The sequence below is a fragment of the Gambusia affinis genome, linkage group LG03 (assembly GCF_019740435.1).
Source record: "Gambusia affinis linkage group LG03, SWU_Gaff_1.0, whole genome shotgun sequence".
Classification (NCBI taxonomy): domain Eukaryota; kingdom Metazoa; phylum Chordata; class Actinopteri; order Cyprinodontiformes; family Poeciliidae; genus Gambusia; species Gambusia affinis.
In genome coordinates this window covers 14703250-14846460 of record NC_057870.1, presented here as the reverse complement: position 1 = coordinate 14846460, position 143211 = coordinate 14703250, and the positions used below count along the sequence as shown (strand labels likewise).

Here is a 143211-nt window from a genome sequence, read left to right as displayed (position 1 = left end):
TGTTTTCTATGGGCTGCTCCTTTCCATTAGCCCTCTGCATCTCATCCTGTGTGACAAGTAGCTGATGTCCTGAGCAGGTAAATCCTGGATGATCTACAGACTAATGACGCTCTCTGTGAAGTGCCTGTACCAATTTTGAGTACGACAGCAAAGAAAGTGAATGGAGTAAGTTAGTTCAATCCCTATTCACATTTTTATTTAGTAAGTTGTAATACTTTCAGTGATGCATTCAAACAGGATTACTTCTAAAAGTATTCACAGTGCCAAACCATTCACTTGTGTACTTCAATATAAATGTTTATTTTACTGATATATATATATATATATATATATATATATATATATATATATATATATATATATATATATATATATACTAATGCCCCTGGATTATTTTCACATTTTGTCATTTTACTATCCCAGATTTTGTAATATTAAGACAATGTAGCAACACAATGTAGTCCATAAAATAATATATGGCTTTCAGAAATGTTTACATATCAAAAAATGTGGTGAACGTTCACAGACAACCGCTTTCAATATAATACCTGCACATGAAAGACAGTGCTACCAATTGCCTTCTGAAACTGCTTGTGTTGTTATCAGGGTCAACCTTAATGCCTCATAAACACAGCATAAAGCAGCTGTTCTGTGAAGACCACAGAGGTTTATTAGAGAATATTAGTAAACAGATAGCATCATGAATTAAAAACAAAAGTTAATTTAATAACTTCCAACGCCATCTCAGAGTTATGTTCAATACATAATCTGAAAATTCAGTAAAATGGTGCATTGGACATCAGCTAAACCATGAATAGGTCTGGCAAGGAGAGGGTTAACCAGACAAAAAGTTACTCTGGAGGACCTGCAGGGATTCACAGCTCAAGCAGTAGCATCTGTTGAATGATATACGGAGTAAGTGTGTCAAAATAAAGCCACAACAAATCCCGTTTTTGCAGTTTGCCAAAAGCCATATAAAGGACACAGCAAAGATAAAGATGAGATAAAGATCCGGGATTGTAAAAATGTAGTTTTGTCTAGTCAAAATGCATTTTTAGACATCTAGAATGTAAATACGGAAAGTCAGACGAAACCGAATTTATGTTAAAATGGCTTTCCAAAGGGCCGTCTGCTGTCTACAGGACGGTCCGCCCACCGGATGTGACGTCACAGGTCCCGTGAAGAACTTATGCATCGTCCCAAGAAGTCCCACGTACCGGATGTGACGTCACATGTTGCTAACGGAATAGCTTTTGTTGTCACCAGAAGTCCCGCCCACCGAATGTGACGTCACAGGTCCCGTGAAGAATTTATGCATCCATCCCTTCCCAAGAAGTCCCACCTACCGGATGTGACGTTACACGTATGCTAACGAATAGCTTTTGTTTTCTCCAGAAGTCCCGCCTACCTGAGGTGACGTCACATGGCTGTTCTTTTTATTATTATTTAAATGTAAATTTGTTAAACCTGGAAATGAAAACAGAAATAAACAATAATCTGTCTCAATAATGCTTCATTTTAAAAACTAAACATTTTTTCTATGCTGGGTCGCATGATTTTTTTGCTTTATGTTTTTTTGGATTGAAAATTGTAGGATATACAAAAACACTGGTTGTTAACTAGCAAACAGCAGATTTTCAGACAAACAAAGCACCAGGGGTGACTTAAAACATACATAGAGGTTACCGAGTAGAAGGGTCATGAATTTCAAACTTGTCAAAAATATTCTTATAAACAGATTTCTTGTTGGGGATTTTGGATTCCACGACTGATAACAGGTATGTGGCAAATTTCTAGGAGATTATCATTTTTGAGGGAAATAAGACAGACTTGCTAAAATTCATTTTCAAACCTGATGAAAATTCTTGGATACAAGAAACTACTTTATCTTTTTCATTTTCATTGGAAATAAACATTGCTGTGTTGTGAGCCAGTTGTGATCATTTAAATTCTCTTCCCTATTGTTTGATTTACTGGTATTGACATTTTTAGATATGACCTAACATGATCTGAGAGACAAGTAGGAATAAAAACAGGCTTAAAGACAACATTGTCTAATTCTACCACTGATATCAAATCTCTGTGAAGTACAGGTCAGTTTATCTGAACTATAGCTGCCATTGAGTAGCCATCGCTTTTGTAAAAAACGCTCCAAATCCAAAATATTTTAAACATAAATTTAGGACTAATAGTGTCAAATACTTTATAGAAATCAACAAAAAGTATAAACTATAAAACCACACCAAATATTCCTACTGCCATGAAACCAGGTTGTTCCTCATAAATAATATTATTTAGCTCTGCTTTCAATCTTTTAGCAAAGATGAGTATAAAAATCTTAACATCGTTGTTTAATAGACTAACGGGTCTATATTTTCTATATTAAATATGTCTTTTTTTGGTTTTTAAATTTATTTAATCAAGCCTTGGTGAATAGTAAGGAGAACCTCTTCCTTTATTATTGCTTCCTCAAACATTACTTTCATAAATGGGGCAAATGAATCAGTGAAACACGTCTTGAATTCGCTTGTTAAACCATCATTCCCAAGAAATATATTTTGCTTCATACCACAAATAGCTTCTTTGATTTCTTTTAGGCTAATTTCTTGATCACAAAATGTCTTAAAGGAATGGTCAAACCCATGGGGATCCTCATTTTGGTCCTTAAGAAATAAAGTCAAGCTTGCATTATTTTCTGCTGAAAACTCCTTATTTATTTGGAAGGACAGAGTTTGAATCGTTCTTGGTTGACCCCATCCCTGAAGCCATCTTTAACATTAGAGACCATTAGGTCTCTAATGTCTAGATAAAATAAAAATAATAATAGAAAGCCATCAGGATCACTGGAGTACTCAAACCCCTCCACCACGTTAAGGTGACGATTCTCCGGAGGGGTCCTCGGCGAACCCCATCAAACTGATCATAAACCAATTTGATGACATCCCCCATCCTGAGCAAGCACATGGCGACAGTGGAGAGGAAACCTCAGTTTGATCTGAGAGAAACCTCCAGCAGAACCAGACTCAGGACGGGCAGCCGTCTGCCTCGACTGGCCGAAGATAGAAAAGAGACACAAACACAATGCTGGGACCTGCGGAAACACAAAACACAAAGTTAGCAACAACATTGATACATGATACCCGTGTAAGTGACAAGATACAAAATTAAACAGAAACTCAACTGTGCATGACAAGGATGTAGAGCAGCACATCGTGGAGGCAAGGAGGCGTAGAGAGAGGGATGGCGAAGCTCCAGAACCACAGCACTGTAACCTGTAGATAGAGAATGGAAAAAACACAAACACAGGACAACAAACAACAAACATAATCCAGGCAATATCCTGGATTGTTGTAAGAGGTACAATGAATGTACCTCTTACAACCATTGTTCTCTAAAGCTAACCCTTGTTTTTGTGGAAAACTAGATCACCTGGAGAAAACATTGAATCCAAAACATTCCAATTATATGAAAATATTAACATTCTGTTACGAATGTTCAATTTAGTTGTATCCATCCATCCATCAATCCATTTTCTTTTGCCTATCCGGGTTTGTTCACTGGGGTAGCAGCCTAAGTAAGGAGGTGCAGACTTCTCTCTCCCCAGCCACTTGGGCTAGCTCACCCAGGGAACCCCAATGTATTCCCAGGCCAGCCAAGCAATATAGTCTCTCCAACGTGTCCTGAGTCTTCCTCCGGGACTCCTCCCGGTGAGATATGCTCAGAACAGTTCACTTGGGAGGCTTGTAGGAAGCCTGACCAAATGCCCACACCTCCTCAATTGGCTCCTCTAGACATGGAGAAGTACAGCTCTACTCTGAGTCCCTCCCGGATGACTGACCTTCTTGCCCTGAGTATAAGGCACAGCCCAGAGAACCTGCGGAGAAAACTCATTTCGGCCGCTTGACCCAAACCTCATGAATACAGCTGAGAGTAGGAACACAGATCAACCAGTAAATCTAGAGCTTTACCTTTTACCTCAGCTCTATCTTCACGATGACAGACCGGTACAGTGCCTTCTCTACAGCAGACACTGCACCAATCTGCCTATCGATCACCTGCTCCAAATTTCCCTCAGTTTTGAACAAAATCCCACAAAACTTAAACTTCTCTGACACCGGTCACCTAACAGGTCATCCTAGCTGCTTCACATTCGGCTGCGAACTGCTTCAGCGAAAGCTGTAGGTCACGCCTTGATGAAGACAATAGGACCACATCATCTGCAAAAAGCAGAGACACAATCCTAAGGCCACCAAAACGGACACTCTCAACTCCACAGAAGGACCAGGGGATTCTGTCCATAAAAGTTATAAACAGAATCAGGTCAACCTTTGTGGAGGCCAGCTCTCACCAGAAGCAAGCCCGACTTACTGCCGGCAATGAAGACCACGCACAGACAGCGATCATACAGTGATCTAACAGGTGACCGATCCTCATCCTAGTTACTTCATACTCGGCTGCGAACTGCTCCAGTGAAGGCCGTAGGTCATTCTGATGAAGACAATAGGACTACATCATCTGCGAAAAGCAGAGACACAATCCTAAGGCCACCAAAACGGACACTCTCAACTCCACAGAAGGACCAGGGGATTCTGTCCATAAAAGTTATAGACAGAATCAGGTCAACCTTTGTGGAGGCCAGCTCTCACCAGAAGCAAGCCCGACTTACTGCCGGCAATGCAGACCAAGCTCAGACACCCACTGGGAGGGCCTAGCGTACCTCCCACAGGGTTCCCAGTGGGACACAGTCGGCCGCCTCTTCCAAGTCCACAAAGCAGATGTAGACTGGCTGAGTGAACTTCCATGCACCCTCCAAGAGCCTGCTGTGGGTGTAGAGCTGGTCCAGTATTCCATGACCAAGGTGAAGATCTCAATCCGAAGTTCCCTCCTGCTGAGATGCCAGAATCGTCTTGAAGCCATAGGGAAGTTGTTCTCCATGAAATCTTCAAACTCATCCATGCCCGGGTTTCTGCCCCAGCGACCACCTGAGCCGCATGCCTACATAACTACAATTTAGTTGTAGTTATAATAAAATGCAGGCACAAGTAGCGCAGATAGGCAAAATATGTATAAATGAAATGGATGTTTACACGTTTGAAATTTGAAAGCCCTGTTTTGTACCCTAATGTTTTCTCCTGCTCCTAATTTTTACCCATTAACAAATGATTGTTTGTTAATGGGTTGTTTTCTACCCACAAAGGTGTTTGTGGGTAGAAACAAACAAGTGATCAAGAAATTAGCCTAAAAGAAATCAAAGAAGCTTTAGAAAAACTTAAAGTTAGAAATCTTACCTGAGTCCATACTTACCTTCAATCCATCCTGATTAAGCGATCTCTCCATGGATTCGGACGTTGTAGAGGCAGGTGTACTCTGGATGTCCCCAGTTGTTATTTATCTGAAGCTTTATGGAGCTAAAGGCCACTTTTTCGTGGCTCTGCAATGATAAAATTATGTATTAGTTTAATATAATACAGTAGAGCTTAAAGGGAGTTTATTAGAGGCAAAATATTTTGAGATTGCAAAGCCTTGCAAGAGCACCACCAACATTGCTTTAACGTTTTCCCATTTTGTCATACAGCCACAAATGTTCATGTTTTAATTGGTATTTTACATGATAGACCAACACAAAGAAGCACATAATTGTGAAGTGGAAGGTGATGAGGGTGGTTGGTCTTCATTAGTAGATGGAAATAGCTATGAATATAGATCGGTCCTGGAAGAAAACCTGCAGAAGACTTAAAGTGAAACTCACCCCCAAATCAATTTTATTTTGCCGACAAACTGTCTAAATATGTTATTTGGCATTCTATCTAAATAGATAGAATGTTTTGTGCAAAAGGACATTTTTTGTGCAAATCTTTCAGCTAGGCATTAATTTTACTAAAATCATCTCACTACTGGTGCCATGGTCATTGGTCAATCGGTTCTTAGGGAAGTTAATTTTTCTGTTGGTTGTAGCAATTGGGCTTGGTACAATTTTCTCATTAAGGTAACCAAAGCACAGTGCCAACTAAAACCGGTGGCACTCAGGAACTGTTGCGAGCGTTGCCATGGCGATTGGTAAGCAATAATCAATAGCATTATTCAATTTTTTAAATGTGTGATTTGTTTGCAATGTGAACACAGAATGGGATGGGTCTCCTCTGCTGTGAGTGTTGGTGAGGGTTTGGTGTTGAGGATGACTGTGTGAGACCAGCTGAGGAAGCGGGAGAATCTTATGGCAGCTAATGGCTAATGGCTTTAGCATTAGCCGCTAATGCTAATTAGCATTAGCAATTAGCCGCTAATGCTAATTAGCATTAGCAATTAGCCGCTAATGCTAATGCTAACTAGCATTAGCCATTAGCTGCTAATGCTAATGCTAATTCGCATTAGCCATAAGCGGCTAATGCTATCCGAGCAGACAAGCTGCATCTGAGCAACAGAGAGTTATCGCCATTAAAGTCTCCAACAACAGACAAAAAGACTCTCTAGATTTACCACTAATTACTTTGACAAAACATCTCTAGACAAGCCTGAAGAATCTATAAATATAGTGACAAAGTGGATACGTTTTCCACAGCGCTTTTTTCATCAGATTACAGTCCCACTCCCTCCCTCCACTCAGCACTCATCCCCACACTCAGTGTCTCTTGGCCCCGCCCACTTTGATTCAATTTTTCAAAATTTGCCAGGGGTGAAAGGGTATGTTACACTTTAAAAACTGGGTCAGAGGTTTACCTTGCACCCTAAACACAGATCCAACAATATAATGGGAAGGTTTAGATCAAGCATCTCATACTCAAAGTCCAGACCTAAATACAAAACGGAATCTAGCAAAGTTTTAAAAATGACATTTTTAGATGCTCCATATTCAAACTGGCTGAGTGTGAGCTTTTTTTTTCTTCATGTATAATTTTCTTTTGTGTTCACAAATATGAGCTTCTTTCTGTTAACATGGTTTACCGATCAAGTCCCAATAGAATTCGATGATGTTTACAGTTTTAACATGAAAACACTGAAAAGTTCAATGGCTATAAATATGTTGCAAAGCAATTAAGGAAAGTAGCTTTAAAAAGCAACTGGATAAACATACCGGTAGCTCAAAGGTCTGAAGAGGATCTCCATCCTCCTCATAGATAAAAGTTCCCAGGTGAGTCCATTCCTGTTCAGGCTCCCTCATTCCCTGTAAACCAAAATTAGACAAATATTCTTAGAAATATGTCTGACAGTTAGACTGTGTGTTTCTGTTTAATATTCAGATACTTGTGGCTTACATAAACAGAAAACTCCTTGGGAGCACTCCAGATGTTACCAGTTGGAGACACCATTTTAGGAATGTGACCCAAGGTGACTTGACTAATGACAGCTCTGTGGGACAGGGCGATGACTAAATGTCCCTGGGAACCTTCAAATCCCCAGCACTCTCCTGGGTGTAGGCGAGTCCTCCCCTGAAGAGAAAGAGTTCAAAGTTTGAGTGGGATGTCAAAATAATAAACAAAAGTCTTCTAAATATTACATCATATAGAAATACCATTCTGCTTCATATTCATGTTACATTATGATTGCAGTTCAGTTCATACCTGAATAACAATGTCTGGGTGGATCGATGGCTGTTCTGGGGCAAAGCCAAACCCACTGCATCTCTGTATTTGGCCAGGATGTACGGCCGATGGCATCCATTGTAAAACCTTTGCGCCTGTTTTCAAACACACACAGAAAGTGAATTAAAACCATCTAAGCTTAAAACATTCAGTCAGATTTATGATAGTAATGACTTACCTTGTGATTTCAGTGCAAAGTTTGGTAATAAATCTGCAGATGGAAGAAGGTAGTCCATCTTATGCTGCAGGTCAGCCAGAATATCCTTCATTTCCTGTTTCTGTCTTTCCTGATCTTCAGTTCCTGGGACCAAAAACTAAACACAATTGCAGTTAGATGTTTGGTCATATCACTAAAGAGGACATTCAAATATGGGTGTTGATTAACAGAAAGCTTACTGTGTTTATGGTGGGGCGTGAAGAAACCGGAGGTTTCATCAAAGGAACAAGAATGCTGGTAAATCCTGACAAATGAGGAGAAATGAGATTAGTGACACTGCTTTCACACTAAAAACTCTCTACAAAACTTAGAAATATTGGTGCTTGGCTGTTTGTAGAAGAAAGTCATTTACCGTAAAACAGGGCAAGAAATATGACGCTGATAAAACAATGTTTCAGCGTGAGCATCAATAGGTCCCTATTGATGCAGCTGCTGCTGCTGCAGCTGATGTGGTTTCCTGAAGAGGTCTCTTCTTTTGATGTGTGGTAATACCGACGGTATGTCCACTTCCTGTTTAGCCAAGGTAGAAAAAATACAAATATGTAAACAGATAAATAGATCCTAAGATTATCGGGTTAAATATGCAGACTTTTTTGCAAAAGTATTCATTTCCCTTGAACTTTTTCACATCTTGTTTTTAATTACCCAGGAAGTCACCATTGAGAATAAGAAACTATTATTCAAGGGAGACGTGGGTCATTATTCAACGTTATCACATTATAAACACAAACTTTGCAAAATTTTTTGAACAGCCATTTGGCATAAGTTAGTTTGACTTTATATTCATACTAAGGTCCTTCAGGTGCATATGTAAAGTGCATATAAAAAATACTCACTCCCCCTGTATGCTTTATCATTATACAAATTTTTCATCAAAATATAAACTAACCTATATAAAAATAATGGCCACAAACAAAAAATATTTTACCCAAAATAAGAGGCTGCATAAATATTCACACATTTTAAAAGTAACCGACTGAATTCAACACAGGTCCAGCCAACAGTGAAGGTTTTTGTTGGTAATTTGTTTTTTGTCATACAAGCCAAATTTTGTTGTACAATTTATTTTAAAAGTAACAAAACAGTAAAACATTCAAGGGGATAAATACTTTTTATAGACACTGAACACTTGAGTTTCTCTACTGTTTCTTTTCCTAACTGATTCCTAGTTAAGTGACATCAGAAGGCATTGTGATGTATGTATGGAACAAACATCACAATCACAATTTAGAGGCCGTAGAATTCGAAGGCTGAAAAATATACTGCTACAGAAACTAGTCAAAAAAATAAAAATTTCTTTTTTTTAAATTTCTAAATAGTACACATAAGTTTGTGTTTTTTACATGAAAAAAAGTCAAAAGTTCAAAGGGGAAGAAATATTTTTGCCATGTCTTGAATTTAATACTTCTTTTGATTCGGCTTACCTGATCCTGGTCTCTTTATAGGAGATCGTTGGTTTTCCATCCGCTCCATAATATCTATTTAACACAAGTCGAACACTTCTTCTCACGATTTCTAAACCAAAACAGAGGCATGGAAAGTTGGTCAGTGACTTTGTCACAAAGCATATCAAATACAAGACAAAATCGCATAACTTTTTATCAGTTTCAGTGTCCTAAAAGCATTCATGAAATTTAAAACTGTCATTTATTTTAACTTTATTCCCATGCAAGTCAAAGCATTATTTCTGAAAATTATCACAGTCATTGATCTTCAAATAAAATAACTTTAAACAGCTTTTACATTTTTCCAGATTTGATTCTTGTCACCATTATCAAACGTGCAAAGAAAAAAAAATTATATACATATATATTTCCTATCTTTGAATACGACTGAAAACAAACTGTTCCGTCTTAAATTTAAATTGAACTTTAAACAACTTTTAAATCTACAGTTGGAGAAAAATTTTCAAGATTTGAACCATCTAACTCTGTTTTTCAATTTAAAATCAGTGATCTTCACATTTTCACATGAAATCACTTTGAAGAAAAACGCTTTAAGTCAACAGTTGGGGCCAATTTTTCCAGATTTCTTCCTTCTCATCATTATCAAACATGCAAAAAAAACTAAAAAACAACAGTCCTGATATCTTCAATCTTTACATAAAATAAGAAGCTAAACTATTCCATCTTAAACTGAAAAAACTTTTTTCTAGCCAACAATCTTCAGTAACAAATTACAAATAATTCTGTCAAACCAATTTTTATATCCTTCCAAAATTGTAATCTAGTTATTCCTGATAAATATTCAAAGAAAAACTTACGTTTCATCCTTGTATTTTTACTATATTTCAGTTGAAATTAAGTAAAACTCTCTTGAACTCTTGAACGTCTCTCTTCTCCGAAGTCCGCAAGCACAAATGAGAAAATTCAGTAAAACATTTCTCCTTTAATGACAAAATTCCAAGACGCTTGTGATGTAAGTTTCAAACATTCACAAGCTCCATAGGTGTGATGTCAGCTTCAGCAAACACAATGGAATTTCAGTGTTGATTTAACATAATGCAGCTTTAAATACATAAAATGACTAAAATCCTGTTTAGTTAATGAGTTTATTAATTTGTATGTGCAAACATATGTGGCAACTAGTAAATATTAAAATAACAGTAGTACTTTATATTTAGTGCAGTTCAAGTAGTACCCTGAACTTCTAATTATTAAAACGTAGGTCCAAAGATACTGTAACAAATAAGCATAATCTGACATTTACCTGTTGATGACAGAATAATTGTTTACAAGACATTATGGGGGGGAAGGATACCACAGGAATGATTGAATACTGTGGGGTGCCCAAAACTCTTCATAATGCGCCCTTTGTTATGTTCCAGATTGACAAAACAACAACTATTCACTACATATTAAAACATTTCTAAAGCAAGAACAATTATTGGACAATAAACACATGCAAACATATGTGGCAACTGGTAAATATTTAAATTACAGTAGTACTTTATATTTAGTGCAGTTCAAGTAGTACCCTGAACTTCTAATTATTAAAACGTAGGTCCAAAGATACTGTAACAGAGTAGACTAGACTCAGGAGGGGGTGAATATAAATGCAAACCACCCTATTCTGTTGTCATTATCGTTTAATTAATGTTGGACAAATCTGAGAAATCTTTATAAAAAGACATTGAAGTTTGTTATTGAAATGTGACAACATGTGAAAAGGTTTAATAGTGGTTAGCAGTTTTGCGAAGCACTAGGAGATCAAATCATTGAACCAGTTGCAAGTTTAATCAGTGCTATTTGCAGTTTACCTCTCTAGTATTAACAAACATAATGCAACTTGTTCACAATAAAGCCTCAAGGTGAATGTGCAAACCTCATGCAGATAAACCACAGGCAGGGATTTGAACCCCAGACCTTCTTGCTGCAAGGCAACAACAGAGCTACCAGCTGCGCCACTAGGCAGCCTGTTTAACATGCATGTCCACATCTAGTACAAGCTATACACAAAAGTCCATGTCCTTTTTTTTACTAATTGCAGGGCGTACAATGCCTGTATCTTCATTTGATCCAGATGAACTATCCTCTCTGCTGCAGAGGATCCAGCAGTATTCACTGTTAATGTTGTTTGATTTCAGCAATGATTTTTCTGATCCTGACTTTCTGATATAAAGCAGCAGAAAGTATAGAGTTACAGTGTGCAATGCTACTGATCCTTGCTGATGACTTGGAGTCAACAAATGACCAATACTCCACCCCTGGAGGGAAGATTTCACCCAGCATGATCACAAAGACCTTCCAAGTATAAGGAGAGCATCGCTTTCAGGCACTGAATGCAGTTTAATGAAAACAGTCTGGATTGAAACTGATTGTGAACCACGACAGATAAAATCCCAATTATGAATCCTGTTCTACTGTAGATGAGTCTGTAAATGTTGCAGCTTCTTGCCCGTAGTTGACAGTGGCAGCATGTGGGCTCTTCTGCTGCTGTAGTTCGTCTGCGTTATTGTTTGACATGTTGTGAGTTCACAGAAGTTGTTTCATTGACTGTAACGATGGGATATTTGAGCAACTTCTGCCTTTCTGTCATCAAAACTAATAGGCCTATCCTTCAGTGAATAGTCAAGAATATTTTAATCCCTACTTTTCCTGTTCATTTTTGGTTATTCGGAGCATTCTCTGTGTTAAATTCCCTGTAGATCAGCAGTTTCTGAAATACCATGCCACGTTCAAAGTCATGTAATTCTAATTTCTTCCTCATTCTGATGCTTGTTTGGACTTCATCAAGTTTCTACATTCCTCCGGCATTTAGGTGTTTCCTTGTGGTTGATTAATTCAATAATTCATGTTAAGAAACAATTGAATTGCTGTGCCTTAGCGGCCAGGAAGCCACACCAAAGTCGTTCTATGTCGGAATAAAGAAAACCAACAATACCATGGTTCCTTTAGTTTTGTTAATATCGAGTTAAAGAAAAACTGTTTTCAGCTGAGATTTAGTATTTAAAATGCTTTATTAAATTGGTAATACTAAATGTTCCTCTATCAAAAGTATTTTTCACTTTGTCAATGCTGCACAATTCTCACATTGTCCAATATTTCAGCTATTTTTAACCTCAGAACGTAAAGGGAATACATTTCCTTTAAAACAGACTCACCAGAAAATATATATTTCTACCTCATTCCCGTGGTCAACGACTCGACTCCATTAACCTCAACCCAACCTGTGTACGATTAGCTACCGAAACAAATCTCTTTACTGCGTCTGCGAACACGGCTGTCCTGAAGGAAGTTTCCAACACAATCAATCTCTCTGAAAACGCCACTGGGAACAAAACGGTGGATAAACAAGACGACATCCAAATCCAGGTTTCATAGTGCTGTGCTTAACTACAACATCACTGTGGTCTCCATCTGGCTACATATTTATGAAAGGTCTGCTGCACATGCATACCCACACATGCTCACTGTACGGTACACGCGTTAATAAAACACACACACACACATAGACTCGGGGCACGTCCGCCAATATATACTCCTCAAATAAGCCCCAAACTGACAGAGCAACATTATGTATAATTACAATCCACCATATGGCCACGAGGACACTTGGCCATGCCAACAGGGTTCAGCTCTGAGGAGAAAACAGGCTCACTCCTACTGCCACGCTACAGAATAAACATTCGATAATGTTGCTGCGGATTCATTTTCCCTTTCATTGATTCATATTTCTGAGCACTGCCGCAGGGCTTCCTATTAAAAACCAGCACCCAGGTCAGTGTGGCTAGACAATATGGACTTCATTAATGATGATCAGGAAAAAAAATCGCGCCTGCGAACAGCAGGAGGTAAACAGCATTGTGATACAAAACCGCTGGGAATTACTCATTGATTTTATTTCCTGTTTTTCGGGGATGTTGCTGGAAACAGTGAAACCGTTCAAATGTCTGTGTTGGACAAAAGTCGTGAGGAGCAGATGATGATGATGCCGCGTTAGCTTTCAAAACATACATTTAAAAACCAGCTCTAGTTGAGAGTTATAGAGACAAAGTCAAAAAACTGGCAGGTGTTTAAAAATACACGAGAACAGGAGTAATGGAACCATGTTTTGAAAAGAAGACTTGAAAAGTATCACAAGAACTCGTGTCACTAAAAGATATATAAAAAAAACCAAGGTGTCGTAATCTACCGAAGTTCAAGAGCAAATGAGAAACAGTGCGATCAAAAATGGCCTCCATGATGAAGACTTTTTGTTCACATTTGGAACAAAAAAACATTGATCGACAATTTCGAGCGTTAAGTCACCTCTGAACGACAAAAAGGCAGAAACTCATGAATGCAGATTAACAGTTCTGTAGAAAAATGTGGACCAAAACTCCTCACATCGATGTAAAAAAGTACTAATTTCCAGCTTCAATAATTGCTTCAAGTCATGGGGTCTCAGGGCAGTTACTTCTTCACATAGAGCCAGGTTGGTATGGGTCACTTTTTTCCCCACAAGAAAACAAAATGATATTGTGAAAAGAGCATCTTCTTCACACTGCCCCTGTTTTCTTCAAGATGTCGGTTCGAGTTTTGAGAAACGATGCATCATCCTGCTGGAAGCTGCCAACAGAACACTGTGCTACATAAAATGATGAACGTGATCAGCAACACTGCTAAGGTAAGCTCTGGTGTTTGTGTTATGTTCAATTGGTGGTTAGGGGACACAAAGTACCAGATATCATTACACCCCAAACATGAACCAGCAGGATTTTTTTTTTACTTTTTAACATCAAATTCTGACCCTACAACCTAAATTTTGCTGCTCAAATTGAATTATTGGAGCAGGCAAATCTTTGGCAAATTTGGCATTGTCCAAATTTGGTGACTGACTGATGAACTGGTGTGAACAAGCAGGTGTAAAGATGTGTACCTTGTTATACAAGAATAATGTAATTGTTATTAAAGTATACTCCGTTAAATAACACTTAATGGAGCTTTGGTTTAGGTACCAAAAAGAATGACCATCCAATGTTTTCAGCATTTTGACCTGTGTCTTTGTGTTTACGCTATTATGTTTTTGTTTAATTACTCCAAGTCCATTGAATGCACCACCACTGGGGTTCATGTCAATTCAACTTACTTTAGTTAAACCACTTTAATCCTGTTTGATTCTGTTGATCTAATCGTCTTACCATTAGGTACCTGTATATCTAAATTACAGATTATCTTAATTGGAGAATCTCAATCAGAATATTTACACACCTCCATCCTATGAAGACATATTCAAAGTTGTGTTTGCTTTCAAAAACTTAAAAGAAATTCTAAAAAAAAAAAAATGAATAAATTACCAACTTGGACGTTCAGCAGATCCCATCCAACAGAAAGGACAGGGTGTGATTATTGGAAAGAATGAGAGTTTCCATCTGTGTAACATAATGAAAAGGAAATATTCATATTAGGGGAAAACAAACTATTGAAAAGCTGCTCATTAAACCTCATAAATAAATGCAAACCATCTTAATTAGTTTGAGGACCTTGGGTGCCTCTGAGCTCCTCTCTCTATCTTTTCACTGGGTTTTTTTCCCCTGCTGTTTGTTTGTTTTGGGGTTTTTTGTGTTTTTTTTGCTGCTGCTGCTGTTGTTGTTTTTTTGAAGTCCGTTTTCCTTTTCTGTCTCCTCCTACTGTCCGCCGCTGCCATTTGCCTCTCTCCTCTTCCATCCCCTCTGGTTTGGCTGTTTTCTCTCATGCTTCTTTCATCCCCGCACAGTCGACCTGACCCTCGCCTCTCTGGATGCTCCATTCAGAGGAGGGCGAGTGGGAGGATCAGATGGACGGGTAGAGGTGGGACCCTGCTGCCAAGTTTTGGCATTTTTTTCTCTTTTTTTGGGGGAGGAGGGGGGGGGAATCTGAGCTTTTGTCAATACTGGAGAAAAACACAGAACTTTTTGACAATTTTGCGCAATACGTTAGTTTCTACTTTTTTAAATTTTCTTAACACTTTCCGATATCGTGTCATTGAATGAGAGCTTCCTACAGCTCTCATTAAAAGACATTGTTCAGTATATTTTTATTCATGATGCATTTCTTATTTTATTGCCTACAAACGTGCAGAAACTGAGCACGTTTCAGTCAGTCGTGTGTAGCAAGTTTCTTAAGTGCAGCTGTGTGTGCTTGGGCCTGGGGGCTTTGTTAGGCACAACATGACACATGCTGCTGTGAGATGTAGATTGGATACCCATGTTGTCACTTGGTCTACCTGTTATTAGTTTAGGGACGCCTAATTGGTCTCCGGTCTACCTGTGATATCTTTATGGACCTCTAATGGGGCCTTTTGCTTAGAGAGGAGGATGAGAGGAAAGATAATTGGTCCTGAGGTGCTCCACAGACACACAGTCTCTCCTATGCTCAATATGCAATTTAGCCAGCTATCTTGCACCTACACGCTTTAACAAGGTGCTGCAAATCATGGCACTGTGTGCACAGCAAGGAGAATGTTGGCATTTGATTTTTTAAATTTGTGGGGTTTTTTTCCAACTTACAGCGACAAGAGGGGGAAATAAACACCAAGACAAAGGCCAGTAATGGGATTAAGCAAACAGAGAGGAGATGAGGGAGTGCTGAAAGCAGACCGTGAATTAACATTTTTTGTTGTAATTATTCTTAATATTGTAAAATTCTTAAACTGGACAAAACAGGAGCAAGAGGATTCAAGTGTGTTTTTTATGCTTGGTGAATGTGGTCAAAGATTTGAAAAGAATTAACATGGCATAGGTCTTCCAAGATGGCTTCTCCAACTGAGAGTTCATTTCTGCAAAAACAATCTTTTGGTGTTTTTTGCCATTATTGCTCTTTTTCTGATCTGCTCACGAAATGTTTTGGATGCACTAAGTTGAAATATTCATACCTGGTAGTTGCCAGTCCTAACCAAGCTCTGCCCTGGTGGCAACACAAAGTTCCTGCAGTGAAGAAACACTCGTTGGACAGTTTCGCACTTCTTGTTTGCAAACTGGCAGAGAAAGTGTGTTTTTGCTAAAAATGTTTTGTTATTAAGTCATTTGTACTCCATGTGATAATATAAAAACATTGTGATCAGACGCCATAAAAGTTGAAATCCCAAGGTTTGTAAACCAAAGAAGGTGTAACTGGAATTTGAATTTCTGGTTCAAATTCAAATGTCTGGTTTTGGTATTACTACTTAGGATGAGTAATTTTACTGACCGGAACAAGAGAAGCTTGAAGTTTGCTCTGATTTAACTTCAGATGCAGTGAGACAAAAAAGTGTCTTTTTATTAGGTGGATGTAAACTTATGGTTTTAATTGTCTAATAAAAGAAATAACAGCAAACTTAGAAGAATACTACAAAGTATTTTAATTCTATAATACAACAACATATATGCTGTGATGATTTGCTTGCAGTTAGAAGACATCATCATTCACCATTGATTTATTTTCTAATTTATACTTATTTTGTAAATTCCCGACTGATGTGCTTTATTACTTCAAAAATTGCACACATTTGACTGCGTTTTAAACAGCCAGTGCAGGCAAAGCTTACAGATAAAGGAACAGCTACAGTGTCTGCTGTGAAGGTTTAAGTTGTTAGGTATTTTCAACAACCTTAATTAAATAGACACCAGTTCTGTTTGTGGTCACAGATCAGCTGTATCAGCTTCCTTAGAGCAGCTATGATTATTTTAATGTTACAAAACACCCAGCGGAGGCCTAATTAGATTAAATGACCAATGAGTCCCATTAACGAAGAGCCGTGTTCCTCCGTGCTCCGTATCTACAGACCTTTTTTTTCCACACTGGCACCAAATGCTTGTGATTTCTAATGTTGTTATTCCCCCTGCAATAAATTATTCAATATTTGTTTGAATAAATGAACATGAAAAATAATCTCCAATGGCTACAGAAAGTAATAGTTAATTGGAATTAAAGAAAAAAAAGTTTGAGCTTTCTTTTCTGTTTTTGTGCCTCTTTCTTTTTGCACTCTTGCCTTTTATACTTTCTTGCATTGTACCAGTGGACTTTTTTTTCCCTTTCATGTAAGTTCATTACGTTTAATTTATTAATGTCCAATATTTAATGTGCCAAAAATGTCAGATTCAAACAGATGAAAATGGGGCATTTTCTTCTGGTACGGGGGTTGCACAAGCTGTTTGCTGCTTCTTGTTGTGACTCTGGGGGCCGAGCGAGGGATGGGAGGGGAACAAACAGACAGAGAAAGACAGAGGGAGGAGAAAAAGAGCGAGAAAGAGTGAACTCTTCAGTCAGACCTGAAGTTTTTCTTTAACCAAGCTCCGAGCTCCCAAACCACAATGCTGCTTGGTGCCAAAAGGCACAACTTTACAGAAACTAACCTCAAAACAGGGCTGGAGACGCAGCGCAAACAAACAAACCCTGGAACCTTACAGTAACTCTGAAAAACAGCAACTTTATGGGCTAAAACTTCATCCTGCTTTAAAGCACAAAACATCTCGCAATGCATTGAAACTCATATTTGATGAAGTCGTGTGTTGTTCAGCGGCGGCTGAAGTAAGAAATGTTTTCCTCGGTGGCAGAGAAGCAGAGCTAGCTTCAAGCACATGCTTATTGATATACTGGCAGTTCATCCTTGACGTCTGTCCCACTGTCACGGCGATCAATGTCTCATTCAATAGCAGTGGAGAGGGAACAGGGGGCTCCAGAGATAGACATGCAAACCCAAACATACACATGGACACCTACTATGCATCAGAGGTGAAAGGTTACATGACGATTCAAGTGCTGTTACCTTTCCTCTTGAACACATTTGCTAGTTGATATCGGGGAGAATTGATGTACTCAGTGGTTTTCCGGGGGAAAAAAACTGCTCTGTGTTTTCCAGACCTGACTCTGTCCTGAAGTGATGGCATTTTGCCTTTTAACATATTTTGAAAGACGACTGAGTCACGGAGCGGAGGATGATGCTGCAGTTATTCAGTTGAAAAGACATTGTTTGTGTGTGGTCCCGCAGGACCCCAAAGATAATCGCATGTGACTTTTAATTTGGACGTCGGACATCACACACACAAACACACACACACACACAGTGGACACAAATTTAGAGTTTCTATAGCAACCAAGGACGAGCACACAATGTTCAAGAGGCGGTTTCTTGAACCATTTACCAATTTGGTTAATTATGTCTTTGTGCCTGTGAAAGGGCCTCGAGTTTCCCCCAAACCCCGCTTTGTCATCCCCACTGTCCATCGAGCCTGTCCCAGCCCAGGCCTGAGCACAGCCAGCTGACAACACACACACACACACCTACATGCACACACACGTATTGTTTGGGGGGGCTGGGTCCAGCAAACTGGGAGTGAGCGAATGGAGTTAGGAACATAGAACAGCAGCTCTAATGAGCTATTGGCTGTCAGGAATGGTTAGTCTGCTGCACAGGGCTAGAGTGACGGGGCCTTTACACACACACACACGCACACCCACACACACACACACACACACACACACGCACGCTCACGCCTGCACGCACGCTCAGAGAGACGCACACGCACTTGGATAAATACGCTGAGAGTTTTACAGAGTCTCAGGATATCTTCGGATTTTATTCCCTTGTGAACTTTTTCTGTCCTGTCTGTACATAATGCTGCTTTGTGCTATAATTAAACGTCTTCAGTGTGCTGTGGAAGTATTTATATCCCTGAAACTGTTTCAAATTATTAAGTGCATTATCTGGGAATTTTATGCGATAGACCAAGACAAAGTAGCACATAAATAAAATGGCACATGGTTTACAAATAAGCTGGCAGGCCATGCAAGGAGAGCAATAGTCAGTGAAGCAGCCTGGAGGCCCATTTTACCTCTGGATGAGCTGGAGAGATTCACAGCTCAGGTAGAAGAACCTGTTAACAGCTTTTAATTATCCACCACAAAAATCTGGTGTTTACGTGGAACAGTGGCGATAGAAGCGGCTAAAGTCTGCATTGGGCCATGAGCAAATTTCTACGCAAGTCACCACCTCAACACCACTGAGCGCACTTCTGTGTTTTCTCTGTTTTATCACTTTTGCATGAAACTACATTAAAACAACTCGATTTAGTTACCTAGTGAGCCAAACATAAAACACACTGACTATGTGATCAGGACTTGCTTCACATGCTCATCAATAAATTAATTTCATTTGCAAAAAACCCTCCAAAACGACAAGTCACTGAATTTGTATCAGAAGACTTAAAGCTAGCTATAAACCTTTCTACAAGGAAGTTAGCACTGGGTAAACATTACCAGAAAGTACAGAATTACTAGCTGGTTCAAATAGTTACAGTTTAGCAGAAATTACTAAATTAGGTCTCAATTTGGACTATTCCAAAGTAACTTTTAAGCTACAAGTTTTCTCTGGTGTGTTTGCAGCTGGAGCCTTTGTTAGCCTGTCCCGTGTGAATTCAAGCTCGGTTTGGAGCCCTGAGGTCGGCAAGAAAACCTAAGCAGTTGGATAAAGTGAGAGCAATTTTTAAGAGAGGTTCATAAGAAGTCAAATTTGAAGTTTGCTACAAACAACGTGGGACGCAGCCAATGAATGCACTTAAATTAGGTTAATTTTGAACTTTTAGGATTGGATGCAAAATGCCATGAAAGTTAGAAAGCTAACACTGTACACCTCAAAATGCCTCAAGGAGAAACATGATGGGGTTTCCATGTTGTGGAAATGGTTCCCCAAAGTTGAAATTGATTAAAAGATGTATGGACATTATTACAGAGCAATCCTGCAGACCCTGCAAATATGCAGCCAGAGGCAGAATGGAACGGTTTACATCTAAGAATGGTCTAGTCAAAGTCCAGACATAAATCCAGGTGAGAATCAGGAGAAATATTTGAAAACTGAGATAATGACCCTTGCCATATTATCACATAAAAGCCCAGTGAATGAAAAAGGTGTTAAGTGTTTGTCAATTTGTCTTGTAAATTGGGGAGTGAAAGGCAATTTTCCTCCCTGGTGGGTAGTGAAATGTATGCAATTACATCTGATTGAGTTTCAACAATTTAATAGACAAAGCAAACAAAAAAAAATCTGTGTCCAGATGTGTGACACTAGTATGAGACATCTTTTAAAGACTTTTAGACCTAAAACCTACATGTATGCCGGCAGCTGTCCTGAAACTGATTAGGAAAGATCACCGAATGTCTGTCAGAAAAAAAAATAAAAAATCCATACCATGAAAAGGAAACTACGCCACTGTGTCTTGGTACACAAGTCATTTAAATGCCTTACACATCACTGATGCTGACACAACATGCGTGTAATTGATGGAGTGACGGAGTGTCGGCCGTTCTGAATGTGCTTCCTTTAGTTCCACTCAGCGAGTCCTGCTGTCTTTTGCATATGTTTGCTGTGCTTTTCTGCTTCTATTACACGAATGTGCGAACCGGCTCTCATACAGCGACAAGCCATCTGTCAGTACACACACACACACACACACCCACACACGCCAACTCACGCATGCACACGCAAACATTATAGCGAGCTCCGCCTCCAAACAGCATTAAAAGCTCTATCTGTAAAGTTCTGGAAGGGGGTAAAAAATCAACAGAGGGACTGCAGAACTTTTTTTACTTTGTTCCCACATTTTGTTTAGACGTCAAAGCAGAAGCTGATGAGCTGCTCGTCTCCACAGCAGTTTAGATGAGAGCGATGGAGAACGGGCTGAGGTAAAATTTACGGAAAGCCACACCAGAGACTGGGGAGCTTGATTATCGATTTCCTCCAGGGGCTGCTGTACGCCGTGCTGTGTGAAACTCAAGTCTGATTTGGAAGTCTTTAAACTCCAAAAGCTCATGCAGAAAATGACTGAGTGGCAGTTTTCATTTAGAAAACACAGCTTATAGGTGTTCCCCTTGAACACGCTGCTGCTGCTGCGTTTCATGATAAGTAAGTGGAATGTGGATAATTTTTGCCCATAGCAGGAAAGACTTGCCCTGCACTAAAATAAAGATGCAGATGTTATCAATTATCAAGAGCCTTGGAGTCATTTACTGCTGTGTTGATGCTTGCCTGACCTTTTTTTATATATAATTATCATTTAGTATAAAGCTGACAGATTGGATTCCCTTTAATTGGTCACCCAGATCTGCTAAAGTAACAGTTCCATGTCTTGGTGATTTAGCGCTGAGAGTAAGAGAAGAATTTATGTTTTGGCATGTTTATGTGCTCCTGTTAAGTTTAACAACTGGCTGGGAATCAGCAGCGATTTCTGACTGAATCATGATCTGAGTGAATTATCAAATACAAAATTTCAGAAATCTCTAACTGTGTTAGAGAATTAGTCAGTTTAGGTTAAATCAATGTTAAATATTTTAAATTTTAAATTAAAGAGGATTTGATCCAGTCCACATTTCTCAAAAACAATGAATTACCCGTTAGCTTAGCACTGATTTGAAAGCAATGAATCAGAATTTCAGTGCAACGTTTTTGAAGACGCCGCATTAGGGGCAGCTGAAAAGTATGTCTTTGACTTTTTGCTGTCTGAGTTGATGCCTCATATTGCTATGGAAACCAACAGCTGAAGTCAACGTCATAACTTATTTTTTTTTTTTAAACTTAATCTTCAATGTTTTAAGAATAAAGCATAAAACAGAATATTGCAATTGGGTGCAATAAAACCATAACAACTATAAAGATAATAATGCACCTTTAAAAATGTAAAGATACTTTGCCCAAGTGTTGACTTCTATCTACAAAACTCCTTGGACTTGTTTGGTTTTATTAAAGTAGCAAGATGAGGAACAGGAGCCGCTGCAGTGGACGACATGAGATCCTATGAATGTTAACGCTGATACTTCCTGGTACAGCAGAAACGGTGCCACATCTCCAGTTTTGAACTTAATCCGGCAACCAATATCATTTGGTTGCAGGATTAAGTGGACAGTCAGGGTTGAGACAAAGACCAGGGGGACAGATAAGATGTTGGACCGCGTGGACGGCCGGAGGAAGTTGAGTGGAGAAGAGAGAGCTGTCACTGAGACTCTGTTAATGATGTACAGATGGCCTGGGAGCCTCCCCTCCCCACACCAGTAATCTAATGAGGAGACGTGGATTACCGTTGACTCAGATTAATTTTTAACATGGTGGAGGAGACAGTGATGACAGCCATGATTCTCATCATTACCATAATCATTTCCAGTTTGTCTGCTCCCCGTGCGTGTGCACGTGTTCTGCATGAGATGCGCTTGTGTGTCGTCACATGAAAAATACTGTATACACGAGCTTAAAAGAGTTTTTTTTTTTATCAATCTTGGTCATTTGCATGGAGTCTAGACATGGCATCACGTCATCATCCTTTTGTTTTTCATAAACAATATGTGTTGACCCTGAGTCTGGCGGTGCAACATCTCTACATGTAAGAACCCCAGGAAACACGGCGCCGAATAATGGCCCTTTTGTTTTAGGATGGGTGAGAGAGGACAGGAAGCAGGAATCACAAACCTCAAATCCAAGCTCGCCTTTGGAAAAAGAAAAAGTTTAATGAAGAGTTTCAGGAAGTTAAGAATCCACAAGAACGAGAGGATAAGGAGGGAGAACATGGGAAGGGAAAACTTAAATGTGCATGGAGAAATTGGTAAAGAGCCGAAGATTTTCTGTTTTAAAGTAACACAGGTGCATATTGATTACCTAATTAACTTAAATAATTTATCTAGTGAACAGATTCACCGCCCGCACATTCATCTTTTTCTTATTTTTATGTTCATTTAGGTTATCATGACTTATGGCTGATAAAACAAACTGAAAAAAAAGAAAATTACCTAAGAGCAAGAAGTAAGTTTTTTGTTTTGTTTTGGGGGTTTTTAACTACAAAATGGTATGATCAGCAATCATAGGGAAGATTGCTGACTTAATAGTCAGATAGACACAGAGTCAGTGAGAGGAGCAGAAACTGGCTGTGGACAGAATTCATGTCTTAAAATACATTAATGAAAAGTTATGTGGAAATAAAAAGTGTGGTACAAAATGCTGGAGCCTTTAGAGGATTGTGAAGCAAATCCCATTCAAGAGTTTAAAGGAGATTCACAAGTTTTGCATTAAAGTAAAGTTTGCATTTAATTTTGAAATCTAGTTTCCAGGATCTGGAAGAAGAAAGGAGAGAAACAGAATCCACTTTGCTGGGAGTTCAGTGGAAAAGACGATAAGAGATACCAGCCCCCAAAAATTTGCTTCTTGATGACCTTCAAATTTACAAAGATGCATTTGTATGTCATATTTAAGAAATGATAACATGTGCACATTTTTCCACATTACATCAGAACTTTGCTTTCTCTAGATCACTTTCACTGCAAGAACTTATTGAAAACATTTTTAAAAAATGTCCACCAGGAAATTTTCCCCAATTTGAGCAAATTTTGCCATAAGTTTTGAAAAAACCTGTTCCAAAAGTGTGTGTGTGTGTGTGTGTGTGGGGGGGGGGGGTGCGTGTGCGTGGGTGTGTGCAACTGGGGTAGATTCAGACAATACTTGATCCACACACACAAACACACACACACACACCCACGCATACAGTCGTGTTTTATCACTTGTGGGGACTTCACATTGATTTCCATTGATTTCCATTCCTTTCTGCAGCCTAACCCTTACCGTAATCCTAACCCTAACCATCACATACCTAATCTTTACCTTAATCTTTACCCTAAACTTACCCATCACAGACCTAACCACTAAACCAAGAAAATGTCCCCACAAGAACCAATGGTCCCCATAACCCCACATTGTAGACAGAAATAGGTTCCCATAAGAATATAAAACCTGGTACACACATGCACACCCACCCCCACACACCTTCCCTTTCTAACAGTATTGCACAAAGACCCAGGATAAAACAATCCCAGTCATTGTTGCCTCAAACAATGAAATAAACTGTTTGTTCTTGTAAACCCAGATCATACACAGCCTGCTCAGTAAATATAGTACAGTCCACAGAGCCGTGTGTATTCATGGTACCAAACAAATGTTTAATTTTCACTTTGGATCCACAATACAATGAAAATATATATATTTAAGAACAATAAAAAATGCAGTTTCGCAAAGATCTCCTGGAGCAAACTATTTCCAATAACCGCCTCACCTTTTACCCCCTTACACCCCGAGGCGAAGTCTCTGTATCACTGGCACGTTTAAATATTGTTAAACATCATTAGTGTTACACAGTTGTCACAGCGCTCACACACATCCACGACCGTGCATCCCCCTGCTGATTCGGGGTCTGTGAACGTAGGAATGTGGGCGAAGGCCGAGGATGTGAAACGGAGCTGTCACTTTGCCTGTCTGTCCGTCTTTGGTGAAGCGCACGCGTTTGTGTGAGGGGGTTTCTCCTAATAAGCAGGTCCCTAAAAGCACGCCGATTACCCCAATTAAACGGTGTTCCCATCACAGTCTGTGGGTCCCCGGGCCCCGAGAGCCTGCTAGCCTGTCTGAAAGAGTTTACAGCAGAGCAGGGTGACACGGCCAGTCATCTGTGGAGTGCACAATCGCATTGTTCACTGGAGGATTTCTTTCTATCTATACTAATGTAATCACTGACAACTGACCATGTTTGAGATCCAAAATGTCCAACCCAGAGTCCAGCTTTCTTTCTTTTTCTTAAGGGGCGTCTTACTTCCACCTTTCTGTCACATTTTAACAGGAACCCCCTAAATTTTTTCATACCCCTACCTAATTTAACTAGTGCCAACCATATGATTACGTGCGTTTATATGACATTGAATTAGGAACATCAGTAATTTTAGATTCTAATTGTGGTATTAAATGTTCCCGCTCCAGGGTGGACTGATTGTACAACTTAAAAACCAAGAAAATGGAGCAGAACAGTTTTCTCTAACTCACAACAGCTCAATATTAAACAGCTAAATCTGTTAAAACAACGTTATAAGCGCATATCGTATATTTCAACAAATATTTTGATAAAAATGACTCAGAAAGATGCTTTTTCAGGTTTGTTTTTTGGCATAATTCTACCTGAATCTTTTCTAGAAATGAAAAAATATATTGACTTGAAATAATTATATAAGATGAGAATCATATGATTAACTTTGATGATTTTTGTTCCATGGGCTTGATATGGTTCGTCACTGTTGGATCAGGTTTGGGCGTGACCGTTGCAGAAGATTAATATTAGCCTGCTTTAACATTTTCAAAACTAGTTCTGGGATTACTGTAGTGGAACATCCAGCTGTTTATCTGAGATAAAGTTGAAGTATTTGGAAACAGTTTCTGGGCTTACAGTGGATTCTGTCTACCTAGATTTGAAAGCTTCTCCTTAAGCTCAACACACATTCTCTCTTTTTCTGTCTCATCTGACCATAATGCATTTCTCTTGTCCATAAAATTTTGTCAAACCTAAAACTATCAACTTTCAGGAAAAGGCTTCTTTTGCAGTTTTTCCCCTTTTTCCACATTGACACCAAGCTTCCTTTAATGTCAACAGTGATGTTCCCACGTTTTCCAGCACAAAAGCCTCATTTGTTCTTGGGTTGTTCCTCTGCATGCTAACCAAATTCCTTCACTCGTCACTCATCTTTGGGTCGGATGGCTCAAACTTTGACACAAACAGGAGTTCAGGTAAGACAATGATGCCAAATCGGCATTAAAACTAATTTTGGAATGGATAAAACAAACTAACACCTAGCTCCTATAATCATTGTGACCTTGACCCTATTTAACATTCATTAATTGTGATTAGAAGATTGGTCTTTACCAGAGAACCAGTCAATTTTAGAATAATTCTACCATATCTGATAAGAAGAGTGGTCAGATATTAAGGCAGACGTACACCAGGACCTAACTGACGTCTGAAAAAAGTGTAGGATTTAAGGATCATTCAGGCCCTGCGGCATGGGCGGGCATTGGGGGGCATTGCCCGCCCACAGAGTCAGCCTTGCTCCCCACCCCCAGACTGGAAGCTGTTTGTTGTTTTTACCTTAAAGTGGCCAGCTCTCTGTTATTCCTATATCGATTTGACATATTAGGGGCTTCCGCACTTCCCATATCTGTGTCCTCTGTCACTGTTTTCAGCAGTTAAAATTGTTTAATCCGTTGACAGGACGTAACCTGTTTTTCCGAGCCGCCTTTAAACGCAACATGAGCGCCACGACGCTCGCGCTGGATTTACACCAGTGCGGCGGCGAAGGAGACCTGCTGCTGCTGCTGTGCAGAGCTGCTCAGGTGTGTTAAAATCATGCACCAACCCAGCAAAACGCGAAGAACTTGGTACAGTTTCCCCCAAAACTAACAGAGTGAGTTGAGTAAAGCTGTTGGATGCAGGTAATGATCGCTAAAAGATGACTAGCTAATAACAATACAGCACCTTAAACTCGTTAACAAGTAGCCTGTAGACTGCTGATGTTGTCTACGTTCAGCTAGATAGATTAATTTTGCCCCCCCAAAATAAATCGACGTTAAATCCTGTTAAACTCGTCTGGAGCCGTGGCTGGGATCATTTAACCAATCTGTATCTATAAAAGTGCATATATGTACAATTTAAAGCCATTAAAACCACCAGATAAGATGGCATGTATTTATTCATGATCCGTGTGTGGTCTTCTCTGTCTGACTCTGTATGCCAGAACATGTTCACAAGAAGTTCTCTTTGTCTATATTTTTGTTTGTTGACTTTTTCTTTATAAAATGAAATGGTGAAATGAGACCCGGTTTTATGTTTTGTATCAGGACCAGATCTATATATTGGCGAGACGTTTCTGTCTGCCTATGTTTGTCACTGTTCCTCTTTCTCATAAACAAGTAGTCAAATACACTCGCATACACACACGCATGCTTGTCATCTGGCTGTCACCACCCCAGCGTCGGGCCTGCTGTTTGGACAAAAAGCCTGCGCTGGGCAGATCCTATTTAGACAGATTAAAGAGTCCACGTCCAGCTGTCTACATCAGTCCCTCTGCTGTCTCTCTGATGGTCCCACCAGATACACCCCCACCACCACCACTGTATCCATGCATCTTTCTCTTTCTCTCTCTGTGCCCCCCTCCATCCCGTCTGATCAGGATGAACCGCACTCGCTCTCCGCTCATTCCTCGCCTCATCTTTATTTTCCCCGTAAGATCCATAATTTGGTGCTCGAAGCAAGAAGCCGCTGTCACAGAGGTTTTAGCTGTTGAATCAGATTAAGCAGAGCACAACAAATGCTGGTGGGGATGAGTTGGCTTTTCTCAGCAGCGTGTCACTGTAAGCCTTTTTTCCCGTACTGCAGGGACGCACCGCTGGTGTTGCTTTCAAGGTACTTGGAGAAGTGGGAGGGGGTGGGGGGGGCGGTCGTATGTTTTTCTTTCCCCCTCTATGACACGCCGCATATCGGCGCTTACATAAATGGTTGTACAAGATTAGCGTCCCGTGAAGCAACAGGAAAATGGGATGTATAGAACGCTGCTGTGTGAGCAAACGATTTAACCGTTTTATATTCAATTTCAAATGGAAATGTTCAAAAAGGCAGCACAGATTCATATTTATTTAAAACCAGGCCTAGAAACGGTTAAATGACTGGACTGAGTGCATTCACAAACACCTATGGCCTTGTTGCATGTTCAGGATGGAGTCGATGGAGAGCCTCCAGTCTCAGGATGAATCCCTGAAGATGTAAAACTGTGTAACATTCCTGTTCATCACTCATCTGTCCTTTTGTCCTCACATCATCTCTCCTCCCGTTTTCATAATCACGTCATGTTTGTTTTCCTCCACTTTAGCTCATTGTTACATGTAAACACTACATGTAGACTTTAAAGTTATTCTAATCTCTACTTTAAATATTTACATAAGGGCAAAACTGCAATATGCTCAAAATATGGCAAATTGTTGTAGAAGTGTCCATAGATGCTTGAATTATTGTAGTGGGGGAAATATAGTTCAACTGGAGATGATTTGATTGTTTCTGACACATGAGCTGCTCCTGTCAGTAAAATATTACAAAACTTAATTTTTATTTTTTTTTAAGAATGATGTGATCCAATAGGTTGTGTGTTCGTTTCACAATTTCACAAACTTGTGCAGCAAGAAACATTTGTTTGTGAACACCACCTGAACCTACAGATGTTCTGATTTGGGATTGAGAAATGTGAGCTCAGTGACTGCGCAAAGGGAGTTGGTTTTCTGACAAACTTTGTGCAAGAACAATTTTCCCAAGAAATACTGAACATAACAAAGGGCTGGAATCTGATCTGATCGAGTCTGCCAGCAACACCTGCTCCTCAATAGGAAGCTTAAACACCTCTTCCCTCCTTTTAGAGATAGAAACATAGATAAATAGGGTGACATGCAATTGTGATGTACTGATCAATGTTCTCTTATCATTATTTACCAAAAAAAAAAAAACTGAAAATGGTGCGATGCGTTTGCATTTAATGCCCCTACGTCGATGCTTTGTAGGGCCCATTTCACTGCACATGTAGAAACTAAAAGTAAGCTAAAGCTCAGTCAGAATGGATGAAAAGTTTTTGTGAACATCAGATTTTAACTGTGGCCACAGATTCTCAACTTTATTCAGATCTGGAACCTTATAGCACAATCATCTTCCTGCTAGCTCTGACTAGCTTCTCTTTCTTGGCTGAAGAAAAGCACCCCACAGCATGATGCTGCCTGTGTTTTCATGGTGTGCACTGTGTGTTCAGAGCTGGTTCTTTTCCACACATAGTGTTCTGCCTGTAGGCCGTTTATGCACCACTTTTGTTTTGGTCTATCACATAACATCCAAATGAAATGCACTGACGACTGTGGTTGTAACGTGACAAAATAGGGAAAGGTCGAAAGGCTGAGAATAATTCTGCAAGGTACGACAGACAGAGACAAGAAAAAAAGATCAGAGAAGAAGAAAAAGAAGAGTTGGGGCGGGTGGATAAGAACAGGGCTTCTCCTGTCTTGGCCCTAATGGCTCAAATGAGACCTGGGAACAGTGTGTGTGTGTGTGTGTGTGTCTGCGTGCGCGCGCGCGTGGGTGTGTTTGTGTTGCAGCAGAGATCGAGGGACAGGCAGTGGGGAATGCCACAGGGCTCCGCTGAAGGGCTCCCAGCCTGCAGACAGAGGGAGACCAGAGCTGTGTGAGTCAGGCTCGACACCATATGAGGTGGCAGCCTGTCACATCCCAGCCCGTCAACTGAGCGAATGAACAGCAGAGCCGGTTTCGCCACACAGCGGCTCCGGGGTGACTTCAAACGGTTGCGCATGTGGTCGGGACGATTTATCACTTTCGCGGAAATTTCCATAAAGTTAAAGTCGGACCAGAAATCAAAAATCAAAAAGAAATGCTTTTTCGCAGTGGGACCACTTGTTAGTGGAAGTATGACTGGGTCAGCCTTTCATCTCAGTCATCTCGGATTTGGAGAACAGGGAGCAAAATAAAATAAAAAAAAAGAGGTTTCAGGACCAACGAAGGATGACGGAAGCGAGTTAAGTGCGTTTCTAAAACAAAGTTAGGATGCTGCCCTCTAAAAACCAGCTCATTTCTTGACTTTATAACAGTAACACCTTTTGGCTTTTCTACTGTTGTTACTTTAGATTTTTTTCATCCTATGCAAGATGAAACCTACAGAAAGCTCACGTACGCAGTTCAAAATGTTTTGTATACCAATATGTATTGGATGGAAAGAAATGGAACATAAGTCAAAGAGAGTTTGCCAAGCAACATGACTCATACTCTTTGCATCTTTTTGTGCATTTTCCTCCTAGTAATCACTGGCATTGCACAAGACAATAAAAACAATCTCTTATTTATTACATTTTTCATCCCACCAAAAAAAAAAAAAAAAAAAGAAAAAAAATGAGCATTCTTAAATTTGAGAGAAATGCCTTTTATTTCCACTTTTGAGCAGCTTTACAAAGATTTTCTTTAAAATGTACACATTTGTCCAGTATTATCTTTTTCAAGCTGATCAAAGTTTCTATAAACTTCAAACTAGGATTCAACGAGTTTCTGTTTTCACTGGAGATCCAGGTTTTTTTTTTTTTGGCCACCGGCTAAAAGAAATGTAGCAAATTTATTTTACCACACACTGTAAGGAGGATGATAAGAGGAGGATGATAAGAGAAGAAAGAAAAAAGCAGCAACACTAATTGCAGGGTGGAAGATTTTGGGTTTTTTCCACACGCGTCCCCAGCAACAACATACTGCTGGACCACACAGGACGCTCCGTCCTTCATGCTCATTCCTCCGACTGATTAAACATGCTTCAATTTAAGGCTGGATTTCTCTAAATATTCCAGTGTGTGATTATGCAATAGAAGACTCATTTATTTTAAGTCTTTGCAACTCTCAACAGTTCAAACACTGCAAAAATATGGCAGTCCGAAGCTGAAGCTCCAGTCTTTAAAAAATGAAACTTTTATAATGAACCCACAGACAGTGTGTGTCTGTGCATGGACATGTTTATTTTACCAGCATTGAATATGTACATCAGCGTTGCACATCCTACGGCTCTTTTTGTCTGTAAATCCCACAATGTTTACGCTGCCATCTACAACGCGCGCCTCTCCGTCTCTCATTGGAATATTCATGCCAATTAAAACCCAGGGCCTATAAATAGACATCTATGATTATGTTGGCAGGGAGGAGAAATCCTGTATGAAAATTAGCTGTGTAGTATTAATGAAACGAATGCAGAACATGCAATATAGTCTTACATTAACTTATTCAGTGGGGGTTTTGGCTTGTTGCCCTCGGATGCATCGTTTGAGGAAAACTCGCAGGATTTTTCAGAGAACTAATAGAAAATTCTACCGACGAAAAGGATGTTTCTAAATTCAGGATGAGGGATTATGGCTGGGTGTTTTTTTCCTATGAACTATAATAATAATAATAATAATAATAATAATAATAATAATAATAATAATAATAATAATAATAATAATAATAATAATAAAATGCATATCATTTTTAAAAAGTATTTTAAGACGCAGGATAATTAGGCTCCATGCTGCTAAACGGTGTTCAGGATGTAATTTGGTAATGTTGCCAAACTCCCAAACAGCATTTTTGCCCCAAAAGAATTTCAAAACCTACAATGCCAAGGGATGTTTGAGCTCAACACAAACTTTTACATAGCTAAATGAAAACCTCATAACTTTATTCCTAAAATTTAAAGAGCCAGAAAGATAGTTTTAAAGGTAAATACTTACTATATTGTTGATAGCCTCCATTGTCACTATTGTCAAAGTTGCTTCAGTCTCTATCTGTGTAAAACGTTACATTTAATCAGCTTTGTTATTTTACCTTTATGCTACAAGAACAAGAACAACAATAAAAAAAATAATAAAAGTATCACAATGCTGTTCTTTACAGCAGTGGAATATTTCTCTGGCATGTTTTCTGTACACTTTGTATGGATGCTATTAATCACGTCGTTATTGTTCATTTCACTCATTTCAAATGACAGAAAGAAAATCTAGGTGAAGTTAAAGCAAAAATAATTAGGATTTTACTCTTACATTCTGAATTTCTGTTTTCCATACAGAAATTCACAACTCTTTGAAATTCAACTTTCCAGGCTTCTCTGTCTCAAACGTTTAATCAAGACAGGTAGGGAAAAAAGGCAAATGCAGCACAAGGAGAGAAGGCAAGAAGAAAGGAAACAAGGTAGGGAGGGAGGACACAAGGAAAGAAAGATAAACACACGGAAGGAAGGAGGACACAGGAAGAGATAGACGAAGGAACCCAACTCAGGGAGGGAAGTGGTGCACAAGTAAAGAAATGAAGGACACAAGGAAGGGAGACACAACAGCAACAGTAGGAAGCACACCAGGAAGGACACATGGAGGGAAGGTAGGACACAAAGATGGAAGTACAGAACCAAGGAAAAGAAAGACAAAGGGAAATATGCAAAGCTGTGAAAGAGGGAGGAATTAGCAAAGGAAGAAAAGAAAGCAAAGAAAGAAGGAAAGGAGCTGAAGGAAGGAAGGAATGAAGGAAACAAAAAGACAACTTATAAGTTTTGAAGTCTGGAAAAACTAATATTATATATATTCATGGGTTCTCAGATAAGACCAATCTTGAAGTCAATTCTATACTTTTCCAGACCTTACTTTAGAAAACCTGTCAGGGTTTTCTTGGCTTGCTTTGAGTTTTGATCAACCAGAAGAATCTCAGAATCTCTGACATGAACAAAACCTGCGAACGTTCCTGTCAGCGTGCAATGAAGTTAGCCGAAGTACCGAGGATGGAGAACAAAGCGATGGAAAGAACAGGAAGAAATGGCCACAGTACAGTAGAGAGAGAGAGTGGTGTCCATGACTCTTGTCCTGCAAACAAACAAAAAGTAAACACCAGCGAAGGAAACACCGCGATACCTGATGCTGCTGATTGCTCCTCCACCTGCCCACTCGGGTTTCCCAGGAGACCATTCTGTTAGCCACCAGACAAAAGCAGCGCAAAAAGCCAACACCTCTCTTCTCCCGAGGCACTCGGACACAAAAGAGGGGGGGAGAAAAAGCGATACAACACCTTTGTTTGCTGAGATTAAAACATGTTGCATTCTCTTCCTCCTTCCCATCCTCTTTCCTTTAGAGGTAACTCTGCACTGTACCTGTCAATGAACTCTCTTCCCATTCTCGGATGCTCATAAAATCTGCTTTATTATTTCTGCTTCCCATTGTCTGGACGTCTTTGTGGCGTTTCTAGTGATGCTGTGTGTAGCCGATCAGACTTGGCACACGGTGAATGCGCAGGGCTATCTTATGCTGTGCCTCCCCTGTGATATGGGTATAAAGTTGGTGATGTGACTAGAGTTGTTGCGCGCCCTGAAGAAATAAAACAGCTTCTGGAAAACCATATCCAGTCACTTGTGGGAAATCTGAGTCTGGAGATTACAGCTCAGGAATTTGTGTGCACTGCCTTCTCAATGAGATGCCAAAATTGTTGTCTAATCTTTCGTGGCGTAACAGTTTTGTTTGCACGTCAACACCAGACAAATCGAGCCCTCTTTCCAAACTCCTGGGCAGTTTTTTTCCCCGACAAGGACGACAAAGGTAAAGGCTGACTTGTGCAACAGGACGCACACCAAATCACTTCAGAGGTGGCGGGGCGTTTAGCCCCAAGACACACAACATCTCCACAGGGGGGGTTTCTGCCAATCTGGCAACCGCAGCAGGGGGGCCTCACTCTCATCAAGCGCAGTGGGATCCAGACCACTTACCTACCTTTTAATGTCCACACAGGCTTCAAAGTGGGACTGACAAGTTATGTAGCAGCAGTTATCCCATTACGCATAGCTCCAACGAATAAGACAGACTCAGCAGAAGCAGTTCGCTTTGAGTTAGGAGGATTAAAAAACATAAGGTTTGGTTTGGTAACCTGCTCCTTCCTTCTAAAATTCACTCCTTTTGTATTGGAGGTAACGCTGAAGCTTCCTGATGGTAAATTCATATAAAGTTTCCTAATTGTTTCATTCTTTCCTGGCAGAGGTATACGGTTTCATTATTGTCTTCCCTGGAGGAAGAATTGTTGGCAGCGCTGAAAGAAATGAGGGTGACTTCCATAAGACGTCGATTAATGGTATGAAAATAAAACATTTTCACGTGACGAACCCAAGACTGAGAGTCAAAGATGCAACAAAGTTAAAACCACAGCAGGCGGCTACAGTAGAGTAAACATAAAGTTGTCAAATATGCATTATGTTGTTTTAGTGTGCTTTTGATGTCCCGTGTTGGTAAAAAGCATCTGCTAATGTTCGTTACAGTAGTGCAATTAAGGTGCCATGAATAAAACACGTAGTAGCTGAAAAGTGAGACTTTAAGCTGCTTCCATTCACTGTTGCTCTGGTACACTTGCTTTAAGTTTACAGAATTACAGGGTTTTATCACAAGTGGTCATTTGGTAGTCAAACTAGAGGGAGACAGGGATCACCACAGAGCGCTTATGAAACAAATGCTTGAATAAATATTTACCGTATGAACTGACATTAGAGCAGGATGTGCAAGGATAGGCCTTGGCTTCAGCCTATGTCCTTTTCTGTGTGTAATGTTGATAATTTACCAAAATAAAGTGAAAATGAACTGAAACTGAACACTACTATCCCTGGTTTCACATTGTGTAGCCCATGTGTTACACTGGTTTATCTCTCTGTTAGTCTTGGACTGGTTTCCTGTGTTCTCGTTTGTATCCGTTTTTGTTTTGTTTTTTACCTATATCTCGACTTCAGACATGGGAATCAATAAAACTGTTATGAGCCAAATCCCAGAATAAAAAAAATGTGAACATTATGATAAAACATATAAATAAATGAAGGAACTCCTGAGTAATTAGAGCACCGTATCCTAAGGTGTGTTTGTGGTTTTAAGCAACTTTTCAAATAGAAATCTAATCAAACAGACACATTGTTCTTGGCGAATGTTCTTTTCAGAAAAGGAGGAGCGAATAAAAGCTTCTCCTCAAACCCTCCCCTCTCAATCCCACTATACCAAAAAGATAAAAAAAAAAAAAAGGAAAGCTAAGATAATGAGGCCGGGTGGGAACATGTGAAGTGGAGGTGTATTGACGGGCCGTGTAAGCCGGCCTAATCCTCCTTCACAGCATTTGTTGTGTCATTAGAGCTGTTTACGTTGCGGGTGCTGTGACATGGGGCCTATTCACTTCCGTAGCCGTCAGCCACAACCTCTGCAGAGATCCAGTGTTGTAAGTCGGGCCGCTGGCAGCCACAATGGACTTTTTAAAAGTTGAAGAACCACAAACAGACCTTCAGAGAGGATACAAGAAAACTTTGACATGATCCAGAGAAGGGGAGAGGTAAATAAAACACGCACAAAAAAAACACTTTAGAAATGTCCCCAGCAGCTTTATTTTTGTGCAAATTTCAAAGGTTTTCTTTGCCGCTCATGTTTCACAAATGGCTACATAATTAGATACATAATGTCATTGTCTTTTTCACATGATGTGAAAGAAATCAAGTGGCCAATGTTTCCTTTAGCAAAGCCTACTTGCAGGATTTCACTGTATTCTCACAGAACCTGCTGGGATGAACCTGTTTAAGACTTGAGGGAACAATTTATGCTATACAGCAGCAAGAGAAGCTATTAGTAGTTATTGTGCATTAAACATGTTTAAAAGTGTAAATTAAAAGAAACTAAAACAGTGCAATATTGGAACGTTAACTTCCAAGTAAGTCTAGTCATTCAAGTTTCTTCTGAAAGCTGACTTTCTTATTGAGTCTGGTCAAATAAATAAGACTAGATGGCACCATGCAGTGTGTAAGGCAGATGTTTCCCACAAGTGTGAGTTGTACTCTGACACTTGAGGGAATTTACAACATAAGGGTTGGCGATGTATGGTTTACGACCCACTGAAAAAGCCCTTAGCTTTAGAGCTAAATTACACTTTTATTCTCTTTCTGAAGACAAACTACAATAATGTTTTCTTTTAGCTAACACACTATGCACCATGCAGTGTGCAGATGACAAGTGTGAGTTGTACTCTGACACTTGAGGGAATTTACAACATAAGGGTTGGCGATGTATGGTTTACGACCCATGGAAAAGCCCTTAGCTTTAGAGCTAAATTACACTATATATTCTATATATATGATATATATATATATATATATATGTATATATCTTTTAGCTAACACATATGGGATGTCTATATATATATATATATATATATATATATATATATATATATATATATATGTCTATATATATATATATATATATATATATATATCGGTGTATATATATATATATATATATATATATATAACGGTGTATATATATATATATATATATATTTATATATATATTTATATATATATATATAGTATAAGAAAATAAACTAGCACTATTGCTTTTGGCTGCAGCTCTTATTGCTGACGTATAACAATATGAAACTGGCTCAGATGATAATAAGCTTTGATTATATTTCCCTTTAATTTAAGCTACTATGAAACTTTCAGTATATTTTATGTCTCTAACAAACCATCTTTCGTCAAGCGATGAATACTACCATCATATTTAAGATGTACACTGTATCCCGAAGGTTCACCACCTACCTACGCTTTTTAAGACTATTTGAGATATGTTCAGAGCAAAAATAAATAAAACATAAGGCCATCTCTGCTTGTGAAATATGACAAAAGAGCAGTCTGTCACAGAGTGATTAAAGGAAAGCGATTTTTTTTTCTCCATTAAAGAATGGCTGACACTTATTTAAGACTGTTGATATATGGAATAACTTTGCTGATCTTGATTTACGACTCTACAAAGTTTGTTTCCTTAATATTCGTAGTCGAGCTCCAATGGTCCATTATGAATGTACCTGGACTTGCCCTAAATGTAAACGTTTAAGACGGATCTCATTTGGGCTGCTCTTTGAGCTGATTCTCCCTGAGAGCGCCGGTGAAGGTGGCCGTCCACACGTGTAGGGCCGTTCCAGCCGACAGGGTGAGGAAGAAGAGGAAGGCCACTTGGAAACCACACCAGTCCACCACTCCTCCGGCCAAAGCGCTGAACATCAGCTTCCCCAGAACCTCCAGAGTCGCCAGGAAACTGTAGTGGGTGGCCTAGAAGGAGAGTGACAAGCAAAGCTACAGGTGAGCGACAAACACGGGCAGGAGATTACATTTTCTACTTAATGCGTCTACTTTAACATTCTGCGGGAGGAGAGCATTTAACATTAACTACTAAAAATCAGTATGCTTCTTTGTAAAAAATAAACAATTACTGCAGACGTGACAAAAAGGTGAATCTGAAACATTCAGGGGAAAAAAAAAAATCCCACCAAAAGATGAAAAGAAGAGACTTAAAAATCCAGGAAAAAAAAGAAACACTCACAATTTTCATCCCGTTATTTTGCGTTGTCACTCAACAGGAGAACATTTTAGAGCTCTTTCAATTGGTGAAACAAGAAAGTGTTAGGTTTTGGTGTGGACGTGTGTATTTACTTCTTCACCACACATTCAACCTCATATCATCAATCAGGGTGGAAATGTGTTTGTTTTCTTCAGACCGTCACATCTGTGTTTATTTGGGATGGCTCCAAGCAAACATCCTGCACCGTCTTCCCAAATCCAGTACTAATCAACTTGAGGCAGATTTTACTTTCTATGCTCCTCGGCAATGGAAGAAACTCCCTGAAAACTTGCGGAGCACAGAAACTGACTGAAAACATTATTGTTCACACCAGTTTAATATAAAGGTCAAAAATCTGGATTTTTTTCCAAGTCTTGGCATTTAATGTGTTTCAAATTTACATTTCAACCTTTCTGTTTGTGTCATGTTTAATATATTTGACCTTTTTTGGTTCAAATGTGATTCTCTTATGTAATTTTCAAGCAAAGCACTTTGGATGACTTTTTGTATAAATTGCACTATACAAATAAATCACTTTCATTCAATCATTTACAGTCTGTGGCTTCCTCTCTGATCCAAGCCTCCTTGTTAAGATGTGAATTTTGAATTACATGAGGCTTTTCTCTACATTGATACAGATTTCTTACAGTTTACTCACAAAAATTCACTCTGGATTGATGCCTTCAGTCAGAGGCTTCTTCAGATTCGTTGCAAGACTGACTGCTGCCAGAGATTCTGGAGATATTTGAATAATACGAGTTCCTCTTTTAGACTGTATGCAAAAGTTAAAACTGATAAACACATCAACAATCACCTCATCGAAACAAAAGATTTACTGTGAAGAAGCCCTCACTGTCATAAATATAATTCAAAAATATTTTAACGAGCTAAATTGTTTTGCAGTTCGAAAACTTGGAAAGTAGAGATATAACATTTGATCTTTTTCCAAACACTCAACACACCTTGCATTGTGACACTGTCTATAGAACAATGCTTGGAAATAAGCCAAAGATAACCTGAATAACTACAAAGAGCAATTTGTGATTTGTGATTTTGTTTATTAAAGAAAAAGAAAATCATGACTGGATGTTTTGAGCTACACCAGGTCTGGTTATTGACCTGCAGATTCAAAAAATAACTTAGAAAGAGCCTGCTTACCAAGCTGGAGTAGGCCACGGCTTTGTTTACGCAAAAAAAAAAAAAAAGCTGACTGGAAGGTGCCGGTATTTTCAAATGTTGACTGGCAAAAAGTTTCACGTTTAGACGGCACTGTGTCAATGTGTAGACGAGACTGCCAGAACGCCTCACCCTGCAGCTGCGCTTTCACACCTGTGACTTCAAACCTCCGTGGGAGACGTTCCCAAAGGTTCCTCTCTAGGAGACTCCAATCTCTGTTGATGTGTAAATGAGCGGCTGGATCGCAACAAATACGTTACGGTTTCTCTGAGAACAGCGCCCAAAATACCTTAAAAAGCAACACATCGTGCCCCTGTCTAAAGACGTGAAATTATTAGAATCACAGTCACTGACGTCTGTCGGCTTGGAAAAGATCACAGAGAATCGCAGTTAGTCAATGTCCACAAAACAGAAAAGAGTGGCGAACCAGCTAACCAAAATGACTCACAGAGAGCATCAGTGACTCATCCAGAATATCAAGCAAGTATTTTTTCATCTCACTGTACATTAGGACGTTTATATCTGATGAAACAAGGTAGCTGAAGGACTTGTATAATAATTAAACTAAACAGAGTCAAAATGTTAATGTTGGAACAACTGGTATTTTACTTGAATTACTAAGCAATGTTCTTGTTGCTTCCAAATGTGAGAATCTACGGTTTTGTCGGCCAGGCTGAGAAGCACGGCGCTCAGGGCGACTTTTTGCCGGCAGACTGTGGCAGCGCTCCGACGCACAGATCTCTGAGAGCCTGTGTGACCAAAGCTAAGTGGAGTGTCTTTATTCTGAGCAACTTGTTTAACAGATTAGGTTTCTTTCTCTTGGGTATCCTTAGCAAGCACTCACACTATCAGCTTTCTGTTACTGGATAGCACTGCTTTCAATAACACGCTCATGCTACACACATCGAGCTCAGACAAGCTAATGCGTTCCTGTCCTGGCCACGGAGATCCACAAACTGAATCAGGAAAAAGCAAAGCTGTCTCCCCCCACGCCCTTCAAACCAAACTGCAGCTCCGATCAGCACATTGTTGTCTTCGTTTACTGCCGTTTATCGGGATTTGTTTTACGACACCTGCTCCACAGGTGCATCTTCTTTTATTCTCGTTTCACACGCGAGGAGCCACAGCAATGCGAGTTATAATTTGTCACCCTCAGAGATTGACTGACTGACGGTTGCTTGAACGGCGATCGCCTTCAGGCGGTGATGGCCCAGTTACGGCGGGGACAAAAGGAGTAACAGCAAAGTGGAGAAATCAAGAAAGGAGAGCAAGAGGCTGGGAGTCAGGAAAAAAAAAAGAGCATTTAGTCCAAAATGAAGAAAAGAAAACTTAGTCGGGTAGCTGGAGGCATCCAATCCGCCAGAAGAAGGAAGCAATAAACAGAAATTGGGTTTGGGATTCATTTTGAGATTTCACAGGTAGAAACCGCTGGTGAGAAGAGGCAGGTAGAGCTGGGAATAGGTGTGGCACAGTCCTTTTCTTACAACCCCGAAAGGAAATTACTTCACATTACAAAACAGCACATAAAGCCAAGTCAGATGAGAAAAAAAAAAAACAAGAACACAACCTTTATTTCTAGCACATAAAAAGATTTGTTAAGCCACAGGATGTGATCTAACGCTGCCGAATGACACGATAACAACCAGAAACAAAACGAGAGAGGAAAACAGAGTGAATGAAGTCTTTGTTACCTGTATGCTTTCCTCGGCCCTCTGAGTGCAATGCATCATGGTAGTGAAGGTGAGCGTGGTGATGAGACCACCCAGGAAGTGTTGAACGCTCATGCTCAGGACCGCCATTCCTGCAGGAGCAAACACACCAGGCAAAGTGGATCGTAATCAGCCACAAATCATCTGCATCCAGAAAAAAAAAAAAGATGCTTTTCCTGACGGGAAAAAGGCTGAATTACTGTGTTTTCTTCATCTTTACACCTCATACTTATTCTACGTAGATGTTAAAGTGAAGAAATAAAGCACCAAGAAAAAGGTAAGCAGCTGAGGAGTAAAGTCTACCCCCCAACTCACACACACACACACACACGCACACGCACACATCTCCAAAACACATGTAGTGTTATCCTCTGAGGGGAAGTGGCAGAGCAGTGTTGGTGGGGAAACACAGAGGAACCACAGAGCCTATCTGTCTCTGCTCCCACGAACACTGAATTATTCACTCAAGACGCCGGAGTTTTTGCCGAATAAGACTCTTCAGTCAGCGATGCAAGTGTGCTGGAGTCGCACAGATACTCCGCCTGATCAGACTGGAAGAGTGGGAAGCGGAGTGTTATCATGTAATATTGAAAATCTGAAACAGAATGTTTTTCTGTTTTCTTTCTCTTTCTTTTCCCTCTCCCCTTTAACTTTTCTGAAATCTTTGTCGGGTTTCGGAACGGAGGCGGGATGGCGGGCCTCGACTTTCTGTGCGAGAGCCTTGATAGGGAAGACGAAGTCTTTGGCAAAGATAAATGGCAGAGAAGTGAATGCTAAACACTACTAGACTGGCAGCACAATGAAATCAAATGTGTCATCTGTGTCAACGTCCACAATATAATACACATTCATATTTGAACATCAGCACTGATTTGTTTAGGCCACACAATATGACAGTGTGGCCATTGACGGTCTCTGTTGTTTTTATTTACTTTCACCAAGTTTTGTAAAAGTCTTTGCATCCTTACAAATGTCTTTTTTTTATTTTTTTATTTCATCTGATACACTTAAATGTATCAGATCATCAAAGTATTTGTTTTTTATTTAGGCCAAGATAATTAAGTAAATACGATTCTCAGTTTTCAAATGATTAGTTCATTTATGGAAAAAAAGTATCTAAACCAACCTGGTCTTAAGTGAAAAAGTAAACATTCCCATTATTAAATTAACTCAAGTCTTAACATGATCTTTTGATATAACATATACAATATTTTGTGTTTTTCACATAATCATGTGATATTTTTTGGTATATTGTGCTTTGCTGTTTTTACTTGTTTGTATTTTTGCTTCATTGGGAGGTTCCTATCTCTGATCTATGTTTTTAATTTGAAGCACTTAAACCATTCTGAATATGAATTGGACTATCCAAAAGAACCTCGTCTTGCCCAATTCATTTTTGAGATGTGGTTAAAATAATTTTAAATGAACAGAAAGATGTTAAACTAACTTAATTAACACAAACACTGGAGCAGTTTTCTTTCCCCTTTGATCGTGTAAAAATCATAAGAGGAAGGGTTCGGAGGGCCTTGGCAACAGTAATAGTTTTCTGCCTGTTTTTCCTCCCAGGGATCTTCTGGATGAGCCATGAAAACTTTTGAAACCACATCTTGTTTGGAAATATAGTCTGTTTTGATTTACATCCAGTTTCTCACCTTTCATGAGCGGCGATGGTTCCAGGACAGTGAGCAAAGAACTCTGGAAGACCATGCTGATGGTACGCAACACAAACACCCGTCGCATCATCGCCCCGATGCTGCAGAGAAACAAGCAACAACACAAATTTCAGAAAGACGTTTTAAGGGCTAAAAGTGCATCAGCGGGCAACATAATGTGTAAGACGACGCCTCGGGGTTCGTAGCATTACATTTAAAGACCTTATTGTATCTCATACAATTACACTAACACACATTCACATGTCAGCAAGCGCATAAGTAAACAAGTCCCCAGACACTAATTGATTCCCTGTTAGTGCAAAGAAATCATCCCCCTGTGGGTTTGATTCGTGACGTAATCAATAACCTAAGGAGATCCTCAGCGTGAGAGAGATAATTAATCACTGCTAACATACATACAAACACACAGACACACACCTATGGGCACGCACACTGTTGATGTGACAACAGGGATTAACGGTGCCAATCACTCAGAGGATACCTGCCACTCAAAAGGACTGTGTGTGTTTGTTTATGCTTTTTCTGCATGTAATTATTTATGTGTAAAAAAGATTGAGAGGAAGAAGGGCCTGTCACACAAAGCAGAATATTTAATTCAAGACGGTAAGTGAAGCGTCTACGCCAAACTTACCACTCTACTCCTTTCCGTGGAGATCCACCGAGACGTGGCTCATTTTTAGATTGATCGGTGATCGGTAAAATGACAGCAAACCAGTCATATTCAATTAATTAGAGTATGGGTTCAGACGAGGCTGGTTTGTCAGTTTAAAAGTACTTTTTGAAAACAACAATCTTTAAGAAGGTATTAAATTTCCTTTTCTTTAATATTTTTGTGGAAAATTATCATCATTAACAAAATACACTATTTTCTCCACTGCACTCCCTCTCTCCACTCTCAGCCCCGCCTCCGCCTACATCCTGACTGGAAAACCAAGCCTGCACCATTCACATGCTAAAGACATTCCTCTTTTTGCTTCTTCTTTACCTCCTTTCTCAATGATAGTCTTTCATATGACGTTTTCTCAAGAGATGCTAAAGTGTGTGCCTGTGCGTTAAAGGGAGAGTGTGCGTGTGTGTGTGTGTGTGAGAAAGAAAACCCGCCTGGCTGCCACCTTACACAGGCAAGGCCCAGATAAGAATAGGTTTGTTCTCAGGTTGCTGCTGGTGGTTCTAAAGAGCGTTCCTGACTGACCACTCAGCCGTTTCTGATGGTGGAGTGGATAAACGTTCCAACTGGGCTTTTAGACGTGGGACACAACCTGCTGGACAACCTCGCCTCTGTGTGCTAATGTGGGGGTGAGAAGAAGAGGTGAGGAAGGAAAAGTGTTCATCTGGCACAGGGTGGCACGGAAAACTAAATGGTATAGATGAACTTTTAAAGACTTATCGGCAAATATTTTAATCTTTACTAGTATTTTCAAATATTTAAAAATAGAAATAAAGTAAAAGTAAAAAAAAAAAAAAGATTTTTGGGTCATTATATGTTGTGTGTGGAAGACAAATTTTACCTTTAATAACCAGGTTATTTCGTTCAAACATTAAAGTCAGTAGACCTGAGAGAGTCCTGCAGTAGCAAAGGGGCAGTAATACTAAAAATGAGCATCCAGATCCATGGCAACAAAGCTAAAACAGAAAATCATCTGCAAAAATCTCTTAAAAAGACATCATTGCTGTTCATCTACTTGGAAAAGTAGTTTACAAACTAGTTGTCATTTGACATTAAGCAATAATTGCAAGTGCAGATCTTTCCTGGAGCAGATTTGTTCATACATCCATCCTGAGATCAGTCAAAGAGGCTCTCAGAGAAACCCAAGACTACCATCTAAAACTCTGTCAATGTTTATAATTACAAAATCACTGAATGTGCATTTGTGGTTCTGAACAGCAGCTTTTATTCACAAAATTCTTTAAAAAAAATGAATGTGACAGCACAAATAATGCTCCAATGTTGCATCTGAACAACAACTTGACCTCTGCTACACTGGTCCTTTGGACAGTAACAACAGGAGTGGCAGAGGAGAAACGTGTAGCTGTGTGTTAGCCATGATCTAGCAGTTCTGTGTACGGAAGCAAGTCTTTCCAGAATAAATTCATTTACAAAGAAACTTCTGCCTTTTACTCTGCTGTTATGTCCTATAGAAAGTACTCCTAGTCTAGTGCTTTTGTGTTTTCATCTATTTTCTTCTTCTTAGCCTATTTATTGTGAGTCTATTTTAGCCGGATATTTATTTAAGTTAAAAGAAAGTTGCTCCCCTCCACTGTCACCACACGCTTGCTCTGGGTCAGAGGTTGCTGCAGCATCAACGGCTCAATCCAATCGGCACTAAATGATTACAGAAATTTTGACCCTAGATTATGTAATGTTGCAGGGTTTCATAATTTAGATCCAAATAGGCACTGGATGAGAATCTGACTTTATGGTTGGACTGTATCAGTATAAATTTGACTGTTTTGACCTGCATTTGTACTAAGCTTGACTTCATATAATTACATATGAATTCAAAATGCTATTTATTCAACCTATTCTGGAGACAGAATAGGTAGAAATGCAACACACCAAGAATTTTCTGGCCTTATTTATAAAGAACAATAAGCATCAACCTATCAATATTTCACCAATTTTTACAAACGCATTTACAAACGAATTGCTGTATACTGTATGAGAGCTCAGCATACACATTTATCTCATACGTAAAAGCAAAGTCCAAGTGAGGGTATTCAATTAGGCCATTTTGAGATTATTTTTTATGTGAAAAGACATCTTGGTGGGTTCAAGCTTATATAAAAAAAATCCACAAAATATGTCTGTATCCTTGGAAGAATGACACAATAGGATGACATAGCTCCAAGTGTTTTCTGCCTTTAGTGGTGTGTGAACAGTTTATTCCCTGTACAAGTGAGATGGAGACAGTGCGAAGGATCAAAAGGCAAAGTATCACAATGACATCTTTTCAAAGCACTTTAGCCCTTAGAAAAGTTTGGCCTTTGGAGGTTTCCTCTTTGTTTATTAGTGTTCCTTCACGAAGGGAAAGAACCAAACAGGCTGACATCAGAGAGAGAGAAAGCAGAGAACAAAGGTCTGGGCAAGCTAGCATGCACATACAATACTGACACAGATACGGGCAGGTGGGATAAAAAGACACCACAAGTCGACATTAACCAGAGAGAAACAGAACATTTGCTGCCAAGTGATCACATGATGCAACTTGACGTGACACTGGGAAAAACAGCACACAAGCTTCACCTTAAGAGAAAGGACATCTGGATATATTGTTGAAATTAAAACAATGTAAAGACTCCTATCTCTGCAACATCACTTCATATCTGTGTTTAAAATGCATGTTATGATTCACAGTCCTCTGCATTAGGTCTGTGTTGATAACAAGTTTTGCTGGACGATAAATTGTCCTGGAAGTTGTTGCGATAAACACTAATACGTTTGTTTTGAGGCCATTTTCAAGCAATATATTGATAATGGCATAATAATGCAAGACCACATTCTCAAATATACATAAACTTAAAACTTTTTATGAACATTTAACACTCAAACTGGAAGACAATATAAATATAAAGCTAGATAAACTGATCAAAATCTCGATAAACAGAAGGAATAGATCAATTTAATTTGAAATGGCTTTCAGTGTGTCATCAGAGTTAGCAAACCAACTGAGAGGTTTCCATTCCTCACAGCCTTCACAGCATAATAAGTCAGTGTAACAACTTAGTATTTGTCGGGAAATCTAATACCTACATTCAGCTGCATCTATATTGTCTCTGCAAACTGAGGGGCGTGCGCATGCGTGTGTGTGCGTGTGTGTGTGTTTTTATGCGTATTCTGCGTGCACCTGAGTGTGTGTAAAGGCTTTGCTGTTCCTGCTGTTCTCACACCACACGCCACACAGGGGGTCCCTGAGCTCTCAAACAAGGCAATGTTTACTTAAATTACCGTACACACCCCGAGAGAGCGAGAACGAGAGAGAGAGAGAGAGAGACAAAGGTACAAACACACATTAGCACGTACGTACACAGAAGCCAATAAAGTGAAGCAACAGTGATGAAGAAATGTTAAAGGGGAAATCTGCATGATGAATAAGGTGAGGAAGAAGGTAAAGATGATTGCAATATCTTAAATGATGAGGGAGCAGCATACACACTTTTTATCATATTGAATATTTTTATCGTGGTAGTTGTTGTTTTGGGTATTTTATCTCCACCTGAACTTTTATGTTTTTGTCACTACGCCCTACAAATTAGCTGACACTGAAGGTCGTTTATAATGCCGACCAAGCGTCTTAAATCAACAGTGCATAATTTGAAAATCAACAGTGGCTTCTCACTGCTGATGACGACTACCTGAACTGGGCGAGCAGCAGGCCTCCGAGGGATGAGCCGCAGATGGAGAAGCCCATGGCGACAACGCCGTTCCAGAAGCTGAGCTCTCTGGCTGTCATGTGGTGATCCAGGAGGAAAAGAGGAAACATGGTCACAGCACCCTGCTCACCTGGAAAAATGGGAAAGAGGCACAAAAAGTGAGATGAGAGACTGGAAAGAAGAAAACCAGAACAACACAGCTGGACAGCAGTTCAAGCTTGAAGCATATTGGTGAGAAAATCTGTCTTTTCAGGTTTATGTCAGAAAAACAACTTCAACTTTATCTGTCCCTGCTCTCCGAAAGTGATATAGAATTAATGCATTCAAATGTTTCTAAATGGTCCCTCAGTCTGGAGCCCCACAGTCATGGAAAAGACTGCTGATTTGACACCGACAACCTCCATAAGGAGGGAGAGCCACAAAACGTCATTGCTAAAGAAGCCGGTTGCATGCAGAGCATTGTATCAAGCATATTCATAGAGCTGAGTAGAAGGAAAAAGTGTGGTAAGAAAAGGAACAACAGCAACAGGGACAACTGCAGCTTTGAGAGGATTGTCAAGCGAAATATCGTTAAGTATTTAAATGGTCAAAATGTCTAAATCATTAAACTCCATATGTATGGAATAATAAAACACACCAGACCCAATGATGCAGATGAGCTGAAGGCTGCTAAGAAACCTGGACCTCACCACAGCAGTGCTGCAGACTGATCGCCTCCATGCCACGCCGCATTGTTACAGTAATTTAAAAGGAGGCCCAACCAAGAACTGAATGTATACAAATGAAAAAATTTTTCAGAAGCTTCACCTTTCTGTTTAAAATATCGCTTAGTTATTGATCTTATGTAACATTTTGATTTTCTGAGAGAGTTTTTATTTTCTTTAAGACATAATTAAAATTACAAAACGTGATGGCAAGAAATATTTCACTCTCTGTGTAAGGAATAGGTTTCACTTTTTGAAATAAGTGACAGAAAAAACTTTCATATAATTAATATGAACCGTCTTTCATTATACTAAATTTTTTTAGATGTATTTCTGTATTTTGTTTTTCACAAAACAAGCCGATTTTTCATTGACAATAAAAATATCAAAGTCAAATGCAATGAGGAGGTTGGAGCAAACTGTTTAGCCTGCAAACCCGAAGAACACACTTTTTTCTGGAGATGACGGCTGCAGGTTTAAACGAAGCGCTTCGATGTGCTGCGTACCTAGTCCTATTCCTGGAAAGTGTCAATAATAGATGCCCGACAAGAAAAAGAATACCCTCAGTCACTTTATCAAAAAGGGGCCTAGCACTTTTCCTAAAGCTCAAAAGAGAAAACACAACAAAAAAAACACAGAAACTTCCACAGATGAAACAGACCTCACAAAAACCTTTCAGTCAAAATAAAAAGTTTCTGTCAGACAGTAAGACTTTCTTCTGTGTGGCGTTGAGTGTGGGGGTAATGTTCTGTGGAACATTACAGTAAAATATTCAGTGGTGCCGACTACACAGTGTTATTATATTAATGGAGACTGACTTCAGAAAGACAGTGGGACCAAGGAGCTGCATGAGTGACAGCTTGGCTCCCAGACTGCTGTCAAAGACGACGCAACACAACCGACGACTCACTCACTCAGTCAGCCAGGAGACAAACAAAAATAGAGAAAGAGACGGGGAAACAAAGACAGATGAAACAGACTCCCAGTGATTGGGAGTGCAGCAGCAGAATTAGAGTGTCACCGCTGTAACAATGGTGTGACAACCTTCGTGAAACCTGGGGAGGAAACGTGGATTCTCTCTGTAGCAAACGCTCGTCTCTCACTTCTGTCACTCATGTGTTACCGCTGGCAGATTACACATGCTCAGTACATACAGACGGGACTGACTGTGCCATGAAGTTTGTCATAAATGTTAATTTAACCAATCAGATAGGACGTTCGCCTTCCGACAGACAAGTGTGTTTTGTTTTTCCGTCTTTGAGATGAAGTCGGAGAGAAAAGAGAAAACACTGCAGGTTCACAATGATCTTTCTCATCACAACAGATCTGAAGAACAGAGAGGAGTGAGTAGAATAAGCAAAAATAAATAAATGAATAAAAAGATTAACACAATACTAGCCCTCTTGTATTTTATTGGCTGAAAATGAACCATACGTGATTTACCTGAGCACCAACAACCACCTTTCCCAAATACGCCAACAAGAAGAGAATTTAAAGGAAAAGGAAGATTAAGAGAAACAAAAGGACTTTCTAATTCTTATGCATTTTACCAATGCTATAATAACATTTTCAACTGACATCCATGTTGATAACACATTATCTCAGTAAATGTTGCAAAAAGCAAACATTCACTGCTTTCAGCTTAAATGTAAGGATTTGTCCCAAAATTTGATTATCTATTGTGTGTGTGGTGTTTTTTAAAGAATCACTACCAGCTAACATGCTGCAAAACTCAAAAATCTGATCTCTTTCAATACAGTGAATACACCATATTAGGCGCCATCATTTGTTGTTCGACATTCTTCAGTGTTGCTGAGACTCAAAATGAGCAATTTAGTATCAATGCTTAGAAAAGTAAGAAAGTAGATATCTGAAGGTAGACTGTATTTTCTGCTATATGTTGGGACGCGTCTAAGTCTTACTTAGGCTGCAAGAAAGCGAAGTCTTACATAGAGAAGGACATGAATCTGCTGTTTTACGAAAATATCTTTTACGAAAATATTTTACGTATCTGTTAAAATCGTCACTGTGTGCTGACAGTAAAATATGATACAGATAATCTGTGCAAAAACTGAACTCCTCCCTGTGGTCCTACTGCAATCTGCAGAAGCCCATTGTTCTGCTTGGCCCTCATTGGTTGTTCAGAAACAATCAATGAGAGCCAAGAGGAATGTCTTAACAAAGGAATGTCACACTTGTGTACACGCTGCTCACATCCTCCGCCACTCAGGACAGCTGTTTACCCACCACAACCGGTGGCCATGCTTACTCGTCTGCACATTTACAGCTCCTTCCTCTAATGCAAGAAAAGCAAACATGTAAAAAAATATATTTTTATATATAAGTTACCAACTGCATCTTCAATATTTTGACTGTTAATAAAGTAAACATGATGTGATTCTAACTAACTGTTTCTTTACACATGGGGTATTGGTTGGAAATATAGGCAAATATGAACAAGTAGATTATCCCATTAACCATTCTCCAAGCAAGAATTGTCTATTTTAGCAGGGACTCTATTATATTAAGCAAGCAAGGAAGGGGAGAAGACATCATAAAACGGAATAAAAAGGGAATCAGTGAGGAAGAGGCTCACACAAAAAAATGAAAGAGATTATTGAGACAGAAACAGCAATAGGTCAATTAAGAAAAGAGAACCAATAGGAGAAAACCAATGTAGCAAACGAGCATCACACAGTCAAGAACAGGAAGACACAAACAGCACATGACGCAAGAGAGAAGATAGCACTCAGTGATGAAGATGGCTGCAGACAGAGAAGCAGGAGGAGGAGGGGAAGCTGAACAGAGACATTGTTAGGAAGTTAGTGAAGAGGAAATAGAAGAGGGATGGCAGGCTCAAAGAAAACTGTGTTTACAGACAGCACACTCAGACAAAACTATTTACCGTTAAAAGAGCGACAAGCTTTAGGAAGGGGGTGTTTTGTGGATCCTGGTTATTTAAAAGGCTTGTAAGCACACACATATATTTAATAACATTTCCTAAACTTTTGCAACAACAATCCAACACATTGTTAAATGAGACTAAATTTGTGATTTATTGTCAGCTGCCAAACCATTTCTGAAAACCCATCACCTGCTACCATCTGCATGGCTTGCAAAACTGTACTTTGGCCGTGTGTTTTGTTGTAACAAATCTGTGTTTCTAACAAACTAAATGATATTTCTCCAAACTGCTGTGCCTATAAACATCTTCTGAAGGTTTTTAATTTACTGAAGCCTCAACCAGATCATCTTTATTTTAATGTGACATATAATTTAGGGGGTTTTCAAACACATGTCATGGGCTTTCTATATTTTTTTTATGTAGTGTTAGATTAGGCTCGTCCAGACGTTAACGCCTAATCTAAAGTGTGTCTGAGCATCAGAGACAAAACAGTCCTGAGTGGGACATCCCAAAGTAAAACACTTTTCAGTCCTTGGCTTTAATAACAAAACAAAAATAAGTTGTTGAGCTAAAAAAAATAAACAAATAAAACATGAAAGAAAAATTAATTATGATTAAAATTTCCATTGTTTTGCAATGCCAAAAAGTTAACTTCAAAGCACTTTTTAACAGCAAAAGAGAAAATATGTAACCATAATGATAACTGTACATCTATTTTACTGACTACTGTCGTACTTCGGAGTCAGAAATAGTAATGTAAAATCGATCTGTGTCTGTCTATTGGCGGTACAAAAAAAGGATGGAGTGAGCAATTTTCTTACAAAGATGATCCTTGAAGCAAACGAGGGTAAGCTCCTTGAACATAAACAGAGGTGGGACCAACTGGACTAGAGTTTTAATGGAATGTGACCTATAAAAACATTTTGACAGCTACAGGCAAAACATGCACTGATTTCTAAGTTTAAATTCAAATTTCAAAAATCCCACATGAAAATGAAGTGCTGTAACTCATCCAATGTTCGTCAAAGAGTTGTTGTACATACTGATGGCAACAAGGACCTCCTGTAGTGGTTTGTATTACAATTCATCTTTTTCCAGTTGAGAACCATGGCTTCAAAGTTAGAGGATCTCTCATCCCAGCCACTTTCAGCTCAGCTACAAAACGCTCCAGTGCACACTAAAGGACATGGATTTAGTCTCTGCAGCTGCACCTTAAGATCCTGTCCATGAACACCACAAACAGGATCGGTGACAAGGGGCAGCCCAGGCTGTCTCCTTCCACACTGGGAACAGGCTTGAATACAGACACAACTCTTGCTTCGGACGTACAAGGATCAGATAGCAATTAAAAGCCGCCCAGAAACCCCTTCCTACCCCATCGAGCACCTGGATAGGTGGGCTGGTCCCCATTCCCCCTTTCTAAATTGTCAAAGGGTTTTCAATAATGCCAACCGAATATCTCTTTCTATAACCTCTTCAAATTTTTCCCTTATAGAAGTTTTTGCTTTAGCAACCAAAGACAAATCAGTCCTCCTGGCCACCCAGTACATGTCAGCTGCTGCATTAATCCCCAAGAACAACCAACCCCCAAAGTCCTTTTTCCAGCCTGATGGCTACCATCACCACTTGTAACCTCTAGAAGGTCTTGTGCTTGCCACCATGACAGTTACCAATAACCTTCAGGCCACAGTTCTTCAAAACCGCATCTGCAACAGAGGTCCTGAATTAATATAATACCATGTCCCCAACCTCCCTCAGGAAATGAGAGACGTTCTCCTGGAGCCATAAGTTGAAAGATGTCCTCACTATCAGATGTGCTCATCTCAAATCACCAGTTCAGGTTCGTTAAGTTTAACCGGCAGACTGCTCTGCCAATGGCTCTAACTCACTACCAAGTGGTGATCAGCCCGTCTCTTCACCCGAGTGCCACGATGCTGTGCTGCAGGTCTGATGATACAATTACGAAACCCAAGCACTTCTCTTCTGCTAACACCTTTGTTTCTGCATCGGCATTGAAGTCTTCCAGGAGCAACACAAAATCCCCTGATGGGAGCTCTTCCAGGACACACCCAAAGAGTCCAACACCTCCCTTTTAACTTGTCTGATCCAAAACACTTGGAACATCAAGACATCATGAACCAAACCTAGTAAAAAAGGATTTTTTTACAACAGAATGTGACATTTCATTATACGTTATCTCAAAATCACCGTTCTAATGGCCTTCTCCATTCTTAAACTACAAATCCTGAATCCAACTTAAATAAAGTGCTCACTGAAAAGTGTTATTGCATAATTGTTAGTCATAACACATCGCTACATACTTCCACGCTCTGATCAGGTGCATGTAGCTCCACACACAGTCTAGAAAGACAGTTTGTCCAGCTATTGTATGTCTTAGAAATATACGGATATCTCGTTGCCAACACAATATCTGGCAAGCTAATTCATACACAAGTGATTTTAGGGTAATACATTCAATGGGTACATTCAGGCACATGGGTTTAAGGTTGAAGCCGTGTGTAGGTGTGTATATACATGCAAAGGAGTTCCTATGGAGTGGAGCTGGGAAAGGAAAAGTTTACGATGATCGTGTGAGGTTGGCGAAGACCTGACCTTCCTGTGGCAGCTTAAACAAAAGAGCTGTCAGAGCAGGGGAGATCACCGAGGACACACAGTCACCTTGCAGAACAGAATTAGCACTCTCCGCCAACAACAGGGTAAATGAAGACAGCTTCATACATTCGACATGTATGAGGACAATGCAGCATGCACGTACACAAACAGAAGGTCCACAGGGATACACACGCACCTGCACGCACTGTTCAGCTCCTCGGGTTCACTAGGGACAGCATAAAACCTGCCTATATGGAATTTCACAGTGCCTAATGCATATTAGTCTTTTGTCACACACTTGGACACAAGGGGTTCTTTATGGCACTCAGAACTCAAGAACATGCAGACCAGAACATAAGGTAACAGCGATTGCATAACCCCTCCACAAATACCAAGCCCTCTAGGCCACTGGGTAGGATTTTCTTCTTATGGATTTTTGGACTAAATGAACTTTGCAATATGAAGTTAGGTTTTGTTAACCACTCCAATAAGATTTCATTTTACCATTCTGCTAATAAAACAAGCTAAGTCTTTTTATTATTATTATTACCAGTTAATCAATGCAAGTGCTTTACTTTTTTTTTTAGCATTTATCCATCTATTGAAGCAAGAGACCCATTATGAAGTTCAGCTAAACCTTTTAATGACCCATTCATTTAAATTAGGTTTGCTGATGAAGGAAAACATAAAACATGTAGGAAAGAGGGTCCAGTTGAACTGGATTGGTATCTCCTGGTTAGGGAATGACACAAATGAATTTTTAAAGCTTTGTCACTTTTAGGATTCATCACTTTTAGGATTTATCTCTATTTCTGACCTAGCATCGTACAGCATAAGGATGACAAAGTGATCAAAGTGTGTTTCACAGTTTGATGGAGCACCAAACATTTTTTAGTCAATCCAACATTTTCCCTAGTATTATCATGACAGATTGGACATGGTAGGTGAACACACTAACCTAAACCTGAAGACATTTAAAGTTATCATGTAAATTAACAAGGCTAAGTCTGTTTACTTCTATTGCAGTTCTGCTCTCTGCCTTACTGGAGGAGTCATGTGGTGACTGTTTATTAATTCATCCTCTTCCCCAGTCTTCACTCCAAGACCCTGTTATTTTTTTCTCTGTTGAAATACCTCAACTTTAACTTGAATGGTTCTCCAACTTAGTCAGATGTTCAGTTCTGGTTAGAGCTAGAGTGGGTATTTTTCACATTCTGGTTCCTGTGCATGCTGCATCAGCTTTAAATGCTCCAGATGTTATCTTTTCAATGTGAAATGTGACAATGATGTGTTAAAACTAAAATGTACTTTATGAGCATCTCAGTTATAGTTATTATAATTATTAAAATATATTAAAAGGTTTGTGGTGCTTCTAGACCAACATACGTTAAGATCACCCACAACTTCCAGTGCTCTCTCACCATTGGCATTTATAATTCCTACTGGAAGTCCAAAATGCTGATCATCAAGTGAATTAAGAGTAACTGGGGCATTTTCTATCCCAACTTCATCAAGCGAAGACAAGCTGACAGCAACTGGCAAGTGGCAGTCATTTCAACAATATTGCGACGCTTTAATATCTTGAAATCTTGTACAACAAGATCTTGTTACGCCCCACAAAAATACAGATATACTGTGAAACTGCGTTATTTTTACTGAATGTTATCGTACCTTGAGAATATTATACCTCTCCATGTCTACCACGTTTTGGGAAAACGTGGTTGATGAGATTTTGGAAAAGTATTTGCAACTCCAGGCCTTCATTGTTTGCCTCTACCCTGGCTCATTTCCCATGTTTCCTGGGCGGCCTCCCTCCCTCCCTCCCTCTCCCCCTTGTCTGTTGGTCTACCCAGACAGTTCACCCACCAAGCTGGTGGCCTCAGATGGCACAAGGGTCACCGTTTAGACACGAGGCAGCAAATGATTGGCCACAGAGTTGGAAGCAGAGCAAACTCAGAGTTCATTAGTGGTAGATGAGGGAGAAGGGGTTTTTGTGCTTGTATATGCGTGTTATTATGAGAGGTGTTGGGGTGGGTGGGGGGGGGGGCTGTTCAGACAGACAGATTACCGGTCTCACACAAACATATCCACATACCCCCTTGAACAAAAACAATACTGTCTCACATAGGTCACACATTTAAGATTCATCTAAAATATAAGATACACATATAGATTGGACTGGGTTGCAAAGATGGGAGGCATTGAAATAGCAAAAAGGGGAAATTCTGTAATGTGACGACTGCAAAGAAGGAAACCAATAAATGCACTGACAATGCTAAACTTGATAACTGTTGTATTCTTGAGCAACAACCAATAATGTGTTGTGTGCCTTCATGTGTGAGCTCAGGGATCAGAGAGAGTGTTGCATGGGGGGGGCTGCTCCTAGACAGATTAGGGGGTCCAGCCAGTCTTCATATTTTGTCTAGCAGTGTCGTCTGCAGGGGATTATCCGATTACTGAACCAACCTCAACACTAAAAAAGAAAAAAAGAAAAAACACACACACTCATGTACACTGTTTAAAAAAACAAAGCTGTATGCATCCATGCTCCATACACAGGAAAGAACTGTGCAAATCTGAGGAGACAATTAGAATCCCACCACCCACTTGCACACATACATGTAAGTACACATCAGCAAAGATGCATGGTCTCCTCTATTTCAGCTTCTTAACGCCACAGACACAAAGACGCTCTAATCCTCACATAATCCCCTTCTGCTACCAAAAACCAAACTCTGGTCATATTAACTCTCGCTACCAAACACTCGAGCTTAACTTCTACGGGACCACCTTAGATTTTAACTTTCTACTGTTGACGACAAGTTAGCAAACTAAAAGAAGCTCACGGCGCTTTGTGGAGTAACTTTCTGCACTCATTCTGAGTACCAGAAGCTGCTTCATCTGACCAGAGACTGTATTTCGTAGTGTTCTCACAGGAGACAGAACAAACTGGCTTGCAACAATTACTGCCACACACTTCAGCAATACACTGGTGGCTCTGTTTAGTTGTTACTGAAACACCAACAGTGACATCTAGTGGTGATCTAGAGGTCTCGGACAGCAACACCAATCATAATAAAATGACCAAAACCGCAAATTTGTTAAGTCTCACCTTAAAGCAGAAAATGAGAAAAAAGTGATTGAGTTAAATATTTGATTGCTCCATCAAATTTGTTTCTGTCTTTCATCATGTTGGTGGGCTTTATGATCATCTATACATTATTATACGAGCTTAAAAGAGGGTAAATGAATTTCCTTTCTCAGTTCTTGATGCCTTTCTGAACACAGGATTCTCGTAATTCATTTCAAAATGCTGTATATTTTCGAGACTCAAATTTCCAGGTTTTTAGTCCAACTCTACAATACAAATGTAGCTGTTCCTCAGGTTTTACATGACACGTAGGCAAAAACCATGGATGGATTTGTTGAACCATAGATGTATGGACAGGTGGGTGGAATAATGGAAAGTTCAATGGGCTGATGGAAATACTGAAGAACAGATGAATGCAAGTATATTTTCTGTACAATAAAATTAAAATGTGATGTTGGAACAGCTTTTTTTTTCAGAAATCCAGATATTTATTATAATAAATAATCTGGTTATTTAGTTTAAGGAAACCTTCTGAATAGTTCAAACAGTGGCTGGGGAATGATGGCTTTGGAGTTCGCAATCGAAACTGGTAACATGTTGTATGTCTTTATGCAATGGTTACTCAGTTTGTGTGTTTCTTATCAGGTCTTTTCTTCAGATGTTAAAGTTGATATAATCAAAGTGAATACCTTGTGGTTACTACCAATTGGTATTGTGAGACTGACTGAATAAGTATGGTTATATTATTTATTCAATATTTAATGAGGAGCTTTTCAAGCTCCAGTTGGAAAAATTAACTGAGGTCTCCTCAGGTCAAATTTGCAGCTGGGGAAGAAAAAGATTGTTTACCAACCCTGAGCTAAAAATCCAAAATGGCTGACTGGCATTGAATAGTGAAAACATCTAATTATTATTAGTCAAGTAGCACATCTAATTATTTTTTTATCTAATAAACATCTTTCTTGGATAAAAAAAATATTTTTTGTCAACATGCTGAAAGATTGTTCTAAATATAAAAAATGGAGAGCTTTGGTCTGCTAGTAGTGGTCAGCCTTGTCGTCAAGCTTATTAGTTAAATCCTACTGGTTTTAAAACTTGGAGAGGGCTGGTTGTAGAGAATTCACCATAAATTACCACCAGCACTGGTTAGGCCACTGAATTCTCTTTCTGAGCAGCTTCTGATGCAGCCAAGTTAAAGATGCATTGTTATGTCAAACTTTGCTTAATTTCAATCAATCAATGAAGCAACCAATTTTAGCTATAAAGCACATTTTGTGTTGGAAGCAGATTGCTGGAAACACATAACAAAAGGTATTTCTGAACTGGGTTTGGACCATCGAGGGTCACAGTCTGCAGGTGCAAATAGCAGAGTTGTGAAGTAAACAACTTGCACACAGACTGTGCAAGTAAACACACTGTGTGCACGCCAACACACATAGTGTGTACGCCAACACACAGAGTGTGTTTACTTGCACACAGAGTGTGAAGTAAACACACACTCTGGGGGATGTGTGTTTACTTCTGGGGGGATACTCCCTTTTGCTCCAAACTTTGTAAGAGGGCTGGTGGATATTAAAAGCGATGCGCCTTCATCTTTTCTTCACTTCCCTGGACTAGCCAGGGGAGTCATTGCTATATTCTTTGCTTAATTTCTTAACAAAATAATAATCAAAATGCATTTTGATTTGTTCTTGATTGACTCAGTGTTTCACCTTAATTAAGACTTATTTATTTCTTTAACAGCATGAATGACATGATGAAATAATGACACTCTGGTAATTTCATTGCAATAAGTTTAAGCAGCAGAACACACTGCATGCATACATCCATTGCTGTCAAGTTTTGCTTGTTTAAAAAGGAAACACATTTGCATAGTGATTAGACTTACCAAGTTTGTATGTGAGCACATATAGGATAGTCCAAGGTGTCCCGGGCACTGCCATCAGCTTCCTCCATATCCTCCACGGCCTCATAGCCTCTGCTCCCTGCCCCCCCCTCCTGCTGCCATCTGCCTGCTTTATGCTCTCATCGTCCAGCACAGGGGCCCCCCACACAAACAGAGCCACGCCTGCATACACAAATGTCAGGAGCATAAACATCCAGCTCCATCCAGCCACATCAATCACAGCTAGGAGCCCACCACCGGCAAACACTGATCCAGCCTTATATCCCACAACCTGGGCCGTATTGCCCAGTCCGAGCTCCCCGCGTCCTTTCAACAGCCCAACGGCAGCCCCGTCTACAGCAATATCTTGAACAGAGGCGAAGGTGTTCATGGCCAGCAGAGTCCCAGCCACACCCCAGATGTGTGCTTCTGGAGCCAGGGCAGCACTGGAGAGGCATGTCAACGCCAGCCCAGACACCGTCCCCACCAGCCAGCGACGTTTGGTTCCCACTCGGTCCACCAATGGGGCCCAGAGTACTTTCAGCACCCAGGGAAAGTAGAGGATCTTGGTGAAACCAATGCGTGTCAGAGAATGGCCGGCTCCACGTAGGTACACAGGAAGCAGAGAAGACTGAAGACCATAGGGAATACCCTGGACAAAGTACAGCAGGCCCAGGAAGACGAGTTTGTCATTCATGATCTACTTCCAAAAGTGATTCTGGGGTGAAGCAGACTCTGAACTGGTCCATGGGTCGGTATTCACATTAAAGGGTGTGTTTCGAGCGAACTGCAACTTTTTTGACCTGAAACATGAGAAACAAAGATGGAAAGATCAAGGTTAGTCAAGGTGAACTCGGTCTGTATGATGTATTAGGTAGCTAAGTCCTTCCAGCAGCCTTATAAGGTTGGCAGCTCATTGCTGTTTTACTGCTTCTCTGCACAGCTCAGTTACATCTAGTAACGTTACCCCGCCGGCTTCCTTAAAGTCAAACACCCTTTTGCTCATTCAGTATCACAATTAAACATGCGTTTTAATGTGCATCATCACAACACATGCACAGTGACATTTATAAATAGACCTTTTACAAACTGCTAAGACTCGGTTAGCGGGCTAGATCTGCACCGGGTTAACACTTTAAAACACGTTTATATGACGTGTCAGCATTAGTTAAGGCGCTGTTGTAACAAAAAAAGTAATGAAGAGTAGCTCTGCGGCTGCTATAGGAGGTACTTTCACACGTACAGAGAGAAACGCTGGGTCTTGCAGCTTGAGCTAACCGCTGAGTGTCCTCCGCTTGTTTACAGTGCTGGGCTGGGTCCTGAGGTTGCCAGGTACTAGCTTCCAGAACGGCCATCCCCCTTCTGCGGATAACCAGCCGGACAGGTTTTGTTTCTTCTTCTCTGAAGTTTCGCCGCAGCCGGCATTATTCACATTACAATACTGCCATCTCATGGATTTAGACCAGCATGAAAAAACTACAACTGTTTGAAGCAGAGCATTTTTCAATATCTAGTCGTTATACCACTTTTTTTTCTTTTTTTTTTATCTCAGTGGAACATACATGGTTTAATAAGGGTTACATACATACATGTAGGCCTATTCCTTGGCCTAAAAAAAGTTTTGCTATAAGATAAAACTGTGTTTATATATTGTGTAACTAATAAACCACGGCATTCAGTTTTCTGAGACTTCTGTTGCTTCTTGCCTTTTCTTTGAACTAAATATTGCTTTTCTAAAGTGTACACAAAGAAAAACACAAATTTTATTTTATGCTTTTGCGAGAAACATCTAAAATTATTAAGAATGAACACCTTGCTCTACTTTTAATGTGACACATTTTATACAGTTGAACCTTTATTCATTTGCATTCTGCACCTCAAGCTACAGTTTGTCTGTAGATTGTAAAATATCAAAGAAATCTTTGCTCTGGCCTCCAAATTACTAAAATAAGGTTGCTTTCAGTGTTTAGTTCTTCATGTACTGTCATTATTGCTTGTTAATTAATTGCTGAAAGCAACTTGTGTTTCCCAAAACTATCTGGTTCAAGGAAGTCATACATGTCTACATACTGCAACTATTTATTTTTTAACAACAGAGCACTTTGGTTTGCCATATGTATACATGCATATGAATACAAGACCCCATCAAATTATTCAATAAAAAAAGCTTTTATTTGCAGATGTTAAAGCTCCTTCAAAAATGTCACTACAACTAGATGATTGGCACAAGTTAGCCTGCATACATCAGCCAATCTGCAGTACTGAACCTAAGCTTTTTGAGCCTCTGGAAATAAATGCAAAGCTAAGTCAGTCTAAAGTATTGGTCCAGGAGCACAATGTGCTACCTTTGCTGCCATAATGCAAAATATTTTGGGGTTGAGGACGGGTTTAAGCAGTGACAACTTCAACAGAATCTTTTGCTTATTACAAAATGTCGTGACAGTCGAAGAGACGTCTTCTCAGTCTTCCACGGGTGCATAGGACACCATACATGTCAAAAGATAATAAGGGATTTTCCACAGCTGCTGAATATCATTGGCTTTATCCATTTTGGTCCCAGAGACAGGCTTTTAGTTTTCACCACAGAGAGCAAGCAGGATCTTTTCGTAGTCCCCTTTTGTGTCATCCTGATGGTAAAAAAAGAAAGAGTTAAACTCTAAAAGTTTTGAATGGCCTATTATATCCATTTTAATATGTAAAACCCAACAAAATGGGAGAAAATGTCATGTTTTGATGTCTGCTCACCAGAATGTCCTGGTAGAGTGTTTTGCCGTAGTTTTTCTTGTACTCATCCTTGATCCGCTTCATATCGATCTCAGAACGACTCACCATGATGCGAGTCAGGATGTGTTTGCGGGTGCCCTTTCCCTGATGGAGGAAGAGCAAAACAAAGAATTAGGAAATGTCTTGTTAGCCAGTGTAGAATAGACAGAATTTTGCTTCTACACAGACTGTACCTTCATGGCCAAGTAGAGTTTTTCCGCAAAGAACGCCGGCCTGCTTCCAGCACATTTCACTGTTGCAATTCAGAGGAATGTCTCAAGATTAATTCTAGAAGTGGTTAAAATCATTTCTTAAGCAACTGAAATTAAGAGTGCAAGTATCTGCCCTCACCTATTGCTGTGAGGCAGCTTTCTATATCTCCCTTCATCTCCAAGTCGATTGCTTTGGCCACATCCACTTTGCTGTATTTTGAATATCTATCAAACACTTAAAAAAAAAAAAAAAGAAAGAAAGAAAGAAGCAGAATAGTGTTATCTCTGAAGGAGATGGAAACATCTTACTCAACAGGTTACCGGACTAACCTTTGCGGAGGTGTGGGGCACTCCTGGTGGTCAGGATTTCGATGAAGGCGGAGCAGTCTTTGCCCTTCCTCCCCTCGCCGGCTTCATACAGAGTCCTGGCGTCGCTGTCAATCAGCTGCTCACTGACTCCTTCGGTCCTGCCAGCCTACGACGTGCAACAGCACATTAAACCATTAGACACTTATTTCTCTGCCTTATCAACCTAAAAAAAAAAGACAAAAACAATGTATGCAAAAAATACAATCAGGCAAGCAGAATATTTAGATCAATGTAGGTATGTAGTATGAAAGTTTAAAAAAATAGCACTTTATTTGCCGATAACATGTCTATAAAAATTAAGAAACAAATGCTGAGCTGAAATGTTACTCCAGTTATAAACATCTCAAAAGGATTACATCTCTAGATCTTTTTGTGAGTGATCACTTTGCATTGTTTGAGTACTTCTAACAGGATTTGCAATTCATTTCAATCTTATTTTTTTTGTCAATATTTATGAAAAAAAATGCAACTATAATCTGAAAGTTGATATTTTCCCAATTACTTTTGTTTCTAGATATTGTTTTATTGGTTTGATTGTTGTCAAATAAAAGTAGCAAGCACTGGAAAGAAAAATTCTGTATAGATTTATGAGATGCGAAGTGCTACAGAATATTTTTGTAAATTTTTCAAAGTCTGAGTTGCACAAGAGACATTTTTGCATCTTAATTTTATGTGGCAGATGTCAAATGTCTGCAAGCACTATGTCCAACACTTGTTTTTTTTTTTGCACGGATTTTGGCTGAAAATATTTGACTATTAATATGAAGCATAGGAGAAAAACATCTGAAAGTCAAACTTGTTATTTTTGGGTGCTACTCAGTAAAAAACAAATCTCTGTCACTGTAGGAATGATAAACCTTAAAATAAAACTATTCTGCAAGAATTATGGTCTCTTAACTCCTCCATTGTTTCAAAAATGACTTCTCCATAAAAGAAAAATTAAGGTTTATCTGAAATCAAGTACACATTTTGTAAAATCTGGGAACCTTCCGAATTTTACTGGATAAAAAAAAGGACAAACCTTGCAGAGAGCAAGGAGGGCAGTCCTGAAGTCTCCACTGGTGTCCGACCTGATGTCCTCCTCCAAATCCTTCTTGTAGTCTAGGAAATAAAATTAGAAAAAATTAAATTCAGCTTGTAAGAACATAATGGCCTTTTCGTAAAAATCTATTCTCAAAGTTTTTACTGCCTACTAGTTTAGAGACTCCTCCCAAGCTTTTTAGGTACATACCTTCCTTGTAGGCCTTCTTCATGTCCAAGACCTGCCTGTTGGTTCTGGAGGCCAGGATCTCGATCAGAGTATCCTCATCTGTCCCAAGACCCTGACACAGGAACGTGTGAGCAGAAATACTAACATTGTGAAAAATGCCTGGTATAATGACAAACCCAAACCCAACAACCCAGCTTCCATCTTCCACTAAGAAACCAATGGATGAATGTGTGGAAGCAGGCTTTTTTTAAACAAAGTTAACAGAGGGTGGTACGGCTGAAGCTTTGGGCTGCAGGAGAAGAAAGTACAGTATAATCCACCTCAGAAAAAACAGTATTTGGTCAAAAATGTTATTGTATCACATTAATTGAATGTTATATCACAAAGTTTTGGGTATTCATTTGATTTGGAGACGACATCATTATGATGCTAAAAAGTGTTAGCAATACAAGCTGTTTTCCCCTTTATATGTTCTGACAAAAATAAAACACATTCACAAACATATATTTCTCATCACTATTTATGTCACTGAATTAAAGAACAAAAAGCTGTGATAAGTACTAATAAGTATATTAAGAAATGTTCTGCTTTCCCAACTCCTAAACTTTAAAGTTTGATCTGGATAGTCATGGGTCTCCAAGTAGTCAAGAGTTAAATTTCTAATATGACTGCCAAAGATATAAAACATTGTAAAAGTGGCATGTGGAAATTATTCATCAGCATTAAGAGCTCGCATATGTAGGCAAAAATAAGGGAAACGCATTGATTTTGGCATGTTTGATGCTCAAGAGTTAGCACCACTACCGTTAGCTTACAGCTGTGTCGTACCAAACTCAGTGTGACATCACATTCACATCAGAGGTTCAAAACTTAAGAAAATGTTTAAGCACTTAATACCATTTATGTAGCAGCATATTACTGAACTCTGATCTGCTGGGCAAGTTTCACTTTAGCAGTAAGAACCCTTAAGTAAAAAGTAGAAGCTCCATTATCCCACCTTTAAACACATTTCAAACTATCTAAATTTTTACTTACTGAAATGACCAAGACTTATAAGACTTATTTGTATGTTGTATTTGTTTAGTTATAATGGAATAGTTTCTTTTTTTTTATCATTTAACTGATTCATTTATTAGTGTGCTGTTTAAATGGATCTGTCGAACTCTGTGCATTTGACCAACCTTCATCGCCAGCTTCAGCTGCTGGGCGTCGTACTGCGCCGGTGTCTTCAGCAGAGCCAGCACCACTTCCTCCAGATCGCCTTTCAGGGCCTTTTTCAGTTCTGTTTCCAGGGGCTACAAACAAAATAAAGTCACATATGAACACAAAAATAACCTGATGCATAATGGGTTTTTTTCTGCCACTTCACAGAGGAGCGGTTCTGACCTTCCCATAGGCCTGTTGGTACGCCTCTTTTATGTGCTGTCTCTGCTCGTTGCTCCTTTTGACCAGAACATCGATGATGGTGTGCTCATCTACGCCTGCAGTGTGCGATTGGTTAAGATAATGATTTGTCTCATGAAGTTGTAATGACAGATGTACAGAAGATGGTATTGATATTTTTCTTTAGTTTTAAGGAACAGCATTCGGTCTGTCGCTCTTCATTTTTAGAGGACCTACCATGCAAAATGCAAAGTACTTTAGACACAGTAAATAGTAGAATATTAAAAATCTATTCATCAAAACCAAATTAATATGTATTGTAAATTGTTTAAAAGTAACATGAAATTAAAAAGTACAATAGAACACAAATAAATGTAAAGTTAGCAGTGGCTCCTACAGCTCTCGGGTCTTCAAGGCCAGAGAAACATGTTCACACGTGCCTAAGCAGCGCCTCTGTATGTCTTTAAAATTCACCTTTAGTCTTGATGGCTTTCTCCAGGACTCCAGCGTCTGCACTGGGGTTGAAGTTTGAAGCAGCAGTCACCGTTCCCTCGTTCTTGAGGAGCTAAAAGGCAACACAGGTGATTGGTGGGGTTATCTTATTTGATTGATCACTGCAAAAAGGAGTGCATGAGGTATGTTGCAAAAGTTTTTATTTTTATTTTAAAGCCTTATTTGCTCAAGTGCCAAAGCAAAAACAACTGACTATTACACGGGCAGATGAAGATCATACAGGAAATAACACCTGCGACAGACTTTATTCTTGCTTTTTGTACTTCCCCAGCTGGGAGTCCCATGATGGCGCACTGAGCAATACTGTACGAGACGGGACAGAAATCATGCACGAAAAAGTTGTGCAACGTTCTCCCTAATTCAACTTTAAGCAACCGGAGAAAGGAGAAGTAACATTCTCTGATTGCAAAGTTTATAAAGGGAGGAGCACAAATTCCTGCTTCACTGAGTCACACACTCCCAGAGCTTCAGCAATCAGTCTCCCTTCACACAACCTCAAAAGTCCAGATTTCCTTTCATTTTTCTCTTTTCAGCTCTAATTTTATCTTTGTTTTAGGCCTACAACCTTTTCCTTCCCTCTTTACACCCATGTTAGAGACTTTTTTTTCCCTCTACGCCTCCTTCTGCCTGGTCAGTTTTTCCACCAGGGCATACCACAGAGGAAGGGAGGGGAAAAAAGGAAAAAACAGAGAGGTTGGCCTTAGCAACTAAAACAGTGCTAAAGAGTTACTCACTGACTCATCGGGCATGCCCAGATAAACTGTCTGCTGCAAGAAGGCTTGGATGAAAGACATGTTGGGAGAGTTGGTTCTGTCTGTAAGAGGAGAGGACAAAGTTAGAGAAGAAGATGTCAGTTCTGTGATCATTTTAAAACTGCTAAATTTTTACGGAGATTGCAGGCTTTGTTTTATTCAAGTTGTATTATTATTATTATTATTTAGCTTTATTCAAATCAAACTTGAAGACAGAGGAAAGACTCCAGCCTTCTGAATTTACAAGAGGTTTAGCTCAGTAATTACAACAATATGCAGGCTGCGCAGCCACACCCACACACAGCTTGATATGGAAACAGACTTTATCGTCCGTTTCATATAATTTCAGATGGCGTCTGAATGGGAACTACAGCGGTGTAATAATACCGTAACAACTCTGCATTTGTATTAAACGCAAAACCTGCAACGTCTCATCAGCCACACCCTCATACAGCATCAGTCCCGTAAGACACAGCATACATACAGATTTCAGTTTACATACAAACTCTAAGCTAAAGTCAGAAACTAAGAACAGGAGAACAGAATTATTATTTTTTTTATTTCTTATGGCGGATAAACTACTTACCGAGAGGCCTCAGAGGGGAGAAGTTAGTCTGACTGTGTGGCTGTAGGGGCGTTTTATGGGCAGAAGAAGTGTATTTATGTCTGAGCTAAACTCCACCTAGTGAAAGGTCCAGCCTATACTACCCGGGCTCCACCCCTGCGATTGGACTGAGCGTCTGCCTTGCACATCAGAGCGCAGCGGAGCTCAGTCCATTACGCACGACGGCGTTTAGTGTGCAGAAATCTGTGCGCATTTTCTCCTGCAGATGTTTAACAGCCACGCGGCTTACTGAGACACATTTGCGGGGGAAACGCCAGGTCCTGATCCTTCATAAAAATGTTATCCTCTGGAAAATCACAGGGATATGCAACATCTGGGACTTCCGTGGGTAGTTTGCGTTATGGGGTTTACTGACTTTATGAGAAATGTTCTGAGTTCTTCTTATATTCTCCTAATATGGGCCGCCTGCAACATTCGGTTCATTTTACAGATTTAATTAAGTAACTTGCTTACATGCTAAATGCATCGCTGTAGATGTTTCAGATTACCAAAATAAGTTTAATGTCACATTACACGAAAACAACTGAAGTAGATACAAATGTTTTATTTATATTTTTTTGTTTTATTTTGTTTTTTCATTGTATTGCTTAAATGACAAAGTAATAAAGTTCTCCAAGCCAATCTGGTCCTGTGTGAAAACCAGCAGAAATTAACTAGAACCAGTGTGAAGTAGGTTTAAAGAACTCTTAGTAAAAAATCCAAATATATATTATGCCCCCATCTAAAGCAAGATCAGCTATGAAATATTCTGAAATGGGTCTGTGTGACAAAGTGGTTCAGTTTTTGTTCACCACTTGTCCCTTATTATTATTTTTGATACATGTAATTTTTGTAATGGATCATAATGCTTAAATTTAAACATTAGTTTGCAACCTTGCTTCATTTACTATCCCGGGTTTGTTTGTGTTAGCATTATGTTGCAGTTTCCATCTATTTATATGTTTAGTTTAAAGCTACCACTTCTGGATTATTGGTTGAACTTGTTTATTTTGTTTCAAAGTATATTCATGGTATTTGTGTTCCTTTTTACTTACCATTCTCCCTTGTAGATTTGCAGCAGGTCAGGAGTATAGGAGCGGCTGGCCCAGTGTTTCCTGTTAAATGGCTGAATGATGTCACTGATTACCTTGCTGGGATCTACCAATTAGAGGGTTTTCTAGTAGTATTGCTTTGTTTGTTTTTCTTTAACGTAACTTTTGAATTATCTTGTTTTACAGGGTTTATTTTGCACACTATTTCATTATGTTGATGAGTTTGTAAATTAGATTAATAATATTATTCTTGTTTCTGTTTAGACTTTGTCTTTGTTTCATTTTTTTACCTGTTTAATTGTGGCTTGGTCCACTTACGTGCAGCTGTGTTGCCGTTTGGCTTTAAAAAACTGTGTTTTGGAAGCTCAAGAGAGAGCAGATGGATGTCAGAGACTTAAAAACAAAATAAAATTCATCAGAAAAACGCTGGAACTGGTGGTTGATGCAGTTTGTTTTGTTCACTTTGAGGATCTTTGACCACACTCTTACAGTCTGGAAATATAATGACAGGCATAAGACTTTGCAACTCCTAAAAACAGACATAGGTGATCAACAAATTCACTGCCGGTCTTTGTAGACTACCTGAGGTCAATGACTTCCTTCAATTTCAATCAAGCCATGATGTCTTTATTTTTAATCATCTCTGGGTCTGGCTATGGCAGTGGAAGATTTCTAGACAACTTTGTTCATCTCTGTTTAATTTATGCTTTAACACGGATGTGCAAATACTTTTTCCACATTAGGTCATTTTGTTTTGTCAAAACTTTTTTCCTTGATGAATGAAATCAGAATTTGAGAAATTTTACAGTTCCTTTTGTTTACTTCTAGGCTATCTTTGTTTGACTGTCTGAAACATAAAAAGCAACTGATGCTGCCATAAACGACATTAAACCCAATTACCTTCTTTTGGTGAGTCTATTATTAAAGGCCTCAGAGTTTCCTGAAAGGAGTGTAGTTTTGGTGTGGTGAGGTAATGACTTACTTTAAGGTGTGGTAGACCAGTGTTTCCCAATTCCAGTCCTCGGGGCCCCCCTGCCTGCATCTTTTAGGTGTTTTCCTTCTGCCACACACCTGGATTGAATCTTTGGGTGATTAACAGGCTCCTGCAGTACTTGGTGGCTGCAGAAGATGTCATGCAATCATTTGAATCAGCTGTTCTGCTATAGAGGCACATCTAAAACATGCAGGCAGGGGGGCCCCGAGGACTGGAATTGGGAACCACTGTGGTAGACAATCATGTCAGTGCAGCTAAGGCCTCATACATGCCTCAACAGGGAGGCTCTTTGACAGAGAGATGAATAAAGGCCAATGATGCATTTGCATGACGACATCATTTCAACACAGGTAGAATTTGTCGTCACGATAAATAATCAAACTCAACAAACCTTTAGTGATGAAACTCATCATCATCACACATTTCGCAAGTTAAAAAAGTTTGCCCTGTTGTCATTTGTACTTGTGAGTTTTGAAATGACACTTCGGTCTGTTATTTGAAAAAACAACACTTCAGAGCTTCAGAGAGAAATGTAGTCAGTGCAGGGTTGAACACTGGGGAAAGTAACGTGAAGCGAAGGAAAAGCTGTATTTTCATTAAAGTGGCATCACGGTTGGATTTGCTGCTAAGTAAGGTGTGTTAAACAGATGCTCCAGCTGTGGTCCAAATGCTACAAATGAGTTCTAGTCAGCAAAAGAAAGGAAATCATCCCAGACCAGTTCAGCCAAAAGCAACAGGGAAGAAGAACGCAATGTTAGGCACCAGCAGCAGATGCTGCAGGAACAGATGCTCTCATTTTTTAACTGCATCTCCAGGAAGAATATGGACTGTGAAAAAAGTACACTCCATTCAACTCCTTTTTATTGCAAGAAAGATTATTAGCCAGATTTGACCCTGATGACAGAGAAACGTGTGCCATTTCCACCAAAACTAATTAAAATAAAACAACCCCTGCTCGAGTAAGCGAGGAGGTAAACATTAAACATCTCCGAGTGGCAACAAAGAGTCCAGTTGCAATCTGGATTTAACACAGAAGAAACCTGAGGACTCTTTGGGGGCATCTTTTTACCAACGTGCTCTGCTGCTGTGAAGCCAGGAGCTGGTGAAACACTAGCTCTGCAGTTTAATATTTAAACCCTGTCGAGAGTTTGGTTCCCCTGAGGCAACGGGATTAGCTTGGCTTTGTCCTCCTGTAGCGTAGCAGCACCCAAACTGACCTGAGCCACACCGACAGGGAGCTCAGGACTCACAACCAGGTACTTATCTAAACTCATTTTAATCTGATTTTCCAGCTCACTACTGCTTTGGATTGGAAGAAGAAAAAAAAAACTAAACACTGATTTGTGTTTTAATGTCTTATGTTATGGAAAATAGCTTCTTTTTTCTACCTGCATGGTTTCAGGGACCATGCAGGTAGAAATTGATCTATTCCTGTTCCTGCTGAGAACTGTAGACAATTTCTTTCTGTCTAAAAATGTTAAATAAAGAAGAAGTATTTGGGATTTTCGGCTTGCAGCTTACAGAAGCTGGAAGAGGCTGAGAGGCAGATTACACTCTGCGTGAATTGGCTGTGTCAGCTTTGAGACATCTGCTAATATTTAAAGGACTGAACAAGATTTCATCATGTGGACAGAAACATTTGGACCAATTTAATTGCATATTAGGTAACTTTTTTTTTTTCATCTATCTCGGCTCCACTGGGATTTTAACTTACTTTTCCCTGCAGATTTTCGGACTGATCCAGCTCCAAATGCTATAGAGAATCAGTAGAACATAAGACCAGAGGTGAGGACCGACACACATAATGTACATGAACACATCTGGGACTTCTAGACGGTCCTACTCCCTGACCTTCCTGGGAAAGAAAGTAGGGAGGCATCACTCAGTGGCACCTGGTGGGAAGCAAAGTAAGTGCATCACATAACACCCTTTTTAAAGAGGAGATGTGAAAGTAACACTTAAAGCTAAGCACCCTCAAATGAGCACACCTCTAGCAATTTATGCATGCTTGGTGTCAGATTTAGCTCTAGATGTTTCTGATGCAGATTTGTCCTTTCTGAGCGCTAACTCTAAGGTTTGAAGGCCTTCTTACATTTTTTTTTATTAATAGACAAGGTAAACACTTCACCTTCCTAATTGTCAAACCAGTAAAGGTCAGTTTTCTCTCCAGTACAGAGAAGATAAACTTTGGAATGACTTTTTTCATTTTATGAAAGGTACCCATTCTCTAAAAGAGTTTAATTATTATTTAACTCTATAGAAGAAATGTCACTTGTTTTTTTTTTTACAAGTTTTATTTAAATTCCCATTAATACTCTTAGGTATTTTATGCTGTATTAACTGTATTTCAAATATTTATAATCAACAGATGAACCATTGTGTTCTTGTATTCTTTTTATTTTTCTCTGTATTATTTTGGAGGAGGCTTTATATAAGCCCACTGGGTTTTTGACTCTTCTTGCAGTTTTATAACAATTTTTTCTTCTTGATATCTTTAATCTGTATTTTAAACTATGCAAATCAAGCTAAACAACTAAACTAATCTAAACTAACCACATCTTGATAACTTACAGGGAATTTTTATTTTTCTTTATTATTTTATTTTGCCATATCATAAACTCAGCAGCTTCCTCCAGCTGTTTTAAAATATTTCTGCAACTTCACTGTAGTCCTAATTTGTCTGATCTCAGGATATAGTATAAATAAAACATTTCCACAGCTGCTGTCTCGGTAAACACAGGTTATTATTAACATGGGTTCCTTTCCATTATTGGCAACACTAATTACCTTATAAAAGTTATAGGTGTTTTAAAATCAGACGTGACACAGAAAGTTACAGAGATCTTTTTGTTAAGAGTTGCTGTGGGAAAGCTTGCACCAGTGTGAATAGAAAAGCTCTTTGAATCAATCTGGGCTTGAACTCATTTCTGGAATGCTAAGAAAATGATCAAGACTCACATGTTAAACATTTCAAGGGGAACTGAAAAACGTCTAGTGAAATGTATTTTTGATTTTATTTCTTGCGTCGGTGTGACATATAAGCATTTATATTCACATGACCTCCTTTCAGTGTTCATTCAGATTGTCTGAATGTTGTTCTCTGTCTCAGTTGCCTGGGAGACGACTATCAGGTCGACGGAGGAGCCGGAGGAGCCGTCCCAGTCAGGCCATGCCCCAGTATCGGAGCAGGATTTGGTAAACCTACCCGGGAGTGTACCTGAGTTAAAGGAGCGGAGACCAAGTCCAAAATTTCCCAACTCACAGTTTCAGCAGTACGGAAACAACGCATCAGGTTGGTCTTAGTCTCATTCAGCTTCGCTCTGGTTCAAGTCTTTGGGTTCATTTTCTGTCTGCTCCCAAGCCAAGGCAGCTGATGCATTTCCACATGATAAGAACTTTCTCTCGGTATCCTGACATGATCTCTGTTTTTCCACTGAAAGGTATTTCTGAGAAGAGAGTAACAGCATGACGACACGCCTAGATTCCTGTACAAGAAAACAAAGAGGGGATTGGAATGTGACAGATAGGGTGGAGAAAGATTTAAAGCAAATTGTTTGATTGGAATCACTCAGTGCTTTAGGTATAAGCTGACGCAAAAGGTTAAAAAAATAAACAGGGAATAACCTCTTTGATAATTTCAAATAAAAAGTGTTTTCTTTTTTGTTTTGTTTTGTTTTATTGGGGTTTTTTTATGTCATCGCAAAAGATGTAAATCACCCTAAAACTGCATACATTCAGTCAGATGTCAACTTGAAGTTGTACCAAATAGTTTAAATAAAATGTGATGTTCTTGGAATTTATGTCTTCATTCTTGTGCTCACAATGTATCAATAAAATTGTCATAAATGTCTCATAAATCAGATCGAGCCCACCTCAAATTACTTCTTCTCATCTGTAAAAAAGTTAATAATTACACTCTTGAATGCTTTCACTTGATGCTGATCATGTGACCCAGAGGCGCTCCGCAGGGTGGATGAGGGAGTCCTTCTTTTTCAACAGTTCTTCTTGCACTTTACTATTAAGCACCACTTTTTGTTGGCCTGTCACATTAAAATCTCAGCAATGTAGACTTACATGTAGTTACGTCACTACAAAATATAAAAACCGTTGCAGGTGGATGAAGATTTGATGCAAGGCATTAAATCCACAGGCAACTCCAAAGGTGGTGAACATATTTCCTCTGTTCTTATTTGTAGCCAGAGGCTGATGGGCTGGAATGTTCTTTATGTAAAATGTTGTTCATCCTGCATTATCTTTGTAGCATTCTGGATTTCTTTTATTCTTTAGAAATAATCAGTGAGACAACTGGATATAGTTCCCAAACCTCTTCATTGAAAGCCATTTGAAGATCAGGTTCCAATCATTTAAGGGAATTTCCAAAATTCCCTTAAATGTGTCGTTGCCACATTTTTGCTGACTATTAAAGAAACCAAAAAAGAAAATCCAAGAAGCTTGTGTGTAAAATAAATTGTTCTGTCTTTATGTTTAAAAAAATGACAGCTCAATATTTGGAGTTACAACCTGATAGATCTAGAGACACAGAAAATGTCTTGCAGATGACCAGAAGCCTTTCAAGGTTCAGCAAAGTGAATAAATATTTTATCAACATTATCAAAAACATTATAATCAAATATGTGTTACCAGCCCCCAAATGCAACAGAAATAAAAGCCAGACTAATCAACACCTCTGTAGCAAAAAGTGGTCTAATCTGAGATAATAATCCCACACCTCACCAGATTTAGTTTGTGTTTTGAACAATTTAGCTTCTTTTGTTTTCAAATGGACATATAATTTTTTCAGTTTTTGTGTGTTTTATGCCTTTGATACACCTGATTTTCCCCTTTGTGGGACAATAAGGGTGTTTCTATTCTATTCTATTCTATTCTATTCTATTCTATTCTATTCTATTCTATTCTATTCTATTCTAGAGTAAACTGTAATAATTCATTGAAATTTCAACAGGAATATCTTCACCTTTCAGATTCACTAGTGAATGTGCCTGTCGTGACATGCCCAATTATAATACCTTATATAAGAAAAGATAAAGCTCTCCTATTATCAGTGAGTCTCAACACACCCCAGTAGAGAGGATAAGTGTGGCGCACTGCTTTCGTTTTTCCAGAAGGATTGGCTTTGTGAATGTCTGACGATGCAAAAGTGACTGCAAACAGAATAGAGAAGGTAGAGAAAATAAAGAAAGCTGATAGAGCAGTACAGGTCCATTTTTAATTATAAAACCTAATAATACATTTATAAAACCTAAATAATTACATAAACAAAACTAATAAAAGTATATGATACAGATGTTCACTCTATACTGAGGTAAAGTAAAATTTCATGCTTTAAATGTGAATGCCAACTCTTTCTCTTTTGTCCTTGAACTCTTTGTGTGTTTTACAACGACCCTCCGACTTTCCTGTACAAGACACGCATCGGCACAAAGATCCATGGAGGAGAAGGTGGGCTGCTTTTAGACGCTGGATTGTTGCAGACAGGAGGAAACGCAATGGACAAGGTTTAGTATACAAAATAAATGATGTTAATATAATTAGGGGTGAGTATCTGCTTGGAGGCATTTTTAGATATATTTTTAATAATAGCAATTTACATCTACATTTAAACCACTATTTTTAAATTTGCTTTTCTTTCTTCAGAGGATTAGAGGATAAGAAAAATTGGATACAAACGATTATTTTTGCCATGTTTGTCCAATTAACAGCACATCTTAGACAAGAACCCCAAACAAATTTTTCAAGTTCACTTGGAGTTCCCTGGCAGCACATGATTATTCTTTAACATTTAAGTTTTCTTTTTTTTAAAAAAACATCTAAATACATATAAAGTATGAGTTACCAAGTGACTCACTTGATGAAAAGAACTATTTCACTGAAACAGTTCACAGACATGAGAGACGGCTGGTGGAATTTGGCATGAAGTTGAGATTAACGTCACAGGTTACTTTGATAATAATTATCAACCTGAGTTCCTGCTCTAGAGTAAACAATAATCATCAGTATTTATTTTTATGCAGGCTCATCAGAATCTCAGCTGGGAGTTGGCAGTGATGCCAGAGAAGCTGAGCGCTCACAGGAACTCAAGATTTACATCCCGTATGAGTCGGCTGAGCTCTGCATCACTCAGGTAAAATAATGAGCAGCACAGGAAAACAGTGCAAAACAAGTAGAGGAGCTCATACAGCAAAAATACTTACAGTGAAATCTGTTTTAAGCAAAGTATTCAGACATCTTCTTCACATGGTGTCACACTGCAACTACGACCTGCAGTACATTTTAATGGGATTTTATGGGATGGATCGGCACAAAATATTACGTTATTGTGAAGTGGGGAAAAAAAATGCTAAATTGCTTTTGCAACAATTGCTGGAGGAGCAAAGAGCTGAGAGGAGAAGATGGAAAGGTGACACCCTGCAATGGCAGAAAGAAGAAGTTAGGGAGCATGTGACAGGCCTTACACTTTGACCTTTAGAACCTAAAAAGTCAAAGTCAGATTAATTTCCTTTAAAGTTATTCTTAGAATAATAGAAGAAATTTGTTTAGGGACATTAGTGAACACGTGAACACACAGGAGAGAGGTAAGAGATGAAGTTATAGAGAAGCTAAGAGTGGAGGTTATAAGTGGTTCAAAGAATTAACTTGTCATGCTTTTGTAAAAAAAGAAAAGAAAAAAAATTGTATATATATATATATATATATTATATATATATATATATATGCACTTCACAAACATGCACTTCTTTGTGTTAGTCTACAAGATAAAACCCAAATAAGTACACAGATTGCTGTAATTGCAACATCACAAAATGTAAAGAGATCCATTGAGTAGAATCTCTCCAATATACATAATTTCACTGAAAACCAAGACTATAATTTTATCTTCTAAAGCAGCGAATGTTGAATGTCAAGCAAACATCAAGGCCTCTGAGTGCAGTTGTTCAGTTTGAGCACAATGGAGCTACTGTCAGATATCCTGTGTTTTATTCTTACTCACTCTCACATGGTTGCCCTGATACCTCGAAGCCATTAGGTCATGTTGCAAAACAGGATGCAGTTTAGCGCATTTCGGCTAACTTACAGCATATTGTGTACAAGCAGATTGCTGAAGACATGAAGGCAATGAAGAAGAGACATCTGCAAACAGTGCAGGAACTGGAGGAGAATTTCCATTTCACGGCTCAGGAGACACAAGTAAAAGAAAAAAAAGTGCTAGAGTATGTGAACATGAAGTTAAACAGAACTTTCATTGAAGTTCTGCATGTGTTCTCAGGAACGGATCATACAGAAGGTCAGATCTCACTATCAGAACAAACTGAACACTGTGAGGAGATGCCTGGACCTCTACCAGGACAAAGTGGAGAAGACGAAGGCTGACCTGGAGAAGAAGGTTGCAGTAAGTCACTCAGAAATGCATCTTTTCCTTTTCATGCAAACACTTTAATTTACTAATCCATTTTTTCTGCTCCACATGGTGACTAAAAAGCACAGGACATAATTGAAGACATTTATGTGTATTGCAGGAGCTGACTGCACACAACAAGCAGCTGCTGGAGGAGCAAAGAGCTGAGAAGAGAAGATGGAAAGAAGACGCTCTGCAATGGCAGAGAGAAAAAGTTAGGGAGCATGTGGCAGCTCCTACACCACAGCACACTCTGGTGGCCATATTGCAGAAGAGCAGGTGTCAAACATAACGCTTGCGTTTTTTCTTTTGTGTCAGAGCAAAATGCTGGAGCTGTTCTCCAGCAGGCTGGATGCCCTGCACTGCCACCAGGCCTCCAGTGAGTCCAGCAGCATTTGGCGACATGGAAAACAAAGAAAAAGGGCTGAAAAGTTACTCTGTGTGTGTTTCCCCGAACAGCACTGCAGGAGCTACAGATGGCCAGACAAGAAATAGGGCAAGTCCAGGAAATATTGGTAGTATCTTCATCACAGGCACAACAGGAAGCAGCAGAGGAAGAGGAGGGGTCAGACAAGAAAGAACAAACGGAGGTGGGTTGGAACATGAGAATGACAAAATAGTACTATGTGATCAAGACATTTTCTTTTCCTTCGTTTAATCTGTGAGGGTAATCGTTCAACATAGAGTGGTGTACAAAACTATTTCCCTCCTTCAATGTCTCGTTAGTTTTCTTTTTGCTTTCTGGTCACTCTTAATCTTTCAGCTATTCGAACAATTTTTTACATCATGTAAATGTAACCTCTTTAAATATAAAATTAGTTTTTTAATGATGATTTTGGTTATCATGGGGAAAAGCGAAGCCAAATTAACTCTACAACAAAAAAAAAAAAAACAAAAAAAACAGGTTAGTCCCCTCTGCTAAATTTGGCTAAACAATGATTAGCCACATCGTTTTTTTTTTTGTTTTTTTTTTTTGGCTAAACTTTACCTTCCTTTGTTTCAAGACCAAGCAATATCTTTTTTCTTAAAAAACATTTTCATGATTTGTTTGAAAATTATGTTCCATGGATTTATGGTCAAACTGGAAACCTTTTTGAAGGTGTCTGTCCCACCACATCCAGTCTGAGACTGCATTACTACTCTTTCTTTTTTTTCTTTTTTCTTTTTTTTTTTGCAAAAAATGTTAACAGTGGTTCCTACCAGAGGTGGCAGAATGTTTGGGGGTTTTTTTCTTCTTTTTTGTCATATCTTATTGAATAATAAAAATGGAAAAATCTAATTTCTCTACGTACCCGGGTTACTTTTGTTTGATATTAATATTTAGTGATTGTTTAAATGCAAGTCAGTGCATTTTCATGTCACAGTGCATTTGTGTTCAGACATGCAGTGTCTCAGATCAGCCACTGGAGGGAGCCAACGCCCGCCTGGAGGAGCTGAAGGAGAGCCTGTACCAGAAGGAGAGGGAGCTCACTGAGCTCTTGGAAGCAGAGAGGATCCCCGTCCCTCCCGTCCCACAGCCACACTGCAGCGTCCTGCTCCCCATCGTCATAACCAAGGTGCCGGCCACACACTGTGCAGAACAACTGCCCTCAGGCTGCTTCTCACGTTATCTCAAATATGTCTTCCAAAGTTGATGTTTGATACAATCATTTTTCCTCCAGGCCCATGAAATCTGCAGTGTAGTGCCTGAGTCGAGAGCTCTTTTGCACCAAATGATTGAAGACAATCAGGTTGCTTTGGCTGAAGCCAGAGACAAACTTCATCTGCAAACCGCTAAACAGGACAGCAATGATAAAGAGAAGACTCCCAGACAAGAGGGGTTAGAGACATGCAAAACTGTCTGCAAGAAAAAATTACAATTACTGAGGAAAAATTTTAAAACTGTAGTTTAAACTTTTGTTTCACTTTATAGGTCAGATGAGTCAAGTCTGTCTTTTCTGCAAGAGACAGTGAGGGAACATGAGGTGTGTCAAATTGCTTTAGACTGCATCAAATCTGGGGAATGCCCTGTAATGAATGGTGAGTTCAACTCTAAGGTCAGCTGAATATTGGCCCAAAAATGTAAGTAAATAAATAGCTACACAAATGCTAGAGGGCAACAACTGTATTGATCAAAACACTGATCACACAAGCTGTTATAATAAACATTTTCAATATTTTCTATTGAGAGAGTTAAACTTTTACCTATCAAACACAACTGTGATGTTCATTGGCAATTCCTGCATGACATTACAAAGCGCTGCTTGCAATCAAGTTTGAGTTTCACATTCATGTATCACCAAACTGGTTGAAGCTGAGCTTCTTGCTTCAGTACAGAAACTTCTTCAACCACAAGTCTTAAGAAAGATACCAACTTTTAACTCAGTCAAGCCCAAGATTACTGGACTAGCCAAAGAGAATCAAGGGAGGGAGCAAATATTAGGATAATGGCTGGTAGGCTTCTAATTTCAAAGATTCAGAGCTCATCGCCAAAGATAAGGAATGAAAGTACAAGTGGGAACCAGGGCCGGATTTAGGAGGATGGGGGCCCCTGGGCTGGAGTTAGGATGGGGGCCCCTGGTTGTTTGTTTTGTTTTAGAGGATGAACAGAAAATGACCGAACAGTAAGTTTTAACAACTGACAACGTTAATAAGCCAGTTGTCACAAACTACAAACAACTCTGAACTCTTTTCTAGAAAGACTAAACCACATGTTGGGGTTGAAACTAGAATATGATGCTTGCATCACAAAATAAAATCACTGAATAGTTATTGTTGCCTGGACTTCAACACAAACTATAAAACAGATTGAGTGCAAGAAAGTGCAATGCTCAAATATACTTTTACAAAGCAAAGCGAGTAAAACAATATTTATACAAATATCCCCAGCATTTACAAGTTCATACAAGTACAAGTGGAATATATCAAAACTCAAACTTTTTCTTTGGTTTTAAAGTTCTTGGTAAATAGTGGAGGAAATAAATGTCAAAAAAGTGCTTCTCTGCCAGTCAGACAGAACATGGATATAAACAATATCTTCTGGAAAAAAGAGATCAGGCATACTGTAGTTTTCAGAAAATATCCTGACCCAGGTAAGTCCAAAGTGCTGCCCTCTGAAGGATTTTTTAAAGTTTAGGCATTTGCGTTCAGTTGCGTGCTTCCAGTCACTGAAACCAGTTTCAAAGTTTGACTGAGTATTAGCATTGCTGAAAATGCGGCATGCAAAACAAAATGCAGCTCCGGTGGATGGAAGTAGAGCAGCCACGGTCTTCGACGTACTCACCATTTAACATCTTGCGTTTAAAGTGAGATTTGGAGAAGTGGCTTTTGATGCTTGTACACCCGTTCTGATGCTTGAAAGCCAACATTCATATTTTGACAGCTCTCCGGTCCTCGCTCAGCCCAGTAAGCTTCGCACGGACTCGTCAATTTCCCCCAATGCGCCGGATCGGTACTATGCGGATCCACAGTCGTCTTTCCATCTGCGGAAGAAGATCCGCTTCCACCAACTCTGACTCCACAGACGCCAGTCCAGCCACCGACTCAGTCACGGTTATAGGTTCTGGCGGGATCTTAGTGCGGTGTTAGCATAGCTAAGGGTTTGAGGCGGGGATAATAATGTTTCTGCTTCATCTCCGCTAACAGGTTTAAAAAAGCCTGTCAGTTTAGGCATTTTGTTTGTCGCCTTTTTGGCGCGATGCTCTTTTTCTTTTCTCTTCCTTCTTTTCTGCGCTCCGCTGTCATATTTCCTGCTCTCCGCCATTGTAAAATAATATTCCCTTGACGCTCCTCCTCCCCAATGCGTAAGATGCCAATAACAAGCAAGCATTCAAGATGGGCGTTTCCCAGAACAAATTGGAACATTTTTTCGGTGCTGTCAAAATCATGGTAGTCATTGATTAAATTCTGACACTATCCATTCACAAAATATAAAACATCCTTGGGGCCCCGAATGCAGGGCTGCTAAAAATCCGGCCCAGGTGGGAACATAAAAAAGCTTCCCAGCAAAAAGTCTGATTATTGTTCTGCCTAAAACAACTCTTATATTGGCTATTAGAATATTTGAAATGTTAATAGGAAAGAAAAATGCTTAATTCTGTGATATTGTCATATCATTGCTTTGAGACTTCCCCAGCTCTCTTCCTGTCAGCAACAAACGTGGTTGAAAGAAAATAACTTTGAATCTAAATCAAGTAGGGGTCCGAATGATTTTGGGCCTAATTGTAACATAATTCATTTAAACATATCAGTCTTACTGTTCTCTGCTGGAGAGCGCACATGATAAATTACACCAAAGTTCCACTGAACCAACATAGTACCAACATGCTACTATGTTGGTACTATATAGTACCAACATCGATTCAGTCTACCTCAATGTAGATTGAATCTACCTCAATATAGATTGAGGTAGATTCTAACCATTTTATATTGTAGTTACATCCACCTTGCAATCACGTCAGATGATCACATTTAGTTTTCCTATCTGAGAAATGATGAATGACTGATATTCAAGCTTGACCTTTACTCTGTGCTTAGATTGTGAAATGTCTGAGCTGGAGGACATCCTGGGACAAGAGACACTTCCAACCGCACAGAGGACTGTAAAGGGCATTGGCCAGCAGCTTCTCCTGCTGCAGGATCAGGTAAGAGTTCATTCAGACGACTCAGGGCCACCAGAGTAACAACTTGCAGGGCAGGTTTTAAGATACTGTGGGGCACCAGCACTAGAACCAGAGTAGAGATTTACCCCTGACATATTTCGTTTCTGAATTAATATTACAATATAAAGACATTAAGATTTGTAACCATGTCCACCTGAAAATAAAGTTTTTTCCAAAATCCATCTGCCCATTGTTTATACCCACTGAATCCTTTCAGGTTTACTGGTACCTATCTATTCTAAAAAATAAAAAGGACAATATATCTTTTTTATCATTTAAATTTGAGATTCTTGGAGTTACTGTTGCGTCAAAGTTGGGGCTATGATATTATTGTTTTCCTAACATCACTTTGGTTTTTTGATCCTTTCAATAAAATCCTTTCAACTGTGAGAGAAATAATGACAAAGTAGAAGTGATTGGGAATGACAGCAAGTCAGCCAGGAAGACATGTGCTGGAAACTCAAAAAATAAAACATTAAAATCATAAACCCTTCACTTCAGGGCCTGGTAGAACCTGGGCTAGGTCCCCTCAGAACATGTAAGATAGAAATTAAATCCATAACATACAGAAAGGAACCCAAAGCACTACTATTTGCAGAGTAGGTTTTAAACCTAGACCCTAAAGGTTCTTGCTGACTGGAGGAATGCAGAAACTTATTTTCACCATTAGAGTCAAAACTTGCCTCAACAAACTGAAGAATGAATTGAATGAACAGGAATGTTTTCATTCAGATTTTATTGTCTGGGTTCTACCGTACCAAAGTCTTTTCACTGTTTTCTCTTAAGCTGAAGCGAGAAAAGGAAGAGAAAAAGAAGGTAGTTGAGAATTACACATCAGAAAGAGCAATGAGGAAGAAATATTATAACATGGTGGAAGAAATGAAAGGTACACAAACATTACCAACTTGCAATCGATTTTTTTCAGTAAGGACTAGACTCTTGTGACTTTTTTTCATGCTTTTCTGTCCCTATCAGGTAAAATCAGGGTGTTTTGTCGAATTCGTCCAGTGAACCGAAGTGAAGCTACACAAGGTGGGGCCGTTGTGGTGGCTAAATTAGACGATTACTCTGTCACTGTGGAAACCCAACGAGGGCCCAGAGAGTTTCAGTTTGATAAGGTGTTCAGTACAGAGGCCTCTCAGGAAGATTTGTTTCAAGATGTAAACAGGTAAAACAATACAACACACAAGAATATCAAACACTTTGTTTCTCAATAACTCCCACCATTTCCCTCCCACAGGCTTATGCAGTCAGTCATCGATGGATACAATGTTTGCATTTTTGCATATGGCCAGACAGGCTCAGGGAAAACTTTCACCATGGTTGGGGACAAAGATCAGAAGAACCCTGGGATTATGCCCAGATCTTTTAACGCCGTATTTGACATCATGCGAGAGAACGGCTCTAAATTTGACTTCAAGGTAGCAGTCTTCCTCCTGTTTCTTCTTGTCTCTGGTTGCGGTGCTTCTTCATGCTTCCCCCTCCTCAGGTTTCGGCCTATATGCTGGAGCTGTACAACGACAGGTTGCAGGACCTCTTCGTGAGCCAGGCGGGTGAGGCCCATGCGCAGACACAACCCCATGGCCCGACCAGGCGGGTGGAGATCAAAAGGAACAGAAAGGGGGTTGTGTTCGCCCAAGGAGCAGAAACAAAGGAGGCTTCCAGTGCCCAGGAGCTTTATGCTCTGTTCCAACAGGCTTGCGCCAATCGACACATTTCCGCCACCAGTGAGTGCCCCGTATTGTGCAGTTCAAGCATGGCTACGCTAAATGGTTTGGAGTAATCCTTTTAGCTCCAGTTAGAGAAAAGTTAGCTATGTACGTCATATGTACGTCAGCTCATCAACTGGTGAGCTGCAGAGAATCAGCTTTCAGAAGAGCCATGTTTATTAAAATGTGATTGGGTGTGCTCTGTCTGAAACTATCTGCACAAAAGTGCATCACAATTCTGAACTAACAGTGCTGGTTGTTGTTTTTCGTTACTGCCTCTGTTTTTAAGAGATGAATGTGGAGAGTTCCCGCTCCCATCTGATTGTTGGCATTATGGTAGAGAGCAGGAATCTGACTAATGGGAGTGTCAACACCGGAAAGCTGAGCCTTGTCGATCTGGCAGGGAGTGAAAGAGCAGCAAAGACCGGTGCCAAGGACCACCAGCTAAAGGTGTGCTCCTGTGTTGCCATGAAAAGTATTCAAACCTCTTTAATATTTTTTGGTGAGTTTGTAGTTGTGCAAAACTCTTCTTTTTCAGATGATGGTCTTTGAAATACTCAAGGTATTGGAATATTAACTTAACTTAACACCTAATTCTGCTTTAAGACTTAGAAATTTAGAGTTTAGGAGTATCAAATTAAATGGGGCTGAACATTAATGCACTGCATGTCACTTTGTAGGAGGCAAACTCAATCAACAAGTCTCTGAGTGCCTTGGGTGATGTGATCTCAGCATTGTCTGCGGAGCTGCCACATGTGCCATACAGGAACAGCAAGCTCACACAGGTGCTGGTGTAAAAACCCATACACAAACTAGATTTATCCAAAGAACATACAGTAAACAAAAAAGCTGATGAAAACCAAATGTGGTCCTGGATTGTTAATTCTGTCATGCAAAGCAGCACAACTCCTTTCCCCATCGTTTCCAGGTTATGCAGGACTCTTTGGGAGGAAATGCCAAAACCCTCATGATTGTCAACATTTCCCCATCAGAATACAATCTGGACGAAACTCTCACATCTCTCGTGTAAGAATCAGACACAAAAGAGACAGCAGTTTATTTATTGTGCTGGTAGAAATGTATGTATTGAACTTGATGGATCTTTTCAGTTATGCAACGAGAGTGAAGGCCATAACTAACAGCGCCCAGAAAAATGTGGACAGTAAAGAGATCGCCCAGCTGAAAGAGGTCTGCACAGTTTCAATTTGTTCTGCTTTGATGTGAAGCTCTGCTGTTTCCGAATAAAACAAAATGTTTGATATTACTGCAGTGGTTTAAATTACTAAAAACTTGGTTGCCTCTCTGTGTTTCTTAAAGGTGATCATGAAGCTGAAATCTGGACAGGCAGTGGAAGAGGTGGATGTTTGATAGGCTGCTGTTTCTGTACACTGTATTTTATCGGGGAGTCTTGTAATCGCTGGCATGTCTAAAAGGTTTCAATATTGGATGAAGATGGGGATTCACAAGTAAGTCACATTTTGCTCTAGAGATTGAAAGTGGTTTGAAAATGAATGTTGGTACATTGAGCTGTACAATTAAGAGATTAATCCTAATCTACAATTCAGGTTCTGTTTGTCTAAAGGATGACAAAAACTTTGTGATTCATACACGCAAAGGATTATTATATATGTGTAAAAAACAGAAAGCAAAAAGCATATTTTGTGTTTCTTGAACAGTGGATTTAAAAGCCAAGACTGAAAACTCTAGTTTCTTTTCTAGTTTGACTTATTATATGAAAGAAAAAGGACTGGAAAAGCTGTAGTTTAAAATAATCAACTTTGATATTAATCTATTAAATAGAGCTGTTTTGAACTGTCTTATAATTTCATGTACTGTGAATTTATTTATATCTTTACTTATCCTGTTAGGATTTTTGTGACAGACATACCCACATCTCCAATTAAGGGTGAACTATATAAGGAGAAGAATTTTTTTTTTTTAACATTTTTACACAGACGACACAAAACACACAGACATACCTACAAGAGAATGATTTAGATCAAAGTGTTAGAATGGCCCAGTCAAAGTTACGACCTAAGTCCATAGATTTGAAAATTAATGTCTAGGCCTGTCACAATAATCAATAACTCAGTTAATCGCATGATAAATTTAAACAAACTCAATAATTTTCACTTGCGTAATTTATTGTTTTTCTCTTTCTACCAAAAGCAGGATGATAAAAGTCTTCATTCTGGTGGTTTGGTCTCAACCAGCCCTGATTTTGAAGGACAGTTTTGTTTACAGAGATTTCATAATTAATTTTATTTGCTGTTTCTGTTTTGTTTGTTTATTTTGGACATTTAAAATGTCTTCCAGTTCCAGTGTTAAATGTTCATTAGAATCTAATGTTTATTGATCTGGAAGAATGTGTTCCTGCATTATTATTACTTGAAAATGGTTCCATAATAACAATGTTATCGTTTATTGCGATAACTTCTGGGACAATTTATCATCCAGCAACATTTGTTATCGTGACAGACCTATTAATGTCCACAGAGAGAACATGAAAAAGATTCAGGAGTATGCTTTTGCAAGCCACTTATTTTCTGAAGTATAGCAACTATTTATTTATAGAATTTGTAGAAGACTGGATCTTCTGCTGCTTTGTTTGCTTTTGTTCCACTTAAAAAAGCTCTAAACCATCAAAATAAATTGCTGGAGTCATTTTAGTAGTTTTTCTTCTCTTTTTTTACCTGTAGCTGGGCCCAGTCTTAAATGTCACGCTCTCCTAATCTATGATGTACATCCGACAAGTGGTTCTTTTTGTATCACAGCACAGAGGCATTTTTTCTAACATTGCGTGCTCCGTTTTATTGGCTGCTTTGGATCAGTGGCCAATCAACACACGCTGGCCTTCATTTGTTATTCTTGATGAGTTTAAATTGCACTGTGAGTCAGTCGGCTAGAGCAAAGTGAAGGACAAAGCCTGCAGTGAGGACCAGAGAGCAGATGGAGGGGGTACATGATTGATGAAAGGGCTAGCAGCGCCTTAGGTCTTCATAGTTTGCTTTGCTGATTAAACCACTTTGCTGCTGCACAGAAATAAGACAAAGAAAAATGGAGGATTGTTCTGTAACTGCAGTGTCTTACAAAAGCACCAACTTTTTAAAATTGTGTCATATTACACACACAAACTTCAGTATTTTTTTATTTTGGTATTTTATTTGGTAGACTAACACAAAGGAGTGCCACGAAGGCTAGTTTCCATCTGTAGTCCCTGTAGTGTTTCAGCCACACTAACTTATTATTTTGTACAAACATCATAAGTACATCCTTTGGGACATATTCAAACAAGCTCAAACTCAGTCAGATTGGATGGAGAGTGTATATAAATATCATTTTTGAGTCTTTTTTTTTTTTTTTTTTTTTTTTTTTTTTTTTTTGCAAATTCTCAATTAGACTTATGTGTTTGAACTTTAACTGGACCTGGAAAGGGTGGAAATTAACACCCGCCACTGGCCTAATGCGGGTACAAACAAGAAGTGGTGTATAAATTGGAGCAACGCACCCGCCACTGTGCGTTTCAGCTAACTGCTGACAATTTGAACAGAAAAGAAAAAAAAAAGAAAAGAAAAAAAAAAAAGCTGTATTCAGTTTGAACATCTGTCCAGGGGAGGACTGGCCGTCTGGAGTCCAGACTGATGCATTTACTGTCCATATCTGGCAGCCCTACGCTATCATAAATTAGCAAAAACTATATATTAAATCTAATTTTTCTCTATATGTTAATCTGTATGGTAAACTTATTGTCAGTAAATCGGTATTCATAAAGTTAAGTATAAATCATACATTTTCTATAATTTGATTGCACTTGTGGTGTTTGTAATTGATAGGAAAATAAAACAGTGGCTGGTGAAATGTCTGAGTGGCCTGTAAAAAATTTCTCACCAGCAAAATGTTTAATTTACACCCCTGGAAAACAGTTCCAAGTTTTTGCAACTTTTTCTTCCAGGATTTCCCCGTGTTCAGCTGCACACATCTTACCATTAGCTAGACCAGCTTTACTGCCCCATACTGTTATTTAATTAAGACAAATAAGTCACAGATTATGAGAAAAGTGCATTTTCTTTATTTCAAAAATATTCTTAAACATGATTTTAGTTATCAACCCTGCCTATCACATGTGATGTTTTTATTAGTGCTCTGTTAACTCTTAAAACGTAAAATGCAGACAGTCAAACCGAGAACAAGCGAACCCAGATGAATGCAATGGTCATAAAATGCACAAGTGTGTTACAAGTCACTAAACATTTATAATTGTTACATAAACTAATGGAAATCAAACTATTGAGCTACAAATTTCTGTGACTGTCAACACAGAAGTGATTACAGATACAACTCATCATCATCAATCCCCATGAAACAGCTCATTCAGTGGTTGACAGAAGTATGTGCCGGTGAAATGCATTCTCCTCCAAGGAGAATAAGGGGAAAAAAAAAAAGAAAAACATCAACATTTTCCTTTTAAGGATAATTCTGCCCTGCTTGGCCCTTACTCAGACATGTACCGGCGGGCTTCTGTGAGTCTAGTTTATTGATACTAACTTGCCTAATTTCACATTTCATTGCCATCTTTATAGTTGACTGAGACTGTTAGTAATTTAAGAATGTGGGAGGTCAAGCGAGAGAGAGATGGCTTGGAAAAAGGTTCAGGACAGTAATATTTAAACAATAGATTGTAACTATAAGAGAAGATAAACTAGTTCATGTGTATGACGTAAAGCAACAATAAGTGGAAGAGGAGCCAGAGACATGACGTAGGTGAGAGAATTACAGCAGTTTAAAAGCTGAGGAAGGACAAAGAGAAGGGGGATGAACCTTGGCTGAACACAGTTTCAGGCTTGAAGCACCAATCACCGCTCTGCAAAATGGTTCCCTCCTCTCCCCCAGTGTTTAACTGTAAATAATAAGTTCATGTAAAGGCTTTTAATGAGGAACTTCTTCTATTCTTTTTTATTTAGATGGACTTTAAGTACTGGAACTTTTTCAACATATACCAATGCAGTTTGCTTGACCAAAACATCTAAAAAAACAAAATGGTGTGTTTAATAGAGAAAGTGCTCCTTTTTAGGTTTTTTCAACTAAAAAGAAACTCCAGTCTGTGAACAGTAAGGACAGAGCCACCGTCTCTGTGGACTTGTGATGTCCAGAGTGTCTATAATCTGGGGGAGACTGTAATCCTGTACGGACGTGGTTTCATGGTCAGACCAAAGTCTGTGCTGAGATCCAGCTCCTGTCCAGGAACATTTTCAATCCGCAAACCGTGGAGCAGCGTGGTGAGAAACACAAACATCTCCAAACGTGCAAATCCATCCCCAAGACAGCGCCTCTTCCCCAGGCCAAAGATGAGAACCTTCTCTGTCAACTCCTTGTTTAATTGTCCAGACGGGCCCCAGAAGCGCTGTGGCCGGAATTTCTCTGGATCACCCCAAAGATCCCTAGTTCAAAATGAAAAACAACGAGAGTTCTACAGTTTACAAAATTATTTATTGCATTCAAACTTTTCCACGTTTTGCAGTATCACACAACCACAAAGTTCAGCCTTTCAGTGGAATGGTTTAGATCAAAGTAGGAATGGTCTAGTCAAAGTCCAGACATAAAGGTGACTGAGTCTATACCAAGGCTTGAAAATTTTTTCACAAACACTGTCCATCCAGTCTGGTTGGAGTCTGAGTTTTGTTGCTTAATATGCAAAGCTTAATAAGAAATATCCCAAAAGACAACACATACCTGATCTGGTATAAACCATGTTTAAACCATCAATCAGTGTCAATGTTTGTGACAACTCACACATCATGATTGACGTGATACTGGTTAATGAAGACACACGTGTCCTTTGGGATGAAATATCCATTCAGGATGGTGTCTCTGGTGGTGCTGAAAATAAAGGAACATATGAAAGGTTCCGACGATATTTATGCTAAACCAAAATAAACTGCAGCCAAAGCTCAAGTCTTACCAGTGAGGGATGGTGAAAGGAACAAAGGAAGAGTGACGAAACACCTCGAATATGAATGCTTCAGTGAAGGGCATGTTGGGCTTGTCTGAAAACTTGGGAAGTCTGGCTGAGCCAATGTGTTCATCTTAAAAGAAGAAACAACAGATCCAACTAAAAATTTACAGTAAACTAAGATCTTATTGTACCATCTTTATTTTCTGTTTTATTTTTTTTATTTAATAGACTTGTAACTATTTTTGAAAACATTTAATGTCTTCCTAAAGTCTTAGTATCCCTTGATCCTTTTGGCCACATTACAAACACATCATTTAGTTTATGCATTGGGATTTTAAGCAACAGACCAACTAATAGTAAAGTTGTAGAAATTCTAAAATGTTCAAACAAAAATGAAACTGATGAGATTAATTTAATGCACCTGAGGAATTACTTTGCATAGCTAGCTTTTGTTATCAGTACAGCTGCGAGACTACAGGGGGTATGTCTCTACCAACACTGAGCATCTGAAAACTGATATGATTGTCACATGTCTTAGTTAAATAGCTGAAGTACATTGAATCAAAGCTTTGAGAACCAATGTTTAAATATCATCATAAAAACTGAATTAGACTTAAATATACAATTTAATTGGGTTATTCTAACACATGAATATACTTTAATCAAAAAGTTGTATAGTTTCTGTATGGTTAGGGATTTTTCCTTCTCTGCCTCAGTCTGAAGTCTTTTGCAGGCTAACAGGTTTTCTTCCAGGATTACCCAGTATTACACACACTGATCAGATTCCCTGTTTGTGGTCTAGCAAAGCCTCCCCACAGCATGGTGCTGCTAACACCAAGTGTCTGTGGAGATGACTTGTTGGGTGATGTGCAGTCTTAGTTTTCCTCCCTGCCTGTGGCGAACTGGACTTCTCCAGCTTTCACTCAACTATTAATTTTTCTCTGTTCTTCTCTCCATGTTTACATTACTGCAAGATGTGCACAGTGCGAGATACTGAGTTTTCACATCGACAGATAATCACACCTGAGATGTCCTGCTGCCTTATTGTGTCCATTCTCAGATGATAGTACTCTCTAAAATGTTCAAAGATTTGGATATTGTTTATAATCTAGCCCCACTTCAAACATTGTGTCGGCTCATCACATGAAATTCCAACAAATCTATGAAAGTTTAATGACTACTTTGCAGTTGACTGAAGATTATAAGACTAAGGACTTGTTTTCACTTCATATCTTTTTTTCATTCCAAATAATCCTGTTTTTGCGAATAAGGTGTCTAGTTCAACTGCAGTCCATCCTTACAAAGAGCAGTCTTTCAGCCCATTCCCTCCAATATTTTAGTTAAGGAAAAATGGTAAATTATGATTGTCCAGAGCCTTGCGTGTAACTGCCTTTGTGTCTCTCTTGAACTCTCCAACCCCTGTACTGTTCTGATTCATCCTGTCACCTCCTAGCACCACCCCCCTCCCTTCCTCTCACTGTGAAAATGTGACGTGCCTCAGGACATTCGGCACCGGTTCAGTCAATCTGCATCAAAAGTAACTCCGGTGTCAGCAAAACTTGGTCTGAGCTTTTGTGAGTTTCTCAAAGACCAGTTGACTTTTTATTGCAGCTGTTTTGCTTTGACTTTCTTCAAAGTTCACAAATTTCCTGCTACTTCCATGAACATTCTAAAACTTTTTTTTCCCCTGAATGTTGTATTTTCATCTGCGTGGTAAATGTTTGATGTTCCTTTGGGGCTAAATTTGATATTGCTCAATATGTTCCAGATCACTATTATTAGGAACTATTACAGTTAGATTTTTGTCTCCGTAATAAACCAACAGACACAAACTCAGGCTCATTAGTGATGTGCTACTTGGATTCATTAATGAGCAACCTGCTATTTTTGGACAGTAAAACCCTGACTCATTCATGAGAACAGACAGGCTCACGCTATTAGCATACCGTACATTCTTTCTGTTTTCATAGGCTGCGGTCACACTGACCAAGGCAGTTAGGGTTTCAGTTTTCATCACAAACACACCTCAGTAATTTAGATCTCGATATTTGTCCTATCAAGACATAAAACAATACCTATCTCCTGCTGTACTTTGTCCTGGATGTCTGGAAACTTGATGAGGTACAAGAGGCTCCACTGTAATCCAGCAATGATGGTGTCAAAACCTTTTGGAGAGCACAAAATGCACAGCTGCGTAAAAAAGAGGTCGTCTTTTTATGCAGTAATGCCATTGGCGTCACTATGCTGGTTCATCTAACCTGCACCAAAGATGTCTATGACGGTGTGGATGATCTGAGAGTTGGTAAGCAGAGATGTGTCCCTGTTCTCTTCCCTGTCTTCACAAAGTGCGATCAGAGCATCTGTGATGTCCCGGATGCAGTTCTGCAACCACACGCACAATACATGACAGAGACTTTCATGGCATGACATCCTGAGATTGTCATCGTTATTATAACAAGGAGTGAGGGGAATCAATCTGGTGATTATGTAGAAAATTAGGACTGAATTTTGAATGAATTAATTAGGGACAAAATGGTAATCAGTCATATTGGGACGCGTGTCTTCCACTAGGTTGGTAATTCCTAATTAGAGTGTCTGCGGACATTTTAGGCACTCTGCACAAGAACAATAGTTCATCCCAGGGGACTTGTTTGTTATTTCTTGGCTACAGTGACTGGTGCCGTATGTGTCCAATGGCAGATGAAAAGATTGGGATGCAAATAAGTGGCATAATCTAAAGGAAACAAGACATACACACATGCAATGCCTAAACGTACGTTGGACTGCATACAGTACATGTTGCTTGTAAACAAGATGAAGTAAAGATGGGAGTAATCACACTGTAAAGTGCATAAATTTCAAGACACTAATCTAGTCAGAATTTGTGAATATTTTAGCAGATGTGAACTCTTTTCCCCTTTTCATTATTTTACAATAGATTTCTTATTTTCATGTAGTTAGCAGGTTTCTTTACCTTGTCAAAGGTGTTGAGGTGTTCCTCAATTCTTCGCTTCATAAATCTGTTCATCCTCTGAATGCACTGGACCATTTTTCTCAAAGACGGACTGGGAAAGTAACGAAACACTGGGAAGAAGTCAGCCAAATTCCCTGCTCCAAAAAGTTTCAGTACCTCGTTGTTGATGTTCACAATGGTGAGAAACTCCTTGTCATTGTGGTCGTACCTTCTCCCAAAACACAGGGCACACACCACATTTGCCACTGAGGTTACTAAGGCTATTGCGGGATCTATACCCATCGTCTTGTGGTTCTTTGCAGCTTCTTCCCGAATCACCGTCACCATCTCAGCAGCCTCAGTGCACACCTGCTCCTCCAGGAGGCAAGTGGCCCCTGATCCCCTCGGCTCGGCTTGGGAGAAGGACCTTAGGGCAGTTTTGCACAGCTTCTTATGGAGCAGCCACACTGGTCCATACTTTTCACTGAAGGTCATGCTGGTCCCATCAGCCACGGCGGAGAAAGTGAAAAGTTCAGGTCGTCCAGCAAAATCTTCTCCCTGACGAACCAGTGCCTGCCTGATGGTGGAGTACCCACTAAGGATGACCACTGTCAAAGAGCCGAAACGCATCTGATGCAAAGACACCAGTTTGAGAAAGTACTCAAACAATGTGCTTAAGTAAAAGTACAAACAAACAAACAAAAATGCACTCTAGTAAAAGTGAAAGTACCACATTGACATTTGTACTTAAGTAAAAGTAAAAAAGTACTGGCTTTTAAAAATACTTAAGTATTAAAAGTAAAAGTTCTTGCTGAATGTAATACCTAATCACTAATACAATGTAATTAAGTGTACCTATTGTATTTAATTTTAATACATCACAAATGTGCCATTTTAATGAACAATGCCATAGATAAAGCATGTTTTTATTCTGTTTACTCTCTGTGACACAATTTAAATCTAGATTTACATGCCACGAAAGACGTAGTCAAGACCTCCTAACCCAAGACCTCAAGACCAGCAGCCATCTGACTCAAAGCTTAGCCCTTAGATGGAAAGAAACTTGTTAGAATGAATCAATGAACCACCAAGTCTGAAGCCCATCACAAATAACATTAGTGTCACTATTCAAACTGTTCAAACTGTTCAAATCGATATAGATTTCAAGCTGCTAAAGCTTACCTTCAAAAAGTGAAATACAAACTCATGCTCTGGTAGTCTCAAGATCAAACAAGCCAAAATGTAACTGTTTATCCATTGTGACAATAAGTTGTTCGCAGGAATCAAGGCGAGGCTGTCAAACCTGTGTAAACTTTACCAGCTGTTAGGCATGGTGATAAGGACATGATGCTGGCGAGTCTGCTTTGCTGTCAGAGGTACCGATGCATGGTACCTTCAAGTTCTTTGACCCTCGTGCTAATTTACATGTATTTACTCAGAGGGTTGTAAAGGAACCCAATCAGTATTAAAACAAACCCACTCTGAATTACAACAGAACTAACAAATCCAACATGCACACCCAATTCTTTGACATTGTATTGTCGGTTCAACCTGGAATAAGAATTATTGAAATATATCACAAAAGGCTCAAATTATTTTTAGAATTCGTGGATGTGATGAGTGCAAATAATGTCATAATAAATTAGAATCCAGACACAAACTCACCTTAAAGACATCACCGTACTGCAGACCCAGGCGAGTTAGTGAGAGATGCATCTGGTCCCCCACCTGGAGCAAATTGCCCACAAGGGGCCAAGGACTGGGGCCTGGAGCACTAGGGAACTTTGTGTTTTCCAAGTGGGAGTCATGGTGATAGGAGAAGAAAAATCTGTGGCTCTGTTTTACCCCGATGGCCATCAGTACGAGGGTAAAAAAAAACAGAGCAAGAGTGACACTGGAGAGAGGTGCACTAGAGTTCTCTTTGGCTGACAGATATCCTGACAGGATCAGCCCCATGTTGTCAAATCAGAAACATGCTAAGTAGAGAGTGGAAAGTGAAAAAAAATATGTTATGGACTGCCTGCATGAGCTTTGGAACAAGTTATGTTCCAAAGTTTAAAAAAAGAGTGAAAGACAGACAAAAATGCAGAAAAAGTCAGAACTCTTCCCAGGCTTCTTGTTTAACAAACTGCAATAAATTGGATCAAATCCACACCAAAGTTTAAAGTGCTTTTCCTGTTCCTATGACCCACCTCTAAGCATGAATATATAAAATTTATCCAGACAGTTTCTGCGTGATTTCACAAATGGACGATCAAAACATCATTATGAGACATCTGCACTTGATGGGAAATAGCTTGAGAAATATAGTGAGGAAAACTCACCACACTGTGATCCTCTGCGGCTTTTATGTGTAAAAACTAAACGGCTGAGAGCCGAGAGACCCAATGTAGACCAGAAAGAAGTTGGTAGTTTGATGTTTATAGAGGAGGGTTTCATAAATTGTACAGGGACCTCCCCGTCTGTAGAGCAAGCTGCTTCGCTCTAAATAGGGTTAGATTGCATACACGAGCTGCTGTTCAAGATACATAAATAAGGGGTAAGATTAGCGAAACATTTATGTTTGTATCCTTTATCGAGAATGAAAGCATGCATTTTAATAAACGTACACATTTTTGGCTAGTTCCGCGTTTGTTCTTTCTCCCGTCGCACTTTATATTTTTGTGAACATTATTGGGAAGAAACGCATCTGTTCTTATGTTAATAAGGTCACATGTCTGAATTATTTAAAAAATTTAAAAAGTCAAACACGAGACCATTACCTGAAAAATGTCGTTTGCGAATTGCAATTTCTGAAATTTGTCACAAGATGGTGCTGTTTGTCATTTTACGCCTAACAGAGCTCTGTTCAATCCATCGCCTGAAAACTTAAATTGGTCCTGAGCATACCCTCTATAAAGTGATCCGAGTAATGGCAGGCAGCATAATGCTGTGAGAAAGCTGTTCAAAGCTTCTTTTTTTATATATATATATTTATTTTGGTCAGATGGGATCAAAGCTAAGCATTTTCATCAACTGGAATAGAGTTATTCCTCTTTGGATGAAGCACCATGTAATTCTGTTACTCCTATGTAAAGCAAATGTGTTAGGTCAACTTAATTTATTAAGGTTATTCCAATGTAAAGCAATTGTGTTGACTCAACTTATGTTATTACTGTTATTCTATGGTTGATTCTACATCAAACTGTTGGCTCAACTTAATATATTTATGGTTATTCTAATTTAAATAACATGAGTTGGCTCAACTTATGTTATTATGGTTATTCCAATTTAAAGCAAATGAATTTAAGAAATCAATTTGATTTATTAAGATTGATTCAACTCATTTACTGTAGTTGGACCCAATGTAATTTAAAATAGCCAGCCCAACTAATTTGCAATGCTTTGGACCAAATAATTTACTTGACTGAGATTAATGACAATTTAGTTGAAACCAATTTATTTTTTCCTCCAAAGAGTTTTTGTGGTGCTAGTGGTTCGTACTTTTTTTTTTTTTGAGACAGTAGGAGGACATGGCAAAGGTTGCCAGGACCGGGAGTCAAACCAGCAACGTCTGCGTCGAGGACTAAGGCCTCCAAACCTTCAGTGTGCTAAACCCCTGCGCCACCACAGCACGCTGGAGAAACCAACTTATGTTACAGTGATACCTTCACACTACTTATTAAGTTGATCTCGCTAGACCCTCTTCAGAGGGAAATGAATCTGACTAAATTGAATCACATTATCTCAACTTGTTATTCAAGTTGAGATAAAAACGATTGTCTCGCGTGAACTCGCGTGATGTTTTGTGATCTCACTCGGCTTCAGCACTATATCAGTCTGACTATAATGAACCATGTTATCTCAACATGACTAAATTTCATAAACATGAAGTTGTTGAATTTCTTGTTTATCCAACATGATTGTATCACGTTTTTGTTTGAAACATGAAATTATTTAGTTAAAAGTACATGATATTCTTGTTAATCTGATAACTTTATAGTAGAATAACTACCCTGAGCATATAGAGCCAGAGGTATGAAGGAAAGGTTTTAGGATTATAAATCAGACTGAAGTGCAGACCTAAAAAGGAAAAGAATACAGATGCTCCCAGTCAAATCTGACTGAGCTTGAGCTATTTCGGGGGAATAAGGACAGTTGTAGAGGGGGGATTTGGTAGAGCCATATCCTAAAAGACTTGGACTTGTAAATGCAGCCTGAAAAATCAAAAAATAATTAAGTTCTGATTTTTTCATTAAAACAATTCTATTATTTTCTCTCCACATTAGTATTAACCACTACTTTGTACTATGTGACATACAATTAAAACAACATATACTGATGTTTGTGGTTGTAATTTAAAAGAAAGTGTATGAATAGTGTAATTATACTGTGGATTGTTACACTAATTTCTTTTGACAATGAACCTGCAATGCCCTCTGATAAAACCTTTTAATTGGATATTAGCATTTCAAATAAAGACAGCTACATCTGATTACATCATATTTCTTTCTTTCCTCTTTGTACATTTTGTCATTTCTGAAACATACTCACATTTCCTCCTAGTTTTGTTTGCCTCCATGACTTATTTTACATTTTGTCCTAGTCTTGTTCTCTCACCATTCACCCCCCTCTATCTTCTTTCTTAGCTTGAGCTAATTGTCACTTTAGCTCAGGCTCAACTGCAGGACGCTCAACACTGTAAGCTCCAGCGATAACGCCTTTGACCTGCTGCTCCGTCATGCTCTCCTGGTCCCATCCCCAGCTCTGACAGACATGCTCACTGCAGGGATCCAGGATGAATTGTCAAACGGATGTGGGAGGGATTCACCTTAAAACAGGACAGTCCTAAACATACAGGCAGCGTTACCTGGGATGGTTTAGATTAAAGTATATTAATGTGTTACAATGCCTCAAAGACCAGCTCTAAATTCAAGCGAAAACTCAAATAACCTGCACTGAAGCTTGTTGTAACTACCATAAGAATAATGTGAAAAAGTTCAAGCATATGAATGCCATGACGAAGCAGTGTGATGTCAGATGAAAAGATACAAATCTTGACAGAAATTGTGAACATAAGTTAACTCTTTTCCCATTTGAGCTACTCTTGTAGTTTGTGTGCATTTTTTAGCTTTATGTTTTCTTTTATCTGCTTCAGAAAATCTGTTAGTTCTGTGAATGTACTTGACTATTTTCTCTTTGACAAGAAGCGCACTCTCCTATCTGATCTGACTGAACTTCAGCTGTCCTGAGACAAAGAATCGGCTCAAATTTCAGTCAGTAAATGTACAAACGCAAAAATGTACAGCTGCAAGACTAGAAGCCTTGCAGCTGTAACAGAAGAGAAAGATACTTCTATTAAGTATTAATAAAACCAGTTGCCCTTTACACTCCACTTAGCAATTATGCACTGCTTAAACACCGCCCTATAACATAAAAGTACAATTAAACAGATTAAAGTTGAAAGTTGTAACATAAATAACTGTGAAAAACGGTTCAAAGGCTATGTTCATTTTTGCAAGGCACATTGGACAGAGGTATAACTTTTATTTTGTCTGCAGTGACAGTGGCTTCACTGTGGTTTTCTTAATGTACTGCTCAGAAAGTACCGACCAGTTTCTGACCTGTATAAATCTTTTGGATCAAACCAAAATATTTATACTGTATATTATTTATCTCTGTGGTTATACGTGCAACTCTTTCTACAAAATATTTCTATTACCATGTTAGCTTATAGGGGTTTTTATAAGCAAATATGATCCAGGCTCAGTTCTGGTGGTACATTTGTCCCGGCCTTCCCTCATCTCTGTACAAACTGGTGCCACTCGACTGTTCAGAGCCGGCCTAATTCTCTGGTGCCAACTGTAACCTTTGACCCTTTGGTGTTAACCTTCTGTTGATGCCAGCACTTCCTCTGGCACTGTTTCTGCAAGTAGATGAACACAAATGGAGTGCGATTTAGGCTTAAGAGGAACATTTGCAAAGGAAACAGCTGACTTCCATCTTTTAGTTCCTAATTTTTATGGTGAATTATTTTGACAGTAAACAATAATAAGGGACAACTGAAAACTACTGGAAATCTGAGTCAACTGGAGAGAAAGATATGAAGAAAATAGCCATAGATCATTGCTGATTACGGTAAATGAAGTTTTCTCAGTTTCAGTTTTAAACCTCCAAGTTGAATGACAATAGAAGTCTCATTTATCACTTGTGCAGAACAACACAAGACAAAATCTCTGATGTGTTTAGCAAAATGCTTTCTACTGATCAAAGAGATTTATCTCCCCTTCAGTTCCCATAAAATCCTCCTGCAGAGACGCCCCTCTGTCCAAAAAACCCCAGAAGCTCTTCCGCCTACATCTATAATGGGATGTCTTGGAAGATACATTAAATTTCTGATAATTCTTTGGTTGGTTTGAATGTATTCTTGGACTAAGTGTGATGGTAAAAACTAAACCTGCTCTCCATTTTCAGCTTTTTGGTAGACACCTGTTGATTGTGGGTCAACAATGTAAAGTAAGCCCAGATCATAATGCTGCCACCACTATGTTTGAGTAATGCCAGTGCCATTTTGGTAATGATAATAGTACCTCGGGAATTATAAACTAATTTTGAAGTTTACTTGCATCGAATGGGCACATTCTCTGATAAGGTTTCAGAAAAATTTATCCAGCCTTGGATATTTCACTTGGAGTACAAAGCTTCACCTTAACTCTTCAATCCAAAGATATGGAGAATACAGAAGATCATTGTCACATCCAGAACAATTAATACTTGTAAAAAGTCCTGGAGCTCCTTTTGTGTTGTTGGTAAAATGGTCTAATATTCCAATATTAGCTAAAATGATAAATGGACTGTGTTGGCTAACAATAACCCACTCCATTTAGTTTGATCACATCTTGGAAATCTTCTGCTACAGTTTCCGTGTTGTGTTTTTAATAAATCTAAGGAGAAAAATTTAGTTTTTCTTGAGATCCTTTATGGTTTTATCTAAAGACGTGCAGATGAGCAAATATTACAATAGTCTTATAGAGCAACTGAGTTTTATTTTATGCTAATAAGATTCATATAGTGATTTTAGATGTGCACCAAACAAAACTAGATGCTGAGATTCAATAACGTGGTGCTTCAGCCAAATATTAATTTAATATTGCAGACCTATATAACTGTTAGGTTAGGCTCTTGTGTTTGTTTAATCTGTTTTAAGAGGTGTTTAAACCTGACAATTACCAAGGTATTGTAGCATGCGTTTGTTTTTCTGTTGAATTGTAAAAATAATCACTACATTAAATGTGTAAAAACATTTAAATAATTTATTGCAGCCTTAATTTTATTTATTTTTTAATCACAGTAACTTGGGATTTTAACAGGGATGTCTAAACTTTTGAGAGTCAAGTATAAGACTAACGAGACTCATCAGGTGAAAGGACGCAGGTTACTGATGAGCAGGTAACAAGATAAGAGTAACCGAAGACATTTGGGACAATGACAAGTGACAAAGCAAACCAAATGGTGAAACAGATCAGAAGCAGGGATAAGAAACAGGACAAAGTACAGCAGATAGTAACACGTTTATCAAGAACGAGACAAACGATAACAACACTAAGTTGACGGCGAGGGCAGAATGCATCCAGTCTTTGCATTTATTTTTCTATCATTTGTTTCATTCATTGCTTTGGTATAATTCAGCAGATCATGTTTCCATTGCATTTTTGAAATCTACCTGCTAGTAACAGCCCACTAGCAATATCTAGGTCAGTGTGATGAATTGTTATATCTAGTTCTTTATTTGCATACGTTAAACCAATACTTCTACAATTTACAAATGTACAAAAGTTTGTATTTAATAAAAAAGTATATTACTCCAGTGACACAACAGTTCCCTCTGGTGACCGTGAAAGTGATGTTACCATTGGTTGCTACTTGTGGTGAGCCATTTAAAATTTCTTTTGTTGTTCATCTTCTTTGAGCTGCACCCTGACCTCTGCCTCTTCCAGGCTCAGGATGAGGCGACCTCATGTTTCCAGGGGGGCCCCCTCTTGGCCCCGGGGCCCGGGTCACGGGGCGCCTGGGGTTCTGGGCAGCCAGTGAAGCCTCCTTTTGCACTGATACTCCTTTCCCTGCTGTGCCTGGCTTTGTTCTAGTTGTTCTAGTCTTATCAATTACAATATCTGGAAAGACAAACGATACAAGAACAAGGTGAATACATCCGAATATATGCAATACGTATGCACATTAAAAGGTTCAGTGTACCAAGCGGTTTCTCTTCCTCAACGGGAGTCGGCGCGAGAGATTTGTTCGGCAGCAGGTCTTCCAAGTCTTTCATCATTTGATTGGTGCTGTCCTTGTTGTTCCTGCGATTCTTCTCATCATCTCGAGCCTGAAATTTTAACCAGTTTAGCAGACAACAACGCTGATGGCTGGACAAAACAAAACACAAAACACTTTAGGAAGAACGTAAACAAGAGCACACTAATACTCACCATCTGCATCTTCTTTTTCAAGTCAGTATTTGCTTGTTGATATGCTTTTGACACTGTGTTCAAATAGTAGATGGCCAGTCTGTGAAGCAGTAAAAGTTTTTTTAAACTAGAGATTGTTGCACATAACATGCTCCCTTAAAGTTATAGATAATTACACTGTAATCACAAAAGTAGGCACAGAGGTAATTTTTTTAAATTGCATTGGTTTCCCTAAGCCAATACAATTGGTATTTCCCTAATGACACATTGATGACACAGATTCATCAGTGCCATCATCTGACAGTTTATCAGTGTCAGAACATATGTGCAAAATTAAAGTATCCCAAGTTATATGTATTTGAGAGACAGAAAACAGCATTCCATTTATATTCAAAGTTTACTTACATCATAAGAAGGATTGCAGGCATGATGAGCCCAGGGTTGCTGGCATATGTAAAAATGTTCCCAATAAAAGGTGGCATGGCCTGTAGTGTGTCTATTACCACATCATACATCTTCTCTTGGCCACTGGAGAAAAACATGAAATAGTGTACTGTGGTTTAACTGCTCTTTATATCAACGGCTCAGCTAAGAAAGCAATAAATAAATAAAAAATATTACCTAAGTGGGAAAGTTCATGATTGCTGCAAATAACTATCATTGCTTCCTGATTTACTCAAAATTCAGATTTGTTGCTCCCAAAGGCTGAAGCGTGGCAAAGACGAGGAACTGCTCTTTACTTAAATCACATTTTTCCTTCTTTTTGACGCTCTTTTTAAACTTTAGCTAGCTGTTGGTTGGTTCACTATTTGAGTGAAAAATCAAACAAGAGGTATCTAATAAACTGTCAGGAAAGTGCATCTAACCAAAACTGTTTCCTTAACAGACTGCTAGTAACTCGCAAAACTATAATCACAGATGTAACTTGCATTTAATTTCTCTCCACTGCCCTGCACATAAACTTACCTGAAAGGTCCACAGTCAAAGGATGGCGGCAGAGTCATCATGGAGTACACAACAGGAAGCAGACTAAGAAACAGCACCAGCAGCAGCAGGCCCATGTAGAAGTTGTTGGACCGTGAGGCTTTGAAGACTCGCTCATGAGGAACGTTGCAAGCCATCACTGCCCAGGACTGATAATACATAGAGGTCAAGAGGCGCAGGACGTTCATGCCCACTAGACCAGGAGCATAAAATGCGCCCATCCTGTGGACGACAGCAAATGTAGACACATTATTTTAATAAGAGTTTATCAGCTTACACCGAACTAATTATTTATTTAAATAAAGCAAGTTCAGAATAAATATTTAACATTGTGTGGGTTTTGACAGGTAATAGTAAAAACAGCTAGGAAGTTCAAGGAAGTATGCACTCCCAAATATAAACAAATTGATCTCATCCTAATATATTGATTAATTGAATTTACCATATCATTCCTTGATTAAATATAAGCCCTAGGACATTTCCGCTGATGTCAAACTCTCCATATGAAGGCTAGAATAAACACAACAGCAAGATTAATACACCGACCTGAATTAAAAAACAGCAGGTCAATACACTTTGTATATGCTGCTCCCTTTGTCGCACTGTCTCTGTCTCCCTCCATTCATCTCCCTCTCTGTAATTAAGATCTCATTTCAATCTCATGTTACCCCTAATGCTTAGGATCGCCTGTCTTGCCAGATGTCACTTTGTAGATCAGGTTCACTTTAAGCTAATGCAAACTCTGACATCTTTACTGTGTTTTACAATCAGGAGCTATTTAACTATTTAACCGAGGGAAGTTGTACTGACTCCTGCATGAGAAGAATGCAAATGGAGATGAGTATGCAGGAACAAATGTAAACAAACTTCGGTTTTGGTTAGCTAAACAAGCTAAAATGAAAAGGCATGTTGACGTAGCCACACATCTGAACTCACAAATACTCACAAATCCGGCCTCCAGGTCCCAGCACCAGCAGTAATTGAGAAAGCGGACAATGAAAGCACGCAGAAAGTCACCGACCAGAATAGTCAAAAAGGTAACCTGCACATCTGAGACAATTAGCTTCACAAATTCCTGCAGAAGGAAAAAAGGCAAAAGCAAAGAGTAACAAATATAATCAGATTGATAGTAAGTCATACTTATGAGAAAGCACGGGCATGTGTCCGTGCCTACAAATCAATACTGAACAAGGCATAACATCAGGGCTGACTTTTCCAACTCCAGTCTCCCAGCAGGGGCCCCTGATGACATCAGCAGGGGCCACATTCGGAGGAGGCACATTTGTGGTGTTGTAGAACGAGCTATAGTTGGCGTAGTATTGGTGTAAAGCCCATTCAGTTGCGTTCTTGATGGATTTTTCAGTTTCCAGCTAAAAATGCAACCAAAACAAACAATTTTTAGTAGCTTAGTTCACACAGTGCAAATTCATGTGGTGTATTGAATTAAATAGCTTGTTAAACTTTTTCTTTCTTTGGCAAGCTTAATGTGATTTCTAAAACCAACTTCATGTGTGTGATAGCATTATGTAAACAAAACCGATGTTTTAGAGGTTTTCCCATTAATTTTTGTTAATGGGAAAATGCTAACACTAATTAGACTGGTTAGAAAGTTGCTATTCTACATTTAAAACTGTCCTCCAATTGAATTTTTCAATATGTACTGTAGCATTTTGCTTATTTAATGTAACACATATGTAATTCTTTAAAGTAACCACGTCAAAAGTCTCCCTAACAAAGTGGCACCACTGTATAGCTAAAGAAACGCTGTAATGCGTGTCCACGTAATTTTGGGGGGATTGTATGTAATATACCAACACAAAGTTGTGATGAAAAACCTAGAACTCCACATCAAGCTGAACATACTATCCACGGAAAATTACTAAGTATTTCAGTTAAATACAGAAAAATTGTATCTAAAAATCTAGTTGGAAAATATTTGCACACATTGCATAAGTGTTTTATTATTCTGTTGTAGTGAATTTATAATGATTAGTAGAAAAATCATTCTATATGAATTCTGGTGTCTTTTGTAAAACACACCTTTTCATTAACCTCATCAAAGAGAGCAAAGAGAAACGTGTAAAGATTTCCAAGGAAGAGGGCGAAGATGCGTCCCAGTTGCCATTTCAGTGCAATACGAGGGTGATAGTCTTCCAACTCTGCAATGGTTTCAAATAGAGGAGGACACACAAGCCCCAGCAGTGACATCACAAACTCCACCTGATACACCGGAGGAGAGAAGTTATTTACTGATCTCCTTTGCTACTCTCGTGTTCCATCTTTGGACATTACGTGCAGACTTGCCTCATTGTTTTCCAACCACGTGAGTGTTTTGGGGTCCATCTTAGCAAAATCTTGAGACCGCTTCACCACAAAGTAGATGAGATACCCGCTGCCACCAAGGCTGCACAGGATGAGGAAGTTTGCAAAAACCCTGAGGAACCGTCGGAGGTGGATATTCTCATCTTTCTGGTTCTCCTGTTCATCTACAATAGATTCCTAGAAAACAGATAAGTGGCGTCAGATATACAGTAACCCGTCTCCTACCTAAAACATCATGTTGAACGACACATCTCGAAAGACCTAGACACTTTGAGATGTTGAAATCTTTTATTTGGTAATCCAAATTTAAGGTCTTGATAGTTTTTCATGTTCCAAAGCTTAATATGAAGATATTCTGAAAATTATACAAGCCTAAGCACACAAACAGACACAGCTGCTAACCTTGAAGCTGGTAGTAATGGAGGCGTACTTGTTGTCCGCAGTCTCAGGGTTTCCTATCAGATAGTCCCAGCTGGTGAACATTTTCCAGCTGAAGATGAACTCTCCCTCATCTCCCCCGTCTCCTCCTTCATTCGCGTTACGAGCCATCCTGGGAAAATAACAGCCGTGAGCCATCTTCTTCATCTGTACTCCTAACGATGGTCGTCCCGCATGTTAATCTTTTGCATACGTTCTGATGACAACCAACAAGCTGTATCCGAAAACGCCGACACTGGTGAGGAGGTACGACAGAGGGAGTTTGAACTGCAGAAGCCCGATGCTTCGTTCGTTGTTGTAGAATCCGTAGAATAAAATGGAATATTTGCAGTAACCCTGTTGAAGACACGAACATAAACTCAAAAGCAAAAAAAAAACAAAAAACACAATTCTATTGCCAAGGAGATAAAAACAGAAATTAGGCTCAACCATCAATTCCGAGATTTTCAACCACCAATAAAAATACTTTTGAATCACTGTTGGTGTGATTACTCCTGTGTGATCAGTTTGCACTTTATACAGCTTCCTTCAACGAGCTGTTGTAGTAGCTGGAAGGATCTCCTGTAGCGGTCCATGTTACAGTGGCTCTTTGAAGCCCCTTACTGAAGATACTATTTTTGTATTACAGTCTCATGATGAGGATGTTCAAACTACAATCGTAGTGTTCTTCATTTTATGAAAAATCCTTCTTAATACAATAATCTCCACTGGGGTAGAACCAGCCTTCCTTATCAAAACCCGATGTTGCTACCACAACAGATAATGGCAGAAGAGATTAAATTATCCAAAACAGACTTACAGAAGACCTACAAACTGGCAGGTTTGTAGGTCTGAAGACTGGTAGGTCTTCTTTAAGACTTTAGACGTCATTTGTTAATCAAATTTCAAAGTTGGAAGGCAGTTGTTGTTGTTTTTCCCCTTTTGTTAGCTCAGCAATTTGTTTTGCCTTAGATATGTAGGAATGGAGCAAATATGCTCACCCCAAAGTCAGAGAGAACAGAGAAGTCCATGGCTGTGTCCTGTTCATCTCTGGGGACAGTTTTCCTGGGAATTGAACCATACGGTAGACCCATAAGAATCTAAACACAAAGGAAAACACAAGAGAACTGAGAGGATTCATAGTGAAACTTGCACTTGCTAACAAGGGCTGTGAGGAGAAAGTCCCACCTCAGGGATCACCACCAGGCCAAACATGAACCCAAACAGGACCAGATTTAAACCATACATCCACCTCAGAAAAAGGAAGTATGATGCGACTGAAGATCCAAAGTGACCTGTGGTTGAGCAAAGAGAAAATCCTGCTCAGAAAGACAGCGGTGGAGGACTTTTAGAGAAACTAGATCTTTGGTACTAACTTTCTACTTCCTTTATCTTCCTCTCCCAGGGTATACAAGCCGTTTTGAAGTTATCAAAATCCCGATTGAATTTGATTAGTTTCTAGGGGAGAAGAGTTTTAGAAAGTTTAACTTCATTTTCCACAAAGACTATCTGTTATGCTTACAATATGCCAACTGTTTTACCTTTGTCATCATGACTTTGAAAGCATACAGTCTCCTGCCTTTCCCTTTTCCTAGAGCGCCTTCAAACTTTTCAACAAAATCCTGGGCCTCCCTGTTTGTGCAATCATGGGAAAAAAACAAATATTTATGAATCAAATTATGTCCTCCATTAAGGTAAAAAAGAAAAAAAAAAAAACCTCCACTGGTAATTGTAAAAGCCAGAGTAAACAAGGTGTACGGACAAGTCTGGGGTGGTTTACTGATTAATGATGTTTTGAAGTCCATGAATTGAGTCAACCACAACAACATGCATTAAACAAGCTCATGAAAAAGTTATAGCTTCTCTTCTGTCATGCTTCTTTTGGGCAAACCTGTCCTCGCTGATCTCTGCATGAAAACAAACCCAGACCTCTCCGTCTCACTCATGCGGAAATGGGATTTCAGTCAACTGGTTGAGCTTTTCTCTTTACTTGAGCAGCAAGAGCCTCTTCTTCATGCGCCACGGTTTGTTCCTTAACGTCGCAATCAGCTTCTTCTTTTCCTCCACCTGTTCCTTCAGGGCTGCCATCTCTCCCTCTGACAATGATTCTTCGTCCGGGTCGGAGGATGAAGAAGAGGAGGAGGAGCTGCTGAAAAGAACATAGATGTCTCTTGTGATGAACTCTGCAGAATTCAGAAAGATTAGTCCAAAATATCCACCACATTGGAGAAACTAAGTTTCAACGGCCACAGAAACAACTTTCTGAAAGTTGTTTCGAGATGGGGATTTTTTTGTGTGTGCAAAACTTAATAAGTAGCAGCTTGAGACTAAAAGTCAGTCGAGAGAGAGAGAGAGGGCAAACACCTTCTTTTTTACTCTGACAAGCAGAAACTACCTTGTTCTTGCAGCTGCTATTATGGTCCTCTAACTGATGTTAAAAACATTAGCTGCATATATAAGAAATGTATTTAGGGGATTCATTTTGCAGAAGGTGTCATTTACTTAATGTTTCTATAATGTATTTCAGTAACCTTCATCTATTAGCTTTGTTTGAGGACTATGAATAAGGCCGCATGCAGAAAGCAACCTAAACCATGCAGAGAAAAGACATTTGCACCTGCTTGTCTTCTTGCTCTTTTTCTTGTCCTTATTCTCCTCATCTCTTCCTTTCTTGTTTCCCTTCTTGTCATTATTCTGCTCCTCTTTCTCCTTTTTGGTCACAGCTCTCCCAGATTTTTTTCCTCTCCCCTTGTCTTCCTCACTTTCTTCATCGCTCTGCTCCTTAGAAGCCTTCTTCCTGGAGGCTCTTGATCCTTTCCTTGCTGCTGCCTTTCGTTTCTCTCCATCATCGTCTTCGTCACTGTCCTGGGGTTTGGTTGTCTTCCTCCGTCCTCGTCTTTGAGGGGGCTCATCATCATCATCATCATCATCTGTCTTGGTTAACTTCCTTCGTCCTCGTCGTTGGGGTGCCTCGTCCTCATCCTCCTCATCCTCATCTTCACTGACATGCTTGGCTTTGCGTTGCATCTTAGCTCTTCTGTTTCGACTTTTCCTCCTCGCCTCTTCTGTGGAAAAAAAAAACAAACAGTTTATTGTTAGTACATGAGATTTGCAACGACGTTATTGATAGTCATTCCCTGTCAATAAAATATTAATAGAGTTGCAGAAAAATATGTAGGTAGTACCTTAAATGCATCTGGCTTTTATTACTGTTGCATATTATTAAAAATCCAAAATTGAGAAAAAAAAATTTTCACTAAAATTACCGGCTGGACTATTGTTAGCAGCAACAACTATGACTATCAAATAGACAAAAACATGTGAATGAAGAAGTATAGTTATTTTTAGTAGCTATATGTTTTCTGTCTTAAAGCAGATAAGACTGATATTGCCATTCTTGAATCTCTCACCTTCACTGTCGCTGTCAAACTCAGCATCCACATCCATCCCAACTGGAAAAACAATTACCAAAAATAATTCCAACACAAGTTGCAATAAGAGATACGCTTTTATAATGTAGTACTATCAGTAAATGTAAGGGTCTCTAAAAAAACAGCAGATTAACACAAAAATCTCACCATTTTCAACATCGACTATGTCATTGTTTCTCTTCTTTGGAGGCATTTTTCCTTAGCTGTTTTTGGGTTCTTTGTTTCTTCTTCTCCTCCTGTTAACCCTTACATCCAAACTTGCATCCTGTCCATTTATGAGGGAGCTTGCAGGGTCAACATGCATACATCAGCAGGAACGGGTGTGCTAGAGTTAGAGCCGATTCAATTCAGGGATCCTTGGTAACCGTTAGAGGCTGCAAGCCCATTGGATGACGAAAGGGAGCCAGAGGAGGAAACACAGTCTGTCAGACAATGGACCTGTCAGTCAAAACGTCAATGGACACCAAACCACAGACACAGGGGAGGACATACAGTCACTAATCCGTGACGTTTATTGATCTCAACAGGAAAAATGTTCAAACCTCAGCCTATTAGTACCCTTCACCTAGTAGAAGGGTACTAATGTCCTCATATTAAAGCTGCTCTGACACCAAGCACTCAGGCCTGCCGTTATTTACTTAAAACCCAAAGGCGACACCTTGGAGAAAAATAGAGCGAAACGCATTAAAGTTGGATGAAACATGAGGGAATCCTGATGAAGAGGAGAAACAAATAATCAGAATACTTGAAAAAAGTGCCAGCTGAACAAACAGGTGACGTTTTACTCCAGTCAGACTGTGACTTCATTCAAAATCAGCTCTATAGAGAAAATTTTTCATAGTTAAATCAGCACTGTGTTGAGTGTATTTTCTCCGTCTCAGAATTGGTATTAACTTAACTCTTTCAGAGTTATTTCAACAAGAGACTGAGTAGTTTTGACTATTTCCAAAGTTACAATTATTCAGTCGCCTGTTGAAATAACTCTGAAAGAGTTAAATTAATACCAGTTGTGAGAAGAACCAAATAGACTCGGCACAGTGTTGATTTAACTCTGACAAATTTGCTGTCAGGTTAGCCTTTTCGGCTACAAACTGGAGGTTGAGTTTGTATTTCCGAATCTACTCCAATACTGTGCTCATAGATGTATTTTTGTATTGGCAAAGCAGAAACAATGTCCTATAAATCACACAAGAGAATCAACTGATGTGTTCACACTCCAAGAGCTTTTTGCTTTACAACCAAACCCTTCATGCCTTTTACGTGACAGACCAAAACAAAGCAGTTGGTAATTATGAGGCGGGAGGAAAATGAAACATGGGCTGTAGCAGTTTTGCACATCCAGAGACTGAATTATTTGACCTCTTCTTGCAAAAAACCTCAAGCTCAGACAGATTAGACACAAAGCATGTCTGAACAGTACAAGGCACCGCTTACCTGTATGCTTTCTTACTGTTCATTACTTACTGACCATTTAGAAAATGCAACCTAGACCAGGACATTTTTTTTTGTTTAAACACACACTACCTATTTAAAAATGCAGGAGGGAACAGGAGCTGCTGGCTGCTATACAGCTAACAAACAGAAGCAATGAGTTGATGGCTTGCATCTGAAAGAAAAGATGATGCTTTGGAATCGAGACTAATCCACCTCCCTCCATTTTGTTTTCCACTTCCTACAAGCCTCAAGCACTCTTCTACGTCAGCCTTTCTCATTCTTTCTTTTGGTGTATATGCATTTGGTGTTGAGACTCATTCACTTGCTCGTACTGATCTAACCTCTCACACACAAAGCAGGACAGCATCTAAGTTGTAAAATCAGTGTTTGCACAACCCCTCCTCTCTTTTTTACAGCGCTAAGCTGTAGCAGGGGTCTCAAACTCCAGTCCTGTAGGGCTGCTGTCCTGTAACTTTTAGATGTGCCTCTGCTGCACCACATAGAATAGAATAATTAGGTCATTAGCAAGACTCTGGAGAACTGATCTACACAAAGAGGAGGTAATTAAGCCATTTCATTCCAGTGTTTTGTACCTGTGGCACATCTAAAAACTGCAGGAGAGCGGCTCTCGAGGACTGGAGTTTGACACCTGTGCTGTAGATGGTCATCACCTTACAGAGGAAACCAAGACATCCGGTAATGTTCAATCTGTCAAGGCTAAGTTTCCTGACGCATTGTACCAGTCTGAACTGAGACTGGGGAGGCAGCCAAAACTTAACCCCAGTAGGAGGGTGATACAGGGGCCATCTGAGGGTTGATGTCATTGAGATTAACATTGGTTCCTCCTTTTCTTCTCCTGTAACATTAAGACTTGTCTCCAGCACACAAACAATGCTAATTAATACCATTAATAGGTCTCTTCCAACTTCATTAAAGGATGTGACTGACAGTCTGTGGCTCCTCTTTCCTGATGAGCGGCAGACTGTCAGTCAGCGTATCGCAGATAAAAACAGTGTCAATAATTTATGCTTACTTGAAATGGATTTATCCTGAGTAATTAAGTAGGAGGATTTCATATTAACGGTCATCTTACCTGATTGAGACGCAGCAATTTTTCCTCAATGGGAAACCTTCCAACACGCAGCTTTTATTTCAAAACTCAGCTTAAGTTCAAAACTGTATGCAACTAAAGCTCAAATAACAGTGTCCTATCAGGTCTGGGTGGAAGATTTACTTCAATGCAAAAGTATTCAGACCATGAGAATTTATACATATTTTGCTGCAATAAAAAAAAAACCTTAAGGTATTTGCTGGAATTTTCCAGGCCTTTTACAAAAAAAAAGAAATGTCAAAAATGTGCTGGTTCATTTTTATTTATTATTACTGGTCCCTTACGCTACAATGTCTTACAATAATTTTACTATGTGTTATCTGGTCTATAGTGAACGAGAGACACACAAGCACCTTAATAACACGTAAAAAGCCAGAATCAGTTCATTTTATCTTCCGTCTCAAAGACTGTCTAACTGAGGAGGTCAGGCTAAGATGAGGCGGTGAGTTGGAAACAACCAGATAAGTTTTATTATTCTTGATTTATGTCTGTAAGTGAATATCAGAAATTATTATTTTGCCAATGCACACAGTCTACAGCCCACATGGACCTTCCTCCTAACATCCACCTCCCAAAAAAAGACAGATTTTAGTGCGTAAATGAGCCCAGAGTTGAGTAAGGGATCTATTAAAGGATTCCTGTCTGGTCAGTTTTCAACAGAAACTAATTCTAAGACAGATTATCACACTAACTGCCTCCATGTAAGTGTTTTCTTTTTCCAGTTCCCAGGTAAATAAGTTACTTGGCTACAGCTTCTGTCTTTGTTCTCTCAGTGGCTCTCCAGACTCGGCACCCTGTACATCCTGGGCTCACTTTGCTGATGGAAACCAGGAAGGTATCTTGGGTTGCCATGGTTGCCATTATGGCAATTTCTGGGAGCAGGGCCTCTCACTGGGAAGTGTGGTTCTCTGTCACCAACAGACGGGGACGGGTTGCGCCCGTGATACATCTTCTGATTTTTGTTGTAGATTTTTTCATCCTCTGCAGAGAAAATAAAATAAAATAAAATAAAAATGTGTATATTATTTAGACAGCTTTTAGGTTTTTGCAGGGTTATGCTAATGGAAGAGTAGGAAACAGTGTCCTCCCACAACTAAATTCAACAAACGCCATTATTCTGCTGTTTAATTGCAACCGGATGTGAAGAATTATTAAATTGTTAGCTAAGTGCAACCCACTAGAGTTTTATTTTCACTTGCTGGTTTTCTGTTGTATCATTTCAGATTAATAATTAAATTTAGGGGTTGGTTGATATTTCTGAATATTGCTTCATTTAATTTCCCTTTGGTATCAATAAAGTTTGTTTTGAATTTGAATAACAAGTACTCCATTGTTGGGGCCTCCTTACTTCTCCGAACTGAAATGGTTAAAACTTCAGTTAAATCACTGACTGCTCAGTTGAACTCCACATAACCCCGCCTCATAAGATCTGAACCATACATTTCCCTGAACCTGCATTCAAACCGAAGGTTACGCTGCTACAAACTGATAATACATTAATATATAAGAATTAAGTTGGGAGTTTACACACTGAATGAATTTTTACTGCTACTAAATCCAGCTCCAAAACCACTTTCTGTGCATTTCTGAAGTACACAAAGTCTGTTTTTATTTTCCTGTTTAAAATATTCCGTCATGACATTTTTGTCTATCTTGTCATGTTGATTTGGCTTTCTCACCCTCTCGTCTTTGAACTGAAGCATCGTTGTTCCTCTGAGATGCTGATTTTCTGGCCTCCTCCAGATCCATCTGAGCTTTCAGTGCAGCTTGTTTATTCTTTTTCTTGTTTTCTTCATTTTGCTTGGAAAATAGCGCTCAGTTAATTCAGACCATAAATGTTTTAGCTGCACATTCTACTACTATATGCAGTACATGTGTGATAAATGTGAAGCTACAGTATAGCATAGCGCTGGGATTAATGCAGTTTGAGTTTTCACTCTGCTGCCATCTGCTGGTGTGATCATTCTATTGCACCCGATACTGTTACAACGCCAATGGAGGAATACAATGTCCAATTTTTTTTCCATTCTTTGCAAGCTTCAGTGTTGATAGAAAAAAAAAATCGGTGAAACAAACATTAATATTGTAAGATTAAATCATATCTTTGGTGAATGAAATGATCTAATTCAGTTTCATTACTTGACTAAACTTAATTTCTATGCATTCAAAATGAAATCTAAACCATAGGATGTGAGGAGAACAAAATGATCTAATCTCTGGGTTACCATCTGTATTTTATTCTTCAGTTCCACGTTTGCTTCTTTGTAGCTTTTGGAAGTTGACTGTAAGTAATAAATGGCCAGTCTGAAAAATAAAACAGTAGTAGATCATCAATGCTGAAGCACCAAAACATGTCCCAGTAGAAAAACTTCAAAGCATTTTTAAACTGAATTTACAGTGGCAGGGAAAACCCCATCTACAGTAATTCCTTTTTTTCATTATGATCTCAAACATTTCAGTGCAAAAAAAAACCAAAAAAACAAACAAACCAGAATGAGAAAATGTTTTTTTTACAACACAGTGTATATGTGTTTTTGAGATTGTATGGATAATTTTAACCTCTCTGAAGTTCAAGGGAAGCTTCAAGAAAAAATAATTCTAATTAATCATTAAAGGTGAAAAATTTATATTACATTCATATCCATGATGATTGTATTTACATTTCCGATCTGTACTGTATAAACACTGAATTCATACAATCTGATGGTTACTCACACCATGAGCAATATAAAGGGCAGCACCAGCCCAGGGTTAGATGCATAGCTGAACACTTTACTGAACCAGGTCGGGAAGTCGGACTCCAGCGTCTCTTGGATCACATCAAACATCCTGTTCTTGCCACTGTGAAGACATGATGGCAACTGAGAAAGAAACACGAGAAATTTCAGAAGAAACACGGCAAACCCCTTGAGCTTGCATCAGTACCTGAACGGTCCGCAGTCAAATGAAGGGGGGATGGTTACAATGGTGTAAATGGCCGGTAGAGTGGACAGGAAGAGGATGACCAGCAACATGGCCATGTAGAAGTTGTTGGAGCCCGAGGCTTTAAAGACCCGTTCCTGTGGAACATTGCAGCACATCACAGCCCAGCACTGCAGGTACATGGACACATGGAGTCGCAGGAGGTTCAGAGCCGGCAGGCAGGGGGCATAGAAGGCACCCATCCTGCAGGGGAAGGTAAGACCCAGTCATTTTTAGTGTTGTTTATTGTTCTTCCATATGTTTCTCACAGTACTAGTCCAGCTGGCCTTATGTAAAGGCACGAAGTCAGTGCTGACAAATAAACTGATGTTTTCTTCTCACCATATCATTCCTTGGTTGAAGATAAGCCCCAGGACATTTCCACTGACATCAAACTCAGAGTATGAAGGCTTTTAGAAGAGTCAGAAACGACACACCTTATGGTACCTTATAGACTTGAAATAAAATGTAATTATATTTTATGAAAAAGTCGACTCACAAATCCGGCCTCCAGGTCCCAACACCAGCAGTGGTTCAGAAAACGAACAAGCACAGCTCTTAGGAAATCTCCAATCAGCAGCGTAATGTAAGTAGTCATTGTGTCAGATATAATCAGGCGAACAAACTCCTGCATGATGACGCAAACAAATGTAAAGCATATAATAATAATGCTTGTCTTAAATGAGGGTTAATCAAAAAGTTAAATATCCAGATGTATGTTTCAGCAGTCAGGAGGTAAACATCATTGATTAGTTTTCTTAAAGGCAGTACAATTTAAAAAAAAAAAAAAAAAAAAAAAAAGCCTTACCACATTAGCTTTCTCATATCTCGAAACATTAGAACCACAATTTTTTAGTTATGTAAAAATGAACTTAAAATATGTCAGATCATTTGGTATTGTACCCATCTAAACTTGGTATCCTGAAAAGTAACCAAAAGGTCCACATATGAGACAAAATGTAATAAGCTATTACTGGAGAGCAACAACCTTTAATATGGTCTGCAAATATGCGTAATATTTACTGTTTAATTCATGTAAACCATGAGGAAATAACTGTTAAATAAGTGTATTAAGAGTGGCTCTCCACCAATCTATTTACCGTAACTCAAAATCAGAACAAATGTTTGAATTAAATGAATATTTTTTGGAAGATTAATCTGTTGCAAGTATTATTAAAATTCTTGCTTTCTGATTTGTTTTTCATTCTAACATCATTAAACAAAGCCTGTTAATATAATAACAAGCTGGAGCAGCAATCATATCAGACTTGTGTAATAGTTCAGACACACACATGCAGTCTGACCTGCCCCACCATCGTCTCCCAGCAGGGCCCTCTTGGGACATCAGCAGGGTGGATGGTGATGGGTGGAGCAGTGCTGTTTTCTGATCCTGTGCCGTTATAAAGACTTGCTTCCCACATTGTAATGTTATACTTCACTACTTTCTCCTCTTTCCTCTGTGAAAGACATTCGGTGATGAATCATGTCATAAGAAAAACAACTTCTTAAAATCAGACTCACGGTCCCTCACTTTAAGGTTGATCGCGTCCATCAGTGCGATGATGAAGGTGTAGAGGTTTCCTAGGAAAAGGGCAAAGATGCGACCCAGCTGCCACTGCAGGGCGACGCGGGGGTGGTAGTTCTCCAGGGTGCTGATGACGTCAAACAGCATGGGGCAGAACATTCCCAGTAACGACATGACCATATTCACCTGAGAGACCCAAAGACAGCCCCGGAGAAAATCTTATCACACGTTTCCATCAAATTCTTCACTACCCATTAGTCCAGGGGTGCCCAAAGTCAGTCCTGGAGGGCCGGCATCCTGCACATTTTAGTTCTCTCCCTGGTGGTAGTAACAACCTTTTCTGCATGTCAGTGTTCTTCATAGGCCTTTTAATGAGCCATCATTTGAACCAGGTGCGTTAATCCAGGGAGAAAACTAAAATATGCAGGAGGCCGGCCCTCCAGGACCGACTTTGGGCACCCCTGCATTAGTCTGTGTGTAGTGACGTCACGGTCTGTTATTGTACCACTTACTCTTTGGATAACGCTGTGTTCAAATTGTAATGTAAGTTGCTTTTACAGTACCCGTAAAGCAAATAAAATAGCCAAAAATATTGTTGCAGCTATCTAACTCTTCAGTGGATGAACCTAACAAATATAAAGTTTATGCATTACATTAAAATCCTCCTGCTGTTTGATTTTCATTATTTTAGATCTTTCTTATTAATATGACATCAACTACAGAATAAAATCAGATATTCAGCAGTGAGCATGAGCTCACTGCTGAATTATGTTAGAAAAATGTGAACTTATATTTCTAAGTTCACACTTATAAGTGTGAACTTATAAATAAAAAAACGATAAAGAAATGTTTAAAAAAAAAAACGTAGCCAAATTTTTCTAACATAATTTTCCTTTAAAATTATAGATTAAAGAAGACATAGCAAATACATTTAAAAAATAAAATCATTTAATCAAATTTCTTTATATACCTAAAAATGTTGCTTCTAAAATATTCTACTGTAATAATAATTTCACTCGTTATTTGTTCCCTTTTCACCTCATTTCTTTCCCACCAGGTGTGATTCTCCAGACCATCCAGGGCAAACTTCTGAGACCGACGCACCACAAAGTAAATGAGGTATCCACTTCCTGCCAAGCAGCACAACACCAGGAAATTGGCCAGCACGCGCAGGAAACGAGTCAGATGGATGTTGTCGTCCTTTTGGCTCTCCTGCTCCTCCAAGATTGCTTCCTGCAGATGTCAGGCAGCACAACCGACTAACTCTGCAGTGCTGTTTCATTCATTGCTCCATTGGAAATTAGACAGAGAGCTGGCCTGACCTTAAAACTGGTGGTGATGGAGGCAAACTTGTTGTCTGCTGTCTCAGGGTTTCCTATCAGGTAATCCCAGCTTGTGAACATTTTCCAGCTGAAATTGAAGCTGTTATCATCTCCGATCCCTGACTCGTTTGCGTTACGCGCCATCCTTCAGTCAGAAAAAATGCATTCTCTATGCAGTCTCATATAATGAAGACATACTGTCATTCAACACCTGCGCAGAAAACTTACGTCCGTATGACAACCATATAGCTGTAGGCCACTGTCCCCACACCGACCAGGAAGTACGACAGCGGCATACGAAACTTGAACCAGCCAATGGCTCGCTGGTTGTTATAGTAACCATAGAAGAGGACCGAATACTGAGCGTAACCCTATGAGTGACATTAAAAAAGATGAAAAAAGCAAATTAAACATCTTGTTTTAGGTGAAAGTAATCAATGTGTGTCACATCTCTAACTGACCCCAAAGTCCCAAAGGACAGCAAAGTCCATGGCACCAGCTTCCTCAGCTCTGGGGACAGTCTTTCTCGGGATGCTGCCATAGGGCCGCCCCATTAATGCCTGTTCCAAAAAAGTAAAGAAGAGAATGGTCAACATGAAATATATCTAGAGAGCAATGAACAAAAAGAGACTCCAGTTTAGTTTTCAAAGCTGGAGTACCTCTGGTACCATAACCAGGCCAAAGGTCAAACCAAACAGGATCATGTTGATGCCGTACATCCACCGTAAGAAGATGAAGTATGAGGCAACTGAGGAGCCAAAATGACCTGAATGGCACATTGAGTACAAAAGCTTTACACATTTTGTCGTCTTTCAACTGCAAACATCATTTTTGATCTTATTGGCTGATAGATCAGCATGAATAAGAGCATATTTGTGAATTGGAAAGAAAGGTAGACATGGTTTCATAAACCTTTTAACTGTCAAAAGTGCACCACATACTATTTCATGTACTATTTTCCCCTTTTTAGAAGGAAGATCATGTATACTCAAAATGTGTGTCTGAACAGATGTCCTATTCAAATACATTTTAACATATGTCATATGTCTTCTTACTCATAACAAATGTTTGATGGCAGCTTACTTTCAATCTCTTTTATTTTCATCTCCCATGGAATGCAGGCTGCTTTGAAGTTCTCAAAGTCTCTTTGAAACTTCATCCACTTCTAATAATGCAATGATTACAAAAAAGTGGGGGGAAAAAAACAGCATTAATTTGAGATTTTTTTGCTGAATAAGTGAACGCTGGTGTCTGCTTGCCTTTGTCATCATGACCTTGTACGCGTAGAGCTTCCTGCCTTTCCCTTGCCCCAAAGCTCCCTCATATTTCTCCACAAATAGCTGAGACTCTCTAAAAGTCAGTAAATAAAGTATTGGCAAGTGACTTTTTTAAGTCATTTTGGTTTTTTTGGGGTTTTTTTAAGTAATAAATTAAAGTGTACCGTAAAGTGACAAGTTTCTGTTTCATTGGCCAGGGCTTCCCCCTCAGGCTTTGGATCAGCTTCTTCTTCTCATCCAGCGCCTCCTTCAACTTCTCCAACTCCTCCGGCGACAGTAACTCAGGCCTGACCTCTCCATCATCATTGACCTCTTCCTCATCATCACCTTCCTCACTTGACTCTGGCTCTGAACTAAATCGTTTCAGAAGGCTCTGTTAATGAGTGGTGAGACATTTTCCTATAAAAACAGGAGCTATCACACCACACGAAGCATTACCTCGTTTCAACAACTTTTTTGCGCTTTTTCTTCTTCTTCTTCTTCTTCACTCCAAGTGCTTTTTCTTTTTCCTTGAGTTGATCTCCACTTTCTATTTTCTCCTCATTTTTGGCACATACAAGTTTCAGTTTTCCCCTTTCACTTCTTTCCTGAGCTTCTCCGTCCTCCTTCCCCTCCAGCTTTCTTGTTTTCTCATTTTTGATGTTCTTCTTTGATTTTGTTGTCTTGGCCCTGATTTGATCCCGCTCCTCTTCGTTCCCCTCAGGTTCACTTGTTTCATGTTCAGCTTTTCCTCTTCTCCTCCTACCCCTCCCTCTTCTCTCTGTCTTGGATTGAGATTCCTCTCTTATTCCTTGCACTGACGTGGATGATCTTTTTCTTCTCTGATTTTCCCTCTTGTTTTTTTGTCTGTCGTCATTTCTTCTCTTTCCTTTGTGTTTTTCCCTCTCGTGATTTTCTTGAAAATTTTCATCCCCTGGTGAGAAATGAGAGGAGCGAGGGAGGTGATTTTATGTTTCCATGCTATGCTGTCCACCCAGATTCACCTGGCATAGTGTTTTACATTTCCACAGTAGGATGACTTGGTGAGATAAAATCTGGTCAAAACACAATCTCTGGATGTAAAGTTCTGCTTAATGTCCAAATTATTTTATTTTTTACAATAAAATAGTTCCCAGAAGTAAATAGAGTGAAATGTTTTTATTCACGACTGAGATTTTATGTATTGACTCACCTGCAAAATCCAGTTCAATGTCAGCTGTGGGAGAAAAACAATTCCAGACTAAAATTAGGACATCTGATAAAATATATTCTACTATCAACATATTGAATCTGGAGGTATATAAGTTAGTATGTCGGAAAAACTAAAAAAATAATACAGATTAACTATGGACAGACGTGTTTTGCAAGCAAAACTGTTATGTTTTGTTATTTAACATACATTTTAAAGCCAAAGAATGTTTTTATCTCCAAGGTTATTTTTCAACCATCTTTCTTCATATAAAATAAAAGTCAGGTGTTAACAGGTTTTAATCCCAGCATGTTCTCTTGCTGTCAGTACATAGAGTCTGTGTGGAATTTCAGAAAAAAGGCAAGAGAGAGTGTTGGAGGTGCAGGACCAAACAGGAACATGGGAGACGCTGTTGGATGGGTCTGAGGGAGGGAAATGAAAATCCCTAAGATGCAGCCTGAGATGATCAAAACACAAACACTTTTTGATCAGGAAGGAAACATTAGGCTGTAAATATTTAGTCCTTTTTACTTTCAATAAAAAATACTGATTATGTATTCTCTGATTATTGCAACTTGTCACATTTTTTTTTTGTACAAATGTGTTGACAATCACATGCTTAAAAAAATAGATTTTTTTATCTCATTGAGTTTTTTTGTGTTTCAGTAAAATCTAAGTTAAAAATAATAATTTCATATCCATCAATCACAACTAAATATGGTTTTAAGAAAATTCTGGACTGCAAAGGATATTGCTGGACTAAACTCTCTGAAACTGCCCTAAATACTGATAAATATATCTCGTATAGCTAAGGGACTTCAACTGCATTTTAAAACGTATACTAGAAAAATTGCTGTTTCTAGTGAAACAGCTGTGAGAATGTAAATCTTCAGAATGATTCCTACAGAATATGCTAGAAAAAGTAGAACAAAGCAAAAGAAGTAGGGAAAAAAAAGTAGAAGAAAGCCACAGTTATTCATGGTAGACATATTTTGCTAAAGAGTAAAATTCAGCAAAAGATGTTTCAGCAGAAACAGAACCTTGTATTTAACCTGAAATATTCAAAAAAAGTTCAATAGCAAAATATTTGAAAATGTACAATAGAAAAATATAGCAGAAGACAGCATAATTCAGCAGAACATTTTGATAAATGAATTGCTGAAATTGATTGAAGTTTGCAGAAGACCTTTGTAGAAAGTAAAGCAAGTAAAAACAAAAGACATCTGCAGAAGGGTGGACAAGCAGAATGTTGACTCACAGATGTAAACAGAGCAGAAGAGAAAAACACATTGAAGAAATAGAAGCTGTGACATATCTATGCTCCAGAAGAGTTTGACAAAAAACCACAAGATCTGTAGCTGATAGTCATAGTTCCTTAAAGTAGACACGCATGTACGTGATGCATAAATGATCTCTGTGCAGTTAAATATGTATGAACAGCATCATTTTGTTTGTCAGCAAGCATGAAAAGTTAAAAAATCGTCAGTTACCAGAGAGTCCACTAAAACGACCGAAGTCAGTTAGAGAAATCCATCATAGGATTACATTGTTACCCTGAAAATGATCAAAAATCTGCATAAAACTTAAAACTCAATCGTGGAAAAATCATAGGAGAGATCAAAAAGCCGATACATTGGAAGGTAGTTTAAAGTATTGTGACTTGCTTAAAAGTTGAATGGTGTTTCTACGTTGAAGTAGGCAGAGGAAGTAAGCAGTGAAAAAGCAGAAGATTTTAGCAGAATTTTGTGGAATTGTTTTTGAATTTCAGTGCATTTCAATGGGGCTGAAATTTGCACAAAAGCACAAATATTTCAAAAAGTGCAAGAGTAAAATTTAGCAAAAGATATAGCAGAAATCTCCAGAACATTTTGATACATGAATTATTAAATTTGTTAAAGTTAGCAGACGTAGTTAAAAACGTAAACAGGATAATGCATTACTGCATTCTCACTGATTAATAGAAATCATGCACATAACTGCAGTCATATGATATCAGTGCTTTATAACTAACCCCTCGCTTCTTGAATGACATTAGCTTTATTAAATCCAGTAATTTCTTTATATTGTGGATGCCACACTGACTCCTTTGACTGGCTGAGCCAAACCTTATTGTGCACATGGGACTATTGTACTGTTGTAAATAGGGAAAAAGAGGAAAACAAAGAGGACCACTGACAGACCGAACAGAAATTTCTGTAGTTGGTCTTTTGAAGTGTGTCCTTAGTGTAACCGGAGTGGGCAGCACATGGGTCATTACGGTCAGGTGCAGCCGAGGGGCACAAAGGAGTCAAACAATAGCCTGGTGAAGTAGAGAGGGGGAGGCTAAGCCTACGAGCATAAGAGAGCAGGGACCATCTCCAAAAAAAAAGGAAGTTAGTAAGGAGGAAACAACATACAAAGGCTTGTAAAAGTATTTTTTTTGTCTGGCTACAGGCACAAAATTCAATGTACTTCACTGGGTTTTTGGGTAAAAGACCAACAGTAAGTAGAGCATATTTGTGAAGTGAAAGGAAAATCATACTTTGTTTTCAAAATTGTTTACAAATAAAGATCTGAAAACTGTGTGGTCCAAACACTCAATATCTCATATCTCATATTCAATATCTCTATCGCTATCTCAGCATTCAAGATCCAGTATAAATAAGGCTTTTTGTGATGCCCTTAGTTAGAGAATATTAGTGAACACTTTAAGAAAGTTTAAAGCAGGACTGCATTATAAAACAACATCCCAAGCTTTCAGTACTGTTATCTCCACCAATTAAAAATAGACGGCGTATGGCACAACTGCAAACCTTCCAAGACATGGCCAATCAGCACTTAGCCATGCACTCCACCATCTTCCTTTTATGGGAGACAGGCAAGAGAATGTCAATATTGAAACAAAGTCACAAGAAGAGCTCTTTTAATTTTTGACACAGGACACATAAGGACTGGTAGAGACCAAGCCTAAAATGTCTTACCTGCACACAAAATGATATAGATAATACTAGAGTGGGTGAAGCATCTTACCCTGCTTGTATAACAAAAATCTAAGCTAATTTATGACAAACCTAATAAATCCTGAGTTGTACCATATTAGAAAAGCAGAGCAGCAATGCCTATCCAGTAACGTGATCTTACTGTCGTTCTCTGAGGTGATCAGAGTATCTCCAGGCATCTTCCTCTCATGGTCCTGCGTCTTCTAGAAAAGGCAACATCAGGAGGTGATGTGAACTGCAAAACAAAGCTGCAGGGTTTAGTACTTCCTCAGTGCTGCTGTACCTTCTACAGCACAAGAGGGGAACCCTAGTCAAGCCCATTCACCGCCTTGGGGATGAAGGGTCTGGGTGCAGGTCCAGGTGTTTGTCTTTGTGCATCTGCACTGATGGTTTGGCACAGGATGGGTAACTTGCCTGAGAAGTTTACTTTTTCCTCACCACCCATCGACCTGAGGCAGGAACAATAATGAGCTGGAAACTCTAGAGCCAAGCAATTTCACTAACAATCAATTATTCAAAACTGTTATGACTGCCCTTTATGCGGCTGTGTGTGGATTTGAAAGATGATGCACCACGTGTCACTGAGAGAGAAAGTTCGAGGTCTATGAATGAGGATGGCAAGACAAAAACATGAAGGTTAAAGACAGGCCAGGTAAAAGTGAGGATGAGGGCTCTTTGTACAAGAGTGTTCATTGTTCTACATTAGTAGTGTCAGGGTTCAACAATTACTTCAGTATTAGTTTTTGACACACTTATAGAAGTTTTGTCTCATTACACCATAACATTTCTTGAGTACGTTTATAATGTATATGTATAACTGATGGCTGGTCCATTCATTTTCTGTTCCGCCTTCTCCCTAATGGGGTCAGGTGGGATACAACCCGCCAGGCAACACAGAGACAGGCAGGACAAAAAGCCATGCACACACACCTTAGGAGAATTTAGAGAGACATAACATAACAGTCATGTTTTTGGACTGTGGAAGAAAGCCGGAGTACCTGGAGAGAACCCATGCATGCACAGAGAGAACATGCAAACTCCATGCAGAAAGACCCCGGGCCGGGAATCGAACCCAGGACCTTCTTGCTGCAAGGCAACAGCTCTACCGACTGTGTCGTATTGACAAATTCTTTCAGCCAAGTCGTATATCTCTGCAACTTCTCCGGAGTTCTAATGGACATCTTCGTTTCTTCTTTGGTTAAGGTACTCCTCATTGATGGTGGTAGGAGTTTGTCCTGTAAATGGCCTGATTTGATAGAGCCCTTTACAAGCACAGGTCATTCACCGTTTGCTTGGTCAGTCAGATTAAGTTGACGACAAAGTGCTTTACTGATTTAAAGGAATGTGAGAACTCAAAGAAAACATTATTAAAAGATGATAAATAACTAAATGTATAATTTTGTCTACAAGCTAAACTTCTGTGGGCCAAAGTGGTTGATCCATCTGAGTCATCTGAATGTGTGCTTCATCCTGCAGGGAATCCTGCAGGATTCAGTATTAGCATTGTTTTGGTTTCATTTCCTTTATTTTTTAGTGAATGTGTTTCGATTACTTTGACTGTAACGCTAGGCAATAGTTTTGCACCACTGTTTATTTCACAGAGAGTTGCTTGTTGTATGGCTTTAAAATTAAAACCTTATCTGAAAGCATAGCAACTTTTGGAATGTTTTACAGTGTAAAGCTGAAAAAGTATAAAAGCAACCATTTTAAGAGTTGAGTTTTTTAATGCGAAACGTCATGTGTTTGAACATGCAGCATGCAATGATGTAGAAAGAAGTAACGTTAGTGCTAGCATAATCCTGTAGGAGGCGCTATTGCTCCAAACTGAAAACTTTCTAGTAGCAGGAAACGATAGGTGTGCCTCCTCTAACATAGTTTTTGTCGTACATGCTTCTTGTTTTGTATGTACTGATAATCTGGAGCTTGCCTTTTTGAATTTAAGAGGCCAAAACCGAATGTGTGTGAAAGACTTGTTGCAAATCGTTCCGTTTTTCAATGCTAAAGTTAGCCTAATTTATCCAAAGGGTCAGTGAGCCCATTTGAGTGGACTGTGATGTTAAAACAAACTGCAGGTTAAATAATATAAAATAAAACACAATTAAAGCACAACTATAGTCATAAAGCATGTGTCCTCATATGGAAAACTGAAATAATAATTTTACACTGACGCTGGACACCAAAGTAATTAAAAATACAAAATGTATGTTCTGTGTGCAAATAGTTTGGCTTAGTTTTTCTGCCATTAATGCTTTGTTATCATATTTCTGCCTCTGGCATAAAAGTAGCAAGATGTAAGAATGTATTTTTCTTTTGACAGCTGCTCATTCCAGAAACCAGTTAGTCCAAATATTTGCCATTATTTTCCGTCTTACGTAAAACCAGTTTCCTCCACAGAAAGTTTGTTCAAAATGGAAATTTTGAAGGATCCAGTTTCTTCACAACCACTTGGTAAACTGCTTTTTGTTTCATTTTGTTTGTTTATTGTTATTTTGAACATATTCTTATATCAAACTTGCTTTGATGATTTGAATATAATCTTACAGTGTAATAAGGTGTAGCACGACTGTCCCTGACACTTGTATCAAATGTTTTACTTATACCAGATCAGGTTTAAGATCAAATGATCCAGTATTCTTTAAAAAAGAGAAGTGATTCAGTTTCAGATTACCCTGCACCTCTGTTTAATTGTTCTCCTATTTTGTTTGTTTCATTTCTCAAAGCTCTGCCTTTCCCAGGCTGTAAATGGCCTCTTGATTTCAATAAGACAGACTATACATTTTAGTAACATATGTAATTATTTCAATCTTAATCATAATTCTGTAATCTTTTATTTAAACTCACCCTTCAAAATACAGTTTTATAGAAAAAAAACTGGGGTTTTTTCTTCTCTTTTTTACATTTAAAAAATTTTGACTTAGTCTCAATTTAATGTTATTTTCTAAGGGTCTTTTTCTTTGCACCCAGAGAGAAGTCACGTATTTCACAAAATAAAACTCATTTTTCATTTTTCTTAATGTTGATGATTATGACACATGACGAGAACCCAAAATTCAGAGTTTCAGAAAATGTTATTGCTGTGTTATAACATATTCATAGAAGGCTTAGTGGAAGGAAAAAGTGTACCTTATTTAACTATTTACAGTTTATGCAACATAAAAGAGCAAATTTGGTAGCAACGCTCATGCACTTACCAACCTGAGAAGAAACCTGCATGTTTTTGTTGTACTAAAAACATTATGACAACCTGGATTACATATCCCAGCTGCAACTAATGGATTTCTCAGCAGCAAGAATAGTCTGAACAAATCTATTGAAAAATCTGTCTTGATTTCAGCTGGTGCAGTTTGTTGAATTTATTTTGTTTAGTTTGTGAAAAATAATTTTTTTTATAGAACATTCATATGAAACAGATGATCATGGCAAACATTCATTGTGTTCAATAAAAAGTGGGTTAAGTCTCAGAACTAACACAACTATACACACTCACCGCTAAAATGATGAAAACAAACAACTTAAGATTCTTTTCTTTGGACAGAAAATTGTGGAAGGCTCCACAGAGAGAGAACATGTGATCCTGCAGCCTGGTGGTTTTTTGGTGTCATTATTTGTCAGGACAGTAAATGATAGAGAAGCATTGGTGAGTTATAGTATCACAAGTTGATAGTTTTTATAAGCAAATGTAACATTTGTTTGTAGCTGCCAGTAGGAAGATATCAGGCAGTGAGTCATCAGCCTAAAAGAGCAGTGTCTAACAGATGAACCGACTGTTGCCAGGTTCTCTGAGTGACAGGAAAAGCTTGAGGCACCGGGAGAAAGGCTTTCTGATGAGGTCATCAGACCTTGGTTTAAATTAATGGGAGAACTTAGTATAAATGCTTTATGTCGCTTTTTATCATGCAACAAAATCATGTTCAGTCAATCAGTGTTACCTCGCAAAGTGAACTGTTCGATCCTTGTGGCAAGAGTAGGAGGGATTAGCATGAAAGTTTGTTTCTAATGTACAGTGCAAAAATATTCCTATTCCTTGAATCTTCCACTTGTGTTGCACTACAGTCTGTGTTTTTGTGTGATTTTATGAAAGAATAGCAAGAAGAGAATGATTAACAGGGAAAAAAAATTAATATAAAAAAATATTATACAAAACTTTGTTGTGCATTTCTATTCTGTCCTCTAGGACAAAAAAAATAACATTTTTGGCCAGTTATTCTTTGGAAAATACCTCAGATCAGACTGATCTGTCAACTTTAGTTTTTAAGTATTGCCATAGACTCATTGTTGGATTTAGGTCTGGTTTTGACTAGACTACTCCAACACGTGAATATGGTTTAATCTGAACGATTCAATTTTGGCTCTGGTTAAATATTTAAGGACTTTCACACACTGAAAGGTATTTACCTCCACTCCAGTCTCAAGTCTTTTGTAGCCTCTAACATGTTTTCTTCCAAGATTGCCTTGGGCTTAGCTCCATCCATCTTCCCATCAACTCTGATGAACTCACCTGTCACAGCTCCAGAAAAACAACAACTATATTTTGTGTTGAAGGTAACGTGCAAAGTTGTTATTATTACGCCAGAAAAAACATTCCTGGATTTTGTCTTTTATTGTATCCAAGCATAGCTTTTGGCAAACATCAAATTGAACTTCTTTTGATTTTTTTTCTTACAAACTATCCATAAAGGAAATTGGTTTTATGTAGGAGACTCAATCCCAATTAAGTACCTTGCAATTTATTGTTGTAATATGACAAAATGCAAAAAGGTTAATTGGGTGTGAATCCTTGTGCAAGGTGCTGTATTTTATTTTTATTTTATTTTTTGTGGTGTAGCAAAACATAAATGCAAAAAAATTGTCTGAAACTTGTCTTGTTTTTGTTCTAGAAAGAAGGAGACTGAATGAGAAGCACAAGCTAATCCAGGTGTGACTCAGACAGTAAACACATTTTTTTGCCATCGGCACAGATATGAGACAATGATCACCTGGCAGATACTTGTATTCAAGCAGAATGAATGATTGTTTCAGCTCCAAAAACAGGTTTTTCTGTACCTTCAGGACCTACTGGGATGACAGATTGCTTTAGTGCAGCAGTGAGACTAGTTTTAAAATGTAGGGGAGAAAAGAAACACCGAGCTGCATTCAGTTTAACCAGCACTCATTCCTCTAATGTGAAACCGACTTTGATCTCTCCCTAGCTTCCCCATAATTAAAAAGTCCCTCTTCCTGTTTCAGCTTTCTCTGTGCCTAACGAAGCATTCACACCAGCTGAAACTTTTCACATTTTCTCCATATACATCAAATGCCAAAACTCAGTGTATTCCATAAGAGACGTATTTTACTGAGTAACACAAAGTAGAGTGAAATTTTGATGTACAAAGGACACTTTCTTTTTTCAAATAAAAATCTGAGAAGTGTTCATTTGTGTCAGCCAAAAAGTCAATCATTCCTTAATTTTAAAGCACTTTTGTATGTGGATCTTACATATGATTAAAAACTGGAAAACAAACAATAATAAACAAGCAAATAGAAACGATGAGCTAACCGAAGCTATGCACAGAAAATAAAATAAATGTGTGCATAAATATGTAAAGCAGACAGAGACAGAGTGGATGCTGATCTGGAAGACTAAACAAACACTAAGCAAATAGTTAGGAAGCACTGATGCAAAATGAATCAATAAAATAAGATCTTCATTTGTAAAGGCTAGCTTCCTGATTGTGTTTCCCAGCAGCAGTATGCATAATTTATTAAGTTTATGTTTTAAGATGAATCCTTGTGGAGAGCAGATCTCAGTTTGTAACGTTTAGACTTGAGGTTTTTCATGCTGACAAAAAATTCACTGTATTTGAACACCTTAAAAACTGTTATAGAGATGCCTGATGTTTGTTGTCGTAACTCAACAATGTGAAAAATTAAAACCACTGTAGCCAGGAGGTGAGCAGCAAAGGAAATTCAAGCTTTCAAAACCTACAAATCAAAGGGGAACTTTTGAGAAATAGACAAATGATGCAAAAAAGGAAGTATATTGCTTAGTTAGTGAGGTTATTTTTTTCTCAGCCACAATGTTTCAGTGTGACTAAAAGACAGCATGGCGAGCATGCGTGAGTAAAAACCACGTCATCCAGAGGGGAGGCAGATCCTGTAAAGTCGCTGGGTGTTGTTAGGGCAGGACTTGGCGTCAGAAACTGACAGATTAAAGGGAGGAGGGGGGCGTGGCTTGTCCCTGCAGTCAGAGAAGCACGTGGCCATACCCGTTTGCACGAGGGAGCAGCAACAAAGACCAGCCAGTCTGTGGAGGGGAACGGAGCAGAGCTCAGGACATCTGCTGCACACACATGCACAGGCTCTTACTTTCACATGCACGGGGCGGTGGGGGGGCTTTATCATCACTCACAGGCGTGCACTCATTCACAGAGTGTCAGATGTCAGCTGGAACAAGACAGACCCACATGGATCAGCTTGTAAAGGGAAACAGAAACAATATTTTTTTTTTCCAAGTCTGCTGCGGGAACATGCAAGGCCTGCAGGCTTCCGCCTCAGCTTTTTTCTTTCTTTCTTTTTTTTTTTTTAAACAGGAACCATGGCCACAAATAACTTGAAATACCCATAAAGGAAGCTTGCACACAGGTTGAGAAGGAAATAAATAATTTAAGTTTTTTGTTTTTTTGTTTTGTTTTGTTTTTTGTAACAGGGGAAGTTATTCCAAGGTTCCTTCCTGGACACAACTAACAAGAATGATAGTCATGAGAGATGCAGAAAGTAAAAAGGAGCAAAACAGAAAGTAATCAAAAAAAAATTACTGTCTTTTGATCCAATTGTTCTTTGTTTCTCTGAATATCAAGATTGTATTTCTCTAAAGACCTTCAGCAAAAATTACAGCAATAATTCCCCACATCACAAAGATGTTCTTTGAACACCTTCTCCTTTTTCTGTTTACTAAATTTAGCACACACTCAAACACAGATGAAGTGCTCCTTTGTAGAATATGAGTGTAGAAAGAGCAGGAAACAGAGGTTTAAAGCCATGTTTTTGGTAAAAAAAAAAAAAAAAAAAAGAACTTTACCAAACAGAAGTTACCAAGCCCCATGCACGGCCTCACTAAACAGATAAGCTGTCACTGCCACAAGTAGCTCCCTTTATCAACAATGTCTCACCCAGCAGACCCCAGACACAAGCAAGCTGAGGTTCTGTCTGTGTATGTGTGTATGTGTGTTGGCTGGGCCAATATCTGCCTAGTAACTACAAACAGGCTGCTCCAGATTCACATAAGTAATCCTCAGAGCCTCTTACACACACACGCGCACACGCATGCACACCACATGAATGCAGACATAACACACGCCCACACAGAAAGATGGCTGTAAATTGTACAATCTGTCGTCATGGCAACATTGTCACTTTCGGTCTCTCACGTGCATCCGTCATGGTCGGGGAAGAGAAACGGATGAACACCTACATCTTACAGACGGGTGGCGATCCAGAGGTAGCCGAGCTACGACACGAGGGGGATGGGTGACGATGCTCAACGCTGAGCACCTCCCAGTCTCTCCTCAGCTGCACACCCCACACCCAGCCTCTTCCTCCCAGTGAAACCCATGAACCTTCACATACTAACCACACACATGCTCCTTCTTTTCTGCTCTGTTAACACAACACTCTGACACAAAGAGCTCAGTGTAATACACACACAGGGTTCCCTTTCCCTGCCCGCCTCCAGCCCTCGCTGCATGTGTTTCACTTATGCACGTGCAAAAGAAGCTTTTAAGCTTAAACCTCTTATACTGATTTTTGGAAATGTACGTAGAAATCAACTGGTTTGACTGGCGATAAACAGTGCAGTTGTTGCTTTTACATCTTCCCTGTGACCTTTGGCTTTCTAATCAGTGTTTCAATCATCACTGATTATTTGTTTTATGATTGTAAGCAAATATCGTCAAAGACTGAGAAAATTTCAAAGGAAAAGTAAACAAAACACATCAACATAATGTGGTATACCAGTAATAAACAAAAAAGTATATTTGTGTGCATAAATTCTTCAGGATTAGTAATACGAAAAGGCTACTTGACTCAAGCTCAGTCATATTGTATTGATAGCGCAGGTGAAGATCAAAGACTAGATTTAAGTCCACACTCTACTAGGCCATTCTAATAACAAAAAAATATATATTATTTTTCAATCAAAACCATCCCATCAGAGCTCTGGCAGTATTTTTATTGGTTTTACTCTGCTGGTAGGAATACCTAGGAGCCAATTTTGTGTTTTTTTCCCCAGCCTCAATAAAAATACTGCAGAGTAACCCTGCATTTAGTTTCACTCATTTTCCCATCTTTTGTATCCCTCCAGAAAAAGCCTCTCGACAAAACACGATGAAATGTGGTGTTTCACATTAGGGGTGGTGTGTTTGGGTGACTTGCAGTGTTAGTTTGTACGTTTTAAACAGTTCCGTTTCGATCACATTTTATCAGAGCACATTCTTGCACATGATCACTGTATCCATTACAATGTTGCATTATGAAAAGCATTAAGTAGGGTTTGTTATGCTTTTTTTTTTTTTAGCAACAACTATCTTCTTGTCTGAGAACCAAAAAAGGCCAAACCTGTGTCCCTAGTTATAAATGAACAAGTCTCCTCTTGTATATGTGTTCATTAAATGAAACTACAGCTGTCTGTGTAAGCAAACATTGTCTGTACGGGTGTTTTCCTTCTGTGGGAGAGAAGGTTGGGTTCCCCTGAAAAAGTTAGGTAAATATCCACAGCCAGAAGCTATTTTTACTTTCACTTTGCTCCACTTCCAGTTTCTGCTTGAGGCAGACTGGGCAAACCGTGTCTGTGTGACTCTTCTACCCTTCCCTGCTTCCAAGAATTCAACCACTAATAGCTAACAGTATGTACCCTCAGAACACCAACGCCACAAGTGTTTGCTTCCTCCACAGCACTGCTTGTAGTGCTTAGAGACATGTGGTGCCTGACGTAATAACACAAAAAGGTTGGGGGCGAATGTGTTTGGACTCGTTAAACCTTAGGGCAAGTGATACTGCACCAATGACACATTATATGTAATTGGTAAGTACACGTTTTTATATTTCACAACAGCACAGTAGACAACATGTTCTCATGCCAGAAGATGTTAAAAACAGACATCAAGGTGAATCTTCCCTTCACAAAACCAAACAAACAAACAATAAAAAAACAACCCTTGAAACTTTTGTCGTGATGAACAATCTAGTAGTAATCTGAGACCCCAACTCTGTGGTGTAACTACATACTTTCTTTAACATGTTACCCCAAAATATCTAAATGATCTCAAGATCATTCATTGTTTTTAATTCTCTGATCCTTGTATTCATTTGGGTCATTCTCATGTTGAAGAGTCCAGTTCTGCTTCAACTCTAATTTCAAAGGTGGCCTCACAATTTCATTATTCAACATCTGGCAAACAGTAAAATTCTTTGTGGATTTTCTGATGGTGAGCTGGTCCGGTCCTGCCGCAGCAAAGGATTTCCAAACAATGAGACTTCCAGGCCAGTGCTTCATAGTTGGTGTAAGGTAGTTTTCCTGAGATGTTATGACTGGTTTACTCCAAACATGTTCTCTGTTCTGTAAATAATTGCATTAGAGAGTCCTCTGTCCAAATCCTGGTCTTTGTTTCTATTCTCTCTGATCAACTTGAATTAAGCCTTTATATGTTTATATGTAGAGGAACGTTTTCCACCTTAGACCTCCAGAGCAACTTAAACTTAGAAATAAGAAATCTTACATTTCAGAGGCACACGCTTTCACATCAACAGCGCGTGAGGCCTTGCTGTCAGTCTCGTAATGACACTTTGACTTCTTTTAGCAACGTACAGCTGGGTTTTCAGTGTAAGATTATTTCCACAGCCAGAACTGAGCATGTCGACGCTTAAATCCCTCAGGTGGTTCACAAGGTTTGAATAGTCATCTTTCTAAAAAGGGCTCAGGTCTTTCAATTTTGCCATGTTGTTCATGCAATTGCTTCAAGATTCAGTTGCACATAACAAAAGGTATGAGATTTTAACAGAGTAAGCTGTCTCCAGCAGTCAGTGGCCAGGAGGTGGGCGACCTGGACACGTCACTAGTCCATAACAGGGCCGATTGTACATCCAGTTATTGAAATATGTTAGAACATACAAAGACATTCATAAGGCATCCTAATTTTTTCACGACTGTATTCATTTGTTTCAAATATTCATATAGGGATTCATAATACATTTCAAAAACTCCCAAAACATTACTTACACCGCTGCTTACGAACACAGTGCTATTGCACAACCAGTTTGAACAGATCTGCTCTTAGTTTTACTCAGAACTTATCTTGTTATCTTCCACAATACTTGTTTACACTGCCAACATCCACACAAGTGGGTCTGTCTTTCTGTGAGCTTATGCAATAGACCAAAGCAATGTTTTCACACTGAACAGTTTGGACTGTACTCGCGTTGATTAGATCCCATATGAGCAGTTTAAGGCCTAATGCTTTATGATGATAACTGGGTTAAAGTATTATTGGGTTTCATTTGTGTGTTGTTTATTTCATCCCTTCAGCATTTTGTAATATAGCAATCTCAATCATTTTGTATCATAGTACAGACTTTTTAGCACACAATTTGATGACTGATTTCAATTAACAACTCAAAATGATTTAGCAAGGTTGTTGAATAACAGAATGAGGTTTAGATTAACAGTTCCCAAACGTTAACCAGTGGACTTTATAAATCAAAGTAAACTAAATAATTCAATGTCAATGTGTATTTGAGCTATAATTCTTAATAAAAGTACTTAAAATTGTTATTCTGATATGGAGTTAATGCTTTTTATGTTATTATTATATTCCAGTGTTATTGAGGTCTAGTTGAGTATACTCAAATATACAACTATACAAAATGACTTGTGAGGTCACGAGTCATTTTGTACTTGTTTTTAGCAAGTTGAACTTCTACAAAGGTACAAAGAAACATGAGCATATCATTATGGGATTAGCCTCTTTGCTATGGCAGCCCATTTAGTTCAGGAAAAACGTTATTGTACTTTAATTTGTTTTTGGGTTTTTCAATGACCTCAGAATATTTGTCCAAACTGCTGCATCTCTGTGAAACTGTAGCCTAAATCTCTTACAATAGTTGCAATAGTTGTTACTATTGCCATAGTAACTATAGTACACTGTTTTTGCATTCCATATAAGCTAGGCCTGGCTTGGTGTTTTTGTGTTTAGCCATCTTTATATAGAGAAAGAACTATTGCCTGTCAATAACTTTATGTTTACTCTCCGTAAAAGGTAGACCCAAAGATTCTGTGCTTAACTCCAAGCTTAACTTCAAAGGAACTATTTCTCCCGCTATCTGTTTTCAGCAGAAGAAATATACAAAGTTCACAAACTTTGTGCATTCAAATCTTGGGAAGGTTTGAAAAAAAAAAGACAGAAAACATTTTGTCTGTTTTCAGCAATAAGAGCATGATTTGAATCACTCTTTCTTGGGAAATTTGTACCATTCTTTAATTGCACATAATCAGTCAAGGGGCTGCAAATGGACAGTGGACCACCCTTTGAACACCCCTGACATAGAGATTTGTTCATAAAACAAGTGGCAAACATCTCCACTTTTAAAGCATTAAGCACATTGGTGGCATATAAACTATAACAATTTTGTTGTATCTCAAATGCCAGCGCCGTTGAGGAACACTGCCCTTGGCTAAAGCCCAGTGAACTATTCTGTCTCACCAGATCTTAGCACAGCCCGTCCAGTGTGTGGTAATGGCAAGGAATGAGGTCTTTGACGCACCGCTACCCTGCGGTCTTGCTGTATTTTCGCCTTGACTCTCCTGGCCAGCTAGTCACACAGACTGTCTGTCATCTCTACACCCTCAAGTCACAATGCTGGCAAATCCTTACATAACCAATATAGGGCTGTGATTACGTCATCTAGCAAATCAGAGGCGTAACAGTGGCAGGTAAACTCCAGCCATCTCACACCATCTTGGTCCTTACAGAGAAAAAACACAGCTAGATAAAAGGTCCTAGCTTTTAGTGTTTTGTGAAAGATGCTAATGACTTAATTCAATCAGCTGGAGTTCCAAGATAAATAGCATTCTATTTATATGATCAACCAAAATTAATGTTATTTTATTTAAATTATAACTGGATTGGACAGTACTATCTGGATCCATTATTAGGAACTCCAATTAATTGTCCCGAGAACACAAACATGAAATCAGTCAACATGGCCAGCTACTCAATTCTTTTAAGCATCTATATCTGGTGAAGACACTCACAGCAGTCTGAAGCAAGCATAGCAATGGAGAAGAAAAGGGGGTTAATGGGAATTTGATCATGTTGTGGTTTTTGGTTGCTGTACAGGCTGGTCTTAGTATTTCAGAAACTCAACCAACCTCTGTCAACAAGGTTCACAGAAAGCGACCAGAAAAGGAGAATATCCACAGCCCTGCAGTTGTTAGGAGAGAAAATGCTTTGTTTATGTGAAAGGAAAACAGTGCATGCTGGTTTGAGATGATGGAAAGACAACAGTGGAAGACCTCACCAGCTACTCAAATGTCAGTTAAGAAAAGGAAACTGTGGCTAAAATTTACAGACTGTGACCACAATTGGACAGTAATAAATTGGAACAACCGTTTTGTTTTGTTTTTTTGAAAGAAAGACTGGAAAAATTTGGTCTGGATTTAGGTTGTGATATTCAACCTAAATCCAAATTCCAAGGACAGAATTTGAAGTAGATAAAGGCATGAATCCATCCTGCCCTGCATTACTGGTTGAGGCAAAGTTTTTAAGGTACCCGTTAGAGACCTTACTATCAACTGAGCTGAAACACCACGGCTTACCAGAGTGTGTTGCACCAGTTAATCCATACGGTATTCCCATCTTGTGCTGGTTACTTCCAGGTGGCTAATTACACCACGTTACAAAGCTCAAATCATCTCAGTCTTGCTTCTTAAACCTGATCAAGAGTTTACTGTATTCTGGTGAACAACTGGAGTGTGGATCTGCAGCCAACTAATCCACTATGACAATATGGACCAACATTTCTGAGAAATGTTTCTGAGACGTTGTTGAATCTGCACATCATGAAGAATCAAGGCAGTTGTGAAGGCAATGCGGCATAGAAATTTTTTTTTACTTAAAGTACATTTAACTGAATACAAATCTATCTATATGATTGGATCTTACTGGTACAAATTTGACTGATTTGATTAAATATTTATTTATAACTTAATATAAATTTGACCAGTTTGTCCACTGGAGGCCCTTGAGATTAAATAGATCAATTAAATTGAATCAAAAAAAAAATAATTTCCCGCACCTTCCGCCCTCGTGACTTGTTTGTTGCTACCTCCTGACTGCACTGTCTGCATCAGTGCAGTCACTGACCCACAACTCTACCATAATAAAACAGCATCATGTCCTGGTTGTAAATCTTCTTTTGTGCTGCTGATGCTTTGTGATAGAAATTAACATTCAGGCCACGGTGACAGAAACAGAACCATAACACAAATAACAAGAAAAAAAAGGCGTTCCCTGTTTATTGTGCTTTTAAAAAATATGTATAGCACACGTCATTATTCATTCATTCGTCCATTTAGGTGTATTACTCAGTAAATGGATTCGTGTCCTTGTGGGTGGATGACGAACTGACATGTAATAACCAGAGCCAGACAGAGCTGCTCAGAGCGCTCCGGGGCTCCGCCGGGCAGCCAATGGTGACACGTTGTTCTTACCCGTGACATCATCATCCACCACTCCTCTTGCTAAAGAAGGAAACAAACATCCATCCAGCAGAAGAAGAAGGGGACGGGAGACGGAGAGAGGAAGGAGGAAAAGGCAGGAGGCCTAGGAAGGGACGTTTAAACCCGTCTAAATCCGCCTGACTGAGAGGACGACGACACAGAAACGGGGGAAAAAAAAGAGGAAACTCCACATAATAACTTCGACCTTTTCTGACAAAGACAACCGCTTTTCCTGTCCTCCAGCGAGAAACCCATCGATTTTCAGCAGGTGATCATGGATTATTGCTTTTTTTTTTTTTTTCTTGAAGTGGATTGGCGTTACAGAGAAAGCGATTTGTATTGAGGTAAAATACTAGAGATGTGTGTTTTTGATGAGCTAATGGCGACCTTTACTGATGGATTAAAAGGTCACACGGTATGTGCTTTGCAGTGATCAACCTTCTTTTGTCTTTGCCTCCTCCACCTCCACCATGTCCTCCTCCACCTGACTTGAAATATCACAAGTCCTCGAACGTGACTTTGTGTTTAAAAAAAAAAAAACAAGGGAGGGAGCTGAGGTAGTGCTGCTTACAGTCTCTGTTTTTCAGCCTGTCCCGAGCTGGGGGATGGGGTGAACCAAAAGCCTGTTAATTCCTGTCTACAAATAGAAAATTTATAAGCCGAATAGACAAGTGGAGCGAGAGAGGCCGCTCTCAAATGAAACTCGCAGCCTTTGCTTCGACGGTAACGTAATTAAATAAAACCAGAGTGTTAGCTTGTAGTTGGAGCTGCTGGGTGAGACGAGGTTTCGCTCGACGTGAGGGCTTTAAAGAAAAGTCGCTTCTAGGCGACTAATTGTGATTATATAATGAGTTTGTTTTTTTTAATGTTGCTTTGTTAGGGACACTTTGGAGATCCGTATTAGGCGCAAGTGTTGCGATAAATGCGAGACACATTGCGATTTAAAAACAGGAAGCAAGGAGGCTGCAGACAAAGGAGGAAAGAAGAAACAAAGGAAGGACGTTTCATTCTGGCTTGGCTACTGAATGTTTCACAAAATGCCACCATTGGGGCTTTTTCTACCAACTTCTGGTGGTTGTTTTCAGTTTTATCTTGTTTTTATGGCGAATAACCCCCCAGTTTCTGTCCTGTCCTTCACTGTGACTCAGGACTTCTCAAATCCACCAGCAGGGCCTGAAATATGAGCTTTCCCTTTGTTTGCTAAAGTTAACCCCATATATGTTGGTTTAAACTGGTCTCTTATAGAAAACAAGACTGAGGCTTTCTCATAAGCTCCTGCTGCATGTGTTTAACATTTTTGTGAAAGGAAACTGTGGTGAGCGGTTGTGTCTGGGCTGGAAACTCCCTGCCTTGCCCTGTCAGGTGGGTTTTCTAATGCGTAATGCACCTCATTAAGGTCACAATCTTGTCAGATCGAAAGCCTTTGGTGGATCAAATGTCAGGTTTCTGTAGGGATGGGCTTTTATGGGCATAAAGTTTTAACAATCTTTTGTGATATTTATGTGTGCTCTTTGACAGCCATTCCAAACTTGGACAATTCCACTTATTTGTTTATTAAGAACCACAACATATATGCTAAAATACTCAGTGCAGCTTTTTTGTTCCAGAAATTGGCAATATTTTAGATTTAAAAAAAATGAAATTCAACATCTTTTCACCTCTACATTCAGGCACAGGGTGTTGCTTGATTGTACATAGAGATAAATCAATGGGAGTCGTTCGTTGTAATGCATTTGTTGAATATGAGGAGAAAATTTCATTTGTCAGCAAATGAATTCCCAGTATTCACCTGCAGTGAGAGAGTCTAACAACAACAATTCACTAAAAATAAAGACGGCCTATTATCGAAAAGTCACATTGAGCTGTGCTGCTGCACAAAACACAGCAATAACACTCAGTCATAACTTGAAATGCAGCATTTGTTTTATCATTACCCAGCTGTGGAAAATAGTTCATTATGTTTGTTTGTTGTAATCAAAAAAATGACTAATTCTTATCCCATAATCATTCTATTCGCAGCAAATAATGGACAGTATGATTGCTTCACACTGTAGGGATATGTAGACAGGTCTGTGGTTTGTGTGACACGTGAACCAAAAGGTAACAAATGAGCCAACAACATGAAATTATTTAATTTTGAGCTTTAGTTGCCAATCTAGGGAAGACGAAGCATTGCCTTAAAATAATTAAATCAAAAATATATTCAATAAATCCAGATTAAAGATGCCTTCATGAATATGTTCTTTATATTTAAGTAAATGTCAGGAAAATAAAATTGGAAAGAAAAACAAACTGAGAAGTGACAAGCTCATTATTGAAGATTAAATAAGTGGGCAGGACAACACTGAATTAAGATGCTCTTTACGCAACTACAAAATAGTTTTCCGGTGACATGATAATTATGTTATTGAACCACTTATTAATATCGATATTTATTATAGCTCACTCCCTCTGTCTGGTGTTTCTCAAGAGTTTGCAGTTGAACATGTGACTCAATGGCAGCGGTCTTTTGTAAGCTTTTCCAAGAGCTTCATTGACACAGAACTAGCTTGTTGGTGTAAAGGGGCATGGAAGGAGGGTGAGGGGGAGTTAGCTGAGAACTTTGTGGCCTTTGCTGATAAGAAGCCCCCCCCCCTCCAAGCGTTCGCACACATGACATCCTAAACAAAACAAAAACACACACCTGCCGGCCTCTCCTTGACCATTGACTTGATTTTTCTCGCGTTTGTCTGTGAGCTGAATACAAACAAACTTTTTAAGACAACCAAAGCGCTTGTCGTGTCACAGCAGAGCCAGGCCAAAGGTTGTTTGCTAGGGGAACTATGAGGCTGTTGATGCGATCAGATGATATGCTAAACAACCTCTCAATAAGGACGGGCAGATCTGGGTCTTCCCGTCTGTTCGTCAGAGGTGTTTCTGACGTGTTGCGTAAAAGTCAGTGTGTCTTATTACACAACTTCCTGTGGCGTCGCGGTGCATCAAAGGCAGACCATAACGTCACAGCACTGCGTGTTCTGCCAAATTGCTCAAGCACACACACACACACACACACACACACACAGAGTCTTGTTTTTCTGTGGCACAGGAAGTTTTCCCAACACCTTGAAACACAGGACGCCTCCTTAAACTGCTGACCAACTTTGTTGCTTCTCTTTCGGCCAGCAGAAAGTTGATTGTACCTGACGAGAAATGTTTGCGGTTCTGTGGAGCAGCAGCTGCTTGTGAGTCACAGCTTCGCTTTGTGTTTTTATTGTTATGGGAAGTACAGTGAATGACCCGATAAGGCCATGAAAGGGAGTCACTGTAGCGGCCTACGAGGAAGAAGGGCCAGTTCATCAGGAAAGGTTTTGACAAGAAGTGGACTAAACAAAGAACGCTGTGATCGGAGAGCCGTGTTGAGGAAAAGCGGTGATCAGAACAGAGTGAGCGCTGTTTGTTGTCTAAACTTCCTGTGGAGAACAGCTCATTACTGTATCCAGGCGAAAGGACAAGTCGAAACAGAGAGACATGTTTTTGACTTCTCATGGTCTGAACCTGCTGTCAGTCAGTCTCTATAAACTAGATCAGCAGAAAAAAAGCCACTTTTTTTTTCTTTTTTTGCTTTCAGTTCTTTCTAAAGGAAAGGTGCTTCTCTTTCTCTTTCTCTCTCTCTCTCTCTCTCTCTCTCTCTCTCTGTCGCAACAACAATAATCCTTCACACTCTGCTTCTTTCTCTTCCTCTGTTAGCAATGGCTCAAGAGACGAACCAGAGCCCGGTCCCCATGCTTTGTGCCACAGGCTGTGGTTTCTATGGCAACCCAAGAACCAATGGCATGTGCTCTGTTTGCTACAAGGAACACCTGACGCGACAGCAGAGCAGCGATCGCATGAGCCCCATGAGCCCAATGGGTAAGGCATCATACAAAGCATGAAAGTCTTTGTTGAAGAAGTTATTATTATTATTATTATTATTATAATTAATTTACTTGTTTTTGTTATTTATTTATGTACTTTTCTGTATATTTTTTTCCCAAAGATGTGTAATTAGAATAGGACAGGCATATAGCTATCCCAAAGCAGCTGATTTCTCTTTTTTTTATTCATTCTATTAGTTTTAATAGCTCTTAGGGAAAATGTGCACACATTTATACATATGTGTATGTGTATTTTTTTTAAATCTCCTTCGGTGTTTTGTCATTAAGGCTCCACTGCTAGTCCTACCTCAGAGGCCTCAGCCATCCAGAGACTAGAAGCCAGTCTAGCCAAGGTTGACGCCTCCCCTGCCTCCTCACCAGACATGTCTAGGTCAGTAATGGCTGCAGACGGCTTGGCTCGATCAATAAGCTCTCCTCGCATTCGTATCTTTATGAACGTCTTCCTAACTAACGGGACTCTCATTCGAATTTTCTATTTTATTTTTTTTTAAACCAGCAGGACTGTTCAAGGATCTCTTCCTGTAACCCAACAGATGACAGAGATGAGCATCTCCAGAGAGGAGAAGCCTGAACTCCTAGAGCCTGGTGAGACATGTCGCACATAAAACCCGTTTGTTTTTCAGACACACGCGCACAGGCCGTCGAAAGCTCACAGACACCTCGACTCTGCTTTGTAAGGTCCGACGGCAGGCCTCGGTTTATTTCCGATGCTTTGCAGCGCAGCTTAAATTTAACAGCTGGTTTTACTTAGAGCTTCTGAGAAGGAGATGGCGTCTAAAAATAAGCCTGTTTAAAAATACCTCTAAACTGGAGGAGAGAGTCAGATTAGATTCTGCCTGCTGGAGTCCTGCTCAGCGTAGAGTGCTGTTTTCCAACAATGCCAGTGTGTAGATGAGAGGCGCACAAAGCAGACTTGGGACTGGAAGGAGATTTTCATTCATGTAACATTGAGTGAAAATGTTGCTTTAGTTATTATTAATTGTCTGTCTAGCAACAGTTTTATTTTAAGGCAAAAGTTTTTTCCTGATGCTCCTCTGTAACACAGCATAGTGCTACAAGTGTAATAACATTATATATAACATTTAATTAGTTTATTATAGCTATTAAAAATAGAGTGAGCGCTGGCAAAATTGAATAATTGTTTTCGAAAGCTTTCTGCAGTATTTCCCTCTTTCATAGAGTAACACAAGCATAACAAGCTAACACCAGCTGGTTAGTTATCGCACTAAATTCAGGTCACTCCTGAATGTTTTTTTTTGCCTGATTAAAATGACTTTAAACTGTAAAAATTGTACGATGTTAGAAATGTTAGAAATCTTTTGAAACCAAAACCAGTTCACGCCTGAAGCAAAGGAAATGATTTGGGATAAATCTACGCAGCAGTTGCTGTTTTAATACGTTTCATCTGCATGACACGAATACATCCTTTTATTTTTTTATTTTTCTCTTTGTGTGTAGTTGTAAGCCAGCCTGCTGCTTCTAGTCCTTCTCCTGTAGCTTCTCCCAGCACCGAAGAAGGCAAGGGTGAAACCCCCAAACCCAAGAAAAACCGATGCTTCATGTGCCGCAAAAGAGTGGGCCTTACAGGTAAGCTGTTATCAGACATTTCGAAGACTGCAGGTTTATTTTCCACAAGTCACTTGTTGAGTTTTTCCTGTTCCATTTGTTTTAATGTGGTTGCTTTAAATTTTGCCCTTTTGACCTTCCAGGGTTCGACTGTCGCTGTGGTAACCTGTTCTGTGGCATCCATCGATACTCCGACAAGCACAACTGTCCCTACGATTACAAGGCCGAGGCTGCCGCCAAGATCCGCAAAGAGAATCCCGTGGTTGTGGCTGACAAGATCCAGAGAATATAGATGGGGTGGGGGGAAAAATGGTGTTGGAAATGAGGAAACATCTTGCAAAAGACTGGAGAATGAGTGAAAACCTTTGACATGAGTGCGAGTGGCTAAATCAAAAGGACTTGATTTGCAAAAATGATGAAAAAGCAAAAAAAAAAAGCAAAAAAAAAAAAGCAAAAGACCCTAGCTGAGGGAGATGCATGAGTGATCACTTTTTTTCATTTTCATTAATTCATTAGATTGTTTTAATCTCGTTTTCTGTGGTGTGAATATGCCGCCGTTGAGTCCTTTTCCTTTTTTGTTTTCTTTTTTTTATGTGTTTTATTAAGAGCAGACCAGGCACGATGTCCAGGATATGCTGTGCTCCCCTCACCAAAACCAGGTTGTCATTTTGTGCCAAACAGCCATTTTTACTAAACCCTCAAAGCATTCAGATTACAGAGAAAAAGAAATCTGCCCGCCTTGTCGTTTAATCCTAAAGAAAAAACTTAAGCATCACTCTTGAATAGGAGGATTTTTTTTTTTTTTTTTACCGTATTTCTCCTAGCTTTACCTACCTCAGAGGTGCTGTGTTGTCTTCCCTTCTATCTGAATCCCTGATTGAACCTCCAATCAACTCGCCTGCGTTCACTTTCATAGTTTGTTTTTTTCGTAATACACACAAAGATCCCCCGCCCTTCAACCAAATCTGAACCACAAACCCGACTTGGAAAAATGGTCCCAGATCTGATTGTAATCGATCGACTGGTGCTGGCCTGAGAGGGCGGACGCCGGCACCCGTTCCCGATGCGCCAGGTGCACGAATTTCACATGTTGCAAGGGGCATAAATGAATGGAATAAATGCATGAGTTGCTCTTCATCTGCGTTAGAGTTTCAGAAATATCACTCGCCTTAGGGTTTTTTATTTTTATTTCCAGAGACAATTATCTAATTTTTATTTTATCTAATTTTTTTCTTCTTCCATTGTACTGATGTTGGCGCATGGACTTGGTGCATTTGTGGATTTTTTCCTTTTTTTTTTTTTTTTGCGCTAACACAACAGTCATGTGAGCACAGTGTGTGTGTGTGTGCGTGCATGTGTGCGTGTGTGTGTGTGTGTTCTTACGTGGGTGTGTCCCCCCCTTCCTTTCTCTTCCTCCCGTCCTTTTTAGCTGTGGAGCTACCCGGTTTATCAGCACATGTTTACAGAAGTACAGGAGCATGCCAGAGCTAGATTAATGAAAAATAATAGAAACTGAGATTAGATGTAACTTCTCATCTGTCAAGCGTTTATCGATCTATAGAGCGCGAGTGTGCATTTGTGCGTGTGCATGTGCACTTCCCTGTGCAAAAAAAAGAAGTGTGTTTTCATGGCTGCCTGACACATGTATGTTTGTGACTTGTTACTTTTCCCCCCAGTGAGGATGCGTTTCATTGAAAATTGAAATGACTGAGTTTTTCTTTTCTTTTTTCTTTTTTTTTGATTCTTAGTTATATGCAAATTTGTACAAAAAAGTGAAAAAAAAACAACAAACTGTGTTGATATTTATGTATTGCATATAATCTTGCTATCCAGCATTACAACAGAATAGTATCATGTAAATAAAACTGTACAGAGAGACGTAACCAAGCCTCACTTACTGTTTTGTGTTCCTACAGCCAACCATTTCATTTAAATTTGGGGGTTTCGGTCGGCTAAGCCTCTTATGAGTTTCGTTGTTCAGAAGAAAAGTAGCACAGTGGGATATTATATGCAGATGGATGACAAAAGTGCAAGTGCTTCTCAAAGTTTATTTCAGTAAACCAATTTGAAAGGTGATGTAAAACATGCAAATCTAGAATACAGATGGCATAAAATGCCTTTGCAGTTTCACACAATAGCTTATGGTTGGTGAAAAGATTAAAACTGTCAACATATACATGTTATTAATATGTATATTTGTGAGAGATTAATACTTTTAACTTTTTAGCAGACATAATCAAGAAAAATACAAATATGCAGTTACTCATACTTTGGTTATGGTACTTAATTTTCTTCTTCTTCTCCCATCTGTTCATTTCTCTCATTCTTTCCCCACAAAAAAATAAGTCAAAACAAAAAGTTGAGCTTAAGATTTATTAAAACTTATTTCTGTTATTGGTGATTATGGCTGACAGATAACGAAAACCAGAGCTTAACGTTTTCCAGCAAATTAGAGGATTGCATAAAATCTCTTATCAATATAAAAATGCCCATGTACTGTAGAAAATTTGCACTCTCCGCTTTGCTATAAAGTCCTATCTAGGTCATTATCCACCACTTTTCAATGACACTTTTTCCTTTCATTGAACTTTCTGTTTCCTAGCTTTGAAACAGCACTTTGTGAACAGCCGGCTTGATTAGCCATGACGTTTTGAGGTTTGCTCTTTATGTAGAGGCTGCAAATGACTCAGCACAGCTACCAAGTCAGCTGTCTTCCCCATGATTGTGTAGGCCAGAGCCTTTCTGCATTAAATATCATTTTTGTTATTGTTTGTTTTATGTAATATTCACATTTGCTGACTTTCATTATCTTGTTAACCATAATCCTGAAATCACTTTTTCAACTAAATTACTGAAATAAAGGAACGTGTCAATCATAATGTAATGTGTTAGTTAAATCCGCCTTGAAAAGAACAGTGTTAGAGACCATAAAATCATATGGTCTAATTTTTGTGTGCCAAGAGAGTTGTTTAACATACAAAGAATTTGATAAATTCCCTCACAATGCAGCTTATTAGAAATCCTCTTTTGTTCTCCAGGTTGTAGACAATGTAATCTCTGTGACGTCCTGTCATAGGGACACCACATGAGTGGAGCTCAGCTGTCTGAGCAGCTGTTCCTGTGACGCCATCTGCAAACACACGCTGTCCTAGGAGTGTGAGAGAAAACACACATTCTCTCTTTCACACACACATACAGTGAGGGCTGGCAATGTAAAGTGCTAAGCCTGGATAAAGTGGAACAGGATCAGATTCTTCCAGGTTCCGGGGATTAATATTTCCTGTCTGACCCAGACGAGGTTTGAGCCAGTGTTCTGACTATCTGTGCTACCTCGTCAGATTTTCCTGCCGCAGCACGGATAGATAGCTATGTCTGTCTGTCGGTTGTACGAGTCTAAAACTTCTACCGTGATGTTTACAAACCGAAAACTACAGCGGATTGTGTTAACGTTAAATATTTTTCATTGAATATCATTCTTTGAGTGATGAGACTGAAGTGGAAGCTTAGCATGGCACTGGAACAATTTATATACGCGACAAAAACACAAAAATATCACTTCCTTCATCAGAATATCCTATCCATTTAAAACGAAAAGCTGTCGCATGATGTTTACACCAATTCTTTTATGAGAATATCCTACCTTTTAAAAAAATATTTTAAATACAGAGGCATTTGCAAGAATGAAATGGTATCAGACGGGTGAAACAGGTTTTTATTTAAATCAAATTAAACGCAGACATCTACAAATACACATCACCACAAGCTCTTTTTTGCGCATGAATACGTTGTATGGCAGGCTGTTATCAAATCCAGCGTAGCCACAATGTGTCCACCGAACTGCGCAGGTCACTGTACACCTCAAATGATAGAATATTCTTAATATACACTATTACACCGCTATTACACAGCTTCAATATCACACAATATCTCTACCAACATGCTCTGTTTAGCTCACGAGTAAACTAATTATTCTGTTGTTTTACGGGTTTCTTTATTAAGGACGACTGTTGACATAAGATAGGAGAGCAACAATGAGCATCTCCATTAATTAACAGCTGTTACAGCACTGGATTCTCTTTGACCTGCTTCAACATAAACATTTACAACCTGCCACAAACAAATTATTCCGCCTTAGCTCACTTCTTGCTCTCTCACTTTTAAATATTCTACTATTAGAGCAGAATAATCCAGACCAAGTTTGAAGTGTTTATGTGCTGTAGTTTTTTTAACTAGAGATGATTAAAGATGTGGAAGGTGGTGAATAATTAGGTGGAATCGCCCTTTAGCCATTTCCCGATTCGGAAGCTGGAATCGGAAACCAACTTCAGCTTGGTATCGATGGAAAGAGACAAAAAGTTAGAATAAGGTTTCTGAGAAACAACTTACCGAATAACCAACGCGGCCATTTCAAACATGGCGCTCCCTACTTGACTCGTAGGTCAAGTAGCTACAAGACGCCAAACACTTTCACGATTTCAGTCGGATCCACAAAAGTTTCAGTCATAAGGCTGGGCCTCCACTCGGATTCCGCGTCTTGGGAGATAATTTTTAATCCAGGTCCCAAAGTTCATGAATATCATACCGACAGTTTTTTCTCCCTGTACGGCCAGGTGCTAGCCGCATCTTTTTTTAAACACTCACGTAGAAGCTGCGTCATATTTTTATTCAGCATGCTTCACATAATGGCGCCATTCGCCACTTTTGCAAGATTTGACATTTTCCCGTCCAAACACAGGGTAAAACTAAACCTGGAAAAACTGCCCAACAGCAAAGAAACAGTACAAATCTAAACCTCTAGCAAAACTTCTGTTAACAGCACTACATGTTTTATTCATAATCTATCCCTGTTTTTAGAATAATTTAGAGAAACAGCAAAATTTTTGCATTCATTTTTTTTATAATGTAAGACTGAAGATTTTTTTTGTTTTCAAAATGT

General features: G+C 39.1%; 8 protein-coding genes across 12 annotated transcripts; 2 read left to right on the top strand and 6 right to left on the bottom strand.

Moving 5' to 3' along the window:
* Positions 1-3054: 3054 nt before the first annotated feature.
* LOC122828081 (SUN domain-containing protein 3-like) lies at positions 3055-10196 on the bottom strand. The gene is made up of 10 exons (XM_044111329.1): positions 10061-10196; positions 9222-9312; positions 8150-8307; positions 7977-8041; positions 7759-7894; positions 7560-7675; positions 7254-7427; positions 7073-7162; positions 3182-5431; positions 3055-3091 (listed from the first exon to the last, which is right to left on the bottom strand). Exons 1-9 carry the CDS (start codon positions 10065-10067, stop codon positions 5321-5323), a joined length of 948 nt encoding a protein of 315 aa, XP_043967264.1. The 5' UTR covers positions 10068-10196; the 3' UTR covers positions 3055-3091; positions 3182-5320.
* A 25542-nt stretch (positions 10197-35738) lies between these two features.
* Positions 35739-58627, bottom strand: mfsd3 (major facilitator superfamily domain containing 3). The gene is made up of 6 exons (XM_044110976.1): positions 58397-58627; positions 57157-57956; positions 45938-46085; positions 41564-41664; positions 39894-40003; positions 35739-36737 (listed from the first exon to the last, which is right to left on the bottom strand). The coding sequence occupies exons 2-6, from the start codon at positions 57848-57850 to the stop codon at positions 36531-36533; spliced, it is 1260 nt and encodes a 419-aa protein (XP_043966911.1). The 5' UTR covers positions 57851-57956; positions 58397-58627; the 3' UTR covers positions 35739-36530.
* A 676-nt stretch (positions 58628-59303) lies between these two features.
* anxa1a (annexin A1a) lies at positions 59304-67078 on the bottom strand. 2 transcript variants are annotated; one of them, XM_044110978.1, is made up of 12 exons: positions 66994-67078; positions 64338-64417; positions 63565-63655; positions 63094-63188; positions 62889-63002; positions 61729-61819; positions 61519-61598; positions 60459-60603; positions 60268-60363; positions 60111-60169; positions 59899-60021; positions 59304-59780 (listed from the first exon to the last, which is right to left on the bottom strand). In XM_044110978.1, the coding sequence occupies exons 2-12, from the start codon at positions 64395-64397 to the stop codon at positions 59724-59726; spliced, it is 1011 nt and encodes a 336-aa protein (XP_043966913.1). In that variant the 5' UTR covers positions 64398-64417; positions 66994-67078; the 3' UTR covers positions 59304-59723. The 2 variants fall into 2 exon arrangements, with proteins under 2 accessions (XP_043966913.1, XP_043966912.1); XM_044110977.1 differs by lacking the exon at positions 66994-67078 and adding an exon at positions 64942-65074.
* A 1095-nt stretch (positions 67079-68173) lies between these two features.
* On the top strand, positions 68174-82714 carry si:dkey-96l17.6 (kinesin-like protein KIN-14I). The gene is made up of 23 exons (XM_044110975.1): positions 68174-68261; positions 68522-68912; positions 70115-70297; positions 72432-72521; positions 73038-73147; positions 74119-74211; positions 74291-74413; positions 74541-74633; positions 74738-74798; positions 74879-75009; positions 75799-75975; positions 76081-76238; positions 76332-76438; positions 78935-79041; positions 79846-79945; positions 80035-80227; positions 80300-80480; positions 80549-80786; positions 81058-81218; positions 81449-81553; positions 81697-81794; positions 81878-81956; positions 82086-82714. Exons 2-23 carry the CDS (start codon positions 68810-68812, stop codon positions 82134-82136), a joined length of 2742 nt encoding a protein of 913 aa, XP_043966910.1. The 5' UTR covers positions 68174-68261; positions 68522-68809; the 3' UTR covers positions 82137-82714.
* Positions 82715-84817: 2103 nt separating this feature from the next.
* On the bottom strand, positions 84818-92067 carry LOC122827883 (cytochrome P450 1A1). The gene is made up of 8 exons (XM_044110974.1): positions 91999-92067; positions 91340-91650; positions 89696-90304; positions 88980-89103; positions 88797-88886; positions 86728-86851; positions 86559-86645; positions 84818-86206 (listed from the first exon to the last, which is right to left on the bottom strand). The coding sequence occupies exons 2-8, from the start codon at positions 91628-91630 to the stop codon at positions 85924-85926; spliced, it is 1608 nt and encodes a 535-aa protein (XP_043966909.1). The 5' UTR covers positions 91631-91650; positions 91999-92067; the 3' UTR covers positions 84818-85923.
* A 5022-nt stretch (positions 92068-97089) lies between these two features.
* tmc2b (transmembrane channel-like 2b) lies at positions 97090-105462 on the bottom strand. The gene is made up of 20 exons (XM_044110992.1): positions 105417-105462; positions 105249-105290; positions 104456-104903; positions 103829-103987; positions 103380-103470; positions 103215-103296; positions 103027-103133; positions 102840-102938; positions 102053-102195; positions 101824-101971; positions 101404-101598; positions 101140-101319; positions 100311-100469; positions 100046-100174; positions 99542-99609; positions 99082-99321; positions 98521-98643; positions 98137-98215; positions 97907-98033; positions 97090-97824 (listed from the first exon to the last, which is right to left on the bottom strand). Exons 1-20 carry the CDS (start codon positions 105460-105462, stop codon positions 97610-97612), a joined length of 2880 nt encoding a protein of 959 aa, XP_043966927.1. The 3' UTR covers positions 97090-97609.
* A 2598-nt stretch (positions 105463-108060) lies between these two features.
* On the bottom strand, positions 108061-115846 carry tmc1 (transmembrane channel-like 1; the record flags this gene model as incomplete). The annotated part of the gene is made up of 18 exons (XM_044110991.1): positions 108061-108795; positions 109494-109614; positions 110040-110118; positions 110530-110655; positions 110740-110979; positions 111118-111185; positions 111275-111403; positions 112080-112232; positions 112307-112486; positions 113339-113533; positions 113623-113767; positions 113851-113993; positions 114084-114182; positions 114282-114388; positions 114706-114787; positions 114882-114972; positions 115064-115252; positions 115338-115846. Coding segments are annotated over 18 exons (2868 nt in total), but the record flags the coding sequence as incomplete, so codon positions are not given.
* Positions 115847-132740: 16894 nt separating this feature from the next.
* On the top strand, positions 132741-140158 carry zfand5a (zinc finger, AN1-type domain 5a). Of its 4 annotated transcripts, none has more exons than XM_044110971.1 (6): positions 132741-133063; positions 136522-136683; positions 136977-137079; positions 137209-137294; positions 138168-138296; positions 138419-140158. In XM_044110971.1, exons 2-6 carry the CDS (start codon positions 136524-136526, stop codon positions 138565-138567), a joined length of 627 nt encoding a protein of 208 aa, XP_043966906.1. In that variant the 5' UTR covers positions 132741-133063; positions 136522-136523; the 3' UTR covers positions 138568-140158. The 4 variants fall into 4 exon arrangements, with proteins under 4 accessions (XP_043966906.1, XP_043966904.1, XP_043966908.1 ...); XM_044110969.1 differs by having other exon boundaries at positions 137206-137294; XM_044110973.1 differs by having other exon boundaries at positions 132741-133139.
* The last annotated feature ends 3053 nt before the right edge of the window (positions 140159-143211 follow it).

What these genes read in the sequence shown, in the direction of transcription:
- mfsd3 (XM_044110976.1), bottom strand. Translation starts at nt 57,850, where the DNA reads ATGAATGACAAACTCGTCTTCCTGGGCCTGCTGTACTTTGTCCAGGGT. An exon ending in CTGCTGCTCGCCCAGTTCAG is followed by an intron (nt 41,665 to 45,937) that starts GTAGTCGTCATC and finishes GTTTCTCTGCAG; the next exon opens with CATCGGGGCGATGATGCGAC. An exon ending in ACCATCGCCGCTCATGAAAG is followed by an intron (nt 40,004 to 41,563) that starts GTGAGAAACTGG and finishes TTGCTCCTGCAG; the next exon opens with GAATGGCGGTCCTGAGCATG.
- tmc2b (XM_044110992.1), bottom strand. Translation starts at nt 105,462, where the DNA reads ATGCCTCCAAAGAAGAGAAACAATGACATAGTCGATGTTGAAAATG. An exon ending in CGTGGTTGGAAAACAATGAG is followed by an intron (nt 101,320 to 101,403) that starts GCAAGTCTGCAC and finishes CCGGTGTATCAG; the next exon opens with GTGGAGTTTGTGATGTCACT. An exon ending in TTTAATCAAGGAATGATATG is followed by an intron (nt 99,322 to 99,541) that starts GTAAATTCAATT and finishes TGTCGTCCACAG; the next exon opens with GATGGGCGCATTTTATGCTC.
- LOC122828081 (XM_044111329.1), bottom strand. An exon ending in TATAAAGAGACCAGGATCAG is followed by an intron (nt 8,308 to 9,221) that starts GTAAGCCGAATC and finishes TTGGCTAAACAG; the next exon opens with GAAGTGGACATACCGTCGGT. An exon ending in ATTTCTTGCCCTGTTTTACG is followed by an intron (nt 8,042 to 8,149) that starts GTAAATGACTTT and finishes CTCATTTGTCAG; the next exon opens with GATTTACCAGCATTCTTGTT.
- anxa1a (XM_044110978.1), bottom strand. Translation starts at nt 64,397, where the DNA reads ATGTCTTTCATCCAAGCCTTCTTGCAGCAGACAGTTTATCTGGGCATG. An exon ending in AAGCTGCCTCACAGCAATAG is followed by an intron (nt 60,170 to 60,267) that starts GTGAGGGCAGAT and finishes GAATTGCAACAG; the next exon opens with TGAAATGTGCTGGAAGCAGG. An exon ending in AACTCTACTTGGCCATGAAG is followed by an intron (nt 60,022 to 60,110) that starts GTACAGTCTGTG and finishes TTCCTCCATCAG; the next exon opens with GGAAAGGGCACCCGCAAACA.
- LOC122827883 (XM_044110974.1), bottom strand. Translation starts at nt 91,630, where the DNA reads ATGGGGCTGATCCTGTCAGGATATCTGTCAGCCAAAGAGAACTCTAGT. An exon ending in AGTACGGTGATGTCTTTAAG is followed by an intron (nt 90,305 to 91,339) that starts GTGAGTTTGTGT and finishes TCTTTGCATCAG; the next exon opens with ATGCGTTTCGGCTCTTTGAC. An exon ending in CAAAGTACAGCAGGAGATAG is followed by an intron (nt 86,852 to 88,796) that starts GTATTGTTTTAT and finishes TCTTCTTTTAAG; the next exon opens with ATGAACACATTGGCTCAGCC.
- zfand5a (XM_044110969.1), top strand. Translation starts at nt 136,524, where the DNA reads ATGGCTCAAGAGACGAACCAGAGCCCGGTCCCCATGCTTTGTGCCACA. An exon ending in GAGCCCCATGAGCCCAATGG is followed by an intron (nt 136,684 to 136,976) that starts GTAAGGCATCAT and finishes TTTGTCATTAAG; the next exon opens with GCTCCACTGCTAGTCCTACC. An exon ending in CAAAAGAGTGGGCCTTACAG is followed by an intron (nt 138,297 to 138,418) that starts GTAAGCTGTTAT and finishes TTGACCTTCCAG; the next exon opens with GGTTCGACTGTCGCTGTGGT.
- si:dkey-96l17.6 (XM_044110975.1), top strand. Translation starts at nt 68,810, where the DNA reads ATGTACATGAACACATCTGGGACTTCTAGACGGTCCTACTCCCTGACC. An exon ending in CATGGTGGAAGAAATGAAAG is followed by an intron (nt 79,946 to 80,034) that starts GTACACAAACAT and finishes TGTCCCTATCAG; the next exon opens with GTAAAATCAGGGTGTTTTGT. An exon ending in GCTCTAAATTTGACTTCAAG is followed by an intron (nt 80,481 to 80,548) that starts GTAGCAGTCTTC and finishes CCCCCTCCTCAG; the next exon opens with GTTTCGGCCTATATGCTGGA.